The sequence below is a fragment of the Carassius gibelio genome, chromosome A1 (assembly GCF_023724105.1).
Source record: "Carassius gibelio isolate Cgi1373 ecotype wild population from Czech Republic chromosome A1, carGib1.2-hapl.c, whole genome shotgun sequence".
Lineage (NCBI taxonomy): Eukaryota > Metazoa > Chordata > Actinopteri > Cypriniformes > Cyprinidae > Carassius > Carassius gibelio.
In genome coordinates, this window is record NC_068371.1 from 27,071,278 (window position 1) to 27,177,679 (window position 106,402).

Consider the following 106,402-nt stretch of genomic DNA (forward strand, 5'->3'; position numbering starts at 1 on the left):
TAGTTTATAAACTTCGCTTTCTCCTAGTTTTTCGATTACTAGCTACTTAGCGACTGTAATATGCGATGCAAGAGAAAAATCGAAACATCCAGTTTAGAGGTGATTATGCAAAAATAACTGGTCGTCGCTCAGTGCTGCGATTGACCCAATCAGAATCAAGTATTTTTGAGAGCTGTTATGGGTGTTGATAGAAACAGAGAAAGATATGCTTATTAAAGATATTTACATTGATTAAATGGAATAGCACAAGTTAGACGTGACTTAATAAAACTAACAGGATTGTAGCATATAAAGATGATGACAACAAACATGAATGTAATCACATAAATAGCTCAGAAGTAATTACTTTCCATCCTCTAGTGAATTTTTTATGCAAACTTCCTAAATGTTCTGTCATGTTATTAGTGGCAATACAGTGCACTCCTACACAAGCGTTCCCCTGACGGTGTGGATGCAAAGGATGCTTGGATGCAAGGAATCATCTGGGACAGCGGTGAGATACAAGCTGACTGCTCCGGGTGTGTGTTCATGGTGTGTGTTCACTGCTGTGTGTGTGCACTTTGGATGGGTTAAATGCAGAGCACAAATTCTAAGTATGGGTCATCATACTTGGCTGTATGTCCCGTCACTTAAAGACAGTTGGCTACATCAGCAATTTGTGCATCAATGCAACAGACAATAGTGGGAAACTTGGCATAGGTGAGGCCATTTTCAACTGTGGCTTTTAATGTATTAGATGCTTCACTTCATTTTATGCTTTGTCTTCCTGCTTACCTTTTTTACTCTTCAGATTGCAGTCTGCAAGATGAGAATTTCTCATTGGTTTTTACTGTGGCCTCCTACATGAACAACATTCTCACTTTGCCCAATGGATTCTTCTATGACCATGTTGGCACATTGGCAATGTGATTTTTAGCTATGTAAGTCTGTCTCTCGTACAATGTAAAGCAGAGGTCAGGCAAGAATTAGCAGAACTGCCGTGTCTCTCTGCGGTAGAGTCAAGAAGTTTATCTGATTGCGTGTGGGGTGTTCTTAAGCAGATAGTAGAAATCAACGTGGGCGTTTGACTGGACTCCAAAAACAGGGCTTTGTGCATTGTAGCCATTAAGTGAAAACAGCCACTAAGTAAGATTTGTTGAAACTGACAGAAATATTTGCAAATGTAAGCTGTTGTGTAATGTTAGGTACCACTTGTTCTATACAAAAACAAAAACAAAAAACAAACAAACAAAAAAAAACACATAAAAGGGAAAACCCTGAAACACCACTATAATATGAAGCATTTCCTACTTATTTTGTAGATTTCTTTATAGCACCCGACACTCTTACTGTGGCATTGTCCAGTAAAGTTTTTATTAATAATAACATTCATATTTGAATTTTCCTCTCATTTCACAGAAACAGCTCTCTCTTTCTTGCTTTTTCCTGCTCTGTCCTTCATAGCTGTGGGAGGTATTGTATTTCTATAATGACAAATAGGCACGTATGTTCATGAATGTTTATATTTCATGCATGCAATTCATCAAGGTTATGATCAATTTCTTGCATTACTTGTCCTCATTACAGGTGGGGAACCTTTTTTGACTCACATTGACCAACAATTATTACAGTCTCTAATGGGGCCGTTGGCTCTTCTTATAGTTGTCTTTCTTACAATCTACGAGCTATGAAACATGTGACCTGTTTCTGATGCAGAAAAGCTAGTTCCTCTAGACTGGTCTATTGTAATGCACTTCTAGGTGGTTGTCCTGCATCTTCAATAAACAAGCTACAGGTAGTCCAAAATGCTATGCTAATTATGTCTCTATTTGTTTCTCTGTTTTGCCACAGGATTAACATCCCTTTACATTTGTACCCTTACAATTCTGAACACATGTGGAAACATTGAACATTCTGTAATTAACTCCTTAATTTTTTTATTTTTTATTTCAGACCAAAATGATAAAATAAATTAAATAAAAAAACACACTTTTACTCTTTGTCATAAAAGCAAGCAAATATGTAAACTAAAGGTCCCTGTATGTAGAAAGAGTATGGTTTAAATCATTTAATTAGGTAGTTAACTAAAGCAGATGCAATATTTCACTCTTCACGTTTGGAGTTGGCAAACTGATTGTTCTCTTCTTTGTTCATGAGTCCTCTTAGTTAGCGAGACATCATTCGGACAAACTCTGTTGAAAAATAGATTAGTTAAAAATGAACAGAAAGTTTCCTTTCCAATTTATGAGCAGAAATAGCCAAGTACTATAGCGTGTGTGTGTGTGTGTGTGCACATATGCAGACACTTATCAAAAGTGAGTTACAAATGAAGAATATTCATTATAAAGATGCAAATATATATATTCATTCCATTAGCATCTTTTATAAACACTTCCTGGCCTCTTTATTAGGTAACCCCTTCATTCAAGAGCTGGAAACATCCCACAGGGATTTTGGTTCATACTGACATGATAGCATCATGTAGTTGTTAAAGATTTGTCGGCTGCTCATCCATGGTGCAAATCTCCCTATCCACCACATTCCAAAGCTGCTCTATTGGATTGAGATCTTGTGACTGTGGAGGCCATTTGAGTAAAGTGAACTCATTGTCATGTTCAAGAAATTATAATTCTAACCTTCAAAGTCAACCTGTCCGTCTCCATTGATGTCAACATCCCTGAGGATCTCATCAATCTCTCTTTGTTTGAGCTGCTCTCCCATCAGCTTCTTCATAGCTTCCCTCAGTTCAGCCAGACTGATCTGACCATCACCGTCGGAGTCAAACTGAGATCAAGATCAATTAAAAGAGGTGTGACTTAAGAAAGCTTGGGAATACAGAACACCTGACAGCAGAGTGGAACGCTAACCTCTCTAAAAGCATCTCTGAGTTCTTTCACTCCGATCATGTCTGCTGTCTCAGCCAGCATCTTTGGACCCATCAGGTCTACAAAGTCCTCGAAGTCCACTCTCCCGCCACCTAGTGAACAAACATACAATCATAAGAAGTATCATGAACACATCCTAGATGAGTGGATCAGATATTTATGCTTTACTGTGTCTGTTCTTAAATAAAACTCTCAGTATAACTGAAATAATGAAATATAATGGTAATGACAAAGTTGCCACTCACAGATTTGCTGACTGAGTTCAATCAGCTCCATTTCTGTGGGCATGTAGCCCATCGTCCTCATACACTCGCCCAGATCTTTACAGCTAATGAAGCCGTCCTTGTCTTTGTCAAATTCTCTGAAGGCTTCTTTTAACTCTAAAGGCAGAGAAAGAATGAGAGAGAGAACATCTTCTTGTTGACATTAATGTGCAATGCATTAAGAGGATTCTAAAAGGATAAATTTATGGTGATCACTCATATAATTTGTTGGATGAGTGGTTCATCCAAAACTACTCACACTTGTGCAATTGCAAAGCAGTAGCCAATGCTTTTTTATTTTGAATTTTTTTAAAAACAAAATGAAGCAATGCAATTATGAAGTGTGCTGCGTCTGTAGCTCAAATGCTGTACAAAACTATCATATAAGTGGTCAATGTCTTTTGAGGGAATACAACAGCACGGCATGAGGAAAAGACTTGAATTCAGTTTAAATCACAGCTGTTTTTTGAGAGAAATTATTTTTTAGAAATTATATTTTGTTAAAATGAAGACATGTGAATGAGAGCTATGAGATATTCTTTGATTTTCTCCTTTGTGTTGCACAGAAGAAAGACAATTCTACAGGCTTGGAAAGACATGAGTGTGAGTAAATTATTTTTAGCATTTAATTGAATTATTCGATTAAATGTATCTTATCAAGGATTTAGAGGAGATTGAAGGTAGATTCAGGTAATGGCAGGAATCCTTTTTGATGTATAGGGAGTGATGTGAGGGAATCATATATTTTTGGATGGTGGGAGAGTTTAACGTTCTTAATGACATAAAGCGTATCAGCGATGTTGGATATCTCTGTACCTTCAATTTCCTCTGGCCGAAGATTTCTGTCCTGCAGTGAGTACAGATTTTAAAGAGACATACAGAGACAAGCTATTAGGACAAACACACAGAAATGTAGACAGTAACATACAAACAAAACACACACACACAAAAAAACATGCATTATAATTAAAATAATAATAAATAATTAATTAAAAAAAATAATTAAAATAATGTAACTGAATTAAATGACACATTATGTGGAAAAATGATAGATAAATTGTTTAGAAAGTGCAGGAACCCTGTTTTATAATCTCTCCTGTAATCTGCTTAGCCTTCAGACTGTGCTTGTTGAACTGTCACTCAGAGTGCATTGTACCAGCGAGCCTTAAGCACACCTGTCAGTGACGCCGGGGGCAATCATCTGCACACACTGCTTGAACATGCGGGTGGATGAATGAAACACATGAGGCTCTGATTACCAGTCAGCACAAGTAAAAACAAAACGAGTGCCTGCATGTGAAATGTGCTTCTTTCTCACATAAACTTAATGCAGCTTCTCCTTTCCAAGGAAAGATTCAAATGATACAGAATGACCACCAGACTTGATACCATAACACACACGGGCATATCCTCCTAAAAAAAAAATAAAAAAATGTCCATATAAACCCCAGTTTGGGGGATAACCACTGTTTCACCTACACCACATATGTACAATATACTGCAGAAAATTAAAGAAATAGTTGATATTAAATAAAATGTACTTACCATCAGGCCATCCAAGGTGTAGATGAGTTTGTTTTCTAATCTGAAGAGATTTGGAGAAATGTAGCTTTACATCACTTGCTCACCAATGGATCCTCTGCAGTAAATGGGTGCCATCAGAATGAGAGTCCAAACAGCTGATAAAAACATCACAATAATCCACAAGTAATACACACCACTCCAGTCCATTCGCTAATGTCTTGTGAAAAGTTGTTTGTATTAAAAATCCATATTTTTTTACTTAAAACTTTTGCTTCTGGCTAAAAATTAGTCCTCTATCTATGTTTTCTACTGTGAAAAAGTTGTCTAGTCATAAGGAAGAAATATGCACAGATCAAACATTGTTAAAAACATACACCTTGATGGATTGGGTTATTACAAACACAGTTTTCCACATCACAAGATGTTGTGACCCATTCACTGCAGAGGATCCATCGGTGAGCAAGTGATGTAATGTTACATTTCTCCAAATCTGTTCTTATGAAGAAACAAACTCATCTACATCTTATATAATCTAATTATATTGTCAGCAAGTGCTTAGCATTTATGGGTAAACTATTTCTTTAATGAACTTATGGGTTTTATGGATTTAACATTTTCCTTACAAAAATAAGGTTGGTTTTGTGCAGTTTTTAAAAATATTGAAGTCCTGAAGCAAAAACTGACGGAGAATGACAATGTTATGGTATTATTAATTATTAGTTTATCGAAGGATTAAAAAACACATGGGATTGTGTGTTGAAAGATATTCATGTTCATGGAAATTGAGAAATTCAGTCATTAAATCATTATCAGCTCCAAATAAAAAAAGAACAAGTGGAGCAATGAAATCTCAACTGAATCAACATTTGTACATTACATAAGTAAGATAAGAACAAATGGTAGAGTGATTTAGATTTTGATCTGATTGACTGAGCCTGTGTTTTGGCAGTGGCCAGCCAGAACATATTCACACAGCTGGTGAGTATTTAGACAGATTACTACCATGAATTGGCAAGCGTGATACAAGCAACAGTAGGATATGGTAACTATGGTGAACAGATAACAAGGGTCCAGGTTGCCAGCCAGGTAACAAATGGAGTCACATTGTGAATGGAGTTCACTTATCTTTTTTTTGTGAAAATCAGATACACACCCATACAATATATCGTTTTTACACAGTCTGTTCAACATCCAACACCCTAGAGCCTCAATAAGTGCTGCACAACTAAGCAGTTAGTGAAAATGGCTTTAGCTAAATAAATATGTCACAAACAATTTCAGGGAAATTTTATATTGGTTTTGTCTTTTTTAGCAATTTTTAAAGTTTACAATCTACTCTATCCACACAAAAGGAATTCAGGGATTATCAGACAGATGGAGACATTGATATGAAACATTAAGCTTCTATAAAACATGCACAATGATTGTCTTTTTTCCCTGCAAAGACATAAGAGGTATTTCCAAGATTCTCCCATGAGTTAAAAAGAACATTATACTAATGGTTTTTATAAATCATAACCTGTATGCTACAATTGACAACAGAAGGATATTACACTGTCTCAGTCCCATCCATCAATACTGGAGGCTTCAGCATCTAATTTACAATTTTTTCTTCATTCACCCAAACCACATCACTGTCAGGTAATTTTATACTATATAAATTTCTGATTTGGTGCACACTTGAGAGTAATTAGATAGAAATGCATTCATGTTAGGTTGTTGAGTGCATTTATTTCTATTACGGAAACTTTAATGTAAAGTATTAAATTTCAGCAAATGCTGCATTAAGGAATTGGCAACATAAAAAATGACCTGACATTGCCTCACAATGGTGAATAATGTGGCACAGCATCCTCCAATCACAGGAACGGGAGATGATGTGTCATTATTGAAGTAAAGGTGGCTCAAGGGAGGTTAATAGGATTTGACTGAAGATGTATAAGAAAGAAAATGATAATCTGATTCCCTGATGGGAATTCTGACACTGATGTTCTATATATCTTAAGCCAACCTCAGGCAAGTTATGCCTAATTTTTATCAACATGTATCCTGTCCAACCAGAGGACCGAAAACACTGGATCATTGCTACACTCAGTTTAAGAATGCCTACAAAGCTCAGTCACTACCGGCTTTCAGCAAATCGGACCATGCTACCATTTTCCTCACACCGGAATATAAACAAAGGCTCGTTCAAGATCCCCCGGTGCAGAGAGTGTTGACGCGATGGCAGGGGGGCAGGGTTTCATATTTTATTGAAGCACCCCTGGGCGCCGCCATTGGCTTGCGGACCCCCACCTACTATTAGCATTCCATTGACTCCCATTCATTTTGGTGTCACTTTGACCGTGAATAACTTTACATGTGAGGCATTTAAAGACTCCATTTGTCCATTCATTATTTATAAAGAAACACGGAAATGTATAAAAGGCCCCATTACCTTGTATCTTATGTTGTGGCTCCATAGAAGCAGTTTTTGTAAAAATAGGCTGACCATTACATCATAACCTGTGACTCTCTGTTGCACAGTAGTGAAATTACCATATGTACAGGAGGAGAAGCTCTTTCTCTTGCCACAGTGATTAGAAGACTTACAATTGTCAGACAGGTTGCTCACGTGACATCTACATCATCAAGCTCAGTTTGAGTCTGCGCAGTATGCTCGACCCCCAGGAAGTGCATGCTTCTAATTGACTTCACTTGTTTCCATTGAATCTAAAGGGTTTGCTGTGTCCATTTCTTTTACTGTCTATGAGCGATGGTCCGCCCAATCAGAAGCCATGCGGCTTCAGGCGGCTCTTGATGTCGTAGACTGGGACATGTTTCGGGCAAGTTCATCTGACGTCAGCGAGTTCACGGCTGTAGCATTAAGCTTTGTAAACATGCTAGCCGAACAAGCTACGGATACAATAACTATAAGGACCTTTCTCAAATCAGAAACCGAGGGTGGACAAAACAATCCATGCAGCAGTAAACAAACGCACTGCTGCTTACAACGCTGGTCTTCTGCTGATCAGCTCGCTGGTTTTTTTACACCCATTTTTAACAAGTCTCTTGCTACATCGGTGGTTCCCACCTCATTCAAAAAATATGTCGTCATCCCTGTGCCTAAGAACAATAAACCCTCTTGTCTGAATGACTATCGTCCAGTTGGCCTCACATCAATAGTCATGAAGGTCTTTGAGGGTCTGGTCATAAACGTCATCTGCTCCTTCATCCCGGATACTTTGGACCCTCTTCGGTTTGCCTATCGCCCAAACAGATCCACTGATGATACCATCTCTCACATCCTGCACTCTTCTCTCTCACACATTGACATTGAAGACCTCAAGTGGTGAAAGTAGGCCAGTACACCTCAAACTCCATCACCCTAAACATAGGAGCCCCACAGGGTTGTGTCCTGAGTCCCCTGCTCTACTCTCTCTACACACATGACTGCGTGTCTCGCACAGCTCCACATCTATAATAAATTTTTCTGATGAAACTGTGGTTTTGGGCCTCATTCACAACAATAAGACCGCATACTTGGATGAGGTAGGGAAATTAACATCATGGTGCCAGGACAATTGTCTCTTTCTGAATGTGAGCAAAACTAAAGAACTGATTGTGGACTTCAGGAAGAGACAGCAGCAGCCCTATACTCCTCTTATGATCAGCGGGACCCCTGTTGAGAGGGTGAGCAGCTTCAAGTACCTTGGTGTAAACATCTTCGAGGACCTGACTTGGACTACTCACATTCAAACACAGGTTAATAAAGCCAGGCAAAGACTGTACCATCTGCGACAGCTGAGCAAATTCAGGGTCTCACCAGCAATCCTGAATACTTTCTATTCTGGGGCTATAGAAAATGTATTGACTTAGTGTATCTCAGTGTGGTATGGGAACAGCTCCAGTCAAGACTGCAAAGCCCTGCAGAGAGTTGTGCGCTTAGCTGAGCACATCTCCGGGTCTGCTTTCCCCTCTCTGCAGGACATTTACCTCAAACACTGCAGAAGCAGAGCTGCTAAAATCATCAAAGACTCCACCCACCCCAGTAACCATGTTTTCATTTTGCTGCCATCTGGTAAGAGCTTCCGTAACCTGATGGCAAAAACCGAGAGACTCAGGAGGAGTTTCTTCCCCCAGGCCATCAGGCTCTTAAACTCAAAACCAGCCTCTTAACATTTTCCTGTCTCCGCTTAATGTTCACTTTATCAGTAAGATATTCATCATTCACTACCTCACATTGACACACTGACAGTGTCAACCTGTTTGCACATTTGCCTCTTGTACATTCCTGTGTACTTAATATTTAAGACTACAGTATAATGCACATATACACATTGCCCTGTGTATCTTAATATTTAACACTACAGTTTACTTTCATGCACATTATTTTGCATTCAATATTTAATTCCACAATATACATCTTTTTAAACTGCAATTCTTATATTTTTATTGTTAACTTTTATTTAATTCTTTCATGGCTATATTTATGTATATTTTAATCTGTGTTGTTTTCTTTAATAATTGCACTGTCCATGAAATATAATGACTGTTGAAAATGCAGCTTTGCTATCACAGAAATAAATTATAATAATTTCAAAATAATTTTAACTAAAACAGAGTTATTTAAATTTGTAATAATATTTTCCAATAATAATTTCTTGCTTTATTTTTTATCAAATGAATGCAGCACTCAAAATAAGAGACTTCCTTTTAAAAATTAAATAATATTACTAACCCCAAACGTTTGAAGTTTGGTGAAATGTTCCTTTATGTTAGTACATTACAAATATTGCAACTAAATCAATAGCTTAACTTATTACACAAAATCACTAATTTACTTTCTTTTTCCTGTTTTTTTTTTTTTTTTTTTTTTTTTTTACAAATTTTACTGTCTTTTTTAAAATCTGATATCTTAACTTTTTCATGCTGTTTGTTTTAGATGGCTTCGCTCCCATCATTTGTATTTCTCTAATTCTCCCTGCTCCAACTCTTTCTTGTCATCTCTGTCCCTCCCTCCATCCCTCCCTCTCACTCTTTATCTCTCTCTCTTGGTTGCTGTACTTAGATTATTACATAAACTTTGCGACACATTCCTTCAGCCAGAAATGCTATTTGCTGGGTTTTCTGAGCACTCTAATTCTGATGCTCTTGGTCATTGCATGAGCTGTCGGTTTTCTCTCTCTCTCTCTCTCTGCATGTTCTTTATCCTGCCCCTTCTTTCTTTCTCCATGTAATTCCACATACTTATTTTGACTTGTGTTGGACTCTTATCACTTTTCTACTGCAAGTGACTGTTCTGGTATGGTACAAAATAGGAAGGGATGGAGGGATGAAGAGAGAAATGTAGAGAGAGAGAGAGAGAGAGAAAGAAAGAGTGAAAAGAGGTGCTTCATAATCCACAACATTCCAGATTACATGGTGAGTGGAACGCAGCTGAAAGATTAGTAGAAAGATTGTAGAGAACAGGTAGACAGACATCAGATGGTTTTTAGAAGAGTGAAGAGCTGCACCCTGCAGTGACACTATATACAGTATACAATATACAGTACTTATTATATATATATATATATATATATATATATATAGAGAGAGAGAGAGAGAGAGAGAGAGAGAGAGAGAGAGAGAGATCTAGGGCTGTTTCATAATACAATAATATGGCATTTCAGTGATATTATATTTGTTAACATGCACTATACAAATGCTCCGTGGCACGAGAGGGCAGTGTCAAATCAGTGAATTCAGTCAGACTCTTTGAATGATTTAAATATGAACAATGGATATTTCCTTTAAATCTATTTTAAAAAAGAGGGGTCTTATACGCCCAATACAAAAAGCTAAAGCTAGAGCTATATATTTAGCTTTCTTCAGATTCCTTTGTATCAACCTTCAGCAGCTGCATTATGGGAATATTACCATTAGGGGGCACCAAACAAGCACTTTTAATATTCAAAGTATTTACAAAGGGAAGACCTGTGTTGAAAAAGCACAAGTTAATATTTTTCATAAGGTGATTGCGGGACAAAATTTTCAATATTGTGTGGATTCACTAAAAATAAAAGAGAGAGAAAAAAAATAATATAAAAAATGAAAATACCACACAAAACCTTGGACCTTCTGTATTTTGTCATTATATTAAAAACCTATTGTTATACATGCCTCTGCGTAGATGATTAAAATGAGTTTTGTATAAATACATATGCAAATGATGTGTATGCACAAAACTAAAGCTATAATTATAATTATATTAGAATTTTTAAATGGATGAGTTGGACTGGCGAGTACAGGACAAACAGTCAGCAAGTGCACAGTGAATGTGGAGAAGGATAATAGATTATGCTCTCAGTATAAACTAACCAATCACAACAAATATTCAAATGATGTATCGTGCCAAGCCAATCAGCTTTATAGTGTACTTAATCCTCTGGTATTGTTCATTTGGGAGTCACACTTGTTTTGTTCGAGGTCAAAAGGTCACACCTAGGCGCTTATTTATAAAACTCTCCATAGATTTCATCTTAAAAGTGTACACAAGCACAAACGCTAGATTTTGCGCTCACACTAAAGTTTTCAAATTGATAAAAAGCATGCATACGCCAGAACCTGTGCAAAATCCCTTTATAAATCCCAGTCAGGGGAAGACCCTGATTCTCCACCTAGTCTCCTCCCCGAAATCACCTTATATGGAGCTTACAACGCAATGATCTGCATATCACTTCCATACATATTCCCATCCACGTGACTGCATGTTTAAAAAAGGTGGTATAAAGGTGACAAATAAATGTTAAACAGTTATGGACCTAAAACTGACCCCTGAGGGATGTCAACTGAGACAGAGCTAATCTCAGACCACCCATAGAAACAAACTGGGAGCGGTCAGTAAAATAAGATCTCAACCACCTTAAGGCAGTCCCAGACACACCAAACACTCTTTCAAGATGAATAAGTAATAGACTGTGATCTACAGTATCAAATGCGGCTCTTAGATCAAGAAGATTTTTTGCAGAAGCAACAAAAGAGACCCCTGAAATTGAACTTTTTATTTTATTTTCAGTGAAATTAATGTAGCGTAATATTTTTTTTTTCAATAATATATTTTCTTTATTATTTTGTATTCTGAAAGATTTTCATTGTAATATTTAATATTTATGCAATAATAAACATACTGCAATCTTTGACCAAACTGATTTACATCAGCCTTCTTGGAAATTTCCTTATGTAGTGCCTGCCAGTGCCCAGCAAATGTGCTTTTATTGTGTCAGGTGGCATCTTTAATCTAGGAAGGATACTACTTTGAGTAATATAAATGCACAATAGTTATTATACTTTCTTTTTAAATACAGTATATATAATTTCACACACACAAACCCCAGTCTTTGAGGAATTTTTTTTATAAATGTTCTTTCCTTAGCAGAGAAGACCAAACAATCGAGAATTGTGATCTTATATTTGCATCCAATAACAATGGGAGCATTTCTATAGCATGCCTAAACACTTTCATTTATTTTTAGGTATCAGTGAGTCTGCCATTCTCATTCCCTCCATCTCTCTGCAAACAACAATTGTAAACGTGTGCATTTATGTGTATACTGCATGCATGTAATCCACATTGATGTCAAAGAGTCAGTCGTTCTTTGTTAAAACACTGGTGCATCAAAGATCGTAGTGTCTTACTCTAAACCTTAGACTTCGATCATTGGTAGACTATCCATCTCTAATAAAACATTAATAAATCATCAGGTTAACAAGCTAACATCCACTTTCTCTATATCTTATTTACTTACACATATGTGCACAGGCAGATTGGTGTCTTCCTGTTGGTACACAACCATGACTAATGTCACATTTTAAAGTGATAGTACACCCAAAAATGAAAATATGTCTTTATTTCACCCTCATGTTATTCCATACTTGTCTGATATTCTTTCTTTCTTCCAAAACAACACTGGACCCCACTGACTAGTATTATGTAGGGGGTGGTGGTGGAACCTGAGACATTCTTTGAATATCTTCTTTTGTGTTCCACAGAATTCTCACTCATGATTGTTTCTCATGAAATAAAGAACCAGCCGGCAAGATTGAACAGAGTGGCTCTTAATTCGGTTACCTGTGGAGACCTGGTCTGTGATTGGTGGATTAAGTTATTCTATTACAAGACATCCAGACAACTGACCTACCGACGCTGAAAAGTAGAACGCCTCTGTTGATTCAAACAGCTTTTGTACTTGTTTATGTGTATATGTGTGTGGGCTATAGAGGAGATTTGGGTTGTCTGCTGTATATTGGTGGGCTGTCGGTGGATTAAGGCCAAAACACAAGAGAAGAGACAAAAAACAGAGAAACACCAATGCAGCCCATGGTTGGAGCAGCACAACCCCATTATCTCCTGGAAGATGGGAGAGATCCTGAAGTGGGGCGAAGCCTTTTTCAATCATGCATCTCCGGTTGCCCTATTCCAGTTGAACATCCCCCCGAACCACTACCAGTCTACTCCACCTCTATCGAGAGCCCTGTCGAGAACCAATCCATCACCATTCCTCAGTGCTACTCCCCCTTCAGCGATGTCTTCTGCCCTAAGCGGGCCTCCAAGCTGCCTCCACACCGGCCGTGGGACTGTGCTGTTGATCTGCTGCCGGGTGAACCAGTGCCAAAGGGACGGATATACCCCTATCCGTTCCCGAGGAGAATGGAGGACTACATCAAGGAGGCGCTGGCACAAGGGTGCATTCATCCATCTACCTCCCCTGCTGCTTCCAGCTTCTTCTTCGTGGCTAAAAAGGATGGAGGTTTGAGACCATGCATTGATTACAGAGCACTAAACAAAATAACTCTTAAATTCCGGTACCCACTTCCCCCCGTCCCTGCGGCACTGGAACATCTCCGTGGTGCCACTGTGTTCACCAAGTTGGACCTCTGCAGCGCATATAACCTCATCCGGTTACGTGACGGGGACGAGTGGAAGACCGCCCTTCATCACCCCTACTGGCCACTATAAGTACTGCGTCATGCCATATGGGCTGGTTAACGCCCCCTCCGTATTCCAGGATTTCATTCATGAGGTGCTCCGTGATTTCCTCCACAAGTCCTTCCTAGTTTACATAGACGATATCCTGATTTACTCCCGGAGCCTGGCAGAACATCAGCGCCACGTTGCGGAGGTCCTGCAACGCTTGAGGGACTACCAGCTCTATCTTAAAGCTGAGAAGTGTTCCTTCCATCAGCCCTCAGTGCAGTTCCTTGGGTACCCCATCGACTGCAGTGGCATCCGGATGGACGAGGGGAAGGTGAGCGCAGTCAGGGACTGGCTCACCAAGGAAAAATCGGAAAATCCAGAACCCATCCTCCAGGACGAAATCATAGTCGCTCCTATCACCTGGTCAGCTGAGACTCTTCCTCCTGCCGAACCTCCTAATGACACCCCGCCGGGTTGCCCACCAGGACACCTGTACATCCCCAGGACACGGCGCACTCCACTTATCCACTCCACGCATACATCACTTGGCACTGATCACCCGGGGGTCAATGAAACCCTCTCGTTGCTACGGGAACGCTTCTGGTGGCCCAACATGGCCTCAGATGTCAGAAGGTACATGAGTGGATGTACCAGCTGCGCCATGTCCAAGAGTCCTCGCCACCTACCATCTGGCAAAGTCCTTCCTCTGCCTGTTCCTAATAGCCCGTGGTCATACCTAGGGGTGGACTTCATAACGGACCTTCCACCCTCTGACAATAACACATGTATATTGGTAATAGTGGATAGATTTTCTAAAGCTTGTCATCTTCTTCCTCTTAAGTGCCTACCTACTGCCATGGAAACGGCAGAACTGAGGTTCAACCATGTCTTCAGGTACTTCGGCATCCCAGAAGATATCTTCTGAAACCAATTCCTGGGGTGGGCCGAGTACGCAAAAAACTCCCTCGGCTACCAGCCACCTCTGTTCCCCTGGTCAGGAGAGCCCTCGGATGTTCCCACCGTTGACTAATGGTTCCGGGAGAGCGAGAGGGTCTGGGATGCAGCTCATCACCAGCTACAGCGGGCACTTCGCAGACGCAGGACGACAGCCGGGACATCCGCCTGCATCTACCCTGCCGCAAGCTCAGTCCCAGATTCATTGGCCCATTCACCATCACCCAGCAGATAAATCCGGTCACATATAGACTCCAGCTCCCTCCTGAGTACCGGATTCACCCCACATTCCATGTGTCACTCCTGAAACCTCACCATCCATCTGTTTCTCCCTCCACAGAACCTGGCGAGACGGGAGCCCCCCACCCCCCCCACCCCCTCCTGGATGACGGTGCAGCGTCTATATTGTCAAGGACATCCTGGACTCCCGGCAGCGTGGTGGTCAGCTGGAATACCTCGTGGACTGGGAGGGATACGGTCCAGAGGAACGTTCCTGGGTCCCACGCAACAACATCTTGGATCCCACCTTACTAGATACCTTCCATTCCATTCACCCCAATCGACCAGCTCCCAGGGGAAGATGACGCCCACCACGTCGTTGGGGTCCCCGGCCCTCAGGAGCGAGCCGTGGGGAAGGGGGTACTATTACAAACACGCCAGGTTCCACCTCCACACAATCACAGCGCACACCCTCACCTGAATATTAGATTACCACCACCTGTTCCTCATCACCCACTCATCAGCGCTGCATCATAAAAGCCAGACACACGCACTCAGTCTTCGTCCGGTCACGTTCGCGACAAGATCATTCCTGTGTGCTAACTATTAGGACTAACTCCTCTTCTACTCTCTCCAAGGATTCTCTCCGAAGGACCCAATTCCCCCGAAATGCGTGTGTGTGGTTCACCATTCCCTCCAAGAAGTCACAGCCTTGCCTGCACGGATCCAAACTCCCATTCACTCCTCACTACCTGCTCCTCTGCTTGTGTCTTTATACATAAACATCTTCATCTGTTACTCCTCAGCTTCCCGAGTGATCCGTAACACATTTAATTTGCCAAGAATTGAAAGTAATGTTTTCCTTTATTGTGTAAAAGAAGCCATGTAACACAATACATTGAGATATTTTATGATTATTTTGAAATGTATTTAGATTATTTTTTTAATATGATGAATTTATATTTTACGTTTTACAAATGTAACATTTAACATTTATTTCAATGTTACCTTTAATTTTTATAAAAATAAAAAATAAATGTCAGTGTACATTTAAAGCACTTGAAAAATAGCAAAAATAAATTATATGACTTTAATTTTCCAAAGAAAAAAACTTTGAAACTGTTAGTTTTTATATAAATCAACAAACAGGATATACAAAATCCTATTCTTGAACATACACACATATTTATTCATTTCAGTGGAGCTAAAAGACAGATTTCAACATTTGTGATGATGGACTGTTGCATACATTTATTAGACTTTTGGGTTTAGTTTGTGGTATGTTAGATGTCCCTTTGATCACAAAGCTGTCCCCATATAGTGTGTGATATATTATTATTACGACAGGGGAAGCGGGAGTGTTCACAAGAGAGTTCTTTTGAGTGAATCAGTTTTAGATCTGATCTCTTGAGTCGTTAATCTCACCCATATAATCCTCCCCTTCTCTATCAATCTCTCTTATTCTTTTTCTTTCATCCCTCACTCTCTTCTCCCAGCCTTTCACTCCTCCTCCTTTCCTCCCTTTCAGTGTTGTTTTTTTTCCGACTTGAATGATATGATTTCTAAGATTCAATCTCTGCACTGTAGATGTTCAGATTAAGACTTTAAAGTATATTTTTTATAAGATTCTGACGCATGCCAAAGGATAAAATTTGGTATATTGTTGTTACCTTCTTTTGAATGATAATCAGTCTTTAACATTTATGTTCTTTTGGGGCTCAAAAGCTTTTTAAAAGTAAAAAAAAAATAGTGTTTCATTATGTCTGGGAATGTAAGCTTTAAAGAATGAGGTGTGGTGAATAATAGATTATACATAATACTCTTTCACCTTTTCATCCAGTACAGACCCATAATCCTCTGAAAACAGAGAGTTTGTCAGAAAATTATTATTATGATTATGGTTTTGTAAAAGGGTTTAAGAATGAATAAACTACTGACTGGAAAGAGTATGTGAGGGGTGTGTATGAAAGGAACAATTCTGCTGATTTTTCAGCAAAGAACAATGGTACCATTGTACCAAACATAAAAAAACGTACGTACTTATGTAGTAAGATACTACTTCAGCTTGTCTACTTTACAGTTTTATGTTTAAAACTAAAAATTGTTTGTACACTTTTTTTTAAATGATACTCTAATTTCAGCATAATTCTCCTTCCTCCTGACCAATTAAAATATTTTCGCTCCCAATGAGTATTATTATTAAATACGAATGTCTAAGCACAATGTTTGCATCATATATATTTTTATCAGTACTTGATCAAATTCAGTATTTGAAATTTTGCTCTTTTTTCTAAATCAGGAGAGCTACAGTGTCATGCCAACTAATAAGTAACATTCAAGTGAGAGTAACCATTTAAGATCATGTAGCTATTTAAACATCCAACATTAAAGAGCACAACTACAAATGATAAGACTACAGAATCCTGACCAGCGGTCTTTGAGTTTGAAGAGCAAAAACGAATTTAGACTACCACATGCTCATGTGATCCATTCACAAATAGAGCCTCTCATTCAGAATCACACATTAACAGCTTTTAGACAGTCTTCACACTATCCATCAGCATAGTAAGCACTGTTGCAACATGAATGAATATGCTAATATTACATTAGCAATCACAGGATTTTTTTTTTTGTAGTATGACAGACCAGATCACCGTTTTTAGTTTATCTTCCTAAAGATACATTCTAATGTTCACTGCCTGTGAACTGAATTAACACATTGTAATCCTTAATTAACCATTTCAGAGTTCAGCGAACCATAACATTTGTTTGAATCAAGTCCATGACTGACAGAACAACAGCTCACACCTCAGCGCAACATGAAAACATGAATCACATCTGTGACACAGAAGCCCATACCTGACCAAAGACAGATGCAACAATGGGTCTGAGTTTCCTGCGCTCCGTCTCTACTCCGAGGGGCTCTGTGTCAGGGTCAGTGGGTGAGTTCAGACTGAGGGCTTTAGTTTTGGGCGGCCGTTTGAAGCTGCCACCACCTGAAGAAGTGCTCCATCTCCTCAGCTTCTCTATCTTCTTCCTAAAGGACCCCTACATTTACAGTATCATGCAAAAGAGCATTTTTTGATGAAATGCAAGCTCCAAGTATGAAATATGGAGACCGGGACTAATTGTCACATGGGCTTTATTATATATCAATAACAATTAGATCTTGTGGTAAGTACAGTTGCACAAATGCTTGTGCAACAGTAATTTTTTAATTTTATTCTGCCTTCTCATAAATCATTGTATTATAGACTATCATTTAAGTAATTATATTATACAATAGTACAATTTGGGGTCAGTAAGTTTTTTGTCAGTCACTGAAGACTGGACTAATGGCTGCTGAAACTTTAGCTTTACAACCACAAGAATGAATTATATATTTAAAAACGAAATATTATTGTTTTTACTGAAAAACATATAATAGTTTTTTTAATGGCATATTTTGTTGTGATAATTTACCCCGACAACATGTTTTGGAGACAAATGTTGTGCTAAATGGACTATATCTTTAAATGGTGTTAAAATTATTATTATTTTTTTGGTCAAAACTATAGTTAGTTATAAGCCTGTACAGAAAACCTACCCTAAGAAACATTAAGTGGACTAAAAAGTGTGACAACCAGCCCCGGTCTGCCTGATTTACTTCAAGCCTGTCTTTTTAATTAATGTTCATTACACATAAATAGTGTCAATCTGCCAAACTTATTACATTTTTAATCAGTTGTGCTCCATCTCATAGGCTGAGGCTGAAAGATCACTTACCTTTTTGACAATCTTGTCTTGAGGAACCTCAATGGTTTCCATGCTGCCTGCTTCCACTGACATTTTTCTCTGTGGTGACTGATGAGCATTAATGCTTTTCTATGGATCTGTGTTTGGTTTCTCTCACTCTGTCTGTTTAGAGTCTGTTGCAGAAAATTACATTGAGTGTTTCCATCTCTGGACATCACTCGCCCCTCCTCTGTCTCTCTCTCTCTTCCCCCTCTCTCACTCATGCTCTCATCATTCATTCTCTCTCAATCTGTTCCTCTCTAATACTGTCCCTGCATCTCTCATTCTCTCTCGCTCATTCATATGTAGGTTTTCTGTCTCCTCCTCCCTTCGCTGTATAGATGATCTGTGTTGAATAAATATAACAAATATTTTCCCATTGCCAGACACATATATACATTCATGAACGATAATACAAGAACATTTTGAATAGTTTTTTCTTTTATTTTTTAAAATAAAAAAAAAACTGATTCTCCCAAACATATAATTCATATTCAGTGTCATTTTATATCTCAAACTCAGCTTTTATTTTTATTTTTGCAAATTGTTGAAGGCAAATTCAAATCAATTTATCTTAATTTCCACAACTATATTTATTTTGTCTCGTCAGACAGTAGAGTGACGTACCAGCAGTATGTGTGATTAGACTGTAGATATGAGGAGAAACCTTTCATCTCTCCTTATTTTTCCTGATTTACATCTGATTTAATCCTTTATCCTGTCTCCTGCTCTCTCACAAAATCCTCTTACACATTCCTGTTCCTGTCTATAATTTGTTATCCTCTATTTTCACCATTAATTTACATTTCTATAAATTATATATATATATATATATATATATATATATATATATATATATATATATATATATATATATATATATATATATATATATATATATATAAAATTTTATTTTATTTTTTGTGTGCATCTAAATTAATTTCAGCTTCCATATTTTACTTGAAATTGCTTGCTGAAAAACACTTTTATGAATATTTTTTATGCTTTCTATTCAGTTAAATGATAAAAATCTACTTCAAAATCAACTATTTTAATTGCAGTTCAGCATTGTCAACAGCCCACACAACCTTCTGAATTCATTTTCTCAAGTCAGTTCTCGATAGACATCCTGCCAAGCAGCAGTTTAAATAAGCAGGTGTAAGACTCACATTCCACAGCAGTGCTTTTGTTTATAGGTGAGGATCATTCACCACACACATAACAGCAAAGTTATGTAAGATTAAAAGGGGAGAATGGAGAATAAATCTCTATGATCTGCATGGTACATTTTGTTCTGATCTCGAGAGACTTATATCATATTCAGAGAGATGCTAGAGATGCCCCTTCAATTGTTCAGACTGGTGCAACAATCAACAATTGTTGTTCAAAAGCAGCTTAATAAAAAAAAGGATATTTATGGGAAGGTAAATGTTGGTCCTCACTGTAAGCATGTATGTGTCAGTGAACACGTACACTCCAGTGTAAAACATTCCTTGATTTGCCTGCTGTTCTCATGGTTCCTCATTCCCTTTGTCCTAGAGTGCTCAGAGTAGCTGCAAGCTGCTAGTGACGCATACATGGAGTTTTAATACCTCTAAGAGCATCTGTTTCATACTGTTACAGCACAGAGCTCACTCTTTTACAGCTTAAAACATGAACTGTTCCGTCTGTCCACTCTATGCTCCATCCGTTCACCAATTTCCAGTTTTTTCCCTCTCACATGATCCCTTGCTAAGTACAGCTGCTGATTAAAAACTGGGTCAAGCTAATTTATACTGTTGGTCATGTGAGCTTCTTTGCACCGATGGTCAGATGTTCATGCTTCCACTGAAACACAAGGTACTCTTTGGATCATCTCAAATGATCCTGGATAACATGATCAAGATTTTACAAACTTGTGAAGTTCATGCAACTTGTGTTTTGCATACAGTTCACAATAATCTAAATCAAAAATTTTTACCCATATGTATTTGTCTGTTTCTTTACTCTGTGTAATACAATACATAGAAGGTGGTTCGTACTTTTTTTACGTAATGAAAGTGAATCGTAACCACAGCCATCAAATGCTTTTATTTCAAGAAAATTTCTTAATGTGTAAATATTTGTACATGACATAAAGCTTTATTTTTATTTTTAAAATACAGCATCCTGAAAATGGGGCTTTTCTTTCTTTTTGCTGAGTCATATATATGTATATAGTCAGTAATCTGAACAATGTGAGAGATCAGAGACAGGAATATGAGTCACGTTGATTTGTGTGTGTCTGAGGGGCTTTTGTTTTTAGTTCATTTGTGTTTACCACACGGAAAGGACATTCTCTCTTTAATATTCTCAAAATCGCAACATCCTCAAAGGTAATCAAGCAATACTATGGTTTAAATCAAAACCAGTGTAGCAAAGAGACGGAGAAAAGATAAAGGCTTATAAAGCCATCCCATGATTGTGACCTCTGGATGGTAGACGGTAGACTGCAGTAGAAACATTGTCATTACCAGAATGTTATTTCACATTGTAAAGTCCCAGCCATGGTTCATCAATATGTAATGAGGAAAAATAGGAAATATAAAACTTAAAATTACTTGTTTGCATAAATATTCACATCACAATAATACAGGGTACTCTGTTTGGAATTAAAATTAAAACTTTTACTGAAAAGTAATTATTATCCTCCAGTCATCTTTTAGGTGATTCTGATTAACCCTTAATAAAAATCTTCTTAGTATTCTTGGCCTGCAAAGAGCCTGCAATGTATGTGTTGGGATTTCATTGGGATGAGGTACCAATCAGGACAATGGTATAAAGAGGCGACTAGTGACCGATGCTAGAGGTTGCGGTCTTTAGCATCCTTATTAATGCGCCCACCTCCCATGCTTGAAACTTCAGTTCAGATCCTGCTTAGAACAACCGGAGGGGCTACACATGGAATACTGTGAAGGCCATCATCAAGTGGAGACACAATACTGCAGTGACATTCCAAAGAATAGGGTATCTGTCAAAAAGTGATGGAAAAACAAGATGAAAACATATTAGGCTACGAAGAGAAATAACATACCATTAAAGTAGGTGCTTGAATGTCTGGAAAGCAATGGTCACTTTGTGCATTTGACAGCAACATCCTGTATTCTCCACGTGTGTGGGGTGGGGTGGACAGCTATTGCTCACAAAAAAAAAAAAAAAAAAAACTCCACTGTCTGAATATAGCTAAAGTCATGTGGCAAAATATTAAACTGAACTTTTTAATGTAACTTTTAAACGAATGATGAATGGTTGTGCAGCCATCTGTTTCTCTTCAGCTGGAACTGGGGCAGTAGTCAGGATCATAGGAATTGCCCAATACCACAACATTTTTGCACAAAATCTGCAGGCCTACATTAAAAATCTGACGATAAAGAGGAATTTCATCTTTCAGCATGATAATAACCTCATACAGAAATCTAAGTCTACAAAAGGACCTCTACTCCCCTGAAAGACAGCGGAGACCAGGACAACTAGAGCCCCAGATACAGATCCCCTGTAAAGACCTCGTCTCAGATGACCACCAGGACAAGACCACAGGAAACAGATGATTCTTCTGCACAATCTGACTTTGCTGCAGCCAGGAATTGAACTACTGGTTTCGTCTGGTCAGAGGAGAACTGGCCCCCCAACTGAGCCTGGTTTCTCCCAAGGTTTTTTTCTCCATTCTCTCACCGATGGAGTTTCGGTTCCTTTTTTCGCTGTTGCCTCTGGCTTGCTTAGTTGGGGTCACTTCATCTACAGCGATATCACTGACTTGATTGCAAATAAATGCACAGACACTATTTAAATAATGAATGATGATGAACTGCCTTTAACTATCATTTTGCATTATTGACACACTGTTTTCCTAATGAATGTTGTTCAGTTGCTTTGACGCAATGTATTTTGTTTAAATTGTATATAAATAAACGTGACTTGACTTGACAAAAGAAACATCTTAGGAAGAACAATGTTTTAGAATGGCGCAGTCAGACCTTGGACTGAAATAACATCTGTACACTGATTCCTATGCAATATGATCAGTGTGGAGCTCTTTTGTAAAGAAAATTATAAATTAAGATGTTTATATACAAAACTAGCTACTGATTGGCTACTGTATTAAAAGCAAAAGGCGTTTCAATAATATTATTAATATTAGTGTATTAGTATTAGTTGAAGAGTGTGCACACTTGTGAAATCAGATTATTTATTTCTTTATTTATTTTTGTTGTGTGGACATCTATTGACATCTAAACTCTATTAGTCTGTCGGTTTCTGCTGTTTCTATTCTATCTATCTTAACAATCAGCATTGTGACAATGAGTAATAAGTAATACTTTCATGGTGCCTTTGGGACTAAAAAAATGCTGGGATAAAAACAATCATTTCTGGGTTATTTGGACACCCAGCCCTGAGTAAATATTGGAAAGGACACATGCTGGGTTATTTTGACCCTGCTGGTTCTTACTCAACATGCATGGTTGTTTTATTTAACTCAACTTTTGTTTAAAAATGACTATACTGCTGGCTTAAAATGGTTTGGAAATTAGAAATCACACACAAAATTACTAGAGGCATATAATCAAAAGGTGAACATTTATTAGGTCTAATAAAAATACACATGGACAAAAATAAAAGACTAATTAAATCGATTTGGATGAACACAGTTAAACAATATTACATATAGGCTACATTTAAACTCAAAAAAGTAACATTTAAAAATAGTATTTTAATTTAAGTGTATTCAACAAATTCTCTGATTCCCTTTTCACCTAAATAGTGCTGGTGTGTCACTGAAATCTGAGCCGGTCATAGGCTGCTTTTCGGTGGGGAAACTGCCAACCTCAAACCACCGACTGACTCCATAACCTGCCTGTAAACGAACAGTACTGAGATTAGAGAACCTATTTTAACTTAAAAGTAAAATACATTATAGTATTATAACAAATAAAATCAGTTTGCAAGGCAAAGGTCTTGTGAAACGACTGCTGCTGACACGTTTAATTGACTGACATCTCGTCCCTGTATGTTTCTTTCCATAAAATAAAATAATTTAAAGCACAGTAAAGACTTTATAGACTATATAAAACGTATACAAACATCCATGCCACTGAAGAAGTGCACCAAATTGTTGGCGCTAAGAACCACTCTCTCCTGAAGAAGATGCAAAAACTGCTGTTTGTCTGCCCCACTTCTTCTTCTTTTATTTTAATTATTTTTTTTTACAATTTTAATTCATTAGGTTCTAACATTTCTCTGATAATTTTAGAACTGAACAAATAATTTTAATCCTAGATTTTCAACCTGGTCTCAGCCTTTTGGATGCCATTGTGTTTTTAAAATTTATCTTTAGGCCTACTCCTTTCATAAGATAATCACATTTTCTGAAAACTTTCGGTCTTTTAAATTACCAGAATATTGCAACCCTAGTCTCATCCATCAATCAATCAATCAACCGATCAATCAATCAATCAATCAATCAATCAATCAATCAATCAATCAATCATTCAATAATTCGATCAATCGATCAATCAATCAATCAATCGTTTATTTACATAGCAAAAAAGACAACATTTACTGATCCCACAACTATTACTGAGCAAGAGTCAAGACACTTCACAAGATTTTAAGATGCCTTTTTTTGTTTTGCTCCATAAAAGGCAAGAATGTTAAACTAATTTTTCAGGTAGATTTTTCTGGCTTTCTGCCACTATTGTCTGGCGTTCCTCTGCTCACGAAGCAGCAGGGCAGCAGGGCGTCTCGCAGGTGAAGAACAGTAGAAAGCAGGTGTAAGTGGGATCTTTGTGTCTTTCTGTCACATGACAGTTTAGCTATTCATAATTATTATGTTTTTACCTTGCATACAGATAAAAACTGTTCAGAATGTTGTTTTTAGATGTATGAATAGTGCTGAACAATACATACTGTATGTATTAACTGTTTTATTAGATATTTGAGACCTAATACTCTTCTGGCTCCATATTAAACTGCTGCAATGGCGCAAAACTCTCCTGATATTGTAATAACAATTAGCTACAAAATAGTTTTATGCCTGCGGTGATTATTTACTTCATCATTGTCTATCAGTGCCACCAAGAGGAATAAGGGTGAATTGTACCTATTGAGTCATCAGTGTTTAATTAGGCTTGTTGCGTAGGAAAAATATAGGCTACTTATCCGTCCATCAGCCCACATTAACGGTCGCTACTTTTCGGTTGGTGTCTAACGAATTTAAGACCAGCTGTTGCTAGTAGTCCCCTCAAAGATTAACTGCACCTGTTTCCGAATATAGACTGTTAACTTAAATAACGAATTAACAAATAAGAAAAATCACAAGCATGACATTTCTGAATACAATTATTTCGTACACCTTAATTAGATTTAATATGTTTGAGGAAATATGATGAGGAAATACAGTGCCTTGAATAGGCTATCTTTGTACATTTAGGCCTAGGCTGATGAAATGAAAATCAAATTATATAGATAACATTTATATACATCGGAATAAATAAAGCATTTACTTTTCGTTCCAACTGCTCCTCAGATTTTGTGGACAGGCCGTTTCTACGTGTATCCTAACGCAGACGTGCAGGTTTCTGTACATCTGAGGGAGTAAAACCGTGACATCTACACGTTTTCCCAAGTGGACCAACGTGATAATTTCACGTATTGACGTGATATCGGGTTGTGTATTCTGCAACTTTAGCTCAATAATCCATTACATTACAAAGGTAGGCTTAATATAATCAGACTACTTTTTTGATTATTTTTAGACTTGATCTGTCACCTTTATCACATTGATTTAAATAGGATAATCGTGTACTATAATGATGTAAAAGCACATAGAGTAAGAAAATATATTGTAATTAATAACAAGAAATGCATTACACATTATGTCAAGGTTTCCCAAACTGGGGTTAGTAAAGGAACTGCAGGGGGTTTTGGGAGTTTGATGAAAAGCTAACAATTCATTAATGTTTGTAAAAAAATTTTAATTTAAAATAACAATCAAAATAAAACAAAAAAAATTCTACATTTTATGTTTACCTGCATACCATGTGACCATTAATCAGGGAACCTTGAACGTGCAAATGTGATACTGAATAATTCAAATATTTATTTCAAAATATCAGTGGTACTTTAATCAAATATATGTGAAAGAGGTTCGTTGACAAAAAAGTTTGGGAATCCATTCATTACATGTAAATAAGAAATAATGTGAATGTGTGCATTTTAATGTGTTTTAAAGACAAAAGCCTTCCAAAGCTATAGTAATACATGATTAAATAACCTACTAAGTGTTGATCAGTTGATGATGCAATGATGAAACACTTCTTAAACCTGAAAAGATTATTATTATTATTTGTAAATCCAGCTGTCAAATGCTGTGTAGCCACCTGAATAATGACTATGTGTGAATGTCCACAAAACTGAAGACTTTCTGGGTGTATGTAAGGAACAGACTATTTTAAAAAGAAAAATTTAAAAGATGTGAAAGAGGAATTAGGGAGAATCAAAAAATTATGAATTATTTTTGCTATTGTGTGAATATGTAACCATGTAATCAATAAAATTGTGGCATAACTGTAGTCTGATTATGAGTATTATGAAATGTAATTCACTCTAATGTATTAATTTTTGGAATCTGATTACAATGCATAATCCAGATTACTTGTAATCAGTGTGTCACGATCATTACATGGAGTGCCCATGAACTTTTGTAGAGGGCACTCCAATCAGGACAATTCCACACTCACCACCAGATGCCACTTGGACTCTAGCACCTCTTATCTGTTGCACCACACCCTAACTACATTTCCCATTAGTCTCTGCATCACAATCACCCTGCCACACCTGCACATCATTCCTCAATCATTCTCCTTGCCACACCTGCACCTCATTTACACACACATATAAGCAGCACACTCACTCTCACTCACTGCGAAGTCTTGTTTAGCCAGTCTGACATTTCCAAGCGTTTTCCTTGTGTTTCCCTTCTGTACCTGACCTTTGGATTGTTTATACCGACTGCCCCCGACATCTGCTTGTTCCTGTTATCGATTCTGATTATCCCCACATACCTGACGCCGTTACTGATCATTGCCTGTCTGACCATTCTCATTAAAATCTCTCTGTCTCATCATTACACAGTGACTATCCAGCTCTATCTGCAAAAGTATTTAGGGATTGGCGGGGCTATAAATTGTAAATGATTTTGGTATGTTGACAATGAGCACGTGATGGTGATGTGGTATAGTTTTACTTTGTGTGTCTTCCACTGTGTTCAGTCTATTTTTCAATGAGATCAAAGAAAATGCGTTTAAAAAGTTTGAATATTGAGTCTGACTCGGTTTTAGTGCCCGGTCACTTTTGCCCATGAATAAAATTCTGCCCACCCACTGGAATACTAAAGTTGATCTCTAACTTTTAAAAACTGAAGGAGGAAAAGGCAAGCCGTCCCAGGTCGCTAAAGACCCAAGGTATGCATTTATTGTCAATGTGCAAAAATCTCATTGCTTGTACAGTGCTGTAACAGTGTACTGGCTTCTTCTTCTTCTTTTTTTTTTTTTACTGGCTACCAACCTTGGATCTTCTAACTTAAATACAATGAGGAACATGTTCATATTTACTGAGAAATTAGCCTATTATACAACAACAATAATGATCAATTGTTGAAAAGAGTTTGAAAAGGAGCTGTGAGCCATGGACATGAATCAACAACTGATGTAAAAGACAGGTTTAAACTTGCCATCTTTAGGACAGAAATTATTATTTTGATAACCTGATAGATGAACCGGCAATTAGGTTTTTCCAGGCGGTCTCAGACATGGCATGCCTGTGAATTTGTGTGTTCACTCATTGAGTATAATTTGCAGTTAGACAATGTTAGACAGACAGCAGGAATGCATAATTCTGTAACATAAAACAATAATAATAAAAAAAAAAAAAAAAAAAAAAATATATATATATATATATATATATATATATATATATATATAAAATAACGTCCCTGACTGTCAGGACGAGTATGAATTTAATTTGACCACAGTCAGTGTTTTTAGTCGGTGTTTAAAGTAATTTAGCGTGTTGTGTCTGTGAATTTAAGACCAGCTGTTGTCAGTCCTCCTCATAAAAAAAATTAAAATAATTCTCAGTCTATTTTCAGTTATGTTAGTAACCTAAAGTTCAAAATATCTGCAGTGTTCCAGCTTAGAAATGAGCAAGTCATGATTTCTTTGTTCTATGACTAAAATGGTTTACAATATTTTACAGAATGTATTTGTTTACTTATCTGTACAAGTTTTTTTTTTTTTTAATGCGAATAAAATTGTTATATTGCTATAAATTGATGAAATAAAGAACAATCGCCACTTTCCTCATTGCATCCTGCAAGTCTCAAGTTTAATGCATCTCACTTTACCTGTAATGCGGGACTGTCAACAAAATTATTGATTGAACAACCTGCTGAACTTTCAGAGCCCTTCAAGAACGTTCGAAGGGCTCTGAGAACAGCAGTGGTCTTATTGCGGAATGTGACTTTTGTTTCCTAAGATTATAACAAACTGGGCTGGGCATACAGTCACGGAGCAAATTAAAACTTTTCATATGCATGGCCAAAGGTGGTTTTGACCCAACTAAAACTCATCTGATGCACTATGGATCAGAAACCTCTCCCAGTTTTTTTTTTACTGCTGTAGCTGTATCAAATCCATTTTGGATGTTTCACATTTTCAAAGTTAATGTAGGTTAGGAATGATTCATAATTTTGTGGATGTGTGAGATGTGACTATTTTAAAGGCAGCCATCTTTTAATAATGTAACTCCTCCACCGGGGTTAATCATTTGCTGAGGTCTGATTGCATGACGTCTTCTGAACACTGTGAGATAAGGTATACGTATATATACACTTGTCATCAGAAACTAACAATGACCAAAAATTAAGGGGAGATTCAGGAGGAACAGAAGCAGATTGAAAACAGATAGAAGGTAAGAAGGTCTTTCTATTCTATTCTATTCTATTCTATTCTATTCTATTCTATTCTGTATTTTATTTGAGATTACATATAAACAGAGTTCATGCACACACACACACACACATACACACTCACATGCATATATATATATATATATATATATATATATATATATATATATATATATATGATGGACACATGGCATTTACTTGAATTTACTTGAAGATTTTACTTGATCTATGTGTACTTTTTACATTTATTTATACATTTCCTCTTTTTATAATATTTTAACCCAATTCCCCACAATTCTCAATAAAGACAAAAAAAAAAGCATTTAAAATAAAGAATTTCCACAGACCAACGTTACTTAAAAGAAAATATTTCTCATCTTGATTCAGATGATCATGAAGTCATTAGTGCCTGTCGTGGCCCTGATTGCACTAGTGGTGTCCGGAGTGCAGGCATTTATTTCAGTTGGGGGTACCAGAAACACCCATGTATCCATTACTGGCAGTGCTGTAATGGAGAAGATCCGTGAGGTGTGTGAAGCAGTGGCTGAATCAGAAGGAAGAGATTTCAAGCCAACGGTGGGTTTATGTACAGTACAAGTAAAGGCTGTGCATTTTTTCAGAACACATAGAATAGCTTACGTTTTTCAAACATATGACTCATTTCCAAACTTAACCCAGGGCTCATCAGCGGAGGAGCTGCTGCGTGCATGTCTGGGCACGGCCACAGGAGATGTTTCAGGTGCTAAGTTCCGTACAGCACTAAATCAGATCTACACACAGAATGGCATTGTGGACCGGGACTTCATGAGCAGCGCAGCACACCACTTCAATAATGAGGCCTTTAATGAGGGACGCAACCTTATCATTCAGGGGACTGCGGCTATTAAAGCGAACGTCCGCACAGACAACCTTCAGTCTGCCCGAGAAACACTAGGACGAGTGTGTCACACACTGCAGGTCAGAGAGAGGGAGATAAAGTCAGTGACTTAGCGCAAGCATAATATTCAGAATTGCTCAAGAACATGTTTTTACCCATTAACTATTTGATGCCACTTACCTATTGAAAAACCATTAAGATTAAAAAAAATATAAAATCAAAATACACAATAAATATAAATACATGTTTCTCTATAAGGTGTGTTTTTTAAAAAGTATTCGATCAAACATATTTGTCAATACATTTATTTCTATTAAAAATGCAGTAAGGCCTAAAATCACAATATATAAAAAATATATAATAAATATAAACATAAATGTTTCTCTAACACATGTGTCTTCAAATGGAAAAACAAACACAATTTTAAAGCATTAATTTGATTGATGTTTTTATTTATTTATTTTTTTCAGGACTTTTACAGCCACAGTAACTGGGTTGAATTGGGTAACAAAAGTCCATATGCCAACCTCATCAGACCGGATCTCAAGATTGAGAAGATTGCAGGTATATAAAGTCAGTGGATGTGATTTATGAGAGAGACTCATATGCGGAAACAAAAAAAACTAAAAAACAAAACGATTGCACCATTTTTTTGTTTTGGCATGTGCAAAGTTCAACCGTAATAGCTTATAAAAATTAATGTTTCTACTGAAAAGTGTAGATAAGTGAACTGATGACTTTGTTCATAACTACATAACATTGAGATTAATTTATATTGACTGATCCTGAATAGGAAATTGAGTAAAAACTCAGTAAATTGAGTTAATGTTTTCCATTTACCCGTGTGTTTCAACAAATGTATACTGCTTTAAATAGATTGCATATGTATGTGTTAATGAGCAGACATTGCGATGCCAACATGCAGTGACTGTGCCAGTGGTACCTGTCCAAACCAGCTGCTTCCTGCTATTCTCAATGGGAAGTACCTCACTTCAGGATATATGGGCTTGTTCTCCAGTGACAAACCTCAAGGTGAAGAGACAGACATAGGGTTATAGCAAGAGACATGCATCTGTACAAAATTCAAGCTACTTAAATTTAAAGTCTAATAATTATGTAAATAGATCAGTTGTTGAAAGCACAAATAAAACTCAAATTAGTTTTAGTGTTCATTCCTAAGTTGCTCTATGGGTAAACAACTGAGTTACGACTTATTTAAAAAAAATGTTGTCAGTAAGGTTGTGGCTCAACCCATTTCCTGACACATATCGCACATTTTTGTTTCTTTCCAAGATTACACAATAGAGCTAAATCTATGGATTATATTGTGTTAATGGGGTGTGGTTCCAATTAGGCAATGTCCAAGTTTACCAAAGCGAATGACTTTGTGACAGCAGTAAACCTATTTATAATAAGCCTTCATCGAAAGAAGAGCTAAAACATAGTATTTCAACATTTAGAAGTGCAAACCTTTCACATTTGACTTATCTGGTTTATTCTATTTCCTCCCTTTAAATGAGATAACCCACAGTTTTAAAAGTAGAAAGTATATATGGGAGTGGATTTGGAAAGATACTATTTAAGTAAAACTTTCCTTAACTTTTATATGTCTTTTGTGTGTGTAAAAGGAAAATGTAGCCATGGTGGGCAGACTGACCTCAGCAGTACCCAGAATCCTCGAGGCGGGATCAGTAAAGATGAGCCCCGTTCCCATAATACTGATCTACACACTAATGCTGCAAACTTGGCAGCTGAAGCAACCCTGGAGCTGCTAGAGGATATCCGTGGAGCTATAGGAAACAAGGAGTACCTTCGGTATTAGAACAGATTCCTTGTATATCTTTAAAGAAAGATATTTTGAAAGAAATATTTGCAAAGCTGGGAGTAGTTTTTTTAAAGGTCCCAATTTTTTGTGCTTTTTTGAAGCTTTGATTGTTTTTAAAGTGTGCAATATAACGTGTTCATGTTTCGCGGGTAAAAAACCCCAGTATTTTTCACACAATTCACCTATCTGTATACCACTGACTTCCTTGTTCTATGAAGTCCCTCCTTCAGAAATACGTAATGAGTTCTGATTGTGCCAGCGGTTCCTGTGTTGTGATTCGACAGCAGCTTAGAGCATGCTGCCCTCCTGGAAACGTGATTGGGCTAGTTTTGAGCAGCAAGTGGGCAGGATTTGTTTTGAAATCCTGGCAATGCTGACCTGAACTAGTGATGGGAAGTTCGATTATTTTCCGCGAACCGGTTCTTTCGGACGGTTCGATTCAATAAACCGGTCGAAAAAAAATGGTTCATCGGTTCTTTCATGCTCGACGTAATGACGTCATTGGCGATGACGTAATGGCGTCACGTCTATCAAACATTCAAATATATAAAGTCAGTAATCATAACTTTAGTCAGTTAAAACCTCATAATCATAAATCTCATAAACCTCAAAATCAAGTTTACATTTGAGTTTTGCAACAACACCTAAATACAGTAACAGCAATAATGTGCATATGAGGATTTAAGTCTTGAAGATATAAAGTAAATAAACTAGGTGTCATCAGCGCAGAAACCATGATCCACTTACTAAACATTTATGTATTTGTAATGTATTTGATGTATTTGTTATTAAATGAACTTACGTTTCGCCAGATTGCCCTTCATCCAAGCCCTCGAAATACCCGCGCTCATAACATTACTAGTACAGAATCAGAATCAATCACCAAAAGAATCCCTTCGGTTCAGACTTGCTGTTAGTCAGTTGGCTTTACTCTGAATCGTGCATGCGCAGTATCATCAGTTCATCGGTTCTCAAATCGGACGCGTCCGACAGAAACGATTCTCGGTTGAGTGTACTGTTGATCCGAAAACCGAAGCAACCGGTTCTTGACTCGAGAACGAGAATCAGCTCATCGCTTCTCAAATCGGACGCGTCCGACAGAAACGATTCTCGGTTGAGTGTACTGGTGATCCGAAAACCGAAGCAACCGGTTCTTGACTCGAGAACGAGAACTGCTCCAGCAGTGGGCGTGTTCGTTCATTATCTGGCTCGGCTCGGTGTTCATCTTCAGTTCGGTCTTCACAGCGTTTCAAACGATTCAGTTCGATTTGGTGAACTGGTTCAACTGGTTCACTAAGAAGAACCGGTTAAATTGAACGATTCGTTCACGAATCGGCCATCACTAATCTGAACCCACCTGCTGGAAATGTACTCATAATCACAGGAGTGTTTTTACTGACGAGATGCGCATGAAAATCACATTCAATGTTTTTGCACAGCCCTAACTTCTAGTTAACAAAGCTAAACAGCGTTGCCCTTTGTGTAATAAGTTACAGAAACTTAAACGCACCAATTTAAATAATAAAATACACTTACTGGTTGTGGTCCATAAAGAACGCCTTCTCCAGACAAAGGGGGAATTGCTCCATCTTCCAAGAATAATCTTTGTGCGAATCCGGCATTAAACTGATTGAGATTGAGGAAGCTGTCCTCAGAAAAATGTGCTGCACATTTTTTACATTTGGATTATAATTTTCAGGAACCGAGTTAAACATAAATTGTAACCATTAATTTCCAAGTACAGCGTCCCTGGGAAGCCCAAACAAAGGTGATTGGACTCTGAGATGAAATGAAAATAACAGCGTTTTGACGACATGGCGACAAACACAAACACAACTCTTCCTCTTCTCCATCGGAGCGCAACAGGACCACGCCCCCTTTTTTGTGTATTCATGTGGGTGGAGGTTAGTCAAAAAACTGTTTTAGTGACGTCATTACTGCAGGAACTACAGGGATGTAGTCCAAACGGGTCGTTTTTTGTAGGCGAATTCTGTTAAATCAAATATCTCGCTTGGCATTGAACTTTGAGCTTTAGAATTTTACTGATATTATTTATACTCTAACAACAACATTACACACTAACTAAAGTTTAAAACATGGGATCACGAAGAATGGGACCTTTAACAACCTGTTCTCTATGTTACCATTCAAACATTTGGAGTCAGTAAGATTTATTTTCTTGAAAACTATTAATAATTGTACTCAGAAAAGATGCATTACATTGATCAAATGTGAGAGTAAAGACATTTATAATGTTAAAATTTTAAATTTTAAAATTTAAATGCTGTTCCTTTTCTATTCACGGTTTCCACATTTTTAACAGCACAAGTGTTTTCAACTTTGATAAGACACTTTTCTTGAGCACCAAATCAGCATATTAGATTTTATTTTATTTTTTATACAAATGATCATGTGACAACGAAGACTGGTGTAATGACTGCTGAGAATTAAACTTTGCCATACATTTAGCTTTTACATTTTATAATATAGTAAAATAGAAAACAGTTCTTTTAATTTGTGAAAATATTTCACAATATTACTGTTTTAATTTTTTTACTGTAAACATATTTTTGCTCAAATAAATGCAGCCTTGATGAGCAAAAGAAACATTAAAAAGTCTAACTGCACCCATACTTTTGAATTGTAGTGTATATAAATCTAAATGTATTTATATATATATAATCCAATTTTAAATCCAATAACCAAAATAAGTGTCCCTCTTTTTTTTTTCTCTTCATCAGTATGATGGGTATTGCGCGAACTGCAGTCCTGGCTTTTGTGATTGACACCACAGGCAGTATGTCAGATGACATTGCAGAAGCTAAAAGAGTCGCCTTCAACATCATTGACAGTAAGAAAGGGACTCAAGATGAACCATCTGAATATATTCTGGTGCAATTTAATGATCCAGGTGAGTGCAAAAAATATTTCTATTAAGCATTGAATTGCATAGCAAATAGAAATATTTGGTAAAAAGAAAAAGAAATCTAATTAAATGACACTGAACTGCTTTTATTGATAATTTTCATTATTTTAATGCAATGTATAATATGTTTATTTACCAATATTTGTTTTTTATCTTGTTTTTTTCCCCGTTTTTTTTTTTTTTTTCAAATTATGCAAGATGAGGTATATTAAGAAACATAATGAAACATAATGAAGCCTTTATGTTGGGAACATGCCTATGGTGACATAAAATATTGCTTTTGTAGGCAGCATACTAAGATTTGGAACAGAGCAATTATGTACTTTTTCATTTGTATTACAGAAAAAGTGATCAGATATAGCCCAAATTAATGTAATAAATTACTTACAGAAACAATCTGTAAATATTTTCTATGAATTTGTAGATTTTGGACCATTAATAAGAACAACAGACTCAGATGTGATGAAGTCAGAGATCTCCAAGCTCAGCGCTAATGGAGGAGGAGATATCCCAGAAATGTGCCTGTCAGCACTTCAGGTACTGGGTTGTCTGGTCTTTCGGCTAATTATCTCAATCTTCATATGTTAATACTACAAATATAATGCCTATAAGAACTATTATATTATTGCATTTTATAAAGAATACAAGTAATAACTTTTTATTGCCCACTTGACAAGGTTTTCTAACCTTCTGTTTCTCCCACAGTTGGCCCTGACAGGAGCTCCTTCCTCCTCCTATATATATGTGTTCACGGATGCTCCACCTAAGGATACATACCTGGAGAAAACTATCAAAGCCCTCATTCACAGCACCAAGTCTGCGGTAAAATGTTCCATCCTTTTGTCACAGACCTTGCCATAAACATTTTCACCAGCCCATCATCAGTTTCCCACTATTCCAATTATCACCCTTTCTATTCAGGTATCTTTCTTCATGACAGCATCAAAGAGGAGGCGAAGGACCCTGAGGGCATCGTCACAGTTTAAGATGTATTATGACATGGCCTTGTCCTCTGGGGGTCAAGCCATCGAGGTCTCCAAATCCAGCCTCTCTCAAGCCACTGACATCATTGTTGACACCTCTACTTCAGCTTTGGTATGATCAGCATCTTATAGTCAATTTACTACTGTAAACATCTCACAACCAAAACATACTTCAATATTCAGAAGTATAGGGGAAGATGTGGCCTAGGTTGTTAGTTCGAGTCTTGGGCCGGTAATACCATGACTGGGGAGCCCTTGAGCACTGCTGAACCCCTAAATGCTCCCCAGGTGCTGCAGCATAAATGAGTGTGTGTTCACTGCTGTGTGTGTGCACTTTGGATGGGTTAAATGCAGAGCACAAATTCTGAGTATGGGTCACCATGCTTGGTTGTATGTCATGTCACTATTCAAAGAACTTGCTTTTTCTCAAAGAAGCTATCAATTTCATTTTTGCAATTGTTTGTACACTCTTCCTTCATCCACCAGGTGACAATTCTTCAGCGCTCCAGGGATCCAGGACTTGTAGAGAGTTTCCCCTTCCTACTGGATAAGTCTTTGTCCAACACTACCATCTACATCACAGGAAGTAGCCTCACATTCAACCTACGCAGCCCCACAGGTAAATTCAGAGGCACATAAATTAACTAAAATAAAAATTTCCCCGAAACCCATTTTCATGACTGTACATAGTATCATGATACCAATTTGGCAGCACTAACAAACAAAACAAAATACACAGAATCTAGATAACTAAAACTAAACTAACAATGTTAGAGTGAAATGTTAGAAGTCATTAAAAAATGATTGTATTATAATGCTTAGCTTCAATATATGATATCAAAGTGAGTTCTTTCATTATTGCCTAATGAAATGCTCTTGCTTCCAGGTGTGACTCAGTCTAACACTGTTGACAATGGACCTCTGGGCACAATTAAGAAAGTGGGAAACCTGCAAAGAATCCAATTAAATGGAACTGAGATTGGCCTGTGGCACATTGACATGACAACAACTCAGCCCTACACCATTAAAGTGATGGGTGAGCCATCATGCACTTTTTTGATAAACCATTGCAAAGCCAAACACTTAAAGGGTTAGTTCACCCAATGATCAAATTTATGTAATTAATAACTCACCCTCATGTCGTTCCAAACCAGTCAGACCGTTTATCTTCAGAACACAGTTTAAGATATTTTAGATTTAGTCAGAGAGCTCTCAGTCCCTCCATTGAAACTGTGTGTATAGTATACTGTCCATGGTTAGAAAGGTAAGAAAAACATAATCAAAGTAGTCCATGTCACATCAGAGGATAAGACAAAATTTTTTGAAGCATCAAAAATACTTTTTGGTCCAAAAATAGCAAAAACTACGACTTTATTCAGCATTGTCTTCTCTTTTGGGTCTGTTGTGAGATTTAAAAACACTGCAGTTTAGTAATATCCGGTTCGCGAACGAATCACTCAATGTAACCGGATCTTCTTGAACCAGTTCACCAAATCAAACTGAATCGTTTGAAACAGTTTGCGTCTCCAATAAACATTAATCCACAAATGACTTAAGCTGTTAACCTTTTTAACGTGGCCGACACTCCCTCTGAGTTAAAAAAAAAATAAAAAATATCCCGAAGTAATTCACGTACTCAAACAGTACACTGACTGAACTGCTGTGAAGCGAGAACTGAAGTGTCATGACCGGGATACAAGGATTCACGGAGAGAGAACCAATTGCGAGTACATTTTTATTAAGGGGTAATCCAAAGAGAATAAACAGTCCAGGCATGAGTCGAAACCAAAACATCAATCCAAACATAAACAAAACATGAACACAAGGCAAGGGCACGAACTGACGGACATGAATTACTCAAGGACTCCGTAAAAACATACTAAGACAGACCAGGTTATTTACACAAGGAGAGACAAACGCTAATGGGAAATTGACAGAGTGTAATGATTGGTAACTAGTGACAGCTGGGTGCAATAATTAAGCAGAGAACGTGAGGAATGTGGTTCATAAAGTGACAGACACCGTGGGAACACAAACCAGACACTGTGACATGAAGATGAACACCGAGCCGAGACAGATAATGAACGATAGATTGTCTCGTTGTCGAGTCAAGAACTGCTTGCATCGGTTTTCAGATCACAAGTAGTTCTTTCAGACAGTTCGATTCAATAAACCGGTTGAAGAAAACGGTTCACCTTTTTTTTTGTGCTCAACATAATGACATCATTTGTGATGATTGCCCTTAATTCAAGCCTTCGGTTTACCCGTGCTCATAACATTAGACAGAATCAGTTCAGAATCAATCATCAAAAGAATCAGTTCGGTTCAGACGCTCTGTGTGTCATTCTGCTTCACGCTGAATCACCATAGACAGTAAAAGAAATGGACACAGGGACCCCATTGGATTCAACGGAGACAAGTGAATTAGAAGCACAAACTTCCTGGGGGTCGAGCGTACTGCGGAGACTCAAACTGAGCTTGATGATGTAGATGTTACGTGAGCAACCAGTTTGACAATTGTAAGTCTTCTAATCGCTGTGCCAAGAGACATCTGAATCAACCACCGAATCTTGCAGACGTTGTTGAATAATTTTGTCACATTGCTCTTATGGACTCTCTATGGGCTTCTCCCTTGACTTCATGCATCCACGTCCCCCCATTGCCAGGTCATTTCTTTACTGTGCGACAGACAATCGTTAGCCTATTTTTACAAAAACTGCTTCTACGGGGCCATAACGTAAGATACAAGGCAATGGAGCCTTTCATACATTTTCGTGTTTCTTTCAAAATAATTAATAGAAAAAACAGTCTTTAAACACCTCAGATGTAAAGCTATTTGCTGTCAAAGTGACGGCAAAATGAATGGGAGTCAATGGAATGCTATCAGCAGGTGGGGGTCCGCTAGCCAATGGTGGCACCCAGGGGTGCTTCAATAAAATATGAAACCCCGCCCCTCTGCGAATCACACATGCGCAGTTATCATAAGCTCCTCGGTTCTCGAATCAGATACGTCTGACAGAAATGGTTCTTGACTCATGAACGAGTCAATCTTTTGTTCGTTATCTGGCTCAGCTCAGTGTTCAGCTTCAGTTCTCTCTTCACAACAGTTCAGTCAGTGTACTGTTTGAGTACAAGAATTACTCCAGGATTTGGTTTGGTTTAACTCAGAGGGAGTGTCAGCCACATTAAAAAAGTTACCAGCTTGACTCATTTGTGGATTAATGCTTATTGGAGACATGGACCGTTTTAAACGATTCAGTTTGATTTGGTGAACTGGTTCAAAAAGATCCGGTTACATCGAACGATTCGTTCGCAAACCGGATATCACAAACTGCTTTGTTTTGAAATCTCACAACAGACCCGGAAGAGAAGACAATGCTGAATAAAGTCATAGTTTTTGTTTTTTTTTGGACCAAAAAGTATTTTCGATGCTTCAAAAAATTCTAACTGACCCTCTGATGTCATATGGACTACTTTGATGATGTTTTTCTTACCTTTCTGGACATGGACAGTATACCATGCACATAGTTTCATTGGAGGGACTGAAAGCTCTCTGACTAAATCTAAAATATATTAAACTGTGTTCCGAAGATGAATGGAGGTCTCAAGGGTTTGGAACAAAATGAGGGTGAGTTATTAATGACATAATTTTGATTATTGGGTGAACTAAACCTTTAAGTTTTGCCAACCTGTCATGAGGAGAATATGGCACAATGTGTATTTATACTTTACTCCTAAAGTATCAAGAGGAAAATGGCTAATGCATTGAACAAAAAACATTTTATTTTAGAATTTTGATGATGATAAAAAAGCTGTGGTACTCTGAGATGTATGTTGATAGTATTTTTATGCCTTTCTAATGTAATGTTATCTTTTACAGGTCAGAGTGCGATTACATTCATCTATGTATTTGTGGAGGAATTCAAAGGACCCCATCCTGCATTTGCTGCCATTGATGGGCGGCCGTCAGCAGGTTTAAACCGTTGTTCTGTTTAACTATTAAACAATCCTTATTAAATGATTTGAATGGAAGTGTACAGATTTGTTGCTCTTTATTTAGGCTCACCGGCTAAGATGCTGCTAACACTGACTGGAGAGAAAGGTCCAGAGGCTCTAGAGCTGCAGGAGGTTGCTCTCATGGAGGTGTCTGGGGTAAAAGTTTCTAATGGAACCATTGAGAAAATGGATGGTGGAGATTACCTTATTACTGTGAAAGAAGTGCCAGAAGGAGAGTTTGTGGTGTTGCTGAAGGGAAAAGACAAGACCTCCTCCAGTCTGTACCAGAGGCAGACCACCACACAGATGTCTCAGTCTAAAGTCACAATAAAGGTACAAACTGTATTCTTAGTGTATTCTTCTTCTTTACATTTAATGAGACCAATAGGTAGGTACATTAATGACAGCATATTCAAACATAGTGTGTATCCTTCATACATAATGGTCTGACATTCCAAACAATGCATTGCGCCAAGTTCAGTGAAAACATTCATTAATGGTGGAGGAGAAGAGAATATCACATTCGCTAATGATTGCATGAGTTTTTCACATTTATATGAAACATTTCATGAAAAATTTCTGACTGTGTGTGCTTGTGAAATAGTTTTTAACCTCATTCTAAACTATTCTAAATGAATGGCTACATAACCATGGTTAGTCATTTTAATAGAACACATCCAAACACCGTCTTTACATGAGGGTTTTCTACACAGCCTGTCCTTTACAGTCTTTCATCGCTCTTAGCAATCATACTAAATCTTTATGATAAAATATATTTAACATGAAATATCTTAATAGAAAAATTATGAATTATTATAATTTTTTTGTATGTGGTTTGTGGCATTTGTTCCTTATTTTTTCATCATAAAAATAATTTATTTTACAGTAGTATGCAAGTTATTAATTAATCTTTTTTTGTGTGTATTTGAAAACATTCTTTGAAAGCACAAATGTATGTGTGTTGGGGCAGCTGTTGCCTAATGGTTAGAAAGTTGGACTTGTAACCCGAAGGTCACAGGTTCAAGTCTCTGCGCCTTCAGGAGTTGTAGGTGTGGAGGAGTGAATGAACTGCACTCTCTTCTACCCTCAATACCCATGGCTGAATTGCCCTTGAGCAAAGCACTGAACCCACAGTTGCTCCCTGGGCACTGGATATATAACTGCCCACTGCTCCGGGTGTGTGTTCATGGTGTGTTCACTACTCACTGCTGTGTGTGTGCACTTGGATGGGTTAAATGCAGAGCAACAATTCTGAGTATGGGTTACCATACTTGGCAAATGTCACGACTTTCATTTTCATATCTAGCTCGACAGCAGTGACAGCAGTGGCAATCCACCTGTCAATCAAGCTATAATTTAAACGTATGAGTAATAACAGAATTCACCCCCCCTCACAGTTGTCATGAAGGGCAAAATTAGCTATATAGACCAAAATCATTTATTTTTTGAACCAGGCTGTAAACATGTTTTACTGTAAAGTTAGGCATTTTATCATTGGGAGTCTATGGGATTAACAAGCATTAAAGGGCCATTCAATGAATTGAAGTTTAAGTCACTTCCGTATGGGCTTCCATAGAGAGAGAGGGAGGTTGCAGCTTGGGTAATAGTCTGCTGTCAAAAGTTCGGATCGAGGGCACATAACGGCTGCAAAGGGGGCGCTCACGAGCACCCTTCTGAATGCTAAAATGACAAATGGGACACTCTATGGTCTCGTGGACTGACACGCGCAGTCTCGCACATGGTGGCCATTATAAGTCCTGTCGTGGCAAAATTAAATCAACTCCCATCAGCATAAGAGACAGACTCACTCTCAGGTTAGAATTAAAAAGAAAGTTTTTATTCTTTGCAAAGAAGGTCAGACAGTCATACAGTAACATTGAGTTCCTGCAGAGTGCGATGGACCCAGGAAGAGGGCAGTCCTCCACCTTATATCCCTCTGCTGCGTCAAGGTTACAAAGTCTTAGCAGCTGTACATTTCCATGGATAACATAAAACACACTCTCTGTGGTTTGTTTCTCACACATTTAGGACTTAGGTGACCCCCTCATGTCATCCTCAGGCATTGCCCCCCCCCCCACTATATGGCCAAATGACCCTCTCAGTTCATTCTCACACATCTGTTTCCCCCCCAGGTGTCCCCATTCTGGACCCACACAGCAATTCTAAGAAAACACATGCATATATAGGCATACAGAAGCAATGTTAAATGAATTTTTCCAATACAATTTCCCTCTTTTTATCATTCATTGATCACTAAAACATAAAAATTCATTACTACTGGTTATACTTTCACTACACACTTAACATTATGTTTGCTCTGGATGCTGGACTAAACGAATAAAACACTGTTATTGTGTTTCTGACATCAGTCAGACCCACAGTCAACTCACAGATACAAACACAATTCAAAATCAAGAATTCACACTCAGGAATACAACCATTATTCAAAATCAAGCAAACTTAGGGCATATCATCACATTTATACTCCTCATCTAATTCGCTTAAATTATCACTCTCTTAAATTTGTGAAAAAAGCTAGAAAATATGCTAAGGCTTTTTATATGGGGATAGACCCCATTTTAGGCAAGCAAACAGTATAGATTCAGATAGGACTGAACATGACTTATTTCAAAGAAAAAATATCATAAATCTCATACATTTAACACATTTCACTGTAGCTTCCGCTACTGTTTGGCTCTTCATCAATAGTTCCTCTTCGGGAACTCAAGCTTCGTCAAGCACTTTTGGGGAACGCCTTTGGCAAGAACAACTCTGAATATCGTGTGCAATCAGTTCAATGGAAGAGCGTGACGTCACGGACGGGGTGACGTAGCGACCAGGAAGCTATAAAGGCACGTGTCCTACTCAGCTGGCTTCAGCTTCGCGTCTTTCAGCAAGCGCTCTGTGTGTGCATGTTCATAAGTCTGTCTTGTAAGTCTTATTTACTGTTGTCTGTCCAGTATCATTAGACTAAGATGCCTAAGTCTAAAGCAAAGACCAGACATTTGAAGGGCGAAACCAAATCGCGCTATAAACTGTGTGTTCCTCCATGCCAGCGCTACATCACGGCTGGGACCAGTGGTGTCAAAAGTACTGGCATTCATTACTCAAGTAGAAGTATAGGTTTAAAAAGACTTTTGTAGAAGTTGAAGTATCAACTCAAGCTTTTTACTCAAGTAAAAGTGTAAAAGTACTGGTTTAAAAAACTACTTAAAGTATCAAAGTAAAAGTAATGTAAGGGGGAAAAAATGCCATTAAGAACAAAAGCTTAGGCCGCACCACAGGGGCCTATTGTACACTACCCCACCTCCTCAAAAAACATTTTTCTAAAGGCCATAGGCTATAATGACTATAATGTTGTATTAAAATGTTCATGTTGAAAAATTTGGGATGCACTAGGCTTCCTGTTTCAGCCCCATATATGAAAATACAAAAATGGTGTGCACATCCCAAACATCCAATTAGGACGCAGGTGCAAGACAACTAAATGATATAGACAAATAAAGAAGTGAAGTCTGAACACTGAAAACTACTGCTCCAGAGGAATTTAATCAAGCAACGTTTCGACCTTCAGGTCTTCCTCAGCCTCATATATGCCCATTTAAAATGAACGCACTTTAGTACAATCCAAATACATTAAAGGACTAGAGATATGATGACTAGTTGCCAATAAGTATTGTTATGGTGCAAAAAGTCAAACTTCAGAGGCTTGTCATCAATAACTTGTGATTAATCAAAAACTAAAACTGAAAAAGAAATCATAATCCTGATACTTTCTTGATTGATAGCTTCTTGTATTTGGTACATACGGCTGCTATGTCCAGTGTTCGGGGGGGAACGAGTTACAAAGTTGGTATAGCCTACTTATCACAACATTGTCAATCACATCGTCAATCGAAAACGCTAATTTATTAAAACGTCTCGCTACCGAACTACCTACAGTAGCTTAAATTTGTGGAGGACGAAGAAAAAGCACTCATTTGGTAAATGAGCCAGTGAGAAATAATAAGTTTTAAGTAGGGTCCAGTGCCTTTTCAATACTTTTAAAACGGTACCGGCTCCTAAACGGTGCCTGAACCGATACTTAAAAAAAAAGAAGCAAAAAAAGCTATGGATAACTTTAAAGAACATTACAAATATTTAAAATAAATCCATAGCTTGTTGTGCAAGTTGTGTTCCCTTAATCTAAGGCTAATAAATGTATTTCACAATCTGGGTCATTATTTAATACAAAACCACACATAATGTTTCTACTGTATCTCTGTCACTCACTCTGATATTTAGTTAAGATGAGTGCTGTCTGTCACTGTCTTAAATCAGTTCTGTGAATTACTGTATGGTCATTCTTTATGAAGTAGCAACAATGTCGTTTTTAAAATACAGTACTGTGCAAAAGTATTATGGAAAAATTAGTATTTTCTCCCCAAAAAGGGTTTTAAGCCAGTTATTTATATCTTTTGCTGTAGTGTGTCAGTAGGAAATATCAGTTTGCCATTAATTTTAATAATAATCTAGTGCGATTTTGAATGCACAAGCAGTTTGACAACGGCAAAATGAATGTTTGGAAATGTAAACTGATATTTTATACTGACACACTACAGCAAAATATATAAATAACTGTCCGAACACCATTCTTTTAAGTGAAAATACTAACGTGTCCAAGACTTTTGCACAGTAGTGTATGTATAAAGTACGTATGATTAAATTAAGTATATTTAAATAAGTGTAATTAAAGTATGTGTTCGTTCATATGTGTTATGGGCTAGATTTTCGCTGGAGGAAACAGCTGTGGTGTGATGAGCGAAAACTTTACAGATGAGAAACCGACTGCTACCTCGTGACCTTTTGTAAACTGTATTTATGACAAAGAACTGCACAGATATGGATATTCTAACAATCTACCAATAAACACATACCTTGTGTCCTCTGTTTGTTTAAGTGCGCATGCGCTGCTCCGTTCGCGGTCTGTGCCTCTGCGGATTGAAGAGCGCGCTGAAAGACGGGAGGAGACTGGTCTGACGCTGGTTTCATGTGAAATTTAAGCGGACTGACTCTGAGTCGATCGGATACCGGTTCCATACCCAACCCCTACTTTTAAGAAATATATTTTTTGACAAACGAACCCAAAACTGTCTATGTCCTGGCTGGACTGTGATGTGATTTGTGTCACGTGCAAGTGCGATGGATCGCGTACAGACCAATAGGGTGTCGGAATGGTATATGTTTATACTTCTCATCCAACCACAATCAAATTCACTCCATCCGGATGGCGCGATTTATCTGGATAGGATAACATGAACCGCAGAGAAGTAAACTCGATGAGCGGTATCTCAGGCCCAGACAACCACCTCCAGCCCGGAGCCTTCCCTTTTTTCCCGACGTCCACTATGAAATAGTGAGGTCGTGGAAACACCCATATTCCACCCGTCTCTTTGGCCCTGATTCGCAGTATTATGGGAATGTGACAGAGCTCGATGAGCGTGGGTACAGAGCGATGCCACGGGTCGAACAGACGCTTGCGGGCTATCTGTCACCCGGTTCGGCGTCGTCTCTGAAGGCTCCGGCCTTGCCTACAAAAGCACTAAGAACAACATCAGCGTTAGTGGGCAAGGACTATGTGGCAGCAGGTCAGGCAGGGGCGTGCCTTCACACCATGGCTGTCCTTCAAGCATATCAGGCCGACCTGCTGAGAGATGTAGACGAGGGAGAGGGGATCGAGTGTGACGATATTGCAGAGCTTAGACGGACCGCTGATCTCTCCCTCCGCGCCACCAAAGAGACCGCTCGCGCGATTGGGCGATCTATGGCAGCCTTGGTGGCCGCGGAGAGGCATTTATGGCTGAACCTGTCCCAAATTAAAGACCGTACACAGGTTCTGCCTCCTGGACGCCCCGCTCCAAGCCTCGGGCCTGTTCGGCAACAAAAGCAGAGTGTCGCCACTCATGCTCCCCCTCTACAGCCGGTATTTCATAGTTCCAAAGAAGGATGGGGGGTTGCATCCGATCTTAGACCTACATCAGTTAAACCTCTCAGTTATGTCACTGAAGTTCAAAATGCTTACTGTCAAACAGGTTGTAGCTCAAATCAGATCCGAGGACTGGTTTGTCACGATAGATCTCAAAGATGCATACTTCCACACATCCATCCTTCCACAACACAGGAAGTTTCTGAGGTTCGCTTTCGGGGGCAAAGCTTATCAATATCGAGTACTTCCATTCGGCCTTGCACTCTCACCCCGCACGTTCACGAAATGTGTAGATGCGGCTCTGGTACCCCTCCGTATGCAGGGCATCCGCATTCTAAATTATATCGACGATTGGTTGATTCTAGCTCAGTCAGAGCAGACGGCGGTTCGACATCGAGGTGTCGTTCTCGCCCATATGGGGGAGCTGGGTTTGAGACTGAATGCCAAGAAGAGTGTACTTTCTCCAGTTCAGAGAACCACCTTTCTAGGCGTAGTATGGGATTCGACCACGATGCAGGCACGTATGTCTCCTGCTCGGATCGAGTCGATCCTCACATCAGTCAAGAGAGTTAGAGAAGGCCAGTCACTCACTGTGAAGCAGTTTCAGAGACTGTTAAGGCTCATGGCAGCTGCGTCCAACGGGATACCTTTTGGTCTCCTGCACATGAGGCCCCTTCAGTGGTGGCTCAAGACCAAGGGGTTTTCCCCGAGGGGAAATCCTTTCCGAACTATTCAGGTCACGCGGCGATGCCTTCGTGCCTTAGACATATGGAAGAAACCTTGGTTCTTGAATCAGGGCCCAGTGTTGGGAGCTCTTGGTCGCCATGTAACGCTAGCGACAGATGCGCCCTCACCGGTTGGGGTGCGGTCATGAGTGGCCACCCTGCCCGCGGTCTGTGGAACGGTCGCCATCTGACATGGCACATGAATTGTCTAGAAATGCTAGCAGTATATCGAGCTTTAAAATATTTCCTCCCAGACCTGTGAAGCTTTCATGTGTAAGTACGCACTGACAAAACAGCATTAGTCTCTTATATCAATCACCAGGGGGGTCTGCGTTCACGCCCCTTGTACAAGCTGGTGTACCAGATCCTCCTGTGGTCCCAGGGCAAACTCCTCTCGCTAAGAGCAGTGTATATTCCTGGGCGATTGAATGTGGGAGCAGACATGCTGTCGAGACAGGGGCCGAGGCCCGGGGAATGGATGCTTCATCCTGAGGTGGTGAAGCATATATGGCAAATATTTGGCAAAGCTCAGGTGGACCTCTTCGCGACTCGAGAGACATCTCAATGTCCCTTCTGGTTCTCTCTAGTTCACCCAGCTCCACTGGGACTAGATGCCATGGCACAGACTTGGCCGAGGCTTCGTCTGTATGCCTTTCCCCCCATCGCTCTGCTCCCGGGAGTTCTGGCGAGAGTACGCCGGGACAGGGTCCGTCTGTTGTTAGTAGCCCTGTTCTGGCCGGGCCGAGTATGGTTCGTAGATCTGATTTCTCTCCTCGACAGCTCTCCATGGCAGATTCCGATCAGGACAGATCTACTCTCTCAGGCGCAGGGCAAAATAATTCACCCTCGCCCGGAGTTGTGGAAGCTGTGGGTGTGGCCCATGAGGGGGCACATCTGTTAGCAGCTGGTCTCTCAACCGAGGTTGTTGAGACCCTACTCCAATCCAGAGCTCCCTCCACGAGGAAACTGTACGCCCTGAAGTGGAAACTCTTCACTTCATGGTGCAGAGATCGCCACCTTGACCCTGTTAACTGCCCAGTTGGTACAGTTCTGGAGTTTTTACAAGCTAGGCTCTCTGCAGGGTTAACCCACTCCACCTTAAAGGTGTACGTGGCGGCCATAGCTGCTTACCAGGTCCCTTTCAGTGATCAGTCACTGGGTAGACACCCCCTGGTTACACGTTTCCTCCGAGGTGCACTGAGGCTGAGACCTCCAGTACGGTCCCATATTCCCCCATGGGATTTGGTTGTGGTGTTAGAGGCTCTGTGCAAAGCTCCATTCGAGCCAATTCAAGAAATCTCAGACAGACATCTGACACTTAATACTGCCCTATTACTGGCTATTACCTCTCTAAAGAGAGTTGGAGATCTTCAGGCCCTCTCGGTGGCCCCTAACTATCTAGACTTTGCCCCTGGTATGGCCAAAGCATTTCTATACCCTCGAGCGGGTTACATTCCTAAAGTTCCCTCTGTCACACCACAACCTGTCGTACTGCAGGCCTTCTGTCCTCCTCCCTTTCGGGAGCCAGACCAGGAAAAGCTAAATTGTATGTGTCCAGTGCGAGCATTGGACGCATACATCCACATAGATCCAAAAGCGCTCGACGCAGCGTCTCGTTCCCTCGAGGAACATACTTAACCTAGGGACGTTTTCTCCCCACTCAAATCCATGATAGTGTCTTCATTGTACACAGTCATTTGAACCATTTGATGTGAAACACTAGACTTCACCAGTCTCTGTACTGAGCTGGATACCAACTGAAAAATACACGGTAGACATAATAGCAGCAAAAATCATTTAGCAGCATTATGTGTACACTCAGGCTCTTTTACGGCCATTCTCATGTGGGTGATGATATTGTTAACGTTGTCACTGTAGTCTGGAATATGAAAACAACATGATGTACCCAACTATGATGCTCATATTTGTCTTTTCACTTGTGCGCAGTGCTTCGATGCTGTTTTTCAATGCTCTTCCCGCTGATAAGGACGCTTGATGTTTAGGCTGGATTCTGGCCTTGTTGACGTGTGTCTCAAGATCTTTACTCCCTCAGCTTCTCTTCCTAAAATGCAGGTGGGACCTTTCTGCAGTGGCTGGCCTGGATCCACGTTGCTCTCTCTATTACTTTCACAGCCGTGTGAGTGGTCAGAAGCACCTGGAACGGTCCCAGCTACCTTTTTGCCTTCCAGCTCTTTCTCCTTAGATCTCGTACCACCACGAAATCTCCTAGTTTCAGGTCATGCAATGGGATTTCAGCAACCTTCTCCTGAGCAGCCTTCACCTGCGCACAGACATTAGACAACAGAGAAAACATTTCTACCAGAAAGACTCGGAGAAGATATTGAAACAATTCATACATTTATTTATGACCCAGCAAGCTGTATGTTTGTATTTGGCGTAGGCCCCATTCGTAAATAGCTGTCCGAGGGTACGGATTCAGTATTTCCTGCCTGAAGATGAAGGCAGGGGCGCAGCCGACCCCCGTGACGTTTTAGGAGGGACCATCCTGGTGGTGGTGGTATGGTTGGAGGGGAAGAACATCCTGTGGTGGTAAGGGAGATGGAGGGAAGATGCTTGTTATTGTTGAGGGAGGAGCCAATCTTGGTGGTGGAGGGGTGGGTGGTGGCGAGTGACGTGTTCAGCATCTGCAAACTCAGACAAGTGTAAGCACAGGTTCTTTTATACTTCTATTATTAGAACGTGATTGGACGATTGAAAAGGTAATAGGTGACGCTAACAATTGAGTCTTCCTGGCAGAACTTATGCTAAAGCTTCCATTTCTACCAGAAAGACTCGGAGAAGATATTGAAACAATTCATACATTTATTTATGACCCAGCAAGCTGTATGTTTGTATTTGGCGTAGGCCCCATTCGTAAATAGCTGTCCGAGGGTACGGATTCAGTATTTCCTGCCTGAAGATGAAGGCAGGGGCGCAGCCGACCCCCAAAAACTAGTGGAAGAATAATTCTATTGGAATGGAGCCTACCCCCAGAAATGGAAAATTAATATACTTGCCGGCTGTCTATCTTGACGTACCTAAAAGAGAGAAAAATGAATAAATAAATAAATAAAATAATTAGCAATGAACAATCATGATAGACATGAAAACTTCAATAACTTGTTTTAACAGTTTATAATAGGGTTCCAATTATGAATTATATATATATATATTTTTTTTTTTTTTTTTTTTTTATATACACGTGACGAGCCACACATAGACAAGGCCACGCTGAGCCACATAGACAAGGCCACGCTGAGCCACACATAGACAAGGCCACGCTGAGCCACACATAGACAAGGCCACGCTGAGCCACATAGACAAGGCCACGCTGAGCCACATAGACTAGGCCGCGCTGAGCCACACATAGACAAGGCCACGCTGAGCCACACATAGACAATGCCACGCTGAGCCACACATAGACAAGGCCGCGCTGAGCCACACATAGACAAGGCCAAGCTGAGCCACACATAGACAAGGCCACGCTGAGCCACACATAGACAAGGCCACGCTGAGCCACAAATAGACAAGGCCACGCTGAGCCATATAGACTAGGCCGCGCTGAGCCACACATAGACAAGGCCACGCTGAGCCACACATAGACAAGGCCACGCTGAGCCACACATAGACAAGGCCACGCTGAGCCACAAATAGACAAGGCCACGCTGAGCCATGTAGACTAGGCCGCGCTGAGCCACACATAGACAAGGCCAAGCTGAGCCACACATAGACAAGGCCACGCTGAGCCACACATAGACAAGGCCACGCTGAGCCACATAGACAAGGCCACGCTGAGCCACACATAGACAAGGCCACGCTGAGCCACATAGACTAGGCCGCGCTGAGCCACACATAGACAAGGCCACGCTGAGCCACACATAGACAAGGCCAAGCTGAGCCACACATAGACAAGGCCACGCTGAGCCACATAGACAAGGCCACGCTGAGCCACATAGACAAGGCCACGCTGAGCCACACAAGAGGAGGCCGCGCTGAGCCACACTTGGACGAGGCCGCGCTGAGCCACACATAGACAAGGCCACGCTGAGCCACACAAGAGGAGGCCGCGCTGAGCCACACTTGGACGAGGCCGCGCTGAGCCACACATAGACGAGGCCGCGCTGAGCCACACATAGACTAGGCCACGCTGAGCCACACATAGACTAGGCCACGCTGAGCCACACATAGACAAGGCCACGCAGAGCCACATAGACAAGGCCACGCTGAGCCACATAGACAAGGCCACGCAGAGCCACATAGAGAAGGCCACACTGAGCCACACATAGACAAGGTGACGCAGAACAACGCAACTAATACATGGCATGAATTATGAAAACTGTACTTGACAGATAGATAGAGCATGGCACCACCACCAGTAGTTGCATAGGAATTTACCTGAATTATTATTGCAGAGCTTGCTGAGCTTCGAGGATGGTCTTAAGGTCAGGTCTTATGTAAGACTCAAAAGCGGAGGAAGACCATCTTCCCAGAATCTTAATAGCTGTTGTAGGAACGCCGCGTTCGGCTGCTGTAGTAGCTGCTCCTATCCTAAATGAGTGTCCAGTATACAGGGAAGGGGATAGGCTACAGTTTTTAAGGACAGAAACTAGATGAGATCTGAACCAGGTTTTAGAAAGAGGAGCTCCGTTAGAGAGTGAGAATAGGGGTGAGTGATCTGAGGATCTAGGGCGAATTTTGAGGAATCTAATCATAGATGTGAAGGGACAGAAATTATTGCTTATTTTGGATATTGTTATGGAAACACCAGAACCAGAAGAGTCATTTTTAGAGTGTTTAAGAAAAAGTGTAAAGAAGTTAGGAGAGAAATGTAAGTCAGAGAGACAGAGACCACGGACAGGATCAAAACGTTTAGATGCTGAAGTGAATTCGCCTGGGCGCATAAATCCATAGAAAGCAGTTAAGAACACTGCTTCTAGCAGAATATTGGAGTATATGGAAAAAAGGCCATTGCGTAGGGAAAGGATTAATCTTTGCAACAGAGGCAAAGAAAAAGGCAACCTTTTGTCGGGGGAATTCGTAGAGGATTTAGCGAAGCCTTTGAGCAGTAATCTAACGGAAGAATCAGTGAAGAGACTTGGAAAATCGGGATTAAAATATTTAGCATAAAATTGAATCCCAGCGAGCAATCTGCGAATTGAGGAAATTTTTAAATTGCGATTTTCGAAATTAAAAACAAGGAACGAGCAAACCGTGGTAACCAGAATAGGAAATAAAGGTATCTGAAAGGAGTAGCAAAACATTAGAAAAGAAGACCAAGCTGAAGTGTAAGCTTTAAAAGTTGAAGGAGCAACTCCTTTAGACATGTAATGCCTAGCTGATTTTTGCAAATCGTCTAATTTAACATAGTTGCTGATAGGGGAGGGCAGGGTGTTGGTTCTGTATTGGCTGAAGGGCAAAGTCGTCTGAACGTCTGAAAACGAAAGCGGGAGAGCGCGTCAGCAATAACGTTGCAGTGCCCTGGTATATGAGCAGCTTTAATAATAAAATTGAAAGTGACGGATTGCCAGATTAAACGCCTCAAAAAAGGCATGATCGTTTGGCACGATGACCTGCCTTTATTGATAATGGCAACAGTGGCTTCGTTGTCGCAAAACAGCAAAATGCGTTTCCTTGACCACGCTGAACCCCAGATTACACTAGCAACTACCAGAGGATAAATCTCGTAGAGCGCAGAAGACACGGAACCTGATTCTTTCTTAGGGAATTTGTTTGGCCACTTCTCTGCGAACCATTGCCCTCGAAAAAACCCACCGAAGCCGATGGATGGGGCAGCATCGGTAAATAAATGAAGGTCTGCGGAGGATTCAAAGGCGTCATTGTAAAAGAAAGAAATACCGTTCCAATCATTAAGCAACTGAGTCCAAAATTTTATATCGGAGAGACAACCGTCATCTACCTGGATCGGATCGCTTAATTTTTGGACGGAATGGGCCATAGTTAACAGCCGAGAGATAAATGTTCTGCCTTGTGGTATGATGCTCATGGCGAAATTGAGGTGACCGAGCAGAGAGAGCATGTCTCGTTTCGTGACGCAGCGTAGAGAGGAAAAAGATTCCAGAAATGACCTGATCCTTAGGAGTTTCTCTTGTGGCAAAGAAGCTTGCATTTTGACTGTGTCAAGGGAAATGCCTAAGAATTCTAACGAAGTAGAAGGGCCTAATGTTTTTTCGGCAGAGAGTGGAACGCCGACGTCGCTAAATATTTGTTTAAGAATACTAAGGATGGAAGATTGTGAAGATGGAAAGTCGACTAGCAGAAAATCGTCTAGTAAATGCAAAACGAAAGGAAGCTTACAGATGTTCAGTAGAATCCAACACAGAGCTTCTGAGAGACTGTTGAAAATATGCGGGCTACTTCTACAACCGAACGTCAGCCTCACAGCGAAGTAGAATTTTGAGTTCCATTTCACTCCAAAATACGGCCAATCAGATGGGTGAATTGGAATAATTTTAAAAGCGTCGGTAATGTCAGCTTTGGCTAACCAAGCGCCAGGACCAGCTAATTTTATTAACTGGATGGCGTTATCCACCGTAGCGTAATGAAGAGAAAAAGGTGTTAGGGGAATGTTTTCGTTAACGCTAGCTATGTTGGAGGAATGTGGAGAAGACATATCAAAGATTAGACGTTTTTTACCGGAATATTTGCGAGTTGCGATGCCGATGGCATTAATCCGAAAAGGAGAAAAAGGAGGAGAAGTGAAGGGGCCGATAACATATCCTTTATTAACCTCTTTATCTAAAAGAACTGACACCACTTCAGGTTCCTGTCTTGCGGATTGCAAATTTTTTGCAACAAAAGAGGCAGAAAGAGGAGAGAGGATACCCACCCGAAACCCTTGGGACAAACCGGTGATTAAATAATCAACAAATACCGGATCGGGGTGAGAAGAGAGGTAGCTTGAAAGGTTGGGAATATTAATAGGAGTAGATGGGTGTTTATTCAAAATTTTTTCCGAATTAGGGTTTTCCCTCGGGGTGCAGGTTTGTACCGGCGTGGACAAACAGATTTCGGGTGTGGATCCTTGCAAACACTACAAATATGAGCAAATTTGCAGTTAGGAAAAGAACAAACGGCCTCATTAAATTGAAAACATAGAGGTACGTTATTGAATTCTGCCGTACTAGAGCGACCTCTGGAGTTTGAAGAGAGGCTTACATTTTCAGGACCGTGGACAGCGGCTGGAGCGTTACTAGCAAACGCTTTAGGGCAAAATGAAGCCTTGTGACCGTGAGCGCTGCAAATAGCGCATGTTAAGCTCTTTTGGCCTCCGAAATGGCGGACGAGCAGTTCGGTGTCGGTAACTGACCAGTCTAGTCTTGAATTAAAAAGTGAGATAAAGGAGGCAGATTTTGCTGAGAAGGACTTGTGGTACTCGTAAAATAGAGTTCCCCCGTATCTTTGACTGAAGTCCGCCATCATTGATAGATAAAGATCTAGCTCTTCCCTTCTCTCGGGGTATGTTTGACACAGAATGTCTCTATAAATACTGAATGCAATGACGAATTCACCAAACGAGAGATTTCGTTGTAAACGGGGATCGGAAGTTTTAAGAAGTACTGCCACGTCACCACAGTCGACCATTTTCCTGTCGGCAGCAGGCGAAGGAAGCAGTAAGGTAGCAAGATTGATGTCCTTACCTTGGATGATATTGCTTCTTAAATGGTTAGACACTGTTGCGGCGGCTGGTGGAACAAAACGCCTACCGAATGCTTGTGCTGGAGTTGCTGTGGAAAGGTTGAAGTTTGAGGAAGCCGGTGAAGCGGAGACATTTTGAAAAGGCGTCTGGATAGTGAGCTGAGAAGGTGGCGAGGAAGCTGAAGTCGATGGCATGCTCTGATAGTTACTAATTCCAGAAGGAGGAGGACGAGATTGTGGAATAGCTGAGGAGTGTATTGCCGGATCTGTACTTGAGTGGGAACTGGTAAAAGAATGTTCGAGGTTAGTCATTTTTGATTGTAGTTCTTTGACTGTTTTGGAGAGATTTTGAACAGCAGAGATGAGATGTAGATTTGTATCGGTGGATTCGATGCATTGAGGTGGAGACGGAGCTCTGGCAAGTTGTGATGTTCTTTTTGCGGGAACGGGTGAAGATGATTTAGCCGTTCTTTTCCTTCCGGATTGTTTTGTCTGAGTTGTCGATGTTGAAGGTTTTGGAGTTGTTTGGGTAGGAACCGGGGGATAGCCTAGCGTGTTATAGGCGAGGGAAAGTATATCTTCTCTTGAGAGACCTTGGCTTATTGGTATTCCGGCGTTTTCGAGAGCTTTGTATATATTTTCCGAAGACCACTGAGCCCATGGTGAAGTGCGGCATTGTAAACGCGAACTTCGGCGAGCGGTAACAGGAGATGGCGGGACGATTTCATTGTCGGAGTCGGAGTAATCACAAATGTATTGCGAGTTTTGAGACATTTTTTTTTTTTTTTTTTTTTTTTTTTTTTTTGGTCGGCAACTGAACGCGAGCAACCGAGTGACGTGTTCAGCATCTGCAAACTCAGACAAGTGTAAGCACAGGTTCTTTTATACTTCTATTATTAGAACGTGATTGGACGATTGAAAAGGTAATAGGTGACGCTAACAATTGAGTCTTCCTGGCAGAACTTATGCTAAAGCTTCCATTTCCTTGCAATAACTCAATGTGTCATGCTCACACACCTCTGTAGATGGCAGCTGTTGTTTACCCTCCTCTTTACCCATAAATGGGGGTTTGCCAAAGAGAATTTCAAAAGGGCTCAGGTTTACTCTGGATCGTTTTCTCATTTTCATGTACATGAGAACGATTGGGAGCACCTTAACCAATCTGAGTTCAGTTTCCTCACAACACTTAGCCAATTTGTTTTTTATTGCCCCTACATAAAATGTGTTTCATTGTCTGAACTGATTTTTCGTGGAATTCCCCATCTCAGGACTATTTCAGTCAGCAGAGCTTTTGCTACTGCTGCTGCATCCTGTTTGGACATTGGGAAGACCTCTACCCATTTGGACCACATGTCCACAAATTCCAAATAACAATTTTTCTTCCCTTCACATGGGGACAGTTCAATTAAATCCATCTGGGCTGGCTGGGATACCTGAGACATTTTTATGCCTCTCGCAACATTATGTGTATTACAAATGACACATATTTTACAAATTTTTTTGCATAAATTGTGAACCCCTTTGTAAACCACAATTCTTTAATTTGCATAATCATTCCCCCTTTCTATTCATGGTCTTTCCCATGCATCGACTTAGCATAGTGAGGAAAGAAGTGGTTAGGTAAACAAGGCTTGCCATCTCTGCTCATCCATACTCCATTCACCATCGTACAACCACTCTGTTTCCATTTATCTCTTTCTTGCATGCCCTGTGAAGATGAACAAATGTCAGAGTTATTTTCAGATAACAAAGTACACTCCGATGATTTTGTCTGCTGAGATGCCGCAGCCTTCGCCGCTGCGTCTGCTCTGGCGTTTCCTGTAGATACAGAATCTTTGTTATTAGCATGCGCTGCACATTTACAAATGGCTATCTTTTATGGCAGCAAAATAGCATTTAGCAAATCTGCCACAAGGGGTGCATTTAGTATTGGTTGCCCATCTGACTAATTTCCTGTGTTTCCACAGCTCACCAGAATCATGAGTAACCCCAAATGCATAGCATGAATCTGTGTAAATTGTGACGCATTTGTCTGTCATTAGTTTGCATGCTTTTGTTAATGCCACAAGCTCAGCTGCTTGTGCCGATTAATTTGATGGCAATGAGCTGGAGGCCACAATGTCAAATTCAGTTGTTATCGCATAAACACCCCATTCAGGCCTGTTTGTGGATCTTTAAAAGCTGAGCCATAAACCCATTTTTCTCATCAACCATCTGAACAAAGGGTTTATTTGGGGCCGGCAAACCCAGAGTTGGCGCAACAGACAGCTGAACTTTCATGTTCAGCAATGCCTCTTTCGCTTTCTCTGTCCACTCAATCCTATTGCATAACTTCAACAACTTCCCTCTCAGGGCTCTCAGGGGCCGCTAAAAAATTGCATAATTTGGAATAAATGTTCTAAAATAGGAACACATTCCCAAAAATGAAAGTGTTTGTTTCTTTGTGAGTGGTTTTGGGACTTATCTTATAGCTTTAACCCTTTTTTTTTCAGACAGTGATTTGCTATTTGGTGTTATTACATGCCCCAGGAATGTAATCTGTTGTTTTACAAAATGCAGTTTTGTCAGGCTGACTTTATGGCCCTCCTGAGTCAGATGATTCAAGAGAGTCACAGTGTCAGTTACACATGTAAGCTCATCATGAGCACACAATCAAAGATCATCCACATACGTTAATTAAGCTGTACCTGCTGTCAGGGTCAAAGGTTCCAAACTCCTTCTTAGAGCTTCGTTGTAATTTATCAAACTTTATCAACTGGCACACTAAAAAATGCATTTGCCAAATCTAACACTGAGAAGAATGTTGCATCTTGTGGTATTTGTGACAAAGTTGTATATGGATTTGTCACTGATGGAGCTCTGTTTCTGAGAGCAGCATTCACAGCCTTTAAATCTTACACGAATCGCCATTCTGTGGGCTGACCCTCATCCCTGATCTTTTTCACAGGAAAAATTGGAGTGCGAACTAAAGAATCATTGCATGGCACCATTATCCCCTCTCTTAATAGTGACTCAAACACTGGTTATATACCAAGAATTGCCTCTAGTTTTAGAGGGTATTGACGTTGACACGGTCTGTAATCAGATTTTGGGGTGACCACAACTGGTTTACATCCTTTAATTAAACCAACATCGTATTTGTGTTTTGCCCATAACTCTGATGGCACTTCTGCTAATGCTGGATGTATATCTCAGGCACAAATAATTGTCATGCAATGATTTTCCTTTTTTCTTTTTTCAATGGGTACCAAAACTCTCTTTTTGAAATTGACTCTTTAATTTCACCTGTTAATTGTGGTTGGCATTGCAAATCACATGGCTGTATAGCTATATATATATGTATATATTTATATATATCCGCTAAAAACTCAATCAACTAGCCCCTCTACTAGCATAGGATATTTAGCCATTTTCATAAAGGCTTCACTCTTATACATAATCACACATTTATCAGGATGTTCATCAACAGAATCAGACATACACAAAGGAAAGCAAGCTTTTTCTTCATTGCAGAGAGCAGAAAGTACATCAGTGTATGCTTCTTGATTTAGCCGTTTTCTCCAGGCAATCCTTCGCCCAATGACCGTCCTTTTTGCACAGTCTGCATCTTGTACATCTGAATGTCAAATGTTCATCAGTCTCGCAGATCTAACAACCCCATCTTCCATATTGTTTTTCAGTTTCATTCGAATATCTTCCTCCTCCTCTTTTCCATCTTCCCCTTTTCGATTGCTGGTCGATTTCGCTGCGCAGAATAGCCCCCTGGCTTCGACACAGCCTTCACTAACGCCAGCTGCCACTCTCTGTCAAGGTCAGGGTCCATTTTCGCGGCTTGCAACTCAATCACGGGAAAATGTGAATATGGCGGAGGTACATGTTTAGAAACACAAACATCAGAGTTTTTAGTGAGGCATTTACATTTTCTTCACATTCTTCTACTTTGTTTTCCTCCTTTCTACTTGCTAATTCTTTCTGAATCGCTCTCCTTTCGCTCCTATCTGCTTCCGCTATCCAACAATTCACAGTTTGTTCACATTTCTCACACCTATGTCTCGCACAACAACCTTTCTGTCTCTCGCTTCCCTCTTTTACTGATTCCTCCACAGCTTTTACAGTTTTTTTCAATCGCTAACAAGCGCTTAACCATACTTCAGATACTTAACACAGACTCACACCTACAAAACACAATTGGCCAAATGGATAATTTTCTTCTCAAAAACACATTTTGTTAAATATATACTAAATCTTCATTTCAAAATAGAACACATCTTTCTCTGCACACACCAACTTTACCAAAACACTGGAAATCTGACTCAAAATTAAAACAAACAATCTCTCACTGCTCCTGCTCCTCTCACTGCTCCTCTCACTGCTCCTGCTCCTCTCACTGCTCCTGCTCCTCTCACTGCTCCTGCTCCTCTCACTGCTCCTCTCAATGCTCCTCTCACTGCTCCTGCTCCTCTCACTGCTCCTGCTCCTCTCACTGCTCCTCTCAATGCTCCTCTCACTGCTCCTGCTCCTCTCACTGCGTCTCTCACTGCTCCTGCTCCTCTCACTGCTCCTGCTCCTCTCACTGCGTCTCTCACTGCTCCTGCTCCTCTCACTGCTCCTGCTCCTCTCACTGCATCTCTCACTGCTCCTGTTCCTCTCACTGCTCCTGCTCCTCTCACTGCTCCTCTCACTGCTCCTGCTCCTCTCACTGCTCCTCTCACTGATCCTGCTCCTCTCACTGCTCCTGCTCCTCTCACTGCTCCTCTCAATGCTCCTCTCACTGCTCCTGCTCCTCTCACTGCTCCTGCTCCTCTCACTGCTCCTCTCAATGCTCCTCTCACTGCTCCTGCTCCTCTCACTGCGTCTCTCACTGCTCCTGCTCCACTCACTGCTCCTGCTCCTCTCACTGCTCCTCTCAATGCTCCTCTCACTGCTCCTGCTCCTCTCACTGCGTCTCTCACTGCTCCTGCTCCTCTCACTGCTCCTGCTCCTGCTCCTCTCACTGCGTCTCTCACTGCTCCTGCTCCTCTCACTGCTCCTGCTCCTCTCACTGCGTCTCTCACTGCTCCTGCTCCTGTCACTGCTCCTGCTCCTCTCACTGCGTCTCTCACTGCTCCTGCTCCTCTCACTGCTCCTGCTCCTCTCACTGCGTCTCTCACTGCTCCTGCTCCTTTCACTGCTCCTGCTCCTCTCACTGCGTCTCTCACTGCGTCTCTCACTGCTCCTGCTCCTCTCACTGCTCCTGCTCCTCTCACTGCTCCTGCTCCTCTCACTGCTCCTGCTCCTCTCACTGCTCCTCTCACTGATCCTGCTCCTCTCACTGCTCCTGCTCCTCTCACTGCTCCTCTCAATGCTCCTCTCACTGCTCCTGCTCCTCTCACTGCTCCTGCTCCTCTCACTGCTCCTCTCAATGCTCCTCTCACTGCTCCTGCTCCTCTCACTGCGTCTCTCACTGCTCCTGCTCCACTCACTGCTCCTGCTCCTCTCACTGCTCCTCTCAATGCTCCTCTCACTGCTCCTGCTCCTCTCACTGCGTCTCTCACTGCTCCTGCTCCTCTCACTGCTCCTGCTCCTGCTCCTCTCACTGCGTCTCTCACTGCTCCTGCTCCTCTCACTGCTCCTGCTCCTCTCACTGCGTCTCTCACTGCTCCTGCTCCTGTCACTGCTCCTGCTCCTCTCACTGCGTCTCTCACTGCTCCTGCTCCTCTCACTGCTCCTGCTCCTCTCACTGCGTCTCTCACTGCTCCTGCTCCTCTCACTGCTCCTGCTCCTCTCACTGCGTCTCTCACTGCTCCTGCTCCTCTCACTGCGTCTCTCACTGCTCCTGCTCCTCTCACTGCTCCTGCTCCTCTCACTGCATCTCTCACTGCTCCTGCTCCTCTCACTGCTCCTCTCACTGATCCTGCTCCTCTCACTGCTCCTGCTCCTCTCACTGCTCCTCTCACTGCTCCTGCTCCTCTCACTGCTCCTGCTCCTCTCACTGCTCCACTCAATGCTCCTCTCACTGCTCCTCTCAATGCTCCTCTCACTGCTCCTGCTCCTCTCACTGCTCCTGCTCCTCTCACTGCGTCTCTCACTGCTCCTGCTCCTCTCACTGCTCCTGCTCCTCTCACTGCATCTCTCACTGCTCCTGCTCCTCTCACTGCTCCTGCTCCTCTCACTGCTCCTCTCACTGCTCCTCTCACTGCTCCTCTCACTGATCCTGCTCCTCTCACTGCTCCTGCTCCTCTCACTGCTCCTCTCACTGCTCCTGCTCCTCTCACTGCTCCTCTCAATGCTCCTCTCACTGCTCCTGCTCCTCTCACTGCGTCTCTCACTGCTCCTGCTCCTCTCACTGCTCCTGCTCCTCTCACTGCGTCTCTCACTGCTCCTGCTCCTCTCACTGCGTCTCTCACTGCTCCTGCTCCTCTCACTGCTCCTGCTCCTCTCACTGCGTCTCTCACTGCTCCTGCTCCTCTCACTGCGTCTCTCACTGCTCCTGCTCCTCTCACTGCTCCTGCTCCTCTCACTGCATCTCTCACTGCTCCTGCTCCTCTCACTGCTCCTCTCACTGCTCCTGCTCCTCTCACTGCTCCTGCTCCTCTCACTGCTCCACTCAATGCTCCTCTCACTGCTCCTGCTCCTCTCACTGCTCCTGCTCCTCTCACTGCTCCTCTCAATGCTCCTCTCACTGCTCCTGCTCCTCTCACTGCGTCTCTCACTGCTCCTGCTCCTCTCACTGCGTCTCTCACTGCTCCTGCTCCTCTCACTGCATCTCTCACTGCTCCTGCTCCTCTCACTGCTCCTGCTCCTCTCACTGCTCCTCTCACTGCTCCTGCTCCTCTCACTGCGTCTCTCACTGCTCTTGCTCCTCTCACTGCTCCTGCTCTTCTCCCTGGGCCCCTTGCTCTTACTCTTCCTTGTCCATACATTACAGTGTTTGTCTTTTTCTGTTTCCAAAAACATCACTCTTCAAAGTCCTCCTTTTATTGTATAAGTGTCAATGTAATAGAAAAAAAATAACCCCTGCCATTGAGTCTAAGCCAGATAGGAATCAGCTGTGGTTGGCCCAATTTACACAACATAAATCAGCTAAGATATATTGTTTTTGAACTGATATCATTGCAGAAGCAGAGGTTTTTATATTGTCTCTAAGGTTTGGAACATTGTTTTTGCTATTGTGGGATGTTGTGTGTTAACATTTGTAAATACTACAAAAACGATCCATAATTTTGTTGGGAGGTATAGCTTGTCTGTTCAGAAAATGTAAGCATTGTGGAAATGTGTTCAATGACCCCATATTGTGTGAAAACGACATGAAATGTGTGAATGGTATGGCCACAATAGACAGATGCTGTGCTAATTGTGTTTAGAGTTTTGAAAATGTGACAACTGCTTGGACAAATGCTTGTTAGCGACTGAAAAAAACTGTAATTTCTTAACACTCAATGTTCCCTCTTTCGAAAAACCATGCTATTTAATTAATTTCCCCATATCTTGCATGCATTTTTGGATATACACTTTTTTTATTTGCCTAAACACCGGTGTATCATATTCAACGAGCTTGCTCTGAGACTTTCCCATATCTGCTGGTTTCCTTCTCTGTGGATACCTTTTCCTTCGGCGCGCCTATAATATGTCAGACATCTTCAACAGATCCGACTTCCCCTGCCCAAGTCGGGGAGGCAATACTCGCACAGTCTCACTTGCCCTCTTAGAAATATGTTAACCGCTTGCGCGTGATCTCAGCTTATCGCTTCGAAATATCTGTCTCTTACCCGAGAGCTCTGTTGCCACTCCGGTTCTTTTCTAATTCCAGTGGTGTCTCCTCCGGGCCTCTGCAGTCGGTCCCTTTCTCCCTCAAATCTAATCGGGTTAGGGCTGAACTTCTATAATCCACGATGATCTGTCACCATCTGCTCACAGGTCCAGAAGACACATCCAAGGAATCCCACGTTCTGACACCAAATTTTCGTGGCAAAATTTAATCAACTCTCATCAGCATAAGACACAGACTCACTCTCAGGTTAGAATTAAAAAGAAAGCTTTTATTCTTTGCAAAGAAGGTCAGACAGTCATACAGTAATGCTGAGTTCCTGCAGAGTGCGACGGACCCAGCAAGAGGGCAGTCCTCCACCTTATATCCCTCTGCTGCGTCAAGGTTACAAAGTCTTAGTAGCTGTAAATTTCCATGGATAACATAAAACACACTCTCTGTGGCTTGTTTCTTACACATTTAGGACTTAGGTGTGGGTGTCCCCCCCACTATATGGCCCAATGACCCTTTCAGGTCATTCTCAGACATCTGTTTCCCCCCCAGGTGTCCCCCTTCTGAACCCACACAGCAATTCTAAGAAAACACATGCATATATAGGCATACAGAAGCAATGTTAAATGAATTTTTCCACCACAGTCCGCAGGACCGAAAGTGCACATGAAGTGTTCCATTTGGGACATGGCCTTATTGTTGGGTTTAGTTCTACCTCCTGTAGGGGTATCTCAAAAATCCAGGGGCATTGTCACTACCTTATTAGACACTCGTAAGTCCTTTGACCATTATACTTCCTTTAAATGGCAGTAGGCAGCTCACTAGTTGTTTGAATAAACCTAAACTGAATTCTAATCCCATTTTCTTTCCATCTAAAGGCAATTGCAGACAGTTCCATGCTGCCAGGAGAAGTATTTAAAATAAATTTTACTGTTACAACCAATGGAACCAGTGGTACCTACACAATTCGTGCAAGGAATGACAAAAACATCCCTATGACACATCCATCAACGTAATTTCTCCACTTAGTTCTCAGATCACTCAGTAATGATTTAATCAGCTTTCCTTATCAAGAATAAAATGAAAACGTTCTGTTTCTTTGTCATGCCAGTCTCAATCTCGTGAGTGGCGGCAGTGCTCAGGGGACATTGTCTGTCACTCCACCTGGTGATATGGTCTCAGGCACAGATGTTACGCTAACCATCGAGGCAGAAGGCCCTGGAGGAAGTGATTCTAACTATGTCGTCCTTCGCCTCTCTGTTCTCTCAAAGGTAACCTCAGTTGGTTTCAGACAGACTGATAAAACAATCTATTTTTGTGAAATTTCAGTGGAAAAGAATGCGTGCTTTGATTAGCAAATTAAATGAGGCATATGTATATGTGGAATGTTATTTCAGTACTGATTTTGCAGTAGTGGTGTCCCAGCATAAGAAAATGGAAAGTTTAGACCTCTAAATGATTTCTATGTCAGTCAGTTATTTCTTCACACAAAACAAATTGTGGTTGAATTATGATTAATATACGTACTATGCTACCATTCAAAGGTTTGTTGTCAAGTATGATTTTTTTTATTTTTTCAAGAATTCCTTTATTTAGCAAGAATGCATTCAACTGATCAAAAGTGGTAGTTTATGCTTTTACTTCATTAGAAAATATTTATGTTTTATATAAATATTGTTCTTTGCTAAATTTCTATTTATCAAAAAATCCTAAAACAAAATGTATCATGATTTTCACAGAAATATTAAGCAGCTCAACTGTTTTCAACACTGATTATAATAAATGTTCCTTGAGCAGCAAATTATCATCTTAGAATGATTTCTGAAGGATCATGTAATACTGAAGATGGGAATAATGCCTGCTTTGCATCACAAGAATAAATTACAATTTAAAATATATTTAATTTTTTAATTTGAAAACCGTTATATTAAATTGCAGTGACAAGCTGATGTATCAACTCGCCCTTTACTGTTCCATCCAGGTTACCGACTTTTCACCTCCAAAATGTGAAGTTGTCAATGTACAGGGTACTTGCTACTCCTCCTCTTGCAGCTCATCAAACTGGGAACTGTCTGTCAACATCACAGATGGTAATGGCACAGGCATCGAGAGCATTTCCATCCAGCAAGGCAGTGGAAACTTCACCCAGAGTAAAGTGGAAGATGGTGTGATTGTGTTTATGGGTCTGTATGAGGCCTCATGTTGTTCACCTTCTGTGACTTTGTCTGCAGTTGACAAGGTAGGGAATGTGGGCAGGTGCAGCTACACCATCAAGTCCAGCGCAGGCTCGTGCCTCATCAGCATGTCCTTCCCTCTGTGGGCATCTCTGCTTTTATATTGTTTTCTACATGACACTTTCCCTTAGTAATGAAATTAGTATTAATTGGTAGTATTAAATGGTATTTCCAGATATGCAGGACTACCAATGAAGAACTATGCTGTGTATACAGACCATACAAACCTCAAAAGATAGATTAGAGTTTTGTGTGAGTTCATATGACAGGCAGAAATATAACTCATTTTTTATTAACATGAATCTAACAGAAATGAATGTTGCAAAAATGTAAAAATAAATGCTTTCTAATCAACAACATTACTTTTTTCTGCACAAATATATAAAATGTTTATTATATTTTGTCTAACCAAATAAGTTCACATGTATTTTGAACATCAATAAATCATTTTGAAGTACACAATTGTGTACATTGTACACAAATATCTGCAATGATTTGCAGGTCAGTTTACAGTTCAGCAACCTTAATATACACTTAAGGACAATGACAGTTGTACTACATAAATGATTATTGTGAGTTTACTAACTAGTGTTTTGTGCTTGCATTGAATGATGTGGTACATCTTGAAAAATGAACATGTAATCTAGACTATCTCAACCAGCTATCCAAATGTTAACCACTTTACACTTTAAAAAAATAATGCAATGAAGCAGTTAACATACTATTTTTTTTTCTTTAAAAGAGGATTAAATTAAGGGGATAGTTCACCCAAATAATACATTTTATGAAGAAGGCATCTTCATAAATTGAAAGGATAGTTCACCCAAATGAGAAAATTATTATTAATTATTATGATTTAATCACATTAAAACCATTTTAGGTGTATATGACTTCATTCTTTCAGACAAATACAAACAGAGTTATATTAAGCTTTATAATGGCTGTGAATGGGGGTCGAGATTTGGAAGCTAAATAAATTGCATCCATCCATCATAAAAAGTACTCTACGAGGTTAATAAAGGCCTTCTGAAGTGAAGCAATGCGTTTGTGTGAGAAAAATATACATATTTAAAACTGTAAAACATACGAGTTGAGCCTGAGCAATATTTGTCGGAGAAAGATGCAGGCTGGGACCACAATGTTGTGTAGCATTGTACAGTTCTGAACCAGAGCACATATCGGCTCCTCAAACTGCTGTCCCAGCTCCTCATCATCATCATCCTCAGCTGCCACATCACCACTTCCCTCCAAGGACGGGACACCCATTGACAGGAACCATTTCATTATGCATTATGCATATTATCTGTCAAAAAAATCATGCAGATGTCTATACTAAAAATCACATTATTATTTTATTTAAAAAAAAAAGTAAAAAAGAAAGAAAATCCTGGGAAATGAATCAGCCCCCCCCCCCCCCCCCATGGAACATAAAAGGAGACATTTAGCACAATGTCCAACCTGCTCTATTCCATATAATTAAAGTGGATGGTGACCGGGGTCTAACAATCTTTAAAAAAGCACCATAAAAGCATCAAAAGATGCACTACATACAGTATATGATTGTTTTGTGTGAGGAATAGACTGAAATTTAGGTTGTGATTACTGGAAATCTTAAAAACAAAAGATTTCAAAAGATTGTAATAAAGCTGTCTGGACATTCTGCTATAAATATAATATATAAATATTCATCATTATATATATAACTTTCACACTGCCAGTGATTACCGGGGATATGTGCGTGCTTTCACACAAAACCCGTAAAGGTCCAAAATATGATATTGTGGACAAAGGTCTAATTCGTGGTATTAGAGGGAGAAAAATGTTTATAGTGATTTGAAGAATTACTTCACAGTGTAATGATAAGTGCACACTGTTGGAAATTATATTATGCTTGTCTATGAGATTAGATGGGTTTAAACATGCAGGTGAGCGCTATACACATTTTTTTTTTTACAGAGATCTCTTAACCTTTTCACTTTTTCCTAAACAGAAGTAAGATGAGCTTTTTGTCCAGATCAAGATATTACTGTATTCAGTACCACATTCATGCAATATTACCATGCAATCTCTTTAGATTCCATGCTAGGCTTTCTCTCACATTCTTTTTTTATGCATATACATAAGATATTTTAATCAAAAGTTAAAGATAATTGTGCTTAAAACCTCTCCATGCACAAAGACAAAGTAAGCATTAAAACATAGAGATCTAGGGCTGTTTCATAAAAAAAAGGCATTTCAATGATATTACAGTATATTTGTTAACAGGCACTATACAAATGCTCCACAATACAAATCACTCTTTTAATGATTTAATATCCTTTATACCTATTTTAAAAAAGAGGGTTCTTATACACCCAGTAGAATTCGATTGTTAAGTGATGACGTAAGGAACGCAGTAGTTTATGACCACTGTTTATTCATATTAATCATTTAAGCTATACGTTTCAAAGTTTTTCTTGTGGTATCTGATAAAGCGTTTCGACCCAGAAGTGGTTACATGTCACGTCAGACTTAGCAAGCGAATAAGCTAAAGCTAGAGCTATATATTTCAGCAGCTGCATTATTATGGAAATATAACCACTAGGGGGCACCAAACAAGCACTTTTAATATTCAAGTGATGCTATTTAATGCTTACTGAGTTTTTTACACTGTTAAAGAGTTGGATTCCCATGCTAAACATGGACAAAGTTTCAAAAATTAAGTTGTACGTTTGAAGGAGTATTTCTATTCCAAAAATACTTCTTCCGGTTTGTCACAAGTTTCGGAAAGTTTTTTTAGAGTAAGGCTGTGTGAATTTCCTTATATGGGTCTTAAGGGCACGTCTGCCGGAAGAGCGCGCGCTCCCGTATAGCAGAGCACTGAAAGCACAACAGACATTCACTGATCAGAGCGAGAGCGTCACGAAATGTCACAAAAGAAGTGTGTTTTTGGTTGCCAGGGCAAGACAACCCTGCACAGATTACCAAAAAAAAAAAAAAAAACAGCATTAAGGGACCAATGGATGGAGTTTATTTTTACAGAGCATCAATGGAGTTGTGCAAGTGTTTGTGTTTGTTCCCTGCATTTCGAAGATGCTTGTTTTACAAACAAGGCCCAGTTTGACGCCGGATTTGCACATCGTTTATTTCTTAAGGATAATGCAGTCCCAACGAAAAAGGGTCACGATCGTGTGTTGGAACCGCAGGCGGTGAGTAAAACTGCTTAAAATATCTCTGTGTTGTTACTGTAACTTAGCTATCAGTGCGTAAGCACATCAAGTAAACAACATGTGATGTTGTCATCAAACTGCACTTTCCACATGTACAGCTTAAAAAAAAAAAAAAAAAAGACGAAAAAGTGGAACTTAGTCATTTTCCAAAACCGCTAAGCAAATATATACAGTTTCAGTACATACCACATAGAGACATCGTTGATGATGCTGCTCTTGTTAAATTTCAGCCTCTGGATCTGATTCTGGATCATAAATATATGCTGAATCTGACTGTTAGCCATGGTTTGTTTGGGATGATGTTTTTTTCCTCAAGGTAATGTCACAGCTTCCACATGCTCTCAACGCAAAAGCTTACTGGTGCTTGTGATTCTTTAGCTCCGCCCACACGTCGGTCGTGTTTATCTGAGAAAAATTGGTACAGACTATTTTTGTCTTATGAATATAATAAAACTAAAGACTTTTTGGAGTTATGAAGGATGCAGTACTACTCTATAGGTACTCAAGATTAATAGGATATTGAGTGAAAACGAGCATTTCACCCCCCCCCCCCCCTTTAACAAAGGGACAGACCTGTGTTGAAAAAGTTCATATGATTGTGGGATTACATTTTCAGAATTGTATGGATTCACTAAAATTAAAAGAGAGAGAGAAAAATAATAAAAATTATTTTTTTTGTTCAGTGCCCCAGCATATCCCCCCCACTGAAAATGCTCTAGACACGCCCCTGATACCCTGTACTACTTCACATTTGTCTCAGATGACATTGCGCTTGTCCAACATTTTTGTTGGACTCCTCCACTGGGGGATCATATGGGGGAGCTGATGGATGAAATAGGAGGTGACAATTACATCACAGAGAATTCTAGTGGCACGAAATGTTATGGCTATCGCAATGCCAAAGGAAAAGTGTGCATGAAAGCTAAAGGTATAACCCTGAACACTGGAAATTCCCAAGTTCTCCATTTAGATTCCCTGATTGGTCTGGTTAACGGCTATGTGATGTCTTACGATGATACATAATACATCCTGGGTCGTTCTTAAAAAATAGTTCCTCTTGGTCAAACTTGTTGGTTGTTCCACAAACATGTCTAAGATCTATGGGTGATAAGGCTTTCTCTTTCTATGCTACTGTCCTTTGAAATTCTCTGCCTCTTGAACTTAAGGAAGTTCAGAATTATGATGATTTTACAGTTCAACTTAAGACATATTATTTTGCATTTGCTTGTTGATTTTGTATAGTTTTTATTGGACTGATTATCAGTCCCTCCAGAAAAACGCGATTATGCGATCGCGTGATTTAACCCATAATCAGCCAAGGGCCACATACTTATGCGGGGGTCGCATTTTTTCAAATGCGCCGCACTTTCGCCGCATAAATTGCCGATTTCAGGAAGCAAAATATGCGGAGGTAGCATGATTTCATAATAATAATAATTTTCGTTGCAAAAAAGTCACATATATCTTAGCAGAAAGTTGAAAGTTGAGTACTTCACACAAGTAAATCGCCATTATTTCCCAATGGGAACCTTATGAAGTGATGTAATTGCGTGACGTGAAAATCATCTGAAACCAGGGTGAAGCATGCAAACCATTCTCATCTGCCAACAAAAATAAGCGCAAAAGCCCGCGCGAAGCAGTTACCCGGTGTGTTACATGATAGTGGGGGCAAATTATTTTGAGAGAGGGATGAGGATGAGGATGGCGAATGATAGGCCAGTGTTAAAGCCTACGCAGTTAGTTTTCATTTTCACAGTGGACTGTTGTAGTTTCATTCAGAAGTTGATGCACCTCTACAGTTGTAAGATTGTACTTTTTTTGTTACAGAATAGTACCAAAACCTTACAGTTGTAATTATATTAGTAGTATGTAAAATAGTTTACGTTGCAGTAAGAGATTGCACTTTGCAATTCCTGTAAAACAGCATTTGTATATTTGTGTGTATATTTTATTTATATTCATTTTTACAGAAGTTGTTGAATATTCCTTTTGTAAAGCTAGAGAACTTGTTTGACTCAATGTTTTGTAAGTTTGAGCCATGTGTTAATTAAGGTCTGAAATAAAACAGAATGAGAACTTAAATATTATGTGATTTAGTATGCTTGCTTATCATAGGAAGTCACAAGAAATGACTCATTACAGTAAGGTAGTAGCCTAGTGAGAACAGGGTGTTGGGGGTGGGGGGGGGGGGGGGGGGGTTGGGGGGTCACCTTTTTTTCTCTTTTTCATCATACCACAGTTTTTGCAAGTTCCCGCAATTTCATCGCATAAGATTGCAAAAATATCCCGCGTATTCCATCGCATTTTTTAAGAAAACCTACCGCAAAATCAAGGATCACAAAAATAATCCGCGTTTTTCTGGAGGGACTGGATTATGTTGTTTTATGTTGAGAAGCTGCTTTTAAAGGTGATGTAAAATAGTTTACTATTATTATTATTATTATTATTATTATTATTACTTTGTCAGTGACACACAAGTTAGAAAATTTAAAATTGTATTTACACTGCAATAAATATAGGCATATATGTTTCCACTAAAATAGCTAAAACAAACTTAATAAACGTAATTTAACTTGAATTGTTTAAAACAATGAAAACATTATTTGGCATGAGATCAACTCTATTCTAAAATATCTATCCGATTACTATTTTAAACAGTTTTTTATGGAATTTTTTATCGCTTATTTTATTCTAAAATATAACAAGGATACTGGATTATTTTAAGAAATAAAAATGAATGTGTCAATGGCATTTATAGTCTGTATCCCCTTAATGTGTTGTACCTTTGACGCTATTAAACATTCAGTCAGGTGGATGAGAATATGTATGGAAATGATATGCAGATCATTGTTGTAAGCTCCATATAAGGTGATTTCGGGGTGGAGACTGGGTGGAGAGTCAGGGTCTTCCCCCTGACTGGGATTTATAAAAGAGATTTTGCACAGGTTCTGGCTTACACATTTTTTTTAATCAATCTGAAAAATCTCAAAAATTAAGCCATTAAATTTGAGAATAAATATTTTTTGTATTTTTTTTTTTATTTGAAAGAAACTCCCTATATCTTTACTTCTTTTCATGGCTTGGCACTGCTCTCTTCCCTGCCTTCAAAAGAAACACTTATGTGTGTCTGTTATTGTCAATCTCAAAAAAAAAAAAATCAAATTGTGAATGAAATGCACAGAATGCATCCATGTCATTTCAGGTGTAAATGAGTTACGCCTGAAAATTTAACTTACTAGCAAACTGACGTACTTTCATGCATTAACAAGTAACGTGTCACCAGACAATTATTATTATAGAACATACTGTGCATATTGTCATTTGGTGCAATCTTGCTATGTGGTCACTGTCACAAAATAAACTGATACAAAATATGCAAATCACCATGACTGAACATTCGATTGAAATCAACCACGACCAACTCAAGCAGAGCCTGACGGGGTAAAAACATTGATCTAAGAAAACCATACAAACATATTAAACCATACATAAAGGTTACCTCCCAGCTCTTTGTTTGGTGTCTTGTGATGTGTCGTTCTTGAACGATTCGTTCATTTTGAACAAATCTTTAATGTGACTAGGGAAGAACAAGTCGTCTTTATGATGGCGACATCACTTTGATTTATTTATTTTTTTTTTACAGTGGATTCTAATCTTCAAAAATTACCTTGTTGTATGATTTATGTCTTTTGAGTTCACCCTTCAGATTACACTATAGAACTGTAGTGTTACTTGTTTAGGATTCAAAATGTTATTTGCTTTTAATTTATGTCATTATGTCCTTTTTGAGCAAGCATCTTATACATATATTAGACCAATTTCGAACAAAGATACAATTCTTCAATTTACACCATCATTCCATCACTACGACGTAACTCTGGCTGCAATTCTGATAACCAACTAGCACTTTGCCAGGCATTTTTTTTTTTTTGCATATCAGTCCAGTTAGCAGCATTGTCCGCAACACTGGGTACAGTGTCTGAAAAGAACTATAGTACATTAAATAATTAGTAGATAAAAATCGTGACAAATTTTTTATTTAATATCTATTACTGCTTTAAAGATTTATAGTTATAACAATAAATTTTCTTTATTTAATAAATTTATGAAAAAATTATAATCTAAATAAAATATGAAAACATACTTTGAATTATCTCAGGTTCAGTATCATCGATGGATGAAAAATGGAATCTAGAAAATAATAAAGGCTAAAATAGCCAATGAGATTAATGAAAGATAAATCTGAACAATTGTATGGCAATGACAAGACAGCACCACAAGATGTCGCCAAAGTATCTTAAGGATAATAATAAAAAATAAAATAAAATAAAAAAAATGACAGGAGTGAACCACAAGATGTTGCCAAAGTTGTCGCTTTCACATTCCTCCTGGGTGAGGTCCACAAAATTTGGCTGGGTTATTACCTGGAGCAAATCTAAAAAAAAAACTAAAAAAAAAACTAAAACTAATTTCTGTTGTAATTAAGGCCTCAGCATTCACAACATTTAGCTATATTTAGCTATAGCTACACAGTAAATTTGACAGAGTAAAATTTACTCAAATTGAAGAAAATTTTACTCTATGCCAGATAACATTTGGTCCCTCTCTAAAAAGAGTAAAAGTTGCTCTTTTGATAGAGTTGTTTTTCCAGAGTTAATTTTGCTCAATTTAGTGTTCATATTTTACTCTTTCATGTTATATTTGACTCTATTTAGTGTTATTTCAAATTAACTCTTGTACTATTTTACTCATTTCATTGCTACATGAAATTGACTCTTGCTACTTTTTAACTCTGTTCAGAGGAACTACAAATTTACTCTACCACAATTTACTTCCCCTCCAGAGTTGTTTATCATCAGTTATGTGTGAACTACAAAGAATAACTAACTCTATCCAGAGTTATTCCTCTGAATTACACCATTCATATTTTACCCTCAAAGAGCCTTAAAATTAATTACTTGCTTTTCAGTATTAAAGTAAAACAACAAACAACAAACAATATACTCATGTCTCAATTTTATTTTTTCAAGCTCCTCCTCTTCAAACAACATTACACTTAAACATAATTCACTTGTCATTGTGAATGTGTCATCATGTTGTAATTGTGAAAAAAAAGAAAAAGAAAAATACTAAAATAAAAAGTAACAATGGATGAGATGAAAAAGAATTACATGAAACTATATGGTACAATAAACAAATCAGAATCACAACCATAAGACATCAGAATGTCAAACAACTTGTGGTGCAAAATAATCTCCAAAACATAAGGTGCTTCTGTGGTATGTGCAACTTTGTAAGCATGGATATGTTCATCTAAACACATTGTTTTCAGTGCAGTTGTTATTAAAAGGATGTGCTCATCTTTAATAACAATATTCTGGATTACATAAAATACAGGAATGTCATTTTGAACTTGAACACAAACTGCCAACCCTGATCGATAAGTGTTTCCACAGCGCTTGACCCACTTCACATTTAGGACCTTAGTCCACACAGGCACATTAAGTTTTCCAGCCATCTCAGCACCAACTTCCATTTCATTCAATGGGACCATTTTCCCGTGACCAAATTTCATGGCATTAGGATCAAATGTTTGCCAAATGTAAGCCATTTGGCACTGGTGTTTCTTTGCTAATGTTTTCGTTATGTTATTAAAGCTTTTCAGCTGCTTTTTAAAAAATTATGTTTCGCTTCATAACGCATACACCAACTATGTATCAGTGGTCCAATTTTCTGCATACAACTGGGGTAATGCACCATAAAATGATGCTTTGGCAATAAGTTCTTATCAGGAAACAACTGCTTAAACAAACTGTGGTGTTCTGTAATCAGATGTTTCAAATAAATGGTGATACCAGTGGATATAACTGAAGAAAACACAATACTGACTATCTGAAGCAATAAAATGACACTAAGGTTGTCACCAGTAACCTGGACAATGGTTCCATAAACTGTCTGATCAAATAAAGGAATCTGAATTCCAATGGTTTCCAGTGTTGAGATATCCTGGACAAGTGGCTCTAGTATTTTATCAAACCCATAGGTTTTGATATCTTGTGCATGAAATAAAGTGACTAAATGTATATTTAGTAAACTCGAATTGTATTTAGGGGAAATATTTCTAAGGGTAAAATAGATAGCTCCTAACATATGTATTCCTCGTTTTGATCCAAGGGGGTTTGAGCATTCAAATTCATCAAAAAAAAAGCTGGATCTGAACTGCATGTCTTTGTTTTGAGAAGAATGCATGCCTCTTAAAGAATTCTCCATCGTGTATGTCATAAAGACAATTTGGTCTTTGTTGTGAATCTGTCGCCATCATATCTGTAATGCTAGGGTGTCTATAAATGGACTGTAAAGTCTCAAGAATTGGTATATATACAAATTTATCCTTAACAATGGTTTGGGCAAAAGTTCCAGTTGTTCTGTTACGCCGCGTTGCAAATCTTGTTCCAAGAACATATTCAACAGGATCTATTTTCCCCCATTTGTCTGAAAAGTACCGCATTCTCTTGCTTTCAGTGTTTAATGCCGCAAAAGGATTTTGTATTTTTTCAAAACACTGATCAATTTGAGACTCGACAACACTTTTTATGGGCTCCTCTAAGGATAGGCTGTTTTTCACTGATTCTTGAGTTTCACTAGGAATATCTCCAATCACTTCTTCTAGAGCACCAACAACATAGTTAATAGTTGTCTCTGCAACACCAGCAACTTTAAGTTCAGCCACCACTGTTGCACAACTGTTTACTATATTTGTTTTTAAGAGTGCAGACTCACAAGGCGGATTTTGGTTTGATAAAACACCTACATCATCTAATGAAATGGAGTTGGCGGTGGATGAGATTTCACCAGAATCAATGCGTGAACGGTCAATTGCACAACACTTACTGAGATGCTTTCGTAATCCAGAAAAACTATGGTAAACATGTGAACAACCTCTTTGAGCACGTTTTAACTCGAGACTTTTTCCTGGACAAAGGCCATGAACTAACTTGAAGTGCCTTATAAGGGCATTGGCATTAGCATGCCCCTTTTTACAAATGAAACAAATCATCTGCTCACTGGAGGATTCTAGCTCTCAACTCGGATACTCTGGGATTTACCTTGGTGGTTTCAACATCAATATCATAGACTGTGGTTTGCAGAAAGCTAAACACATTGGTCAATTCCTGATAGTATGAAGTCCCAAAGACAAAGTGAGCTTTGAAAAGCTCATCAACACAGGCCAATGAATTAGAAGCCTTACAGGGTAGAGCATGTTGGTCAATCACAATAAACCAAGAATGGATCCTACTTTTGTTCGGCCCAACAGCGAGTTGATACGGCTGGAGTCTCTCTCCAATACTGTCCAAGTGCCCTTGGATACTGTTACTAGTCTGTGAAAGAATGAGAACACATTAGTGCCAATGTGACTTAACAGTAAGGGCCCCCCTTTACACTTTACGTTTAGATTGTTAAAATAGGGCCCTTAAAGTAAATATACAGCATTCATAAAGACACAGTGACACCTTCCACCAAAGTTTCTGTATTACACACTTTCGGGAGATCATTACTAAATATGTGCTAAGTAGAAAAGAATACCACAAGAACAATAATTTGGAGGACAAGTGATCTTTTAGAGAAGTAAGCAAGTCTGAGAAATAAGCAAGTTCAAGTTCACACAGTGACAAAACATTGTAAAACAGTGTAATTTGATCTGTTTAATCAGTAGCTTCACCTTGATGAATTTCACAAGACGATCACATGCTTGTTTGGCTGAGATCTTTCCCGGTCTCTTGCGGCCTTGACTTGAGGGTGGCAAAAGGTGAACCAGCATCAGAATGGAAGACATGTCGCTGTCCCACCCTAGAAACACAGAAAACAAATTAAACATTTTTTAGTATTTAGGCAGAAGGGGTTGAGCATAACCTCCAAATCACTTTCAATTGACTTGTTGAGGTGCTGGTATAAATAAATTAACCACTCCAGTATTTTAGTTAATACTGCACACAGATTCAGTATTAAGAGCACATTCATGGCCTAGTCTCGATGACTACAGATGTGTGGATGAATTTAGGTTAAACCTCCAAATATATTGAACATACAGCTAAACTTTACCTACAAAATATCAAAGATGCTTTTGTTATTCAGACTCCCATATTAAAACCATTTCAAACTATGAATATGCATCTGCAAATCCTATGTAATGGATATAGTTGTCTCTGCAATTTAAAGTGTAGATCTGAGTAAAGCTATGCTTGTCATGAATGTGTAACTTCGTCTTAAATAATTTAAAGTGTGCCACAATGTAGATACGGTACCTTCTTCAACTTCAGTGGCTTCAGCATTTTGGATGAGGTCTTGGAGCTCACTAGTCTGTGTGAGGCCACGGCTCTGTGCAATAACCTTTGGTTTTATGTTGGTAGACCACTTCTCCAACAACTTTGCAGAGGTCGCATCACCAAACAAAAGTCCAAAATCTTGATTAATCTGCCAAAGATAATTAAAGTAGGTACCATAGAAGGAACTGACTTTGTTTACCTAACAAGTCTCTGTTACTGCAGAACAACAATAGCACTTGATTTCATATTTGTCTGTTTTCATATTTTAAGAATTTAAGTCTCACATACCAAGCCTGGTATATCCAGGAATCGTGAGAAAACTGATAGAATATCAGCAGACTTTTTAGGGTCATGCAGCAGCTTCTGGCGATAGGCCAGCGTTAACTTCATCTTTTCCTTTACCACTGCCTCATCAGCTGTATGCTTCATCAGGGCTATTGCTTCCTGACAATGACGGTCTTCAGTCAAATAGCAGTCTTCTTTGTAGGATTGTCTGTCAGCAGTTGGCCCACCTGAAAGTGTTTAAAACAATATGAAAACCAAATTTGTTTAGTTCCTTATCTTTCCAAAGCACAACACATTAATGCCAAAACTAGATAAATGACACAAAATAACATGTGAAAAATGCATATATCCCAGAATGCCATCTGAATTTGCCCAATGTTGATGATTATGCAAAAAATGTTTGCATTAAAAAAAGAACAGAGATGCTATGTAACATGAGACCTCATTCACAATGTGGCTTAATTACAGATGCATAAAAGCATTGACTTAACATAAAATCTCACACCTGTTTGTGGTTGCCGTGGACGCTTCATCCGTTCCTCTGATGCTTCTTTCTGCAGAGTTTTAATTCTCCACGCCAAATATCCACTTCCATCTTCTGCATTGTAATAATGCTCCTATTACCAGAACAATAAACAGACCAAGTAGTTATACATTACCAGATTAAGGCAATAAATGCCATATCAATTATAATGCAAGTATTCTTTATTCTGCAATATACAGAATGTCTCCTCCTCCGGTACAACAAAAATATTGAGAGGCTACTACTACTTACATATCCAAGCTTACTCCTGGGGTCAGCCAAGCATGGGAAGAGGGAAATGATTCCTTTCGCATATTTTTCCTTCAAACGTCGGGAAGGGCTTGTTCTACACACACACACACACACACACAAACCAAAGCAATTATAATTATAACACATAACATCATAAACAACAATTTACAAACTACTGTATGAACAACTTACCCATGTTCATTTGTTAAATGTGCTACCAAAATTTTCACCATGTCACGTCTTCGGGTATCGGACAGACCTTTGGTGCGGGTATATTCGTTTATAATCTTTTCACCTCCAGGGCTGGTCTTTAGAATCTCTTCAATCATCTGGAGGGGGAATGATGCGATATTGTTTAGGGATTATAAATTAACAACTGACAAGTGTACATAGCTCCAAATATTTTTATTTTTTAAGTCATTCTATATAGATGTAATTCAGAGGCAAGATTGGAGATCCTTACCTTGGCAAGACGATGTTCCTCAGCTTGATTTTTTTCAGGAGGGCTTGTAATCAACATTGCAGTGTCAACAGACTCTGATGTACCTTCATCTCCTAATGAGCTTGAGCTTAAAGAATCTTCGATATAAACCATATCAATGGTCTGATTATCTGTTCATGCTACTGTGGCAGCATACTACACCGCTATTAAGAATTAATCCAATAGCCATATTAGCTTATGCAAATCAGTGAATTGGTGAATATTACTGAATGTCAAACAATTTACCATCAATGTTTGCTGTGCCTGGGATGACAATTTCTAATACACCAAGATCTGGTCATGTCAGCAGATATACGAATGCTTCCTCATCAACTTCTGTCTTCGAGTCATCAAAGACTTTCACATCCATTGTAGGAAGATCAAATTTATTGGCAACTAAAGGAAGACACACCAATGGAAAATTGACACAGAAGCCAGCAATGCCAAAGGAACTACAACAGTTATTTTTTTAACCCCATAATATACATTCATACACTTAATATATTACCTAAAAAATAATAATAAATTTAGACTGAAAGGTATTTATGATATAAACAATGTTAAAGTTTATCTCTTACCACATTCCAAAAATGATTGAAATGTAAAAGGTTTTGAAGAAAAAATATATATCTTGCTGTCTTTGAACTTCACTCTGATAACATTGTTGGTTTGCATCCTGAAAGAACCAAAAAGACAAAGTTAAACAAGGCGATAACACTCACAGTCAGAGGAAGAAAAGAACATTCATTAGTGCACTACACAACATGTATTTTTTATATATAATAACTGTCCAATAGTTCTGTTAAGGCAAGGTGCTCAATATATCTTTATTCGGATGGTAATTGTTTCTCATGAGAAATAAATCTGCATGCACTTCAGTGATGAATCTCATGCATTCGTGGTGATTTATTCACAGAGGAGGAGTGAGTTTTATGATCCTACAAACCAGGGAACGCGCTGCTCAAGTGTAATAATGTATTAGGCCATTCTTGGAATTTTTAATAAGTAAGATTTGATTTAATAGGAAATTAATATCCTATTTGTTGCGTGATTATTTACATCTGTTAAAAACAAAGAAGATACATACAATTGACATTTCTTTTTAGCTCAAAATGATGTATGTCATTTAAAAAAATGAATTTGTGAACTTATTTACATACGAAAAACAAAGTTGCTTGGTTTACATTTTTAATGTGTAAGGCTATATTATGTTAAAATTTAAAGCCCATTTCTAATGTTTACCCGTTTATTTCCCTATTTCTCCTTTCAACTGATTAATATTCTGCTTGTAAATACTTCCCAGGATTTCTGTAATAAAAGTGTACATATTACAAATGCATGCAAATACAGTGAAGCAACAGTTGTGTTCCGCAGTGGTCAAAAGGGATTCAAACAGTGAATTATGAAATGAAACACCAAGATTCTAGATTTAGACGGTAATAAAATCACCAAATATCCCATGTAAATAATGAAAACATCTTACATTCCTATCAGAAACAATTATCGTACAAAGAGGGGTAAGTTAATGCACATAAAAATGGCCTCAGGCAATAACGGTTAACATTAACTCTATAGACCCTTTTACAGTTGGTAAACAAGGTGACGTATTTGTGTGGGCGGGGCTTAGCTGGAGGCAGAAAGATTCCCCTCAACACTTGAACAAACGGTAGCTAGCGAGTTTTCTTAGCTTGTTTTTTTAACAATTGCTGGAGAAAATCTGAATATATCTGCTTTATCTGAATATTTAATGTCACTCACTGTCCGGGACAGCGATAATTATTTGAAAAAGTTAACTTTAACGGACGGAACCAGATTGGTCGACCCGTACACAATCACTCATTGGATGGACGATCTGACAGGATTACCTCCGATTGAGTGGCCTGACATCTACACTTACCTGATAGAGAAACCGAGCGTGAATAGTAAAGAGAAACTGAGGGCGTATAAATCCTTAGATTAAATAAAGAGTGACATTACAGTAAAATTATTATTAAGATGTAAATATTTTCTAGAAATAAAAATTCTGAAGACTGCAAATTAATTATAAACTTTCTGTATTTATTCTTTCTTACCATGTTCTTAAATTCCGGTCACAATTAATCACAACAATGTATATAAAATGTTCTCCGTCGATTCTGGCAACCAACAACACAACAAGACGACATTTTAAGTTCCTTGAGTAGCCGACCCTGTGTTGTTTTGTATTAGCCGCCTCCAGTTTTCCGTTTGTTTGCCTCCAGCTAGCGCCGTGACGTACCTGTGACGTCCGCACAAAAGGGGTCTATACCGAGTCAAGAACATGTGGTGCACGACTCCAGATGCTTGTCACAAAAGATTAGTGGACGAACATTTGATCAACAGCTAACGTAAGCTTTTTTTACCTGTGTCAATTAACGTTAACGTTTGTAATCTAACAACATTATATGCTAGCTATTTGCTTTCAATATAACTTAGTTCTCAGTCAACACGAGAAAGCGATCTTTAATCACTCTCTATAAAAAAAAACTGCCAAAATGATCTAACGTTAAGCTAAAAACAGAGGCGAATATTATAAAAATGAATACGACTTTGAAACTTTACTTACTTTACCATCCAGCGGAAACACACGTAATCTTCTCAAATCGAAGCAGCAGTGGTCAATGGCAGTGACTGTAATGGCGGAACGAAACGAAACTTTGGGAAGAGAACAGTTAACGTTAGAGCAGAAACAAATTATTATACTGTGTTCGGCAGTGGACAAAAAGGAGTCAACGGCGAATTCTGAATTGTCACACCCCAAAATTCTGGATTCATACGGTCAAAGATGACAAAATATATTTAAAAAATCTGTAAATGCTGAAAATACCTACATCCCCACAGTAACCCTCCGAATCGGGATAATAATGAATATCAAAATAGCCTCCCAGCAATGCAAGTTAATTATGGCTAACGTTAACTTTTACTCTATACAGAGTCAAGTACATGTGGTGGCATGTGGCGCACATTTCGATCACTTGTCACAATACTTATGTGGACAAACATTTAACGTTAATAGGCTATAGCGTACTGACTGATGTCAATTAATGTTAGTTATTTTTATATTAACTTAGCTGTTTGCATTAAAGATTACTTAGTCTAATTTATTTCTGACATGGCACAACTTAGTGCTCAAGCTAACATGAGAAAGCGATGTAATATGCAAAAAAAAATAATAATTGGCGAAATGTCCTGAGCTAATAACGGGTGAATATTATGAAAAATATATGAATAACGTTACCAAGATTTTGAAACTATATTTACTTTACCATCCAGCAGAAAGCAAAGCAGCAGCGGTCGACGGCCGTGACTAATAAGATGGCGGATAAACGAAACTTTGGGAAGATTTCGATCACTTGTCACAATACTTATGTGGACAAACATTTAACGTTAATAGGCTATAGCGTACTGACTGATGTCAATTAATGTTAGTTATTTTTATATTAACTTAGCTGTTTGCATTAAAGATTACTTAGTCTAATTTATTTCTGACATGGCACAACTTAGTGCTCAAGCTAACATGAGAAAGCGATGTAATATGCAAAAAAAAAAAATAATTGGCGAAATGTCCTGAGCTAATAACGGGTGAATATTATGAAAAATATATGAATAACGTTACCAAGATTTTGAAACTATATTTACTTTACCATCCAGCAGAAAGCAAAGCAGCAGCGGTCGACGGCCGTGACTAATAAGATGGCGGATAAACGAAACTTTGGGAAGAGAACAGTTATGGGAGGAGTCACTGCAGTTACTCTGTGATTTTGCTCCCACTCTATTGATAAATTTGACTCTGTACACTCAAAATAGAGCAAAAACAACTATTTTTGAGGAAAAAAAATGTAACTCTGGGAAAACTACTCAGCCATTTTTCCTGTGTAGCAACCACAAAACAAAGCTGGTACAATGTAAACTCCCAAAACACAAACAGGATAGAAAGCCAGAAGAATTAAAAAAAAAAATTTATTGTATAAATTGTTTGCTTTACAAATTTGTGTGCCCATTCCCCAGATGAGTTGCACAAAAAAAATCTATTGTACTTTTCTAAAAGTAAATTCAGGTTATAAAGTTAACCAGCTCCCCCAGCTGTAGTTAGATGGGAACACACATGCACACACAAGTGGAAATGCAGAGTGAAAAATTATATACAAAGTCAAAAGAAGATTAATTTTAAAAGTATAAAAATGCTCCTCAATTATGCGGACATACTCTACATAAAAACAAGATAATTTTCTAATGTAGATATTTAAAACAAACAATGGATACATAGCCTTACTAAACAACTCTAATACAGTCAACCTGTGGCGCTGTGTTAACACCGAGCCCTCCGTGCAGGATATTAGAGGAATGAACTGAATAAAAAGTTTACTTTTTAATTATAAAAACAATTACTTTACAATCTTTTTCATTGATTAGCTGGACTGCCACTACAAATAAAAACAAATAAATAATTTTCTGGTGTAAAATGAACCTTGTATAAACATCGAAGAGTTTAGTGGTTAGAGACTTTGACTCCTAACCCAAGGGTTGTGGGTTCAAATCTCGGGCCAGCAATACCTTGACTGAGGTGCCCTTGAGCAAGGCACTGAATCTCCAACTGCTCCCCAGGCGCCGCAGCATAAATGGCTGCCCACTGCTCCGGGTGTGTGTTCACTGCTGTGTGTGTGCACTTTGGATAGGTTAAATGCAGAGCATGAATTTTGAGTATGGGTCACCATGTTTGGCTGAATGTCACTTCACTTTCATCTATTAAAATAGAGAGAAACTGAAAAATGTCTAATCACCCTTTATTCCTTGAATTTAAAAACATGGTAGTGCCGTTTTTTCAAATAAATAATTTCACTTACTGGAGTTGTTCTCCATTCCCCAGATTACCTCCCTTGTGTTTAAAACCCTGTCTGTTTAGTTCCTCCCTGTCCGTGGGAATCAGACGAAGGAGAAGGATAATAAATCAAAAGAGGAGTTTAATGAACATCAATGACATTAACAGAGGTAACACTGACAATCACGGACAGGGAGGAACTAAACAGACAGGGTTTTAAACACAAGGGAGGTAATCTGGGGAATGGAGAACAGGTGGGGATTAATCAATTAACTAAACAAGAAACGGGACATGACCAAAATTGGGAAACAGAAAGTCCATGAACGTAACAGTTCGCCCCCTCCCGGAACGGTGCGTCCTCGTACTGAAAGAAAATTCTAGAGGAGGGAGGGCAGGGGTTCTGGATGTGGGTGCATGGATGGTCGATGACTGACCAAGGTGGAGCCGGAGGGACGAGGGAACCCGGTTGAGCTGGTGGTACAGTGGTGTACACAGATATGGCATCTTCATGGCATTACTCATGAAATTCATGTATTTATTTGTCATTTAAACTAATGTAAACAGAAATCATGTCACCCCCCTCTAGTGGACATTAAGTATTAAGGCATTCAGTTCTCAGGTAACAAAAGTCACTAGGATTTTTTGGGAAGTTAAAAGTTTAGTTTACCCAATAATCAAAATTATGTAATTAATAACTCACCCTCATGTCGTTCCAAACCCGTGAAACCTCTGTTTATCTTCAGAACACAGTTTAAGATATTTTAGATTTAGTCCGAGAGCTCTCAGTCCCTCCATTGAAACTGTGTTATCCGTTTTAAACGATTCAGTTCGGTTTGGTGAACTGGTTCAAGAAGATCCAGTTACATCGAATGGTTAATTCGTGAACAGGATATCACAAATTGCTGTGTTTTGAACTCTCTCACAACAGACACGGAAGAGAAGAAATGATGAATAAAGTCATAGTTTTTACTAATTTTGGACCAAAATGTATTTTCGATTAGGGCTGTCACTTTTGTGAAAAAAATCATTTTCGATTTTTAAGAAATAAGTTTTCATTGAATCGATTGTAAAATCGGTTTCCCATGTCTAAAAAAAAAAAGACGTTTCCTTTTTCAACGTCAAATAACAGACGGACATAAAGATAGCACTGGAAATGCACAAGTAAGCAATATTTCTTATTTATTGGCATAAAGTTTTGTGCAGAATAACATAATGTCCAGCTGTTGAGAAGACACGCTCCGACTGCACTGATGTCTCAGGGACACTCAGGTACAGCAGCGCAGGGTATTACTGCCAATTTTCCACCACAAAAGCCGGTCGCTGTCAGCTTGCAGTGGTCATTTTCATAATTTTTCGTAATGAGGCGAATTCGCGTTTATCACACCGCGAGACCTTCAGACGCGCGTAAACGCGTCTTTACATCGACTTAACATTGAAATCATTCTAGATGCTCTATTTGCTTTTGGTGTGAACGCAGCATAAGAGGTCACTTTCGACGTCACTGGGTCTTATAGGCGCGTAAAATTGCTGGTATTTTCTGTCTAGCTTTCGCAAGGCATACTGCACTTTTTGGAATTCTTTATTTTCTTTTTCTGTTTGTTTGTGAGTTTTGTTACATCTTTTTTTATTGTTTAATTATTTTAAAATTAATAGTGTAAATATTTGGCTAAAATCGATTCCCTATTTTCATTTTCGAAACTTTTTTTGGTTGGTCCGATCGATTGTGCAATCGATTTTCGAACTAAAAGTGACAGCCCTATTTTCGATGCTTCAAAAAAATTCTAACTGATGCTCTGATGTCACATGGACTACATTGATGATGTTTTTTTTTGCCTTTCTGGACATGGACAGGATACCATGCACACAGTTCCAATGGAGGGACTGAGAGCTCTCTGACTAAATCTAAAATATCTTAAACTGTGTTCCGAAGATAAACAGAGGTCTCACGGGTTTGGAACGACATGAGGGTGAGTTATTAATTACATAATTTTGATTATTGGGTGAACTAACCCTTTAAGTCTGACCAGTTATACAGAGCAACACGAGTCAGACGAGTCTGAAAATCTGAGCTGAATTTGGTGAAATATTAAAGTTCTAGTCGGTTTCAATTACTCTCATATTAAATAATGTTAATAAATTATTTATTTTATTAATAAATGATAAATAATAATGTTCAAATATATGTTGGCTTTCTCAAGCCCAACAAAAAAGACTAAGAGAAAAATCATTCAATTTAGTATGTAATAAAACTAATTTTACTAATTTATTTCATAAATGTAACTATATTAATTTTCACAATTATTTATTAATGTCACACACACATACCTAGTGCCTTTAGACTTAAAAGACGAGAGTAATAAATGTTACAGACATATTATCATGGAACTGTACAGTCTATTATTGTTTTTATTTCCACTTCACTTTTATCCAAGAAGACAGAACTATTTGCACTGTATTTATCAGTGGGACAACATTTATACAATACTATAACCTAGAAATAATTTAAAGGGGTGACTTGCAAGTCGCAGCAGCACGAATTATGTGCCAAGCAATATCTGATTCAAATATTATGCTAATCAACAGTGAGGGTGGTTTCAGACAAAACTAATTTTCCATTTGTTAAACTAAACGGAAAAACAAAAAACAAGCCATTTTCCCATTTCTCATTATTGAATTCTAAATAGGAAATGATAGGGCTTTGGTTCTACTAGCATTTATTTGAGCACGGAATCGTTTTTTTCTTTGCGCAAACAATTTTTTTTTTTTTTTTTGCGATTGTTAATTTCTGTTCAAAATATGATGTAATGTGCTTGCAAAATATAGTTCTCTGTGCTCAAAACGTACAATTACTTGCTCAGGATCGAGGCACCCATATAACACCATACATTTCAAGCATAAATTTACTTTAACATAAATTGTTTTGTTTTTTTTTAAACAAACTTTTTTTTTTTTTTTTTTTTTTTTACAAAATATCCATTTTCATCTTTATGGCAGAAGATACAATAATGTACAAATATAATCTTGAATGAATAATGTTTTGATCTATTAAACATAAAAGGTTGAATACTGATATTTGAAATTATTTAAATAATAAAAAGATACTTTAAACGTACAATTAAAACCACCAGTAGGCTGAAGCGATTCACTGTTAAAAAGTGAGTCATTGCAAATGACCTGAATCATTTAAAAGTTTGATTCATTTACAAACGAAACTGCTGTGTTGCTCAGCAAGATAGCTCACTTGTCATGGTATGTTACTTAACTAGCCTATATCATGTTAGGAATAACTAAACATTTAGAATTTTTACCTCCATGTGTTTTTTCTGAGTTTCTTTTTTGTGTTACGCTAATTTGTTTTTAAGTCTCTCACAAAGAGACAAACATTGAGTTTCGATGCTTTGCTTGTTATTAATTTATTTTTGTCACTTATGTTTTTATCATACAATTTGTCTGGACAGGCAGGAAAAAACAAAAACAAAAACATTTTAAACTAGCTAGAAGACTTATCAGCTGTAGCTTGACCTATATATTTATTATTAAGAATTAGTGAGAAGGTATTTCGTCCTGTATTCTGCTTCTGCGATTCTCTCTGACAATGCAGTAACTACCACTAGGGAGAAGAATAAAACTTTGGTCTGTCCAATGATTGTAAACAGTCATTATGTCCATCAGACTAAAGATAATTTTAGTGGTAATGTGAAATTTAGTTTTAATAATTAAAGAAAAAAAGTTGGAATTAACAACGAAACCATTTGTTTGTCATATAATTATCCTTTAGTCAATCTTATCGCCATTATTTACCTTTGGCATGTTACCTCTTTTTCCTCCTCCTCTTGCTTTTGTCCTTTTGGCTGCCAGAAGAAGTGCAGTTCATATTTAAATGAGCAAATGTTTTGAAAACGGCGGTCGACGCATCACGAGGAAATAGCAAGCACATACAGCTAGTGATAGGAATTTTGGATCATTTTACTAACTCAGACCTTTGAGTCTCGTTAAGCAAAAAAAAAAAAAAAAATTCATTCAAGAGTCATTTCATTCATTTTATCCTGTTAATTCCCTAACATGTCTACTAGTACTCACACAAACATTGATCATACTACAAACAATAGAAAACTACACATGTATAAGAAACAGAAAAGATTAATTAATTGTTAACCTGGGTCTTCAGTCTATGTTTAGCTTTCCTCACCTTGTCTTATCTAAGTCTTTGGGTTTGAGTTAACCTATGCAGTCTGAGCCAGAAAGAGAATTGTTTAGTTAATCTCATGATTCAGGTTTTTTGAGTCATTCCTCTATCACATGAAAGACCAGTAAGCGTTACCAATGCAGTCTGAGCCAGAAAGAGAATTGTTTAGTTAATCTCATGATTCAGGTTTTTTGAGTCATTCCTCTATCACATGAAAGACCAGTAAGCGTTACCAATGCAGTCTGAGCCAGAAAGAGAAATTATTAGTTAATCTAATGATTTGGGTTTTTCAAGTTGTTCCTTTATCATGTGACAGACCCATAAGCATGACCAATGCAGTATGAACCGGAAAGAGAATCTCATGATTCTTCGCTAAAGCTAAAATAATTTGACTTTGACTTAAAATTGACTTTGAAATATCAGAATTTAAGCCTTATCTGTTGTTGAATCTTCCAGAAGTTTTGCCTTGGGGTCAATAGCACAGGGCTGCCCGTGGACACTTTAAATAGGCACTACCAAACACGGATATCAGCCGATATATAAAAAAATTACAAATATCGGTCCAATATACCGCCTGACCTCTAGTTCTAATAAGGAAACTCTTATTAGAGTGTGACTTCTTTATGGAGTGTGACTCCACCCCTCGTGCCCTCCCCTTTTTTTCCTCCCAGTTGCCTGTGAGGAAAAAAGCAGCAGGGCAGAGGAACTTGGAGCTCTCGCATGCCTCACTCTCTCCACTAAGAGAGGCTTCACCTGTCCACTTCTTCCTTCCGGACCAGAATTCCTCTGCAGCTGCGGGGAATCTGGTTTTGTTTGGTGGGGCCAAGTGAACACCATGGACGACAGCATGTTGTTGTAGGCAATTGCCAGATCCATGCACAGCCTAGTGGTGCTTGAGTGCCTTCCTTGATTCCCAAGTTTCCACTACTGGTGTGTTTGAACCTGCAGTTGAGGGTTTCACTGAAACCTTTACCACTGTACAGAAATCATCCCAGGCAATGCAACATTTCCTGCCAAAGTGCTCCAGAAAATGTGCCAAGTCAGTATCCCAAGAAGCCTACAACATCCGCTGCTCTTACAGCTCCTAAGCCCAAGCTTTGTCAATACTTCCTGCTCAGCCAGATGCTACACATTTCATAAATGCCAGTGCCCGGTTGCATGAAACTCCATAAGCTAAGAAATCCCTTAGATATAAGGTTAAGGGTACCCTTAGTGAAACTTGGGTTGCATGAAAAAACCCTAAGGGTTTCCTTAAGGAACTTGAGGCTGTTATTAAGTTTTTCCCCTTAATTATCTAAGTGTTCCCTTAAGCGTTGCTACAAAGTCCTTAGTGACCATTTCACCTTAATAAATTTAAGGGACCAAAACAGCTCCCTTAAGTCAACTTAAACTCAAAATATGATGGCTGATTTAGTGTTAATTGAAGAGGAGGATATACCAAGGCACGTATTTAATGATCGTAATAATCCCTTGGAGACGATGAATGGTTGATGAAAGGATGAAAATATTATTATTATTATAACCACTTACGAAAACAATAATTGCCTTTTCGTCCTCTGTCCAGTTTGGTTTATGTTTTTTTTTTTTTTTTTCTGTTATGTTTGTACTCTCCATATCACAAATATTCAAGTGTGATTTTAGCAAGGGTTTGGCTTTGTGGTTCGTTAATGTCTGTTTACTGTTAGAGGTAGTAACTATAGCAATCGCGGCGATCTTTGCCGTTTGTTGTCAGAAACTACTGTGAAACGCTTAGTATAAACACTTAGGTAAGGGTGACAGTTAAGAGGTTTCTTGCAACGCTCTTAATGAAATCCCTTACCTCAGGGATTTTTTCTCCCTCAGGGAAACCCTCACTTAAGGAGTTTCATGCAACCGGGCACAGGGCCCAAATCAGACAGTGTTACAGGGGTATATTAACAGTCCCAATTCTCTTGAAGACCCCCTTCAGATTTCTTCAGACCCACCTCACCCCATCACCATCCCTACATGGTGCTGCCTATTGGAGGCTGCTACAGTCCATTGACCTTTGTCCCCTGATGCTTAAGACTTTTCTGCCACTAGCTTTAGCATCGGTATCGGTATGAATTCGGGCCCAATGACTATAAAGTCATCTTGAAACCAACACATTGTTACATACCTAAGGTGCTCTCTACTCCATTCAGAGTACAGGTAATAACTCTAACGGCAATAAATACAAAAATGCAGTCTGCACACTGAAAAATACTGCTCCATACAAAAGTGTATTTAATTATTTACAAGGCAACGTTTCGACCCTCAGGTCTTCATCAGGCACAATCTCAATAAGTGAGGAACACCTTTAAATACATAACAGGTGCTCACCTTAATTAGACTTCCTCACTTAGAAGTCATGTGACAGAAACAAATCATGTGACAGAAACAAATCATATGACAAACACTCAAAAAACAACATCAAATAACTTGAAAATCATATAACAAACACTCAAAATGCAGCATCAAATAACTTGAAAAAGACAAACATATGAAAATATTTATAGAAATGGCTTGATATCAAAATCCTCATTCAACCCTAATGGTGACAAAGTATTTAGAGAATAAATCCAAAAACATTCTCTCTGTAATAATTTCTTCTCATAGTCTCCACCTCTTGATGGTTTGGTTACCTTTTCTATACCGATGTACTTTAACACACTGACATTATGACCCATTTGCCTAAAATGAGACGCAATGGGACTGCGCATATCACCGGTCCTAATGTTGCTGCGATGTTCACAAATACGAATACGTAATTGTCTGGATGTTTTACCCACGTAGGCAAGACCACACGGGCAGCGAATTAAATAAATAACATGGGTTGAAGCACATGTGATAGTGCCTCGTATCGGAATGTCGCGACCAGTGCGTGGATGACTAAAAGAATTACATTTGTGTGTGAAAGCGCACTGAGCACAATTGCCACACCTGTAGTTACCTGGAGGAAGAGATGGAATACCTTTCATGCGTGCAGGATATTCAGATTTTACCAACCAATCACAGAGGTTATTTTGACGTTTAAAAACTAATTTAGGACTGTTTTTAAAAACGCCAGACAAACTAGGATCACTAGAAATAATATGCCAGTGTTTTTTTTAAAATTCTACGAAACTCCGCACCCAAAGATGAGTGCTTCGTTGTGCAAATGGGAGCATTGAAGGCCTGCGTTTTGTTGTTACTTTTGTTTTGTAAACACTGCATTTGAGATGTATCATTCAACTTCTGTTTGGCATTTTCTATCCATTCCATACGGTAACCACGATTCAGAAATCTTTTAGTTAACTGATTAGATTGGTAAGTGTAAGATTCATCCGTGCTGCACACTCTACGCACACGTTTAAACTGACTGATAGGCAAACTCTTAACTAAAGGTCTAGGATGGAAACTATCCCCTCTCAAAATGGTATTTCGATCCGTAGGTAACTCTAACGGCACCTCGTCCTTTGGAGCAAGACTAAAAATTGAATTTACTACACCCCGTCAGGGCATTGAAAGTCTATGTTGAGCACTTAGCCCCATTCAGGAAGTCACATCGGCTATTTATATGCTTCCGTGGCTGCACCAAGGGTTCTCTGTTCAACGAAGCAGAGACTTCCCAAATTGATAATTGACACTATTATGCTAGCATACTCTTCAGTGCCACATGGGAGAAAGAGCCCACTCAACCAGAGGCCTTGCCTCTTTCAGGGCCTGGTCTAGCTGTGTTTTTATTGTAGAAATTTGTATGGCAGCCAGATGGGCCTCGTCATTCACATTTGCCAGGTTTTATAATCTGGACATCCCGGCCTTACAGGCTCAGGTCCTTTCTGCATAAACAGGGCTCCCTGTCATATGGCAAAACCAGTGCTTGGCGTTTGCCTTCTTTATGTATGCTCTTGACCCTCACTGAGTTCCTAGGCTTTACTAAATTATCTTGGGATGATTGTACATGACCTCTTTGAATTTGTCCCTAAAGGAGTTTTCCCCCCAAACCATCAGAGCAGTACTCATTCTGTATCTCAGGAAACCAAGGTTACGTTAGTAAATGAGTACATTTTTATTCATTAGACAGTCCTGACAGTGAAAGTGGTCAATGGAAACACGTAATTGACTTTTTCTCCCTATCAGAATTGACTGACAAAATTGTAATTGAAACTGGTCTGTGGTGTAGGGAACAAAGACAAATAAACTGCACAATCGGCTACTTCCGAAGTAATAAAAAAATTCCAAAGGAATAAAAAGAATCCCATCTGCGGTCTTATGAGCTTATGAGAGGATACTGAGCTATTAATGATCAACTAAGGACCAACAATGCTCAAGTTGTCTGGACCCTTTTCCTCTCAAGGTGGAGAGTTGCTAAAAAACTAAATAACACATGATTGAACACTTGATTTACATTAGTTATGTGCATTTATGCACTATGTTGAGTGTTTTGCACATGAGGTACTTTGTGTTGTACATTGCCATGATGTTAGAGTGACTATATTTCCTTTTTTTTTCCTGGACATGTTCTCTTTTTGGACCTCAAAAATATGTCTGGCCAGGATTTTTTAATTACCAAAAATTACCTCAACAAACAATTGTTAATCATGAACAAATGATGAACAAACCATTAGTAAATGATCAGTATATGATTTATTGGCGAATAATTTGTTGTTTGTAATTTGCGCCACCCTTCAGGAATCATCAATAATTAATGGACCTCAACAAAAAGGATCCATACAGCGTGTCCCATGACTTGTAACTTGCTTGTCACTCTTTCTATGAACTTAACTTTTCAAAAAATAATCTCAAAAGACAATAATTGAGAAATCTGAAGGATTAAATATATTCACAAATAATATATTTTTTGTCTTATATGCTTGATGTTGTCAATGTAATTGGTGCAAATTTAACCAATGTTTTATAACCCAAATCAGCTTGGACAAAACCTTAATTTCTGAACTAATTCAGCATGCTTGCTTTTTGCCATGGCTTGAACTACCTACTCCAACATGCTGCTAGCATTCTTGTCATCCAGAACTCAAAACACTGCCAGCAATCTTCAAAGTCTTCCAAACAACGAAACTCTTAGATGAACTTCCTAAGCTCCTACGTAACCAGGCAACCAACCAACCACCAAGAGGGTTTTCCCAAAAGACTTCATCCAAATGACAGTTCTGCAACCAATCAGATGCGCCGGGATTCCCTGCGACAAGACAACAAGCCAAACTCCTCTCAGCCTGCTTTTCAGCGCAAACACAAGTAAAACAAACAAACTTAATTTCTTGCTGAAATAAGTGCAAATTTACTTAAGCAGTGAAGATAAGACAAATCTCTGCTTTTGTGATTTTCTTGGTGCAGTCTAAGAACATATATCTTAAGCTATTAGACTCTTGGGACTTCATTCAAATTCTGTTAATCCTCCTCTTCAGAAACTGTGTGTGTGTGTGTGTGTGTGTTTGTGGGATCATTAGCATAGTTCCATGATGTAATAGCATTTAGTACATTTTATTTTCTAATGCGACAGTGGAGGCTGGTCTGACCACAGTGTGTTACTGTGGCCCCCTAAATGTCTTAAATTTAGTTTTATAAAATATTGACAAGAGGTTGCAAATACAGGTATAACAAAAGTCTTAATTATAATTTTAGTTGTTCTTAAATTTTTTTAACAAAACAAACAAGAATCATGATACAGCCTATTGTGATTATTAAATTCCAAAAGGCAATAACAAACAAGAGGTTGCTGTGATTTTGCCAAGTAAGACGTAAGTAAAGTTCCTGGATCAACATCTTCTGATGATCCTGGATCAACGTTGTAGTCCAAACATATAGGCTTAACCCAATCCCTACTCCTAATGCCCCATTATAGCTGGTTAACCCTGGTTGTAACTTAAACAGTTATTTTCTGAAAAGTTATATCTCAATTGTGGTTGGTTTATTGGAATGTTGTTCCAGGATCAACAAGGATGTTGATGTCAACCACATTTAAAAGAAGAAGAAAAAAAAAACAGGTTTACATGCTGGCAGTTTAAATGCATTTCACAATCAATGAGTAGCATATGTTTATGCCAAGTGATTGCTTAATCTAAGGTTTATGAATTCTGACAGTAATTACTGGAGTTTATATATTATATGTTGTGTATGGTTGAGTAGAGCTTGACATTAACATGAATTTTATATAAACCTACATTTAACAGAGCTCAATATGCTTGTCTGGGAAAAAATACATTTTTTAAAGGGGCAAGTGAAAAAAAAAATTTACTTCCCAGATCAGACAACTATTCTGATTAAAACATCTAAAATTAGGGAAGCACAGCAATTTCACAAATTGTAATGATTGATAATGGGTGGTTTAACAAGGTCGCACCAGCTGAACCTGTCTGTGTCTGAAACAATCTTGTGGAGAAATCAAAACAAATGAATACGTCTGTACACAAAAGAAAAAATCAGGCGGTAAAATTTTTACTTTATTTTTATAACATACTGTGCCCTCCATAAGTGTTGGAACAGTAAAGACAATATTGCTTTCTCTGCTGTGGAGTCAAGACATTTGCAATTATGATTAAAAGATGAATATGCGACAAAACTACAGAATGTCACATTTTATTATCAGGTCTTTCAACACACGTTTCACCAAATAAAAAGGAAAGCACTTTTAGAGTTCATCCCACTATTTGATGTGAGCATAAGTATTGGAACAGTTGAATTTAAGTCAGATATAAAAGATTAAAATCTAGAATTTAGTTGCAGATCCCTTGCATGCAAGAAAAGTGAGTCTGCAACCCATATACATTACCAGACATCAACTTATTCTTTGAAATGCTTTCCCCCAGCCTTTAATGCAGCCAATTCAAACTATTGCTTGTTTTGGGGAGTTTCTGTTTTTAGTCTCCTCTTGGTATAATGGTATAATTAATGTTCAGTCAGATTTAATTCTGGAGACTGATTTGAGCAATTTAAGACTTTACATTTCTTTGGTCTGATAAAGTCCTTGACTGAACTGGCATGGTGTTTTGGGTCATTGTCCTGATCCAACTTTGGTGGCATGTTCTTGAATATTGGTATCCAAGATGAGTTTGTACCCTTCAAAATTAATTCTGCTACTGCCATCGTACATTAAATCTTCATTAAAATTAAGAGGTCCTGTTCTAGAGACAGCCATGCATGCCCATGCCATGACACCACCTCCACCAAGCTTACAGATGAGGTTGTATGCTTAGGATCATTTGTAGTTCCCTATTTTTCACCACCCCTTTGCTTTACAATCACTTAAATAAAAGTTAATCTTTGTCTCATCTGTCCATCTATTTGCTCACATTTTGAAAGATTCTTGCCTTTCTATTTTTGGTGCTGATCAGAGGTCTGCATCTTGCTGTGTAACTTCTGTAATTCTGTGTCAAATTCTCCTGCGGACTGTAGATTGACAGAGCATCAACCCAGTTTTTCGGTGGTTGTTATTGATTTTACAGACATATTGTTACAGACACGCCAGGTTCCACCTCCTTCAAATCATAGCGCATGCCCTCACCTGAATACTGATCACTTTCACCTGACCCTCATCCATCAGCAATCACCTCTGCACTACAAATACCACACACACGCACTCAGTCAGTGTCCGGTCTCGTTCGCAACAAGGTCTTACCTGTATGCTAACTCTAAGGACTTACTCTATCTCTACTTACCTCTCTCCAGCGATCTCCAGAAGCTCTCAGTCATCATCGCACGTGTGTGTGGTACACCCTCCTTCTCCAGCATCTCTACCCCTCAACAACGGATCCATTCTTCACTGCCTCCTACTCCATCACTTTACCCTGCACTACCCACTCCTCTGCTTGTGCCTAAATAAACTGTCTTTTTGTTATCCTCAGCCTCCTGTGGTATTCCGTAACAGAAGACCGGACCAACACCGATCGGCACAAGCATGAGTCTCAAGGACCCCTTCCCAGACCTGGTTGACGCATTGCGTTAGACACTCACCACTCTACCCCAGCACCTGCGAGCACTTCCACCAACAACTCCACCACTTCCACACCTGCCGTGCACGCCAGTCCCATGGTCAAGCCGGCACCCTACTTTGGTTCGGCGGAGGATTGCAGCGGATTTCTACTCCAATGCTCGCTGGTCCTGGAGATGCAACCACACTTATACCCTACCTAAAGATAAAATGTGGCCTTCCTGATATCCCAATTGCAAGGTAAAGCACTTCAGTGGGCCGATTAACCCAGTTATCCAGTCCTATTCTAGCTTCATCGACCATTTACGAGAAGTTTTTGGATGACCAGCTTGGGACTCGTCTGTTGGTGAGAGGCTTTATAACCTGAAACAGGGAAAAATGTCTGTCAATGAATATGCTCTTCAGTTCAGACAAAGACGGCTGGCCCAGAATCTATGTCTCTACTGTGCATCCCCGGGTCATATCATCTCCGTATGCCCCGTCCGTCCTCCTCGTCCCATGGTGAGTGCCATTCTCCCCTCGAAGTATCAAATGAAACCACTCACCACTGTTGTGACACTTACTGCCGCTGAAATCTCTCTTCCAGTTTCCGCACTCCTCGATTCTGGGTCACCCGGCAACTTCATCTCTGGCGCCCTCTGCCGTCAACTCAAACTTGCAACCACGGCACGTCGTCCACACAAGGTCCACACCAGGTCCACACAATAACCGGAAGACCTTTGAGTAGAAGATGTGTGCGTCATAGTGTGGATACCATCAGCCTCCAAACCGGACTACTCCAAAAAATCCTCCTGCTGGTTCTGGAGGAATCCACCGCTGACGTCATCCCAGGGTGCCCATGGTTGAAGCAGCATAACCCTGTCATCTCGTGGAAGATGGATGAAGTCCTGAAGTGGGGCGACTCCTGTTTCCAGGGCAGCATCTCTTGTTGTCCTGTCCCAGCCAAACCTTCCCCAGCACCTCTTGCTGTATGTACCACCTCCATAGAGAGCCCGGTGGAAAATCAATCCATCTCCATCCCGTCATGCTACGCCCCCATCAATGACGTATTCTGCCCCAAAACGGGCCTCCAAGCTGCCTCCACATCGGCCGTGGTACTGTGCCATCGATCTGCTTCCAGTTGAACCAGTGCCTAAAGGATGGATATATCCCCTTTCCATCCTGGAGGAGAAGGCCATGGAGGAGTACATCAAGGAGGCGCTGGCTCATTGTTACATTCGTCCATTTACCTCCCCTGCTGCTTCCAGTTTCTTCTTTGTGGAGAAGGATGGAGGTTTGCAGCCCTTTATTGATTATCAGGCCTTGAATAATATAACATTTAAGTTCTGCTATCCACTTCCCCTTGTCCCAGCTGCCCTGTAACATCTCCGTGGTGCCACTGTTTTTACCAAGTTGGACCTCCGCAGCGCATAGAACCTCATCTGGATATGTGAGGGGGACGAGTGGAAAACTGCCTTCATCACCCCTATTGGCCACTATGAGTACTGTGTGATGCCGTATGGACTTGTTAACGCCCCCTCCATCTTCGAGGACTTTATCCATGAGGTGCTCCGGGAGTTCCTCCATAAGTTCGTCCTCGTCTATATTGATGATATCCTCATTTACTCCCGGAGCCTAGTGTAATATCGTTACCCATCGGTGCTATTCTTCACCCGCTTCCACTTTTCCATCTCGTATTGCCCAGGGGCAAAGAACGTGAAGGCGTATGCCCTGTCCCAGTGTCACGCCCCCGAATAAAACCTAGAAGAGCCGGAAACTATCATTTTTTATCCTGAAAAAAATCATCATCAGCCCTATTACCTGGTCTGCCTAGACCCTTCCTTCCTCCAATCCTGCTACCAACACCCCGCCGGGGAAGCCCACCGGGACACCAATAAATCCCCAGGACACGGCACACACCATTCATTCACTCTGCTCACACATCTCTTGGCACTGGTCACCCGGGGGTCAATGAAACCCTCTCATTTCTAAGGGAACGCTTCGGGTGGTCCAACATGGCCTCTTACATCGGAAGGTATGTGAATGGATGTACAGACTGCGCCATCTCCAAAAGTCCACACCATCTACCATCAGGCGAGCTCCATCCTCTGCCTATCCCCAATCACCCATGGTCACACCTAGGGGTAGACTTTATCACTGACTTTATCAAATGTTATCACTGCCTCCTTCCGACAATACCTGCATTCTAGTAATTGTGGATAGATTTTATAAATCATGTCGTCTTCTCCTTCTGAAAGGTCTGCCCATGGCCATGGAAATGGCTGAGTTACTGTTTAACCATGTCTTCAGGTACTTCGGCATTCCAGAAGACATCGTCTCAGATAGAGGTCCCCAGCTCATCTCCCGGGTATGGAAAGCATTTCACTCACTCCTAGGTGTGGCCATCAGTCTGTCCTCTGGATACCTTCCCTAATCCAATGGGCAGACGGAGAGGAATGTTCAGGAGATTGGATGTTTCCTCCGTACCTTCTGCAATGGCCACAAGAACTCTTGGAACCAGTTCCTCCCTGCGACAGCCTACCACTGGACTCACTCATTCCAGTCCATGCTTGGCTACCAGCCTCCACTCTTTTCATGGGCAAGGAGAACCCTCGGACGTCCCCTCCATCGACTACTGGTTCCGAGAGAGCAAGAGGGTCTGGGACGCGGCTCACCACCAACCCCAATGGGCCCTACACAGGCGCAGAATGACAGCCGACTTTCGCCGATCCAAGGCCCCTGGATACCAACCTGGTCAGAAGGTCTGGCTGTCCACCCGGGACATCCGCCTGCCGCAAGCTAAGTCCCAGATTCATTGGCCCATTCACCATCCTTGAGCAGATCAATCTGGTCACTTTCAAACTTCAACTTCCACCAGAGTACCGGATTCACCTCACTTTCCATGTGTCCCTCCTTAAGCCTTACCATCCCTCTGTTTCTCCCTCCACAGAACCTGGCATAGCCGAAGCCCCCCCCCCCCTCCACTCCTCTTTGAAGATGGTGCTGCCTATGTAGTTCGAGACATCCTGGACTCCTGGCGGCGTGGTGGACAACTTGAGTACCTAGTGGACTGGGAAGGATATGGTCCAGAGGAATGCTTATGGGTCCCACGCAACAACATCCTGGATCCAAACTTACTAGACACCTTCCACTCCATTCATCCCAACAGACCAGCTCCAAGAGGAAGAGGACGTCGACCACGTCTTCGGGGTCCTCGGCCCTCAGGAACGAGCCGTGGGGAGGGGAGTACTGTTACAGACATGCCAGGTTCCACCTAACTCTTGTTTTCTCTATGCCCTTTGTTTTTCCTATAGTTCTAATTGACTTCCTCTTTCCTTTTAGCATCTAAATTGCTTGCTTTTCTTTCAGAGTTTGCTTCCTTGTCTTCATCCTGGTTTGCGTGTGTCATCATTGAATGCAAGACTTAGAAGACTTATGGATATAACTGATAAGACACATTCCCTGCTTTTAATATCTGAAGAATTAATGCAACAGGACACAGCTGAAGACTTAGTAAGACCTGTGAGGCAACTGTTCCAATACTTATGCTCACATCAGAAAGGGAGATGAAACTCTAAAAGTGCCGATCTTCTTAGCTTGTAAAACATCTTTGTGTTGAATCACCCAATAATAAAGTTTGACATGACATTTGACATTTCAGCCATCTTAACGAATTATTTGTATGAACACCTCAATGATTCACTCAGTCACTTGCTTCCAACTACTGGTGTTTTACTTTCATATTTATGGAGTGAAAAAAAGTATCTAATCCTCCCACAAATGCACACGAGAGATTCACACTTGCACGCACAATCCACAAAAGCATAAGAGAGATCCACAGGGCAATCAACAAATGCACATTAGAGATCAACACTCGTGCACACCATCCACAAATGCACATTAGAGATCTGCAGAGTTACACTAAATCCACAGATGCATGCAGCAATCCAGAAAAAGGCAAGTGCATTAATTGTTTCTTTGCTCACAGAATGATCCTCAAATACTGTATCTGTACCCGTTATTTCATGCACAACAAACACAACAAATAGCGAGTCCTTTGCACTAGCGATTTGTTGTGTATGTGGATCTCTCCCGTGTATTTGTGGATTGTGCACACACATGTGGCTCTCTCACGTGTGGATTTTGTGTATGACTCAGTGTTAATTTCATTAACGAAGACGACGACAAAAAATATTCATTACCGAAAAAAAAATTATGTGACGAAAATGAGATGTTGATGAGCTAAATATAATATCTGATGACGAAATAATGACAAAATTTATGCCGCGTTTTGGTTAACTAGACGAGACTGGATTATAATGTTATTTGAGGACTACCGGACATTCAAAATGCATCCTATAGGCTATTGTCTTTTAAAATGTGCGTCCCTGTCTTTGGATTGTGATCAGATAAGGGCCGTTCGCATATCTATAACAACCGAAGTGGATGGATAGGCTAATAAAATGCGAACTAGCGATCTGAAACAATGGCCTCAGCACCCAAAGAGGTAGGGATGATGTGACCAGACATCCTGTTTTTCCCGGGAATCACAATTCGTTGTCGATTAACTTAAAGTTAGACAAGGCGGGATATGCGGAATATTGCTGACGTGTTCTCTCTCTTGCGCGCGCGTGTACGGTCAAGTTCCTATGTTCTCATATACAAAGCGCGATCAGTTCTCAGCGCTCAAATACACACACAGCAGTCCAAATGTTTATCGTGTAGAGCATCTCATGTAAATACAGTCAGTTATGGATTAAGTGAATGTGAACAGGTGGGTGAAAACTGAACGTGTGACATTATGTGTCAACATTCCTAATTAAATACATATCTGTCATTAATGTTAAACAGCAAAATATGTTAAATAAATGTATACATGTTAAGTAACTTACTGTATCTAAAAAATGAGTTTAATTTGTATCTCTATAGTATTTGTCTAAATGTGCTTCGATCTTTAAGTAAATACATACACACAGGTCTGTTTTGGGAGTAGCCCTAGTTTATTATATGAAGTAAAACTATGAATAAAATGTAAGAATTTAATATGAAAGATGACGCATGCATTTAATAAAGTTTGGGGAAAATGTCCTTTACATAGGCAAAAACATTTAAAATAAATAAATACAATAAATCATTTTAAATAAATTGTAGTATGCATTAACTTTAGTCATATAAAATGTAACTTCCTATAGACTAAATTTTGGCCTGTGAAAATGCTGAGATGCTTTATTTCACCTTCACCGCTTTATTTCCTTTATTTCCTATTCTAAATATAAAAGAATAGCAGAGATCACACTACAGCTATAATTATAACTACATGTGCTTCTCAATAAATTAGAATGTCATGAAAAAGTTCATTTATTTGAGTAATTCAACTAAAATTGTGAAACTCGTGTATTAAATAAAATCAATTCATTTTATAAAATTAATTCATTCCAATGAGTTAGGCTCACATTTAACAAAAACTCTTACTGTACATGTACTCAATACTTGTTAGGGACTCATTTTGCTTTAATTTCTGCCTCAATTTGGGGTGGCATGGAGGTAATTAGTTTGTGGCACTACTGAGGTGGTATGGAAGTCCAGGTTTCTGTGACAGTGGCCTTCAGCTCATCTGCATTTTTTGGTCTCTTGTTTCTCATTTTCCTCTTTACAATACCCCATAGATTCTCTATTGGGTTTAGGTCTGGTGAGTTGGCTGGCCAGTCAAGCACACCAACACCATGGTCATTTAACCAACTTTTGGTGCTGGAAAATGAAATCAGCATCTACAAATGGTGGTCAGCATAAGGAAGCATGAAGTGCTCCAAAATTTCCTGGTAAGCGTGTGCAGTGACTTTGGTTTCCAAAAAACACAATGGACCAACACCAGCAGATGACATTGCACCTCAAATCATCACAGGCTGTGGAAACTTAACACTGGACTTCAAGCAACTTGGGCTTTGAGCTTCTTCACCCTTCCTCCAGACTCTAGGACCTTGGTTTCCAAATGAAATACAAAACTTGGTCTCATCTGAAAAGAGGACTTTAGACTACTGGGCAATAGTCCAGTTCTTCTTCTCCATAGGCCAGGTAAGATGGCTCAGGATTGGCTTAACAAGAGGAATACGTCAACTGTATCCAAATTTCTTGACACATCTGTGTGTGGATAGCTCTTGAAGCCTTGACTCCAGTCTCAGTCCATACCTTTTAAAGTTATCTCAAATTCTTAAACCGATTTCACTTTACAATCCTCAAAAAGCTGCAGTTCTTTCAGTTAGTTGTGCATCTCCACACTTTTTTCTTCCACTCAACTTTCTGTTTCCATGCTTGGGTACAGCACTATGTGAACAGCCAGTTTCTTTGGCAATGAATGTTTGTGGCTCCTTGTGAAGGGTGTCAATAATTGTCTTCTGGACAACTGTCAAATCAGCAGTCTTCCCCATGATTGTGTAGCGTAGTGAACCAAACTGAGAGACCATTTTGAAGGCTCAGGAAAACTTTGCAGGTGTTTTGAATTGATTAGCTGATTGGCATGTCACCATATTCTTATTTTATGATATAGTAAATTGGTGGCTTTTTGTTAAATGTGAGCCAAATCATCTCAATTAAAAGAACCAAAGGGTGAAACTACTTCAGTCTTTGTGCATTGAATTTATTTAAAATCCGAGTTTGAGTAGAACTTAAGTTTGAATGAATTAACTTTTTCAAAACATTCTAATTTATTGAGAAACTGTATATAGAGACTGTATATAGAGAAATGAAATTGCTTACTTTCATAACTTTTATTCAGTTGTTGAATGAATACATTCTAATTTAAGGGCTGGTACATTTAAAATGAGTTAATCAACAAGGTTCAGAAAAAAATAAAAAAATTTGTTCATGCCTTATAATAGCTTGAATGTAACTCTACACCCTTGCTTCATGTAGTATACACTAATTCATGAGTATGCAAACTAGCCCCGCCTCCGCTCACTCACACCAGCTCACAATAGCTGATCCACTCTGTACTGTAGTAAATGCTGCACAATGGCAAGTGGAAATACTGGTTAAAATCAGCTGCATATGTTTGAACCAGAAATTGTTTCAGATGAAGAGAAAGAGTGAATTATAATATGCTCATGTTTCAGAAATTGTCACGCTGTCAGTCTCTGTTTTCCTGGGTGTTCCCTAGTGAGCTCACTTCTCCTTAGGCACTTCACCATAGGCACTATAATTCCTCTAGTCTGGTCCTGTCTTCACAGTAATTGCACTCCAGTTAATCGCACAGGTGCAGGATATCTATTGTCGTTAGTCTCCTTATAAATAGCTGTCCTTCCCTGTTGTATGGAATCCTTACTCTTTGTGTACTATGTTCTCGTCTCCCGAGACTTCCCATTACCTTCTCGTTCCTCCGAGTTTCCCGTTCCGTTTCATCCGGTTCCCTGTTTTGTTTTGTTTGTCTCCTTGAACTGTTTATTTTGCATTACCCTTTTTGTCATTAAATCATACTTGCAATTGGATCTTACCCTCTCCTTGTGTTTCCTAATACCCAATCGTCACAGAAGGACTCCATCCAAACCAAGATCCAGCAGTATGTCTACTACCATTTCCTCCCCAGCCAGCAAGCGGGAGAGAAATGGTTTTGAGGGCTCTCGCCTAGTGGTGTTCCGGGCGACCAGGGGAGGTTGCTCTGGAGCAAGCGGTCGAGAGGAGGTCCGGCACCGATCTCCACTGTGGGCTCCCGTTTACCCGGGATTCAGTTGGGAGCCGCCATGTTCCCATGATGACCATAAGGGGGAAAAGGAGATGCAAATCGGTTGAGCCAGCGCCGCTGTGCAAAATGACCTCCACTCCTGGACCGCTGCCCAAAATGGCCGCCAACCCAGCGCCGCTGCGTGGCATGGCCACCAACCCAGCACCACGAGGCAAGATGGCTGCCAGCACAGCGCCAAAGCACAAGGTGGCCACCAGTCCAGCGCCACAGTGTAGAATGGCCGACAGTTCAGCGCCAACATACAAGATGGCCGCCAGTCCAGCGCCACAGCGCAAGATGGCTGCCAACCCAGCATCCAGGGGCAAGATGGACACCAGGACAGCGCCAAAGCACAAAGTGGCCACCAGTCCAGCGCCACCGTGCAGGATGGCCGCCCGCTCAGCGCCTACGCCCAAGATGGCCGCCAGTCCAGCGCCACAGCACAATATGGCTGCCAACCCTGTGCCAGGAGGAAAGACAGATGCTAGCATAGCGCTACAGCACAAGGGTGCCACCAGTCCAGCGCCACAGTGCAATATGGCCACCAGCTCAGTGCCTACGCCCAAGAAGGCCGCCGCCTCATTCTTGGACTATTTCTCCATGCTGTCCAAGATCCTAGAAATTCCCAAGACTGTTCACATTATGGCTGCTGAGCCAGCGCCACAATCCAAGGTGGCCCACCCATCCAGCACCACAGCACAAGATGGCTGCCAGCCCAGTGCCTCAGCGCAAGATGGCTACTCACCCAGCGCCAATGCCCAAGTTGGCCACCGGTCCAGAGTCATGGCCCAAGATGGCTGCTTGCCCAACGCCGCAGCACAGGATTAACGTCACACCTGAACCTCTGGAGTCAATTCAGGTTCCAGTGGATCCTCCAGAGTCGAGTCAGGTTCCAGTGTACTCTCCAGAGTCCAGTCAGCTTCCTGTTGACCTTCTTGAGTCAAGTCAGGTGCCCGTTGACTTTCCAGAGTTGAGTCAGTTTCCGGTTGACCCTCCAGAGTTGAGTCAGGTGTTCCAGTTGTTCCTCTTGAATCAAGTCAGATTCCTGTTGACCTTCCCGAGTCAAGTAAGGTGCCCGTTGACTTTCCAGAGTTGAGTCAGTTTCCTGTTGACCCTCCAAAGTTGAGTCAGGTGTTCATGGACCCTCCAGAGTCAGGGTTAGTCACCGTCAACCTTCCAGAGTCAGGGTTAGTTACCATTGACCCTCTAGAGTCAGGGCTAATTCCTGTTGACCATCCAGAGTCGAGTCATGTTCCAGTTGTTCCTCTTGAATCAAGTCAGATTCCTGTTGACCTTCCCGAGTCAAGTCAAATTTCAGTTGACTGTCCAGAGTCGAGTCAGGTTCCAGTGAACTCTCCAGAGTCGAGTCAGGTTCCAATGAACTCTCCAGAGTCGAGTCAGGTTCCAGTGAACTCTCCGGTGACCGGTGGTCTTCGAGAGCGGTGTCGGGTCGGCACCGGTCTTCTGGAGTCCGGTGGAGGTGCCATGGGATTGCCAGAGGTTCGTCCTCCCGTTGGTCGGACCACACAGATGTGGTGGTCTTCTGCTCCGCCCTGGGGGACTCCAGCCTCGACCACGAGGAGGTGGTGGTCTTCCGCTCCGCCCTGGGGGACTCTAGCCACGACCATGAGGAGATGGTGGTCTTCCGCTTCGCCCTGGGGGGCTTCTGCCGTGACCACATGGTGGTGATGGTCCACTGCTCTGCACGGTGATGTCCTTTATGGCCCCATGTTTTTGTGTTTTTGTTTTCTGTTGCTTTTCTATCTGTCTCCTTCTTTGGACCTGGCCCTCCGTCCCTCCCCCTGATCCTCCGCCGGTCCACCCGGTCCACCTGGACTCCTTGTTTTGTGTTACACTTCTCCAGTCTTTGTCTTTCCATTTTACCTGGTTGTCCTGTCTCTGTCTTTCCATTTTAGCTGGTTGTCCTGTCTCTGTTTTCTGACCCTCCGTCCCTCCCCCTAGTGCGCCGCCGCTCTACCTCCCTCCTACCTCGTTATCTGTTGGGTTTTCCTGGTTTTCAGGTGGAGCATCTGACAGCTGCTCCGTAGGGGAGGGGGTAATGTGACGCTGTCAGTCTCTGTTTTCCTGGGTGTTCCCTAGTGAGCTCACTTCTCCTTAGGCACTTCACCATAGGCACTATAATTCCTCTAGTCTGGTCCTGTCTTCACAGTAATTGCACTCCAGTTACTCGCACAGGTGCAGGGATTCTATTGTCGTTAGTCTCCTTATAAATAGCTGTCCTTCCCTGTTGTTTGTATGGAGTCCTTACCCTTTGTGTGCTATGTTCTCGTCTCCTGAGACTTCCCATTACTTTCTCGTTCCTCCGAGTTTCTCGTTCCGTTTCATCCGGTTCCCTTTTTTGTTTTGTTTTGTTTGTCTCCTTGGACTGTTTATTTTGTATTACCCTTTTTGTCATTAAATCATACTTGCAATTGGATCTTACCCTCTCCTTGTGTTTCCTAATACCCAATCTTCACAGAAATGTAATGCATTTAGTGTATCACTCTCTACAATGATGGATACTAAACAGTAATTAATTATACTATTATTTTGCTTCACTACTTTAATTACCATTCAGTCTGCCTTCTTAAAATCAGTATCATTAGAAACGCTTTGAAAATCTTGGAACGTCAGTGGAGAAAGACATATAGTTCATTATAACACCATAATATACATAATTCACACACAGTATTGCTAAGTGTACCCCATCAACAGAAAAGTACAATTCAAAAGTGGCAGTAGTTTTGGAGGACACAGCTGAAGTAAAAGAGCTTACATTAAGGTATGAAAAACAAACGTGTTACAACGTGTCTACAGACACACATAAACAACACTTTAGGTAACAGGAACGGTTCCTTCACACCTCACACCTCATAATCGGATGTTTGATTTTGGCACAGTGTGCGCACCATATACAGGATTTAATGAGATGTGTTAGTCGTGTTCTTTAACATTCCACCTGGAAACAAAGACACCATGACACCAGACCCCTTCACGAAAGAAGGAAGTCTCCGTTTTTACAAATGTGACAATGAGCACTTATCAGTATCAGCTTAACGCTGGATATTCAAAGTATGTAAAATATTTAAAGTTCACCGTATATAATCTTTAAAATATGAGAGTTTTACAAAAGTATTCTATAGTCTTTGGATTTACACACCATTCTGTTATTGTGGCGACATTTCTATGCCCTGAAATGTGACGCTAAACGAAACTGTGTTGTTTGACATGTTGGTCAAATGATTTAAAAAAGATAATCTTGTACAATAATGATGTAAAAGCACAAAGAGTAAAAGAAATATATTCGATTCATTGTAATTAATAACAAGAAGTGCATTACACATTATGTCAAGGTTTCCCAAACTGGGGTTCATTAAGGAACTGCAGGGGATTTGGGAGTTTAATGAAAAGCTAACAATTAATTAAATCATAAAAATGTCAAATGAAAATAAATCACTTTAAAATGACAATCAATATAAAACACAAAAAAGATTCAGTATTTTATGTTTACCTGCATGCCATGTGACCATTAACCAGAAAACCTATAACATGCAAATGTGATACTGAATAATTAAAATATTTATTTTAAAATCTCAGGGTACTTTAAGCAAATATATGTGAAAGAGGTTCTACTGACAAAAAAGTTTGGGAATCCATGCATTCATTAAATGTAAATAAGAAATAATGTGAATGTGTGTATTTTAATGTGTTTTAAAGACAAAAGCCTTCCAAAGCTATAGTAATACATGGTTTAATAACCTACTGAGTGATCATCAGTTGATGATGCAATGACGAAACACTTCTTAAACCTGAAATGATTTTTCTTTGTAAATCCAGCTGTCAAATCCTTTTTAGCCACCTGAATAATGACTAGTCTATGTGTAAATGTCCACAAAACTAAATACTTTTTGAGTTTATATACAGTAGAATAAGGAAAAAACTATTTAAAAAAGGAACATTTAAAACATATAAAAGAGGAACTAGGGAGAATCAATAAATTATGAATATTTTTTTTTTTTTTTTTTTTTTGCTATTGTGTGAATATGTAACCATGTAATCAATAAAAATTTAGCATAACTGTAGTCTGATTATGAGTATTATGAAATGTAATTTACTGTAATTACCAGTACTTAATTTTTGTTCTTAACTTAACATGTTCACATTTACTGACATATTAGCCTATTACTCAACAACCATAATAACAGATTGTTGAAAAGTGTGGGAAAAAAGGAGCTGTGACGCATGGACATGAATCATCAACTGATTTAAACGACATGTTTAAACCTGCCATCTTTTGGACAGAAATCATTCTTTTGACAACATGATTGATGAAAAAGCAATTACCATAGTTGTTTCCAGGCATGAAATAAAAAATAATAAATTATATCACAACCCGGACTGTCAGGGCAATTATGAATATAATTTGACCTCATTCAGTGTTTTCAGTCGGTGTTTAAATTTGTTTAGTGTGTGATGTATAAAGATTTTAAGACCAGCTGTTGCCAGTCCTAATAAAAAATAAATAAAAAAAATTCTCAGTCTATTTTCAGTTATGTTAGTAACTTAAAATTTAAAACAAGTCCACAGTATTTAAAGATATATTGATGGTTAAAGATGCTCTTATACTGACATCTAATAATAAAGTAGCTTGTTCCAGCTTAGAAATTAGCAAGTCATGATTCATTTGTTCTATGTCTAAAATGTTTTACAATATTTGACAAAATTTATTTGTTTATTTATCTGTAAAAAACTTAGTAAATTTAATAATAAAATAATAAATACTGATGAAATGGTTATATTGATATATACCGAAGAAATTCATTGCCACTTTCCTCATTGCATCCTGCAAGTCTCAAGATAATTTATGCATCTCACTTATAATATTATTTATTGAATAATTTGCTGAACTTTTAGAGCCCTCAGCGTTCAAAAACAGGAGTGGTCTTGTTGCGGAATGTGACTTTTATTTCCTTAGAATTTAACAAACTGGGCTTGGCATACAGTCGTGAAGCAATATAGAATTTTCCTATGCATGGTAAATGGAGATTTTGACACTACTAAAACTCATCTGGTGCACTATTTTATTTGTTTTTTTACTGCAGTAGCTGTATCAAATCCTTTTAGGATGTTTCAGATTTTTTACAGTTAATGTAGGTAAGGAATTATTCATAATTTTGTGGATGTGTAAGAGGTAACAATATTTTAAAAGCAGCCATGTTTTTATGATGCAAATCATTTGCTGACG

General features: G+C 39.5%; 3 protein-coding genes across 3 annotated transcripts; 1 reads left to right on the forward strand and 2 right to left on the reverse strand.

Annotated features, from left to right (window-relative positions):
* Window positions 1-1,484: 1,484 nt before the first annotated feature.
* On the reverse strand, window positions 1,485-18,732 carry LOC128017188 (calcium-binding protein 2-like). Its single transcript, XM_052602449.1, has 7 exons — window positions 18,525-18,732; window positions 17,619-17,807; window positions 3,944-3,974; window positions 3,110-3,244; window positions 2,847-2,956; window positions 2,616-2,763; window positions 1,485-2,171 (listed from the first exon to the last, which is right to left on the reverse strand). Exons 1-7 carry the CDS (start codon window positions 18,585-18,587, stop codon window positions 2,146-2,148), a joined length of 702 nt encoding a protein of 233 aa, XP_052458409.1. The 5' UTR covers window positions 18,588-18,732; the 3' UTR covers window positions 1,485-2,145.
* A 9,489-nt stretch (window positions 18,733-28,221) lies between these two features.
* LOC128017109 (von Willebrand factor A domain-containing protein 7) lies at window positions 28,222-63,797 on the forward strand. The gene is made up of 17 exons (XM_052602321.1): window positions 28,222-28,517; window positions 28,903-29,091; window positions 29,194-29,472; window positions 29,863-29,956; window positions 30,296-30,424; window positions 31,021-31,207; window positions 33,959-34,128; window positions 34,568-34,680; window positions 34,849-34,965; window positions 35,065-35,238; window positions 35,613-35,745; window positions 36,013-36,162; window positions 39,007-39,099; window positions 39,187-39,455; window positions 62,085-62,218; window positions 62,318-62,477; window positions 63,188-63,797. The coding sequence occupies exons 2-17, from the start codon at window positions 28,903-28,905 to the stop codon at window positions 63,569-63,571; spliced, it is 2,775 nt and encodes a 924-aa protein (XP_052458281.1). The 5' UTR covers window positions 28,222-28,517; the 3' UTR covers window positions 63,572-63,797.
* Window positions 63,798-73,710: 9,913 nt separating this feature from the next.
* Window positions 73,711-76,362, reverse strand: LOC128015910 (uncharacterized). The gene is made up of 6 exons (XM_052600571.1): window positions 76,264-76,362; window positions 75,764-75,875; window positions 75,262-75,485; window positions 74,953-75,121; window positions 74,370-74,497; window positions 73,711-74,028 (listed from the first exon to the last, which is right to left on the reverse strand). The coding sequence occupies exons 1-6, from the start codon at window positions 76,360-76,362 to the stop codon at window positions 73,711-73,713; spliced, it is 1,050 nt and encodes a 349-aa protein (XP_052456531.1).
* Window positions 76,363-106,402: the final 30,040 nt, after the last annotated feature.

What these genes read in the sequence shown, in the direction of transcription:
- LOC128017188 (XM_052602449.1), bottom strand. Translation starts at nt 18,587, where the DNA reads ATGTCAGTGGAAGCAGGCAGCATGGAAACCATTGAGGTTCCTCAAGAC. An exon ending in TCGGCCAGAGGAAATTGAAG is followed by an intron (nt 3,245 to 3,943) that starts GTACAGAGATAT and finishes CTCTGCCTTTAG; the next exon opens with AGTTAAAAGAAGCCTTCAGA. An exon ending in CGGACAGGTTGACTTTGAAG is followed by an intron (nt 2,172 to 2,615) that starts GTTAGAATTATA and finishes ATTTTTCAACAG; the next exon opens with AGTTTGTCCGAATGATGTCT.
- LOC128017109 (XM_052602321.1), top strand. Translation starts at nt 28,903, where the DNA reads ATGATCATGAAGTCATTAGTGCCTGTCGTGGCCCTGATTGCACTAGTG. An exon ending in GGTGCAATTTAATGATCCAG is followed by an intron (nt 34,129 to 34,567) that starts GTGAGTGCAAAA and finishes ATGAATTTGTAG; the next exon opens with ATTTTGGACCATTAATAAGA. An exon ending in ACACCTCTACTTCAGCTTTG is followed by an intron (nt 35,239 to 35,612) that starts GTATGATCAGCA and finishes TTCATCCACCAG; the next exon opens with GTGACAATTCTTCAGCGCTC.
- LOC128015910 (XM_052600571.1), bottom strand. Translation starts at nt 76,362, where the DNA reads ATGATTGAAGAGATTCTAAAGACCAGCCCTGGAGGTGAAAAGATTATA. An exon ending in TCCACGGCAACCACAAACAG is followed by an intron (nt 75,486 to 75,763) that starts GTGTGAGATTTT and finishes AAACACTTTCAG; the next exon opens with GTGGGCCAACTGCTGACAGA. An exon ending in AGCCACTGAAGTTGAAGAAG is followed by an intron (nt 74,498 to 74,952) that starts GTACCGTATCTA and finishes CTGTGTTTCTAG; the next exon opens with GGTGGGACAGCGACATGTCT.